Below are 144,179 nucleotides of genomic sequence, written 5' to 3'. Positions count from 1 at the left end.
GCAGGTTATTTATATAAAAATATGATACCTTTGTTTGGATTAAATGTATGGCATATATATTCTTAGTGTTGACTTACTGTTTACTTTTCTAACTGGTAACTAGTGCTATCATTAGGTTAGAAATTACATAATCATTTTAAATCTAAGATAAAGATATGCAATGCTATTTAATAAAATTAGTTCAGTACTAGTATAAATAAAAAAAAAATCAAGATAATTTCAAGAGATGAAATTGATTATGATCCTGTAACGCTTCATCATCGATGTGTTCGTCCATTCGGATTTCAATCAGTCAGTCAGTCAGTCAGTCAGTCAGTCAGTCAGTCAAGACAGACAGACAAACAGACACTGAAAGAAAAAGTCCGAAGATAGAGGATTACGTCAAAATACTCCAAACAATGGAGAGAGAGAGTGAGTGTTCTGATTGGGTTAAGGTAGTTTAATTGTGACTACCCTTGTGATGCTGCTTCTACATTTGAAAATAAAGAAATATAACTTCAATATTTGATTGAATTCGAAGTAAATATTAAATTCTAGGTAAATAGTATATGCAAGTGAACTATTTGATAAGATTCAATGTTAAATTTAAGAAGGCTAACCTAAACGCTTATATAAAAAAGAAGTTGTGGTATGATTGCCAATGACTCTCTACAAGAGACCAAACGACACAGAAAGTAACTATATGTCACTATACGGCTTTCAACAATGAACGCAGTTCATACTGCATAGTCAGCTATAAAAGGCCACGAAATGACAATCTTAAACAATTTAAAAGAGAAAACTAGCGGCCCAATGTTTATATTTCAAAACAACCTTTTTTGTTTCTTTTTCCAGATAAGCTGTGATGAATTCACACGGATGGTTGTTCTAAAAATATCTAGACATTAATCTTTAATAGCAGATTCCTGGTTTTCTGCGTTTCTCCGAAGAACAAATCATTAATATTAAAAAAATATCATGTATGCTTATTCAATTGGCTTCTACTTTACATAACAGAAATATTGTTTATTTTGAAGGTAGCACAATACAAAGATTTTTTAATTCCAATCTCCAATCTTTAAAATGCTGTTACTTTCTTAAGACTGCATATAAATTAATAAAATAGATAAGACATATATAGATAGATAAAAGATTAACTTTTAATTGAATGCAATATTTTTTGTCATGCAATCATTATATAATCAATTATTATGCAATTAATGGCAAAATCTTTGTCAGTTCACTTAAATGAATTTAGCTCTTTCATCTCTTTAGCCATACAGGAAATTTCAACGAAATCTTAATCAACACAGCAGGAGCTACAAAACAGTGTCTCAAATTATCCCTATCGTATTCCATTCTGTCATAAATTTCTAATTAGTGTAAACATCTTTAACACATAAAAGTAGATAATATTTCATTAGGTGTAAAATTTGATCTATACATTCTATCCAAAATCTGAGATACTTTTTTGTAGATAATGGCTATAGGAATCAATATAATAAAATCAACCCTCGCGGGATAACAATGAAGAAGCTAATTTCAATTGAAAGTGGAAATTTCTTGTAATATTTTGTAGCCACAGTTAACCTTGTAATTAACTATATAATTGTTGTATAATATACTAACATTGCATTAATTTGAAAACGTAATCTGTTAGCTATCCATATATACCACTTTTATAAATTTTCAAGCATTATAAAGAAAGTTACAGCATTTTAAAACTGGGGAATTGGAGGTATAAAATATTTGTATTGTGCTACCTTAACAAGAGCTTTGAATATTTTCTTCTGGAAATTAAGATAATTTTACCAATTTACACAATATCAACTTTACAAAAGAACTGGTATTTACAAAAATGACTATTTTGGCAAAGAACATCACATTTTCTGAATAAAACAAAAACCATTTTGTGACTCACGTATTAAATACATATTACTGGAAATAAAAATTATTTTCGTGAAAGGATATAATTTCAATGTTACAGCGTCAATGGACTATGTTTGTGAGATAAAGTTTTAAAGTTTATTAATTATTTTTATAAAATTTACTAGTGCCTTTAACGTTTATATGAGTTTCGAAGGCAGTATTTGTGTTAATATATATAAGCAACCAATGATAGTTGTACAGCGGTAAGACATGTCCAATGCTACTTGACAAGGTTTTATTGAAAATAACAGCAGAATAATACATTGACACATTATGTTAGACATCTTTATAGGTTCATATAACTGTGAAGTCCAGAAAAGTTTAGGGCTTTAGTGTATACAGTATTCAATTGCCAGCTGTTAAAACATCTGATCAGTCAAAAAATATTTTAAACATGACATGTCAGTGTATGGTATACTTAAGAGCACAGATGGTACAAATGTCATTCCGGGATCTTCGAGTATAGGAACTCCAATAAAAGAATGCTCTTATAAACTTACAAGTGTAGTACACGTGGCAGGTAAAATGCATGTATTGATATTTTACTTTTTCATTTCAATTCTAGTCTGAGTCACAAACATCCTCAGTAACGGTTTACAGGATACCAAGAATGAAAGGTTTGAAAATCAGTTGTGGAGTTAATATCATTGATACACCAGGATTCAATGACACAAGAAAAGACTTTGACAAGAGAATCACGGCTCAAATTAAAGAACTGTTTGAGAAAGGAATTAATCACCTTGATGCAATTTTGATTGTGTTACCGTTATCTACAAGTAGACTTGACGATGGTCTAAAGCATATATTTTCAAGCATCCTTGACATGTTTGGTGATGATATAAAAGACAACATTTTTGTAACGTTAACAAATGACGATTTTGGGGATGAGCAAAAGTGCTTGACCCTCCTTGAGTATGCCGGGGTACCATATAAAACATACTTTAAATTTAACAATGCGCATGTATTTTCAGAATTTGATTCATCTAATGATGGGATGAGAATGGCATGTTGGAAAACAAGAACAAATAATTTCGCAAAGTTGTTTAAAAGGTTAGAAACAACAAAAAAGACTTCAATAACATCAAGTATTGCCACCATGCGAGCCCGTACTATGCTCGAAATTCAGCTTAAGGCATTAGAAGACGTGCTTTCCGAACAAGCTCAACATATTGCCAATTATAAAGAGGACAAAAGCGTTTTACAGGCAATTGAAAATGAAACCCCAGAAAATAAAACAACATCCAAATATACGAGAACATTCCCAAAAACAATAGAAAAGGAAACTTATAGAGAATCACTAAACTGCCCGAAATGCCGCAAAACATGTCATAAAAGATGCTGGGTATTAGTGAACCAGCTTAGTTGGATATGCGAAGCAATGGTAGACGGCAAATGTACAGTTTGCGATGGAAAATGTGATGCAAAAGATCACGAGTTAAGCCGGAAAATATACGAAGTACATTACCGTAAAATCATGTGTTCAGGTGAAGACGTGAAAAAAAGGCACGAGAAAAGACAAGAAACATTTATTCTTTTTCAAAATACTATTCATCTTATTGAAAAATGTATAACCGAAATCAACAGTACAGCTCTTAAAAAAGATGCACTTTCTGCCACAGATTACATTAGAAATATCGCCAGGAAAGAGATAAAGAAAAAAGGCGAAGGTTATGAGATGAGAAATCAAATACTCGAAAACGTTTTAAAGCATTTGAAGCAACATTCGACATCAAATCTTGCTATGGATTATCTTATGGAAAATTAGAAATAATTTGTCAAATAGTGTTGTAAATCATGTATATAAACTGTTTAATAATCTAATTGCAATTACATGCGCATAAAATCTTCGTAATAATTTGCAACTTTACTTTTTCAACCTGAACATTGTATTATCAATTTGTCATGTAAATGTCCTAAATATTAAAAAGATATATATACAGAACAAAAGAAACCTCATTGCAGGATTAACACAACCAACACCGACACATACCCCTAATATGCAGTTTTGAAGTTCTGCACGCATTAAAGAAAAGTAGTTCCTGGAACTGTTTAGGCTGTTTCATTTTTGTTTGAGCTAACACCATTATTTGTAAGATTCCTGTGTATTGATACATGCACTACTGTGCATAGTTTATATCTAAAGTATGTATTGCAAACATGCATTACTTGACGTCATATAATGTAAACGCCACATATGAAGAAATATAAAAAAAAATATGCCATTCAATTTAAAAAAAAGATATAATTTTAAATGGGGAATTGTAGTTTACAGGTTTAAAACATCATAAGTATGTTAGAACTAATTACAGAAACAAGCCAAGATTTAAAATTATCCAGAAGTTTTTAAGAATCCACATATGGTTTATACCCTTACTCGAGTAAGATAATTTGTCGTTTAAAGTATTTTCAACTTTATAAAAGAACAATAACATAATGCCATATGATATAACTTAAACACATTGGCGGGATCTTTAATAGTACATAATTCCGTCTTATGAACTAGAGAAACAAATAAAAATGCACATACAAAACACAACAGTAAAAATCAAAGATAATACAAATATATAGACGAGATGTACCGAGCCACGTCAAATTGATGTCAAAGAAAACAGACGAAACAGTAAAAATATATAAATGAAAGAACAAACAAAACATGAAAGAACAGTATAACATGTATAACACGTTGTTAAGCTGATAGATAACGTCAATACGCAGATTCTTTACATAAAGACATTCATGTATTAAAAGTGCAGTTGATACGAAGTATTTATCAACAAGGTCTTGCTATCTTCCGATAAACATTTTTAAAGACGTTTTTTTGACATACCCCTGGTTCATAATCTTTCTGTACATCTTAGAAGGAGCTGCAAACTTTTGAACATCAATTAAGTTTGGAAATGTATATTCCATATGCAGGAAATATCGGCATATTGCTACTAAGGTGGCAGGAATTTCTCAATCGTCCTAATTGTCATAGATTCTGCAACTGATATTACTCATGTTACTGTGTATGTCAAAGTTGAGGTAAACGTCTTAAAAAGAGGCGGAAAAAGTCGTGTCGGATGTTCCTTAAAATCTAGTGCTGGGGGATATACCATTGGAACTAATCAGAAACGTTCGGATTGTTAATGGAAAGAACATCATCTATATATATGAAAGTGAAATTAAATAATCTGGCTTCTTTGATCTTCTTGTTCTTGACAAGGGTGTGAAGGAACTCGGATTCATATGAAAATAAGAAGGAGTCGGCAAGGAGAGGCGCGTAAGTCCTTCACTTAGGAATGCCGACAATTTGTTAAAATAAGTCTATTTCTAAATTCAACAAATATGTAGTCGATAAGAAACTTCAGCATTTTGATTATTGTTTCTCTGTGTAGCATGTTTTACCCTTTTGTTTACTTGTAACTAAATATGCCTTATGATACCTCAAAGTAATAAATGTATAGTTTTTTTTATCAAGTATGCTTAAATATAAAAACCACTCAGATGCGTTAATCGTTATCAAAGTGTTTTTCAGCAGGAATGAGCCTTTTCTTTTTTTGTGCGTTTATGTGTTCCCAGTAGAAATAAACCCATGTGTGCAAATAGGATGTAACTGATTGGTAATGTGATTTGATTGTTCAATGATGGGACAAAGCAGAGACCATTTTTAACTTAAATGACTCAGTATGTTTTTCAAGTACTTCTTAGTATGCGTTACACATACTGCATAAAATGGCAAAGTATGAGAAATACATCAAGGTCTATCAAACACAAGTGCAAGATGACAGCTTTCAGCCTGATGCAAATAAAATTGAAAATAGACATAGGTAGTATGTCAAAATGACAACAACCCGACCAAAGAGTTGATAAAAGCCAAAGGCACCGATTGGTCCCCAATGCAGGTGTAAAATTCCACATCCGGAGATGGGCCACAGTTGACTCCCAAATACAAATGTGTACTAGTTTAGTGGTAAAGCCTCGGTCACACCTTACCGGATAGCATGAACGGACGACTAACAGATAAACATAAAAGTTGTCCTTTGACAAAATTGTTATCCGTTGGGCGTCCGATGATGTACTGACCGAATAAAACGGACGTGTAACGGATGCATAACGGACTCATACCGGATATGCATCCGTACGAGAAACGGAAACGTACCGGACAGAACGGATGTCGAACGTACATCCAACGGACGAATACCGTATAAAACGGACATCTAACGGAAGCGTACCGGATAAAACGGATGAACACGATATACGAAAAAATCAAAGGCGACAATAATAATACATGTAAATCGCATAAATATTCAAAATGTTTCTGTGTAACTGGTTTTGGTTTGGTCTTCAAAATTCCGTCAAAGGGCAGTGTCTGGCCCGAATAAGAGCTGTTGATTGTGAAGACGTGCATATACTCTAATATCGATTCTTATTCATATTTCGCCTTCGGTCTCAAGTAATAAATTAGCTTAACTTCTCTATGAGGGGTGAAGCTTACATGTAATATCTCTGTTTAAAGAAACAAACTATAACCACATAGCTGGCCAGTGACCTTGACCCTAGTATATAAGCATCTGTTCCATAATAACTTGTCATTATTTTTCTAGAGGGTGTGAAGTGAACACTTCACTTGAATTCTTTTTAGTTATTTTATTTTTATCTAAGATTTAGGGGAAAGTTACTAAAGTTACATTTAACTTGTCTACGATGTACGACAAGTTCTAATGTTATTTTGTTAATTAGAAATAATAATTCCTCAATTGTCTACGATGTATGACAAGTGTTGATGGAAATGAATTTAAAAATTCCTTGTCTACGATGTATGACAAGTGTCGATGGAAATTAATTAAAATTTTTATTGTCTACGATGTATGACAATTCTATATATTCATTAAGTTTTTGCCTTAGTACGATGTACAGGCAGCACATTTGTTACTTATTTCATACTCCTGTTTGTTAAACAGGTAGATATTTAAAAGTATTTCTATTCACCTGAAGGTCGTGAGTACTCTTCAGAATTTACACGTGTTTTACCTGCACAGGTACACATTATTTTATTACAATGGCTGAATTTGATTATGCAAATGTATTGCTTTTGAAAGATGTTTAGAATTATGTTTACACTTACAAGGGTGATGGCTATGATTTTCATCACCTCTGAGTTGTTTTAGAAATTAAAGATGATAAATTTAATAGGAAAACAAGAGGTATTTTGAATAAATCCTCTTCTTAAACAGTTATAAAACCTAGTAGTTTTATAAAAGATCATAATGGTATTGCAGTTGGAAATAATTGACAAAGCAACAGAACGAGTCAAAAGTAAGTTTTTAAATCTAGTGCTACTTGTATAGCTTCAAAATCTCCTTGATTTGTGAATTTTTCTCAAGATAGTGCTGTTGAGATTTAAGATAGGCATGTATACATATTGATGCATTGACTCATTATTATTAATGTAGTAAAGAACATGTATGATTCATGAGGTTTGAGACAGTTTCTCTGCCTTCAACTCAAGCAGAGTTTGTAGAGAAACCTGCTGCTTTATTCGAATTTTGCCATTAGAGGCTTACTTTAATGAAGATTTAGTTCTTATTTTGATCTGAACTATTGTAATGATACTGTTCATGTACCTCCTTTTGGAGTTTGTGCCATGGCTGATGATAGTCCAGCCGGAACTGAATTTTGATACGTCTTTTGATCCTGCATTAAGGTTTTCAGAAGCCTTTAAGGCTTCTCTTAGTGAGATTTATGGTCCATTGTCTCATCCTGTTTGTTGAACAGTTTAATCATGATTTTGCTTGGAAAATCCCTAAATTGTTTAAAAAGGCAGAAAACTGTGTCTAAGTTTTCTTCTGGACTTTCTGTGACTGTTAATAATACTACCATGTCAGTAAATATCAAATCAGGAAAATATCAAGTTCATAGAGGAGTAATGCTATCACCCTGAGAACTGTGAGAATCCTAGTGTGTCTAGGATAAATAACAAGATTGAAATGGCACTGCCTAGACAGGCCCACTATGTGGTTTCAAAGATGCAGGAAACCCAGAGATACTTTATTAAGGGGTTGATCATCACCCCTATTGTTGAGTATTTTATTGTAAAATTCTATTTGTTTGTTTGACCATGGGTTTCTATTTAAACGCATAGGAGATGCTCAGAAATATCTAGTTGATAAAACTTATTTGTAATTCTGATGTGATAGTTGATTTATCACGTTTTTAGTTATGATTGCATGAAGCAAACTTGGTGATTATACAAAGATTCTAAAGCAAATTCTAGATTCCTTGGAAGAGGTTCCAGGTCTAGCAATAATTTTTTACTCCCAGCTGTTATGGGAAAGGCAATATCAGTCTTTTAACTGCGGAGGCTCTGTTGGTCAACAGGGCGTATACTAGTAGGCAATTCCCTTCATTGAGAGGGAGAGGTTTCCCAAAAGGGAACAGAGAATCTCAGAGGGGTCACATTTCTCAACCAGTTGCTATATACAGTAGATAACTTTAAAAATATTATGATTTGGAAAAGTTACTAATGATATATTGATATTAGATTTAATAAGAAATGGTTATAAAATTATTTTTTATGATGTACCACATATTTGAATAAAATACATTTCACCTTTCATAAGGATGAAATAATTTCAGAAGTCCAAAAATTGATAGCTAAGGGAGCTTTTTAAGAGGTTGATCGATCATTGGAAAATCAGTTTATTTCCTATATTTTCTTAGTTCCTGAGAAAGATGGGTCTTCAAGGCCTGTTACCTATTTGAAAAATTCAAACAAACTTAGCTTGTGGCTAATCAGCATTTGGAGCAGGACCATTTATCTTTTGTTTAGATGTAATTCTTAGGGATGATTATCTATATATATATATAGAGAGAGAGAGCTAACATCTATAGATCTCACAGATGCATATTTAAGTATCATTTTGATTATATCACAATTTCCTGATTCATGTGGAAAGGACATTGATATGATATTTATGTTCTTTGTTTTGGATTGGCTTCTGCATCAAGAGTTTTTACTAAGGTTTCAAAACCTGTCTATGTATTTTTATGAAATAATGTCACTTGAATTAAGTATATACATGCTATAGTTTATACATTGATGATTCGTTTATTATGGATCAGAATTTAGATGGTTGTATTGTGAATACAGAAGAAGTGGTGCAAATGCTTGATAAGCTGTGATTCGGAATAAATTTTGAGAAGTTGGTACTCATTCCTTGGAAGCACATTGTTTTCCTTTGTCTCATTATTGATACTGAGCTATTTAAGTTTTTTCTGACAGATGAGAAATGGTAAAATTATCTCCCTTGGGAAATTCTTCTTAAATAGAATTGTGTAACTGTATTATAGATGATTTGCATCATATATTGGTCTTGTGTCACATGCTTTTAATGCAGTATCTGTGGGAATGTTGCAGAAACATGGTGAGAAATAATGTTGAAACACTGTATAGTTGTTACAGTGTTTATTATCATCAATCTATAGGTGAAATTTTTAACAATTTAAATCAGAAATTAAGAATTGATTTTTAGACCCATCCAAATAAGTTTTTGGATTGGACCAGATGCCTCATTAGAAGGATTTGGGATCCAAATTTGAAGAAAATTTTTCTGTTGGTAGATGGAGCTTCTTTAAGAACATGGGCTCATTTCATATAGATTTCTTAGAATTGTTGGCTATATTTTTCTTTTGGAGAGAAGTTTTTAGTCATAGAGAGTTATACAATCAGAAAATACAATTTCAGTAGCATTTATTATGCAATAGGAGGTATAACCTCTTTGTCACTTTTAAAACATGCTTACTGCAAATATTTCATTATTTGGGCTTGGTGTTCAAGAAAGAACATTTTTATCACAGCTCTTTATATTCCTGGTAAGAAAATTTTGATGCTTATCATATGTCTAAAAAATTTACAGATTCAACAGGATGGCAATTGAAAGAAGATATATTTGTTTTGTTGTTATCACGTTTTCATTTTCAAATCTGTAGATAATTGATTATTTGTCTTTTGACCAACAAGCTCCTTTCAGAGATGTTTGTACTTTTCATGGTCAGATTTAAGACCTTATATTTTCCCATCTTTTTCATTGTTGGGGATAATTATAAAGGAAATTATTAGTGATAAAGTTCAGAAGGCTCTTTTGATTATTCCTTTTGGTCTGCTCAGAGTTGGTTTTCTTTGCTAATACCAATTTTAATTTATTTGACAGTTAAAAGTTCTGCTACACATAAAAGTTAGTAACAATGTTACATACCTGAAGAATGCCTTTCCGTCAGGAAGAGATTTGATTTAACTGTGTATTCACTATTGTAAAAAATATAAGTGAACCAACACCTGAAGGGTTGATTGTGCGGTAGGGTAAAAACGTGTGTATTATATTCAGAAATCACTTTAATATAAACAGGAGATTTCAGAATCATTTGTAAAATATATTTACACTTAATCTTGGAGATCATGCATCTATGATCAAGCATTATCAATATTTTTTGAGAAATTTCATTATTTGGTGTGTTCAAAGAGAACCAATTCCTTATCACCATCTAAAAAGGATGTTATTGATTATTGAAATTTTTTTTGTAAAACACAAGCTTTTCATATTCAGCATGTTTAATGTGAATTTTACTTGTTTTATGTTGAAACAGACTTGATCCTTTAAGAAGTAGATGTTACTAAATTTGTTTGTTTACTACATGCATATGTGAAAGGTTGCTTAAGCCTGAATCTGCAATTGAAGAGTTAGATACTCTTTCACTGTGGAGATGAATTTAGTGCTATCTTTTTAAGTTCTTTATATTCATTAGAGGATTTTACATTGAAGACTGTCTTTTATACTTGTGTCTTTATTTGCCTTGACTAAAACTGCCAAAGTACAATCTTTATCAGCTGTAGATTTATTCTATGTTTTTCATTCAGAGACATGGCACTTTATTTTTTCATATACATGAGTTTTTGAAAAATACTAGATCTGTTAGTTAGTCTACCTATTAATGAGGTGATCAAGGGTTTTGATAAACCAAAACTTTGTGTTGTTAGACAATGATTTATCATGTTTTGTGTACAAAATATGTGAGAGAATTCATCTAAGTCTTTTCGTAAAGTTTAGATAGTTAGAGAGAGTTCTAATTTTAGCTGAGGTTTTAATGTTTACTCATTTAGAGGAACTTCTTCATAAGTGCATTTAGCTTCAGGATGTTCTATTAAAGACATTATGGCAACAGCTTAGTCTGGACATATGATAAAACTTTTTATAAGTTCTATAAAAGGGAAAGTGAATAATATCAGTACTAAAACACTTTTCTTCAGTTGTAGTTACTGGATGATCTTGTGATTTCTATGCTTTATTAAATGTTGGCATTTATAAAAATTGTTTTTAGTTTGTGTCTACACTTTAAACAAGCTAATTTATTACTTGAGACCGAAGGCGAAATATGAATAAGAATGTTCCTTCATCCAAGCATATCTTGGATGTGCAGGATGAAGGTCATTCTTAGAATATGAGCCTGAGGCTCGAAAGTAATTAATTCCCACCCTATGGATTATCAGTCTGAGACCCACCCTTTTTCCAATGGGTTTTATATTTGGTCGACACAAACTTGCTTTAAATTATGACAAGTTATTATGGAACAGGTGCTTATATACTAGGGTCAAGGTCACTGGCCAGCTATGTGGTTATAGTTTGTTTCTTTAAACAGAGATATTACATGTAAGCTTCACCCCTCATAGAGAAGTTAAGCTAATTTATTACTTTCGAGCCTCAGGCTCATATTCTAAGAATGACCTTCATCCTGCACATCCAAGATATGCTTGGATGAAGGATCATTATGAATAATAAGAATTTATGAATCTTAAGAAATCTGACATACCAATAATTGGCATTTCTTACGAGAAATTTTTAATTGGCATTTATCCGTTTCAGATCTGTTCATCATCCGTTTTATCCGTTATACGTCCGGTAGGAGTCCGTTTCTCATCCGTTCAACATCCGTTTCATCCGTTAAATGTCTGGTTGAAGTCCATTGGTGAGTTTATCTTCCATACCTCCAACGGATGTATAACGGACACGTCACGGATACAAAACGGAAACGAAACGGACGAGTACCGTACAAAACGGACGACTAACGGACGTTCAACGACATTTTATCCGTTGGACGTCCGTTCAAAGTTTTGAACATGCTAAATATTTTCCACCGGACAGAACGGATTTCGACTGATAAAACGTACGCTTAACGGACATGCAACGGATATGGACGGACGTCTAACGGATAAGAACGGACGTCTAACGGATAAGAACGGAGGTCTAACGGACGTGAACGGATTGAAAAAAAAGTTATCCATTAGGGTTCCGTTCGAGCTATCCGGTAAGGTGTGACCGAGGCTTAATGGATGTCATACTAATCTTCAAAACATATACAGTTTAAAAAAACAGACAATGGTAACAACGGCCGGTGGCTCCTAACTTTGTGAAGGCGCAAACATGCGGTGGGGTTAAACATATTTTGTCAAAACACTAAACCTACAACCAATGTAAAATGAAGAAACACGCAAGAATAATCTCAATAAATTTGAGTTCAAAAGAAGTCCGACTCCGATGTCAGAAAATGTAACAAAAAACACTGCTTCACTAATATTTACGAATTTTGTAGATATTTCAGTGTCATTGATTTCTCAGCCCAGAAAAGGGCATCAGGCGGTCTGCACGTGATTTATAGATTTCAAGAATGATTTACATTGAACCGTAAAATAAGGGCAATTTTCTCTGTAATAGGAATAGGATAACTAAGAAAACGTAAGTTGGAAAAAAGGGGAATTGTAGTATAGTGCTAGAGAGATAGGATACATTTAGATTTACAACATGATAGCTGTAAAGTTTGAAGTTCTAATTAGTAATTTGCTAATTTCACCATTTCAGTGACATTGAACCTGCAAATAAAATGACACGTACTATTTTGACCAAAACATTCCAGTTAGTACAGGACGCGACAAACGTTTTGGTTATATCATAACTCTTTCTGTGAAGAAGTAATATAAACGTTATGTAAAAGAAAATCAGAAAATAACCTCAATATTTTTCCTTTACCTCCTTGTGTCGCTTTTATAACCAAGAACCTCAAATCTTAAGTCTTTAGGTCTAAGTCACTTGTGGTATACCAGCTACAAATGCATTTCACTAATACAAAAAGTATGAGTGGAGATAACTTCGTAAGGAGTCTCCGTATTGCTTCGTTGGAAATGGTTAGCTAATCTTGAATACATAAAAAAACAATAACTTGTTGTAATCTTTTACGATTAGAAGAAATACTGAACACAGGAACAACAGTGTTCGGGGGAGATAACTCTTACAACAAGATCAGTTTCAATAGCGAATAAACTGTTCGATATCATTTACCAAATATCCAAGAGACATCTTGTGAAATGACACTACTGCACAAAAACAGAATGTAGGCGGAAGAAAAAAAAATAATTGAAAACCAATGGTTCTGAGAACAATTGAATGTCTTTCCACCCGAACCGATATCTGTTGATATGAAAATATCAAAATCAAGTTTATAATGTCATTTCCAGTATGAAATGATAGCTCATGTATGCTGATTTCTGAATATATGGTTTCTATATACTTTTGTTTGAAACAAAGGGATACTATTTGTTATTTCCCGTCTGAAAAACGCCACGTACGGTATTATTTGGTAGTTAACTAGCACTGATTTTAAACTTATATGGTTCGACATACTTTTTACATAAAATAAGTACAAAAAAGCTACGTCCGGATTACATCAGGTCATATAGCTTGCAGTATAATGCAAAATCCAATGGCTTTATGATGTATAAAATGTGAAAGTTGAAGCAAAGATCAAAATCTAGAACGTAAAATTTACCTATGAACTGGACCTTATTTTCATGGTCATCAAGTAAGGACTTTATATCAAAATATTTTAGGTCCCCACTATGTATCCTGATGTATTGTTAATAAGTCATATTACAATAAAATTTCAACTTTTAAATTTTGAACATTTAAGGGGATACAACTCCTAGTGAAAGTTTCGCTTCGTAAAAAATCCTATTGCGACTGATTTCAACTAAAAATTAAGTGAAAATCCTTTTTCGATATCTTTTAAATTTTCTAGAGAGTAGCATGAACAACCAAAAGCAAAAAAAAAGCAATAGGTCTTTCCACGGAAAAGTGAAAGACCTAACAATCGCCTGTAATAATCAGAACAATATCTTTTAACAGAAAAGAAGAAAGACTCTAATAATAAAATTATAATAATAATGAAATAGTAAAAGTAAAAAAATCAAGAAAGATTTCCTAGGCAAAGTGCAAAGGCTTAAATAATACAAACGTCTATAAAAATTCTATGAAGTTTTCTTATAATGCCCACAATGTGGGTCATTCAGGATACTAGCTTATTCGATTAGATAGCATAACTATAAATTTGTATTAAACTTGCAGCGGTGGTCTTAGTATATGTAGTTATCACTGTAGTCACTAGCCAGTCAACGCCATGGTTGTGAGTTCGAACTCCGCACGTGCGGTTGCACTAGACTTCAATCCTAATTGACTAGGATTGTCAGTTTTTCTATCGAAGGTCAGTGGTTTTCACCGGGCCACCGGCTTCCACAATGATGAGTTAATTATCCTCCACAAAAAAAAAAACTGGCCGCCATGAAATAGCATAAAGCGGTGCTTAGATTTGGCGTTAAAACACAAAAAAAAATATATGAAAAATATAAAAATCAAATGTTTAACATGCATGTTAAACTATAACTACTGTCTTACAGGTTGCTAGCGAGGCTGTGCAGATCATTTCTATAATATTTCCAACACAATCAATGTCTTAAGAAAACGACTGGTTTATTTTTTATCTAAATATGAACAATGAACTTAACGAAACCCAAAGAAGAAGGACAATAATTTATAACTGCTTTTATTTCCCAAACGCACAAATATACGTACTTATATGTAAACTGGTACATGTACTTATTAATTGGTTTCATGGTGGTAAAATAGTTTCTTTTTATAGATTAAAACAAATACGAATATCATATTTACGAAACTCAATATTTTTTTCTTAGCAGGGGATATTTTTGTTAATAAATTGTATATTGGGCTTAGGAAATCGGTTATCTTATTTTCTGTTATAGTTAAATAATGTTAATGTGTACCACTGAATAAGAACAATGCAAATTCAAAATGAAAGACCCGGTATAATATGCCAATTGGTTTTCATAATAACACATTTCTAATCTGTTCTTATTTTAATATTGTCTGTTATCTTTTTATCTTGAGAAAACAAAGGAATAAAAAACAACAACTGATCTACTTTTCACACAAACTTAAACACATTTAATTGAAAGAATTCAGGTAAATATTTTTTATATAGGTTATAGTTTAAAGAAATAGCCAAAAAAATGCCATAATAGCTGTAAAAGAAATCCTTTGATTGACTTCGTTTTTAAATACACTTTGAATAAAACTATATTAGTGGCGAATCAAATATGTTTCATATGAATGCAATGAAGTTGTTCAAGGCCAAAATGTTTTAAAAAGCAAACTTAATTTTGGTCCTCAATGCTCTTCAACTTCGTACTTTATTTTGGCCTTTTTAACTTTTTTTGGATTCGAGCGTCACTGATGAGTTTTTTGTAGACGAAACGCGCGTCTGGCGTATGTACACAATTTAGTCCTGGTATCTATGATGAGTATATTGGAGTAGCAAACAGCTGGCAAAATGTTCCGTTCAAAATATATTTCTTTTAATATATGCCATTGTGATATATAGAAACAGAAACACAAATACAAATACACACACATGCACAAACTAATACATATAAAAAAATGCATTCAAAAACACAAATACACACACATGCACACACTCATACATATAAAAAAATGCATTTAAAGAATTAACGTTTCGATAACAACCAACCGTAAATACAATATCATCTCTAAATGTGGAGAATTAGGGTGAAGAAAGATAATATTAATTAAAGGATTTATTGTTAAGTACTTTAACATAAATTCATTTATTTTATCTGAAAAACAAAGAAAAAAAATTAATTTTGATCATGATACCAAATCTACACAGTGGCTGCTTTTTTGCTATAACGCATAGTTTCTTACAAGTATATTATTACTTGATAAATGAAAAAAGTAGTTACTAGTAGATATTTATCAGCCACCAGTAAATAGTCCGAGGTTTCCTTGTTTAACAATTCACCAGGACAGTCTATTGAAGCATATAGTAAATCGATCGTGACGCTTTTGTCATCCGTTGATTCAATATTAGCGCTTTGAATAACAAAGACAAAGGTTTGTATTTCTAATCTCCCTTTCTAAAAGACTTAAATACTAGAAAATATCAGTTCGTGTAAGGTATATCTGATTATAGTTGTATTCATTCAACATACATGCCTTTAGTTGATGATTTTAAAAATTTAAGTTCATAATACGCTGACAGCGAACAAAACACCGTAGTGTAGGTGAAACAGAAATATGACTTAGCTAGGTTTTCCTTCAAATTGTCACTTATTGATTTGATAGATTCTCTTTTTATTTTTATTTTTTTTTTTGGTTTAAATTCTACTGTTGTGAAATGCTTGATTTCTTTGTAGGTACATTTCAATAGTGTTTTGTCTAGATATATCTACAGAATAAAAGGAACGAGAATGGCCCATCTCATAAACATATATCATGTGTATATCAATTCTAATAATAATCATTCGTAAATTTCACTAAGTTGTACATCGTGCATTGTTAGTAATTATAATTGGCTGTATTTGCTATGTTCAGTGTCATTTTCTGTCAAAAGTAAAGTTCGGCAAAAAAGGGATGAAAGAATATTATAAATTGAAATCAACAATTGTTGGTTTAAATCACCAGATATGATTTATCTGAATATGACGATGTTGTTTTTAATGAAAAATGTGATTCCTGTGAAACATAATTGTTACGATCTAAGGTAATAATGATGCATAACATCGTCTTCAAAGGGGAACAAATCCTGTAAACATTTGATAAATAAGTTTTATTGTTTAGAATCGCTAATCATTATTTATAATTTACAATTGAAGTCTATATAAGTTAGTATACTATCATGACATTGAGAATGGACACGAGGAATGTCTCAAAGGGACAACAACCAAAGACCAAAGAACAGAATATGAAAATGTCCAATAAAGAGGCTTGCAGCAATGGTGGCAGTCGTCAGATGACTCTAATCAAACATATTACTAGTTCAAGTTTGGAATATAACTAAAGCAACAGTTCCTACAAAATACTTACTAATAATATTTCTCTATTTCGTACAATTTTGATTCTGTCAAATTTAGATTTGTATAGTACATCTCTGCTTACATAAGATTCCATGTAACTTGACACAAATGATAAAATTGTTGCAAATATAGTGATATTTACATGAACAGGCAATACATCTTGTTAGGGGCCTTCTGATAAATTGCATTGAAAAATAGTAAATATGTTTATAATATATAATAATACTTTTGTGTTAAATAACGAGTACTCTTAATGTTTAATACTACTAATTGCAATTGTTGTTGATCGATATAAGACTTTATTACAAAACTTCTACTATGTATAACATTACGTAACATATTGTTATTTAATAACCCAGGATACAGTTTTTAATTTAATATAGCAAGTCATAATTTAAGGAATACTAACTTGCATATTACAAAAAGCAGATGCAATATGATTGCCAATGAGACAACTCTCAACAATTGAACAAATGACACTGTAATTAACGGCTATAGGTAATTGTATACGGGTTAATAAAATGAGCAAAACCGATTCCGCATCGTCAGCCATAAAATGCCCCAAAATTCCAAACGTCAAACAAGTCAAGAGAGAAAAACTGACTAAGTGTGTAATCAATGAACCAAAATGAACGAAAAATTAACATGTAGCACAACGACACTCAACCACAGAAGTACAGTATCCTGACTCTGGATACACATATACAGAATGAGACGGGATCAACATGCTAGCGGAATCCCAACCATCTGCATAATCCTTGAACAGTGGTGTAACAGTACAATATAAAAATCAGTTGAGAACGGGATAACTTATCAGAAGGATACAAATAGTAATACATCTAACAAAAACACATAGTGGACATGGCCAGGAACTAGTAGATCTCAACAACAAAACTACACTAAGTGCAGATCTGGGTGAATTTGCAGTAGGTTTACAACCAATAACCATAATAAAAAAATCATAAATCTAAGACTAAATTTTAAATCAGTACACATCGAATATCAAATGGAGTTTTTATAAATATATCATAAACAATCAGACAAAATCGTGACTTTGTGCATTGCCAAGATACATGAATCGACTGATTGTAGATCCATGTACGTGCATGTAACCTTTATTTTTGACCAACTATTCAAGTTATATTTCAAACGAAAAAGACAGCAAACTTAGCGACTAAATGAATTAATGACACGTAGCATCGTATAGATTTAATGAGGATCATTTTAAGGAATATGAATCAGAGTTACAAAAATGTCAGTTTTCTATTTCTTTTAGAGTGATGGAAAACATTCCATATTGTATCACATAATTGCTTAATGACTAAATGCGAAATATAAGTAATAGGTTATTCGTTTCGTCAAATTAATCTGTAGCAATAAAGGCTTATATTCATTAACAAGAATTGCCTATCTTTCTTATAGGATATCGGTTCACAATCAACTGTACATGTTGTCTCATCCTTCTTGCATCACTGTACCTTTGTCTTCTTTTCTGTATTATCTGCTATAATGCTGCATATTTGTCTTATCTTTGAATACTAGGGAATGCAGAGTGGAAGAACGTAGTTTTAGATTTTAGAAAAAGGAAATTACAGGGTATGCATGAGTGAATAAATGTTCTTGATGTCCTTGTTATAATGAAAACAACCAATTAATAACCAAATATATGTATTATAAAGTTTTTTCTCTGTTAAATTACAGCAGTTCCTTGCTGCCGAAAGTTAGACTACATCACATCTCCTTATAAGAACTACCCTTCTTAAATTTTATAGTATGGTATGTTTCTGACATACAGCTTTTGGTTGTCTGATTTTCATTACAAAGTGCGTCTTTTAGACGTTATAGTTTGGTTTTAATAGTCATACATCCAAATGATATAATATTTGTTCAATTTCAAAGTAAAGTTTTGAGTAACAAAATGTAGCTGATATAATAAATTAACAAATATCCACAGTTTCTGTTTCGCAAAAATGTACATTAACGAAATTTTGTAGTATTCCAGTCTTTTTCACGTTGGAAAAATTGTGTTTGTCTAAAAATCAAACAAAGATGGTACATCGAAAAGTAAACCCTAATCAGGAACAATACATAATTACTATACAATCAATTTAATTGTTTCAGGACATTTAGTTTTCATTTTCATATAGAAAAATAATGACAGTGTCGATGTAAACATTTAGATTTTTTTAACGTAAACATGTAAATCCTTGCACTTAAAAGGTAATAAATCAACACAAACAGACGATATGTATTGGACTTTGTGTAAATTTGAATAGAAAACAGTTGCCAAAAGTTGTTGTTCCAAACACATATTTATATAGTCTTACATGTAGCTGATGTATGCCATACTGATTTAAAAGAAACCAACAAAAAAAAAATACACAAAAAATACACACACGTCACAATCAAAGAATTAAATGCAACTATGGAAATAATGTTTCAATCACAGCTAACAGTTTACACAGAATTTTGAACTCTAACTGTTGAGAATTATGAAAAGAAAACACCATAAATCGAAGTGTGTACTTTAAAGTATTCTAATATAAAATATAGTAGTTCTATGGTAAAAAAAAAGTAATGAACAATAAATTGTGACAATGATATGAAATGTAGAAAGTGGCGATTTATTTGTTATAAAACATACAAATATATTAACACTTGAATGGATGTGGAAAGTAGAAACTGACATATATATCGATTACTTGTAAATAATCTGATTTTCCTAATTTAATGATAAAGATTGACAGCCTAGTGAAGCATTGAGTAAAACGATATGGAAGCTTTTGACATTCATTGATTCCCTTTAAGCGTTTCAAAAAAAGGATTTTGTAAGGTATATCTGATAACAGTTGTATTTATTTTACAAACATACCTTCGATTGTTAATTTAGAAAACATATCATCGTATTTTGTTTACTTAGTAAATAATACGCCGACAGCAAACAAATACAGTTAATGTTGGTTAAACAGAAACATGACTAAGATTAGATTGTTTTCATATTTAAAATTGTCATATTTTTTTCTTTTCAATATTGTATTTTCTCATTTTTTATTTTTTATTCATTTTTCAATTTAATTTCCATTGCAGATAATTCACTGAGCAAAGTATATCATCGATGATAATTAATTTTGTTTGCATTCTGGTTACATATACCAGTTATTATCTGTAGGTAATATCTCATAGAGACATAACTTAGGAATGTTACCAGTCAATATACAATGAACTTTCCATCCTAGGATATGATTTTTTTCAAAACCTCTTTGTAAAATTGGTACAGTTTTAGACGTAAAGGGAGTTCCTATGAAAGACGCATTGTCAAGATTTATAGAAATGCAACCTATATTGAGTGCAATAAGAGAATATACAGAATTTATTAATAATTTGTTTATCTCATAGATTATAATGAAATTGTCTCAAATATGAAGTTTTATAAATATTTCATGAAGATAGATAAAATCCTTTACCTTAAATATGATGACTCAGCATAAATTCACAGATCACAGTATGCAGTGTTTACTTAAAGGCCTGAAAGCAAAATAAATTCGTAACATATGAATATTGGTAAGTTAGATTGTTGAGAGGTGCCCTTAATTTACTATCGCAGACATTAAAACTCAAAGATACTTCTTGAATATTATTAATGGGTTGTTTTTGTGCTATCGATAACCCAAAAGAAATCCGTAACGCCTAAATCATTTTTTGTTGTCACCGCGGCATAAAAAAATACAAGCTAGAAATATAAAAATCTTTCAACAAAATTTACAATAGTGTGGTTTATCCTGAATATGTATTAATATTCCATGTTGCTAGAAAGCGCAGAACAATTCAGGAAATTTGAGGCCCTAGGGGGAAAACAGAAAAAAATTGCCTACCCTTGGGTTATAGAACAAAAAAATTTACTTGCAAATGCAATGATTTTATGATTTTAAGGCCTTTATATACCAACCAATAATTGTGCTTGGAAGTTATGCAAAAATCAGATATGAGAAGTCATCTCTATAACATTTTAAGTGCATGTTTACATCAGACTGGTATCTATACAGTGCGTTAAAAGAAAGACTATATAGCGAACCTATCAATAACATTAAAACCATAATTGCTCATCTGATAGACATATATCATATTTATATGTCGTAAAAACAAATCATTATGATATTTCACTTTATTATTGATATTGTGTTTGCTGGAAATTATGATTGGTTGTATTTGCTGTTTACATTCCAAGCCTATCAAAAAATCTCCTTTTTAGAGAATAAAATCAAAACTATTTAATTTAAAACAACTACTATTTATTTTTTTTATTTAACATGTTTAAATCATCTAGTTTTATGTAGATATTTGTTTATGAATCTTATGTTAAGAGCATCGTCAATCTTAAATAGTCGTTTGAGGGCAGAATAATTTTTTTTTAAACAAGCACGAATAGGTTTCTGGCATTATTTGTTGAGCTATTATCACTGATCCTGTTGTTGTTTATCTACTTTAATGGTGTTGTTGTTTTTTTGTTTTTTTTTTGTTTTTGTTTTTTTATCTTTTCAAATGGTTTCAATCCTAGTGTTAATGTAAAATCAGGTATCGTTTATCATTTGGGCTGCGTTTTCTTTTTGCTATAATACAGAATCATGATATTCTGAAATTTGCCAACTATCGGTATAAAAGAGCATTATTCTTTACAAGTGCATGAGACACAATAAGGAAATGTTTTATTTTTTGGAAATGGGAAAAACAAAACAAATTAAAAGTATTCAGAACCTGTATTGTATTTATAGCACAAAGCAAAGAACACAAAGCGAAGATTGAAGAACTGTTCAAAACATTGTTGAATGTTGTAACTATTGCAATGTAAATTATGGTTTCAAAAGCCCAGTTCTTTCTTGTAACCATAGAATCAAAGTAAAAAAAACATTCTAATGGAAACTCAAATTAATTATTGATCCTATTATGGTTTACTACTTTACCCTGCAATATTTTTATAAAATACCCTGCAACTTTTTATCATACGCACATTATTTATATTAGTATTTATATACTGTCAATACATTACAATTACTTAATACTTCTGCTCGACGAAATAGAAGTCATGGTCACAGAAAACATATACCGCCGGCTGTTCACATTGTGACAATTGATATTATGTTAATTAACGTCTGTTCCAAAACCTTTAGAAATTTATCATATCAGAACTAAATTATTCCATTCCATTGTCACTATTTCAAGAGGCGCAAAATACTTCTGTTACTGATTCTCGTTCTGTTTCATATAAATTAGTTCCAATAAGCATGGACATTGCTAACCATAGACTATTCAAACCCGTATCGAATATATCCAATAATAAGGAAAAACGTTACTTTTTAAGGTACAATTCGCCAATAAAGGTTTGGATGCTGTAAATATTAGCAATATTTTCCATCGGAAATCTGTACACAAAATTATACCTGATTAAAAAATAAACCTACACCTGTTATTTCCTATATTTACACCAAGTCTATTGCATCCACGAATTTCAATCACAAGAGATTTATAGAGGCATTCAACCTCAACAGTGTGAAATCTAAGCCTCCGGATTTTTCCTGTTAATCGTCACAATTCAATTATAGTCCAGCTGGTTATGTTATTATTGGTGACCTTGGCATTGTTACCAATGAACAACAAAGAAATTTGTTAGGCAAGGGACCAAAATATAGAATTCCCAAGCCCATCAACCAGAAAACGAACTCCAAGTTGCTGATGGATGCAGTTGGGGACTATGCAAGAAAATGGGCAAAGCGCGAACCAGACGAGCTAGACCTGGACACTTTGTCTGAATGGATTAAAGCTATTCGATCATGCATTCAGAAGTGCATTCAAAAACTACGATGCAATATGAGTACAAGATTTACTAACCCTACCAAAATTATGGATGTTGTTGATGATTTATTCTCCTTGCATGACAAATATGTCGTTGTTCCAGCAGATAAAACCTCAAATAATATTGTCTTAATACAGCCCTTGTATGGTGTAAACTTCCCAAAAAAACGTGTATGGTGTAATGGTGTATGGCATATCGTGCAATGGTGTAAAGTGTATTGTGCTATAGTGTATGGTGTAAAGGGAATGGTGTAATGGTGTATTGGGAATGGTGTGATTGTGTAACGTGCGATCAGGAATGGTGTGATTGATGGTGTAGGACATTTCATTGGTTGCAAACGATTTTTTTTTTATTTCATTTTTTCGGATTGTAAACATAAAAATAATAATAATCTTAATATCTAGAATTTAATTGCATTATGGGTAATTTCGGATCGTTTAGATAGAATGGGGAATGGTGTATACTGTGAAGTGTAAGGTGTATGGTGCAAAGGTGTAACGTGTATGGTACAAAGGTGTAACGTGTATGGTGTAATGGTACAAGGTGTATGGTGTAATGGGGTATGGTGTATGGTGTAATGGTACAAGGTGTATGGTGTAATGGGGTATGGTGTATGGTGTAATGGTGTATGGTGTTAGTGGGAAGTTTACACCATCCACGGACTGTATGTAAAAACCATTAGTTGCAATGTCTCACAACAGAGCTTGGAATACATAAAACTACTGGTAACCCTACATATTCTTTAACATCATTTACCAAGGACGAAGTTTTACAAAATCACAAATCTGTTCTTTTTTTTCTTTTGGTATCAACAGCAAAGAATACGAAGATAATTTACCATCAATATACTGGATACCTACATTAAGCAAAACTCCATAAAAAGAACGAAACATAGCTACATCTTCAAAATGTACGACTAAACATCTTTCTAAAGTACTGACTACAATTTTTTCTACAGTTAAAGATGGACTTCAAAAATTTTGTAATGAGATATGTTCTACCAGTGGTGTTAACCAGATGTGGATTCTCAAAAATTCGAAAGATCTACTGCTTAATCTTCGATCACAATCTTTTCAATTTTGCAGCAACATAAATATTTTTGATATTTCTACGCCTTACACTACTATTCTCCATGCTTAGTTGAAAGATTGGCTTCACCATCTCATCAAACAGAGCTTTTTCTATAGAAATGGGAATCGTAGATTCTCATTTCTTGTTTTGGGATACAATAATTCATATTTTGTGAAGAACCACACTAAATCTGCCAGAAAATATACTGAAGATGATATTATCAAAATGCTGGACTTTTTGATCGACAATATATTTGTTGAGTTTGGAGGGTTTATATTTCAACAGACAGTCGGTATTCCAATGAGTACTAATTGTGCATCCCTACTGATCAATTTGTTGTTGTACTAGTATGAAGCAGAATTTATTCAGAACCTTCTAAAAGACAAAAAGAAAAATCACCTTGAGAAATTCCTTAATTTTACTTTCCGATATATTGATGATGTTCTATCATTGAATAACCCATATTTCAGCCAATACTTATATCTCAAATATCCCAGTGAACTTGAAATAAAGGATACTACTGATACTAGAAGGACTGCTTCACACCTTGATCTTTTCGTCAATTATTTACGCAGATGGGCGACTTCAACTTTTTATTTTAATTTTCCTATTATCAATTTCCCATTTCTCAGCAGTAACATACCCTCTGTACCTTTGTATGGTGTTTACATATCTCAATTGATACGTTTTTCTGGTGCTTGTTCACACTATACGGACGGACTTCATATACAGGAGTGTGCTCCTTACGCAGAAACCGCTCAAACAAATGTATGAGGAGGACAGATTAAAATTGACACTCCGTAACGGACAGCATCACGAATTGGTTGATTCATACGATGTGTCTTTGTCCAAATAAGTTAAGGACATTTTTACCACGTGATAGATTGTGGTTTGTCATTACGTCGTCTAATCTTTCAATTACCGAACGTGACTTATTCCCGATTGTTACTGTTTTGCTGAGTGTGAATTCGCATTGCTATAAGACGAGTTACGGTACTTTTCTATCCCAAATTAATGTATTTAGTTTGATGTTATATTTGTAATTCTAATCGGATTTGGTCAAATGTCTTGACGTCTTTTCTGTTATATTCATGTGTTATGGTAAAGACAATTATTCATTTATTACATTTGGTTTGGTTCGACGTTATTTGTAGGATGTATTTCGTTTTTAGTTGAATTCAGAATTAACACCGACATAGCTAGTTAATTGTCTAATCGCAACCTCAGTTTGATATTAATAAGTATTGCAATTATCATTGTTATGAAATGTAATGTCAGTATTACAAATATAACCTTAATCATACCTAATTCTTTCTTATTTTTGAGATATAGTTTTAGTCATTCATATGAGACGTCATTTTGTGTGCTGTTTTAGAATTTGAAACGTGACGTCATTGTGTTTCTTTTTTTAGAATTTTTAAGGTAACTTTTTGCGTTGAGGCATTGGCTAACCTGGGTGTGTATTTTTTTGTACTGGATTATGTTCGTTTGTTTAAAATATCCGTTTTTATTTGTTTTTTGGGTTTTTTTTTCTGTAGTAAGTTAATACTTCATGTATATCTATTATATAGTCATTTTATAAAATTTACTGTTTGCAAAAGTATCAATCATTCTGAATGATAAGGATGTTCTTATTCCGAGCAGAAAACACTAGCCGTCCTGGGCACACCTTTTTTGAACTTTTGTTCCTTGGTGCTGATCAACTTTGTACTTGTTTTGACTTTCGAACTTTTTTCGTCTGAGCGTCGCTAGTTGGTCTTGTGTGGATGAGGCGCATTTCTGGCGTATTAAATTTTAAACCGGGTGCCTTGTGTTAGCTATTATGAGCTATTCGTGTGTTTCTCTGTCCTATATGTTCGCCCATCAATTTGTATTCTAGTCTTGTAATGTTATATTGTCATTTTAAAGCGGGAGGTTTGCCATGCCACAAAACCAGGTTCAACCCACCATTTTAAAAAAAGAAATGTCCTGTACGAAGTCAGGAAAATGGCCATTGTTATATTATAGATCGTTTCTGTGTGTGTTACATGTTAACGTTGTGTTTTTGTGTTTCTGTTGTGTCGTCGTTTGTTTCCTCATATATTTGAGTGTGAATTCGCATTGCTATAAGACATGTCACGGTAATTTTCTATTCAAAATTCATGTATTTAGTTTTGATATTTGTTATTCTCATCGGATTTTCTCTAATACTTAGTTCGTTTCTATGTGTTTTACATTTAAATGTTGTGTCGTTGTTATACACTTTTATTAAATGCGTTTCACTCAGTTTTTGATTAGTTTGTAACACGGATTTGTTTTTTTTTTTCTATCGATTTATGAGTTTCGAACAGCGGTATACTACTATTGTCTTTATTTACCGGAATCTCTGCTGGTGGACGATCTGTCCCCGAGGATTCTATCAGTCCGGTAGCCTAACAGCATGACAACCAGTAGACAAAAATATTATACTGGATGACACGCCGCCCAGGATAAAAAGGTGTCAATTGGCTGTTGTCAAGGACACAATAACAACACGGAGTCTATCAGGTGTCCCCAGGATCATCTAAAATGGTGTAATGAAATGAAAATGTAAAGACACAATATCACTCAATAATAATACAACATAACGTTATCAGAGTACCACATAAGGCAGCTGTGGCGTTCCAAACTGAATGACATGGGGCGAAGACTATGACAAAAACAGGAAACCTAAATTTATTATATTATGTGAAATAAGCAATACTTAAAAACATGCTACCATAATGATAATGTTTATCAAAAACACTAGTTTGGAAGACTTTCTATGAATTTTCTAACATTTTCAACTTCAATTGGAGGCTCATTATGAAGAGCAATTGTTATCATGAATTCTGCGAGTCTTAACAAGCTATCGTAGATCATGTTCAATTCTGTCAATAATGTTCGTTTTTCCATCTGCAGTGTTTCTTCATTCTTCTCATTGTCAGTTTGATTTTCAATGATATGCACGCTTTTTAAAGTGTCCCTTTCATTTGTTCTGTACCTGCCATATTCTTTGACATGGTGAGCAAACGAACAAGCACATTGACATCCCAGCCACCTCTGAACAAACTTAATACAACAACAGTTAGAGCCTTTGCACACACACCTACATCTGGAACACCACCGATAAGATGGACAGATGCAACAAACTAATGACCAAAACCTTTCCAACAAAATGACAAAATACCAAAAAAATCTAACCGAAAATGAGCAATCAAAAACGCATGTCTGCTTGCACATTGTACAATTAATGCATATTGTTCGAACATGCCAGTTTGTCTCAACACTTCTCTTAATCGGTTGTTGTCTTCTGTTTCTCAAATCATAATCTTTTAATATAACTTCTTTTTGTTCTATTTGTTGTATAAGCGTTTTTGTATTCTCACAATATTGTATCATCGTGTTTCGGGTTTTTAGTACATCCCTCGTTTTCTCCACTGGAAAATTAACAAAGACAGTAGGCTCTCCAAAAAAATTCTGCATTGATGTATGTCGTTTTTTCCAAATCTCTTTGTGCTCGTTGCCACTAAACAGTTGCGAATTATTGAATCTAAAATGCATGTGCTCGACAAAGGGGACGTTTGCAGCTTTAAGTGAGCTAAGTGCTTTTATTTCACCTGTGTCATCAAATGTAATAAATGGAACAACATAATTAATGTCGTTTCCAAATATAGATAAAATGTTATTGAAAATGCGTCTGTGCTCTTCGGTAAGTCGGCAAAATGACGGAACAACAAGACAAGCTGCACTTATATACCGAACTGATTGAAAGAGAGCTAATAATTTTTGGTAAATACTTTCATTATATCTGGATTCGAATCCTGGAACATCAATAATATTTAGGTTGAATCTGACCTTAAAACCATCCTGACATCTTATTTTGTAACAAACAATATCTTCTTCTCCTTGTGTTTTCTGCAATATGTATCAGAGTATTTCAGATTGAAGGATATTTAGTTAATTAGTTAATCGAAAACAAATAAAAAAGTACTGTCCTATTATCCAAACATATTTCTTTGTTTTTGATAATTATGATTCAAAGATCAAATCAGGGTAACATGAAATATTTTATATTTTTAAATTCAATCATTATATCAATTTGTAATGATATTCATATAAATTGTAGGTATTTTAACCAATATATTGCTATCTAAGTGGATATTAATGCCGAAAGAAAACCTATTTCACAGTTGAAAAAGAGCAATTTTGAAGGTAAAATTATAATATCCTGTTACCATGGCAACCATGGTCCATAGCAACAATATCAATATATTTTTTTTCAGTTATACATAAAAGTGTATTAACTGACAAAGTTTGAAGCTTTTCTGAGACTATGCGAGCCACAACCTATATGTGGCATGGTTGATATTTAAAGAGAATCCATGTTTAACTTAGTAATTATAGTATGAAGCACTTTTTCATAATTATTGATTCAATACTTCTAGTATTACCTTTTCATCAGTAATTTTTAATCTAAAGTTGTCAGCAAATGCAACATCAGTTACATAGTTTATAATGGCATCAACCAATGTACTTTTGCCTGATCCTCTGGCCCCAAGCAGTAGAATAGATCTTTCGTCTTTGTTTTTTACGTCTGAAACTACATGAAAATGCTCGCGTAAAAATGGATTTGAAAATAATGATAAGATTCACATCGGACAGCACTACACTTAATCCTTAAAGATAATTCAATTCTCTCAAATAGTTAACTGGACTGATTTTAGATGTGTCGAGTACAACAGCTATATACATTGTACATGTAGCATGACAATACTTACTTTGCTTGCAAAAGTGCATGATTTTTGTTTTCCAATGAAAACAATGACACATTTTTTTTCAAATTTGTATTCTGTTTCGTTTCAACAAATTTGTTTTCGAAATTATAGTACAATTTTAACAGAAAAAAACCAAATAACTTTTTCAAATATCGATTACGTAGTTTAAAGACGTAACTAACTTTAATTTGATATACGGAGGTGTAGTTTTTATGATATATACATTTGTAACTTACAGAATTCGCGAATCTGTATTCCTTCTGGAAGGTTTGTTATTTTAATTGGACATATGCGGTATATGACAGGATCATCGCATATCTTTTCAGCAGATTTCAGTAATTTAGACGCAATCGAAGCCACAGTTCTTACTTCAGTTTTGAACATTAAAGACTCGTCTCCATTACTATCTTCCCAAAATATCTTAATTTCATACAAAGTTTCATTACTTAGATCTGACATGTGTATTTCGCTTTCTGAAGTTCGCTCCTTCTCAAACGCATATTTGCTATCCTTGGCTCTATATTTAACAATGTAATTGTTAAATTGTCCGTATTGTCCCTGCCATTTAATAGTTATTGTGTTAGCTGTACAATCTGTTTTAAACGGAATTTGTTGACGATCCATGTTTCGTAGATTAATTTTGCAATCGAGTTGACTGAAAAAGAAAAAGTTATTACAGAACAATGTCTGTATAAGCAATACGTACCATCTTTCAAAATAGTTTCACGCAAGCCTACCGAAAAAAAGTAATGGAGGGTAAATCAATTAGAAATATAAAAAAATGACCGAACAATAATCAATTCAATTCAATTCAATATTTTATTGGAAAGAGCACAATAGAGGCGTGATCCAAATACAGACAATTATAATATTAAAACAACACATAAATGAAATAAAGATTCATGTAACAAGTCATGAGCCAATTCTATGTATACAAATACATTATAAACTGATATTGATACCATAAACTTATATTTCAGTATTATTTTAGATTTTCATATATTTACTTAAAACACACAATATAAGATTTATATTGTTTAAATATACTTTTTCACTCTTTTGGTCTTTTGGAAAATGTTGTTTGTGCTGTTTTTAGACCCTTCTACAACGAAATTTGTTTGACATGCACACGTATAAAAATTGCGGTTTTTATCCAACGCAGTCATAGGTTTGAACGTAGTTTTCAATTTAGACTCGTATATATATATACATATATATATGCATATGCACAAACTACTGTAAAAGATTATTATCTGATGAAACGGTATGGTGGTGTCTGAAATCAAGAGCTTCTTCAATATACATACAAATAGATTTTAATTCCTTTTCAGACATAGGATTTAACATTTTGGTAAAATTTTCATTGAATTTATTTGAATTAATATTATTAATTTTATATTTAGATCTAATTTTGTTATATTGGGGACATTCAATCTATTAAATTTCATTTGAGTTAAACGCACAAACATGTTTCAAAGTTCAGTGGACAGGTACGTCTGGGTCTAAAACAAGATTTGGCATTTATTTCAATAAGTGCACCTCAAGGCATTATAATCATGCGTACAAAGTTCCAAGTTGTTTTGAACACAACTTTCACCCAAATTTTAGCATAACACTGGACAGACTAAATGACAAATTGACGAAGAAACAGACCAGCAAAAATAACCTCCCTTGTTTCATCTAAGCGCAGAGATTTGATTTTAATAAATGAGCATGATATCAGCACACTATATAGCTATATAATATATATCAACGAAAGCTGATAAGATTATTTTAACTACATGCAGTATATTTCAGGTCTTTTATTTCACTATAAGGAAAGTCCTTGCTGTATTTCTTATGATTATTATTATTATTCTTTCCGCCAAACTTTAACGACATGTCCCCAAAAAAGTACGCAACATGTTAAAATGATATTAGTTATCTAGTATTGGTTGACCAAAAGCTATGTTGTGGTTAGGGCACAACCCCGTAACATTTCATATAGCGGTTATCTCCCCTAACACCGAAAACTTTGTTATCATTCTAACTCCGTAACCATAATAGGGAGAAATAAACGAAGGGCGGAATTTGTTCAAGAGCAGACCCTGGTTCTTCGTTACATATGGATCAACATGATTTAATGAATCATTGGTAGGGTTATGCCCCTTTGAAAATTAATCATTGTCGGTTGGCCAATCAGACTCAGAAAAAATGTATGGAGAAATGTAGGTCTTGTCATGATCTTTATTTGTTATGTTGGGTCTGAAATTAATGGACCAACCATTATGGACCTACACCAAAACTGTTTTTAGGGACAGAAATTTTCTTTTTTTTTTTTTTAATTATAACTCAAAAGAGGTTAGAGATAGAAAGAAACTTTTGAAATGCAAAAAGTGTTCAGTATATTAAGATCTACAAAGTTAGGTCAAGGTCCCCAGCAACGACATAAAACACCTTAGCAACTATATAGTTTTGAACTTAGGAGGCAATGAATAATATAAATATGAAATTTGTATTACTGGAAATGCCATTTTTGTCCCTAGCAACGACATAAAAGTCCTTAGCAATCACTTATTTTTTTTTTTTACTTTAAAGACTATGAATAGTATTATATGACATTTTTAATACTAGGAATAAAAATTCTATCCTTAGGAATAATGTTTGTCCTTAGCAACCACTTGTTATAAACAGTCCTTAGCAAGCATATATTTTTAACTAAGAATTCTATCAATAAAAGAAAAATAGGAAAGACCTTTCAATTGTTCATCGTCAATGTATCCCTTTCTGCACTCATTGTATAAAAAAAAATTAACCAACGTGTGGTTCGTTTGATTTTAGTTTCTCATTTGTTAAATTTGTGGAATGTTCTTACTTTCTTCTGCATTTCCTATTGTAACGTCATAAAAAAGGCGACAATGAATAATTACGTCACATAAAAAGAAGACATCTTTTTGCCGATCTTTCAGAAAAAAAGAAATAGGTTTACCTGCGTATTGTTTGAAAAATCATTAGAGAAACAGATTCCATCACCAAATCTCATGTAATACGATATTTATCTAATCTCGAAAGTTAAATATAAATATCTAAAACGCTCGGCGAGCCTCGCGTTTTAAATTTGAAAATTTAACTGTCTCGAGTGGATTAATATCGTATCACACTCGATGCAATGGTATCATCTAAATATATTTGTATGGAAGGTAACACAATATAATTGTCATAATAATGCTTATAACTATGTTAGCCGAATTTACCTATATATTACATGTATATCATATGTCTAATCATGTAATAGAAAAGACTTACTACAAATGATGCAGAGAAAATAATATTAAAATAACGCATAACACAAAGTAACACATTGTAAATCATATATAAAATAATAATGCTTTGTATGATTTTCTTGTATATTATACCTTATAACACTTACTGGTAGCTCGTCTTTCACTGTATCCACTCAATATGTTGTGATATGCAATGAGCCTTTCAACTCCACAATTGATTGGAATATGACGTTTAAAAAATTATGTGGAAGCCTTTTCATTGATTTAAAAGAAACTAGCCACGCCCCTTACAACGTGATCAATTTTTTTTTATTAATGATGCATTTATAATATAAATGTCTGAATATACATTATTTTTCGTTTTTAATCATTGATGATACTTATACATTTATCTGTGATTTTATTCTGGACGTCTCCCCTGTTATTTTTTTTTTCGTATTAATACACCAATTGTCATTTGGTATATTTATTTAATAAATTTTTTTTTTTTAAATATTATCCTTTATTATCAGTTGATTTTGCATTAACTTTTGTTTGCTGTATCAGTATACGGGCTAAGGTCGGATTGGCTTATAGAAGAAAGTGTAAGACTTCTTATTTCTGGAGAAGACATGATCACTCCAGACCTCTAGTTAAGCTACGCTTATTTAAGATCCCATTTAGATTTTATCTCGTATATATGTATTTTCACAATATAGCCCCAGTGTTCATGCCAAGAAAGACAACTCCAATCACAAATGCATGACATAAATTTTAAATTACAGGAAAATCCTAGTCCTTATTGGTATTCGTATCATCCAAGACTAGTTATATCGCCATCTGATGCTTCTTTGTGCACATTTACAGGTTGATATAAAATAAATAAGACATACTAAATATATTTGAAAACTTCAAATATAATCGAATGGTCCTTAGGTTTTCATTTAACAGAACAAACTAAGTTTTAGCCAAACAAGCTACATTTGCTTCTTTCTGGATTCCTCTTTATCGGTGAACAATCACATTGGCGGATCCAGCCATTTGAAAAAGGGAGGGGGTCCCAATTCAAGAAAAAAAGGGGGGGGGAGGTCCAACTATATATCCCCATTCAAATGCATTAATCGTCCAAAAAAGGGCGGGGTCCAACCCCCGGAACCCTCCCCCTGGATCCGCCACTGAATCATATCCAACTAATTGACATGTTTGCTGCAAAGTGCCATTTCATTGTTTGTCCGATAATACAACTGATAATTATTGAAGAAAATGCGTTTATCAGTGTAATAATGGTAAAATATTTAAATGTATGCTCAGAGCAGGGATATCAAAAAGGGGAAGAAAATAGGAAAACATCATTAGGAATGTAAAATAATTCAATAAGCTGTTACAGTATTTCACTTCTTTTAGGACAGAATCTTTTTCTGTTATTTCATGCAATCATTTTATTTTATGGAGATAGCCTGGCACGAAAAGATTATGCTAGTGGCTGGGGGCTAAGTATTTTGTTCATATCTGCCGTTTGTTTTCTCGTTTGAATTGTTTTACATTTGTCATTTCGGTACCTTTTATAGCTCATTGTTGAAGGCGGTATGTTGATCTATAGTTGTTAATTTTGGTGTCATTTAGTATATAAGCAATCTTACCATATCTTTTTTTTTTATTTACCAAACTGATACGACAGTTGTTTCTCAGTCAAGAAGGTTAAAAAATTGAAAACAACACGTTTAATAATTTCTTGCGTCCGAAGTGCTATATTATCCCATGTTGTATGATAAAAAGCAAAACGAAAATGTATACATTTATGTTTTAGATGATTAAATGGACACAAACAAAATACCTTTTGGTCGCATACATCCATAACATAGTTCCATTGACAGATAAATCAACAGCTTCATATTTGAATATAGTTATAACGGACGATTAAATATATTATTTTATTACCAACATGTTAGGGATTTTCAAAAGATTCTATCAGGATTTACGGTAGGTACAGGTATATCCATAAAATATACGATAAGAAATTAAATTGAGAAACTGTTCTTATATAAATAATATGAGTTTTGTCTTGAATATTACATGCAATGCATTACGTCGAAAAGTTAAATACAAATGCATGATACAAGCCCCCCCCCCCCCCCCCCAAAAAAAAAAAAAAAAAATTATAAATAAAAATTAATTAATTAAAAAAATGAAAATAAAAAAAATAATAAAAACTAACACAACAAACAAATAATAGATCACTATCATATGTCATATGTCATATATATCAGACGAGATCGGGATTATAACTGATGCCCAGGGTGGTTTTCGTAAGGGGTATACTGTCCAAGATAGTATGTTTATCATGAATGCTTTATTTTCACCATATTTGAGTTCGGGAAAGAAATTATTTTGCGCTTTTGTAGATTTTAGAAAAGCTTTTGATACAGTGTGAAGGATGGGACTAGGCCAAAAATTATTAAAATATAACATTGGTGGGAAAATGTTTAAAGTTATATTGAGCATGTATACGAATATTAAGTCTTGTGTTAAAAATGGAGAACTAAAAACAGATTTTTTCGTGTAAGACAGGGGAAAAAAGGTCACCTTTTCTCTTTGCCTTATACCTGAATGACTTGGAAGAATATCTGGATGAAAACTCTGAGGCAGGTCTGACATTTATGAATGAAAAATTTACAGAGAATCTTAAATTGTACATCAAATTTATTCTTCTGTACGCCAACGACACTATTATTTTTGCGGAGTCGGCAGAAGGGTTGCAAAAGGCTCTGAATGTTTTTGAGCTATATTGTTTTGAGTGGAAACTCACTGTAAATGTATCTAAAACTAAGATTGTATTTTTTCAAAAAGAAAGTTTAATAAGAATGTTACTTTTAAACTATGTAATGAAATTATTGAAATTAAAGATTCATATGTTATCTTGGTCTGCTGTTTAATTACAACGGAAACTTCTTTCAAGCTCGAAAAAAATACTGGTAGACCAAGCTCAAAAAGCACTTTATGCTCTTTACAAGAAGATAAAAAATATCTCACTCCCGATTGATTTACAGTTAAAATGATTTGATGCCTTGGTGACCTATTCATCGGAAATATTGGGGTTTGAAAATAAAAATAGTTTGGCTTTTTTAAAACTTTTTTGGATTCGAGCGTCACTGATGAGTCTTTTGTAGACGAAACGCGCGTCTGGCGTATATATAAGATTTAGTCCTGGTAGCTATGATTAGTTTATTTGTATTGTGCTTAATATGCTCCTGTTACGCAGTCTGCTGCGGCTGAGTTTTCTTTAATAAACTATGAAACTAGAAGCCGTCTGTGATGAAGGTTGGGGGAATTAGGAAAAATCATTTATCCTTGCAACTGGCCACCGTCAGACCCTTTAAAAAGTAGTATGCAGCTTTTTTAACGTGCAGAGAGCTTATAATATAAGAGACATGACAGTTAAGTTATATATATAGCACGGCTCTTACGAATTAAGATTTTTAATGCATCGAAAACGCGTAGCGTTTGAGTGCATTAAAAATTTTAATGAGTAAGGCGTGGCTATATATGATTTGTAATATGACCAATGAAAATGCTATATTATACAGACATTAAATATGTTAATTATTAAGGCGTGGCCAAAATGACGTTATTCCCGCTAAATTTTGCACGAGCTCTTGTCTGTCTAGAGGCTTAAAATGTCGGAGGCGATGGTTGATTTTTTAGGCGACGATGAAGAAAACTTTGTCCTCTCTCAAATCTCCGAATAGGACGTTGATAATTTAGCACTTTCGCAGTTTTGAAAATTGCGATGAAAATATAGATGGATTATGCGGATGATGCTTTGTGCCAAGGAGGAGACCGCAATGTTGAGAATTTTACCATCCCACTGCAGTTTGAAAGTTTTGTTTCTAAAGAATCTTTTGATGACACAAATTTGGTCGCAGAGAGTGATTTTGATATTTTTCAAACTGCCATTTTTGACCTTGGACTAAATTTTGAGGAAATGCAGGCTCCAAGTGACCGTTTTGTTAAGGATGTCACCGATGAAGAAATTTCAAATCTAGGTTTAAGCGATTTACGGCTGGGTAACACAGATATCAAACACTATATATATGCAAGAGGTAAGTGTATACGTATTTAAATTATTTAAAAAAAAACATGTTTTTAAAACGGCAATTAGCATATCACGTTTTATGTATTTTTGAAACAAAAACAATGACAAAGCCGTGACAAATTTGTTTCAGGCTAAATCGTATAAACTTGTAGAAATCTGAAGACTCGTGGTTGTCTTTTATTTTCACTTTCTTCATCCGTCCGTTTGTTTGTCTCTCCGTCCATCAAAAGCTAGTTATTGTGGCGCTTCATCTCAAGAACCTCTCTAGCAAGACGGGACGGGGTTGCTGACTGGCCTATATCATTTTCTGAATCTTCAGCTGTTTCCCATAAAATATTTAAAATTTTGCCGGGTAGACCCTTTCTAACTAATCAGCTGAGTTTTCTAGTTTTTATATTAATTTTAAACCTGTTTTAAATACCACTTGTTATTTCTTTCTGTTTCAAGTTCTATACATGCAACATAAGTTTAGCGGAGGAAAATACATTTTAAAGTTCATGATTCTTCTTTTGCAGGACCAAGATGCATAGTTGACTTCTATGAAACATAATTGAAGGCAATTGGATCTGGTGTATTTTATTGCAAACCACTTATTTCTGATGTCCAAGATAAGCATCGCAACGGAAAGTCCGCGTTAGGAGTGAACAAGTTGAATGGTTTAATGCGTGAAATGTGTGAAAAGGGGGGCTTGGTTGGCAACTTTACCAACCACTCGGGAAAAAGAACATGTGCGATTATGGAAAGGACTGGGCACCGCTCTACGAAAGGCGTTCGAACATACCAGAGTTCGCGAAAAAAGGTCAGTCCTCAGGATTTTACCCCCAAATTTTGCGTGGGACTGACACAACTTTAGTATGTTTCAATGGAATTAATAGTGAGAACCAGTGGATTTTCTTCAAGGACGACCAGGGGAAAAAAGATTTTGCGAACTCTGACATACAAGACCGCTAACAGTAACATTCAAAAACGAGTATCGGATGTCTTGAACCCCCGTCCGATCGTGATATGAATGACAGTTTACAGGAATCCGTTCAAACCAAAACTGCTGTGGCCGAACCGTTTGAAAGGAATTTGAACAAGAAACACTGTCTGGGTGATATCACAAATACATGCCGTTTGAATGATTCTGGTGCCGTTACATTCTCAAATTGTAACTTTAATTTTCATTGAATTAATATGTTGCCGAGTTATTAACTGACTAACTTTGAATTTGTTTCATGTAATGTAAAATATAACGGTGGGCTTTTATATATTTTCACTTGCATGTATAAATTACAGTACTAGTAATTAAAATTACATTTTATTCAGTTTTTGCTATTTTGAGAGATATTCCCTGTGAGGTTCTACACAAGAGTTTAATTTTAGAGAGAATCTTAGAAAAAAAACCACACACTATTATCTTCTTTCAAGTAAAAGAAGTTTACAATTCCCAGGGAAATCCTGTAACAAAAACAACATTGGGAACAGAAAAAAACGAGGGACAAAAAAAAAAAAAACAACTTAAAAAAAAAAAACACAAAAAGAAGTTATAGATAAATTGTTTATGTTAAAAAAAAAGAGGTGGAGCCTTACTGTGCACTTTCAGTGAAGTTAATGCACTGCTTTTTGGCTCCTCCCACCAATGGTTTTCTAATGGGAGATTGTTGAATAATCCTACGACAGTGCAATAACGTTCAAATCGGGAAGTTAATGCACTCCTTTCCAAAATATCAGATTTTAAAGCACAAAAAAGATCAACGAAATTAGTAAAAATCATATTACAACTCCAAATTCTGAACAAACGTGGCTGCGTACTTGTAAATCCTGCATAGTAAAGCAGACACTCTACATCAGCTAGGGTTAATATACTCCAGGTTAGAAACATAGTCACATTATATTACCCAGTGATTTGTTTGTGGGTGTCAAAGTAAAATAAAAGCAAGCTTCCATTCATAAAGGTGTATTTTAATATCATGTTGTTTTATTAATCTCTTCTTTAAAGATGTCTTTCGACTATTGTTATTTATTTTCTATATGTTTTTCATATGGGATGATTTTAATGATACTTTATTGTATAATATTAAAATCAACTCTTTTGATCAGACTGATCATTTTGCATGAAAAGCGGGGTAACTCGAATTGTAAAGTCGAGTTTTACTTGAACAGCAAAAATGTAAAACACAAGAAATGGCAAATTGTAATAGAGTACAACCAATTACACAAATTTAAAAGTATAAATATTTTCGAAAGAGCCTCAGATCATAAAGTATGTCGTCCAACTAATATATATTTTTTTGAAAATGCAAATCCTTTCAACTTCATAGCAATTTGGAAGTTATCGTTTATGCCATATGTGCATGCTGTTTCAAATTCTGTCATTCAAACATGTGAATTTATGTCTTGTTCATCAGTGTATGGTGTATGTTTTTTTTTACTATACATATTGAAATGAAGCGGCAATTTAAGGGTCACTGATAAATCTTACAGAAAAAAAATGAACGAACGAAAAGGACCACACAAATACTTCTTTTTTATTTTAGTTTTCTGAAGGAGAAACAATCAACAATATGCATCCTAAGACAAGACTTTTTCCGAATTCTACGCGCCTGAGTCAGTTCTTTCTTAAGTAAAAAATGTACCTACTATAAATTCATCAAAAGAAAGCTCATGTTTTTTTATGTAAGAAACCGCTTAAAACTAATATTTTCATGTTCGACTATCGGCTTCAATCACCTGGGCGAGTTGTAGAACTCTTTGTTTCTTTGCAAGGGATTCTAATGTTCACTAAATAATCACATCAAATTCAGATTGATTATAGTATACCTACTTTTAAATTTTAATTGAGTATTACATTATGTGCTGCTTCATCTATTTTCTGCATGTTTTGATGGTGGTAAAAAGGTGATGGTCAGATCACAGAAAAAAAGCTGAATAAAAATTGTATAAACGTTGCCGGGAAAATAAAAGTCGGTAAAAAAACAAAATACAAGAAATAAAAAAAGCCGAAGTTGTCGTCAGCGGCTAGAATTCGACTTAACAAAGAATAAAGTTTACAGAAAAAGAAGAGAGCAAGAGAAAAAAAATCATGTCATAAAAAAACAATTGCAAAGCATACAAAGACAATACGTGGGGCAATTAGACAAAAAGAAAATAACAAAGAAAGAGACAAAAAAAAAAAGACGCAACATTTTACTCCCCAGATAATCGTGTTGACAACGTTGGAGTATTTTCAAACAGAATGGACACAACAAAGCAGGCCTAGTTATTTCAAACTAAAATTTAAGCAATCATACACATTTGTAGCTAACATAAAAAAAAAAAAACAATTAACGTCGACGAAAAGAGGACAATTAAATCTCCTAATGTTGAAAAAATCCTTTTATCGATTGAAAAAAGAATATGTATAGCCCCGCCACATTATCTATGTATAATATCACGTACGGCCGACACTCGGCTAACCGAGAGATTGGTCGGTTAATCTATATTGAGTATGCGGCTATATGGGCGATTGGTCTGTTAATCGGGTTGGTTATACGTCTGTTAAGAGTAAAACGCTTAATTTAATGTTAAACTCTATTAAATATACAGATTTTTGGCATGTTATAAGCACCAAATCAAAAAAAGTAAAAGTGTCTGACAAAATGATATCTATCATAGAACATTTTGCACTTGTAAAAACATTTCTTAGTTTGCGCAGTTTTTAGTAAAACTAAAAAGCGTCGCGCAAGTATGTAGTATTTATGCTTATACGCATAGCAAATTTTTTAATAAAAGGCGAAACAAATAAATTTAGATATCATTTAAAAGACAAAAAATAATACTGTGGTTCTAAAAAATAAATCGACATTAGTAAATATTTCATACATTTGTAATTGAAAAATAACGTGAATAATACCATGTTTTAGTGAAAATTATGGGAAAAAAGTCTGTTAATGGGTTGGACAATTGAAATTGTGTCAGTTAAGAGTTATTTAGTCACGACAATAATTTTGCTACCTTTATATTTTACCCTTTAAAAATTTAAGAATGAGATGTTCCTGAGTAAACAAAAATGACAATACGGTGCAACAGTATCCTAGAAAGAGCATTTTTATTTTGACTTTCTTTGCATTTTATTGAAGGGTGTGTCACTTCAATATGGCGTGATATGGATTGGCCTCTGGAATATGCATGAATTTTTCAGCATCATCCAATTGGTTCTTTTCTTCTATTACTTAATCATATGTTGTTTACAAATCACTCTAAAGAAGTAAAGGGAAAGGAGCGAATGCAGCTACATTTGGTTATTTTAAGTTTTAAATCATATTACTCCGTTTAGTTCCTTTCTACATAAGTGCAGAGGAGAACTTCAGTTGTCTATGGTGGCCGGTGAAGTTCATTTCACGTTTTCGCGATTTCGCCTTTCATATTCTATAGGGAAAAAACACGAAATCGCGAAAAGGCGAAATCGCGAAGTCGAAAACGAGAAATCGGTTTCGCGTTTTCGCGTTTTCGCTATATAGAATATGTAAAGCGCAAACGCTAAAGCGCTAAAACACAAAATGGCATTAACCTGCCACCATAGTTGTCCGCATGTAAACTTCTAGAATTTGTCATCAATATAAGTACATCGCAATCCGTTACTGTTTCAACAGCCATCGGTGTTTCATGTGTGTATTCTTAAACAAGTATTATTTTTCTCTCGTTTTTAGCAATGTATCACTCTCTACTGTCCTTATATATTATTCTATATTCTGCGTTTCCATCCAGATTCTCGTGTATACCATGAGGGTCCGGTTTGGGGGTATTGTTTATTTCTGTAGTCTTTAAATTGTTATGTCATTTTTTTCTACATTTTATTTTTCTTACTCATTATTCTTTCTTTATTTTTCATATTTTGTCATCCCAACATATTTTACTTACTGATTTTTAGTTACATTACGACGTTTATCTCTTATTTATATACTGGTTACAAATGTAGATGACCAATTTGTGTCATTCATGACAATTAAACAGAATCAACATGATATATGCGATCATTCTTTGATGAAATTAATATTACTTTAATATTACACTTTTTGAAACCATTTTTATCAATTTTTAATTCTATGTGTTGTTTCCGTATATGTTATGTTTCATTGCTCATGTGTTGTTTTCGTATATTTTAGCCGCTCGTCTTGAGCCTACTCATTTCATCCGTTTTAAATAAAGATTGATTTATGTCACCAAAATACAGATTTTCGTGTAGATTTTTCACACAATGATATCAATATGGTTAACAAACATAATGCCTTTCTTTTCTCGATGTTCAAAATATTGAATGCAAGTAAATTTAACCAATGTGTCATTGTGTGTACATTTTATGTGTGTAAAATGTGTATAAATTTATTGATGAGTAACCCGCCTTTTCATTTTATAGATCGTACATCGAAGCTAGAAAAATAATAGTTACACCACTGAATTCAGTACATTGAATTATTTTGTTAGACATGAATACTTTTTATGATGAAAATATATTTAGAAAGTTATACAATGAAACATGCTGAACTTTCAATGGTTTTCTCGATAACACCTGATTAACAGACTTTAGCCAACCCGATTAACAGACCAACCGCCGATATAACCTCATACTCAATATAGATTAACAGACCAATCTCTCAGTTAGCCGAGTGTCGGCCGTGAATATATGTGCCTGTCCCAAGTCATGAGCCTGTAATTAGTGGTTGTCGTTTGTTTATGTGTTACATACAATTGAGAATGGATACTTGTTTTTCGTTTATTGTTTTAAATAAATAAGGCCGTTAGTTTTCTCGTTTGAATTGTTTTACATTGTCATATCGGGGCATTGTATAGATGAATATGCGGTATAGGCTTCTTGAAGGCCGTACGTTGACCTATAGTTGTTAATGTCTGTGTCATTTTGGTCTCTTGTGGACAGTTGTCTTAATGGCAATCATACCACATCTTCTTTTTTATATTGGCTATTCAAAGCAACAAAGAAGTTATCACGTCTGTTAACACTGTTAAACATAAATGAAATAAAGATGCAATAAAACGTTTAAAATTAGTTGCATCTGCTGTCTATGGTCCTAAATTAACTAACAAGTGGCAGTTTGTTGTTCGTAAATCATTTAATTTTTGATTTTGCTAAATTATATGTTACAACGAACTGAATCAATACTGTACGTAGCTTCTCATGAATAATAAAGATAATCTTATATAGTTTTTAATTCACGTTTTGCTTGATAGATGAAGTCAAAACAATTCAAAGTTGGCGATTATGATAAGCAAATATATCCACATCAAATCATACCAACAATTTGATTTGATTTCTTGTGTTTTAACGCCACTTTAAAGCACCGCTTTTGAGCTATTGTGTGGCGGGCAGTTTTTATTTGAGTGTCCGGAGAAAATCACCTACCTTCGATAGGAATGCATGACAACGACACAATTGAGTCTGTCTTAAATATAATAGTAACTAACATCTATTCATTAGGTTAGGTCTAGACAATTTCAACGTCAGGAAGGTTTGCAAAATTCGAAAAAAGCTGCACTTGCATTATGAATATATATCTCTCATTCGATATTTTGGAACTAGCAGGTTTTTAATACATAATGTACTTATAATGAGCTACAAAATCACGGTTTCCAAATGATAAATTTGAAAATGTGAACAAACGCCAACACGAGTCACTTGACCGATATGGATTACTGATGTCACATGTTCTAATTGCCGTCTTATGTTCCTAGATTGCGACACCATTAACGGATAGTTATCACAAATTCATTCTTTACCATAGGAAACACAACTACTGTTTCTAGAAGTGAATGATAGGATCTCGCTAACATCATACCTATTTGTTGTTTGTTTCATGAATTCTTTATTTTTTTTTCTTCTTATTTTTTTTTCGAATAAATAAGAATATATAAAAAAAACAATACAAAATGTCTAATAAACATCAGAAATGGGAAAAGAGAAGCAAATAAATAAAAATGAACAGTCAATCGCACGAGTCAAAAGTAATGCGTTTGCAATACAGTTGATGTTTGTATTTGTTTTTGTGTCTATGAACAACTAACAGCCAAAATGTAGTCCATACTGAATTAAATCATTTCGAATAAACAGAAATAAATATTACTGTTTTAATCTAATCCTCATTTTTATTTTAAAGGTCTGGAGTAAACGAAGTTAAGATGCCAGGGATAGAGTTTTTGAGCCTGGTGATAAGGTACTTGTATTTTTGCCAGTCCCTGGACATCCTTTACAGGCTAAATATTGTGGTCCTTATACAATAGAGAGTAAAATCAATAATTTGAATTATATTGTAAAAACTCCAGGTCGGCGCAAACAAAACAGAGTGTGTCATATTAATATGTTAAAACCATATTTTGAGCGTACTAATGAATGTTAGAGTAAACCAGTTGCCACTTTAGGCATGGTTAAATTTGAGAACAATCATGACAAACCAGTCTGAAATGTAATAGAACCACCTTTTAGTTCTAAAACTATGGAAGATTGAAAATTCTGAAATTGTGTCAAATCTAGACTCAAAACTTGCACATCTGTCTTTTGATCGTAGAGAAGAAATAAAAACTTTGGTATTTTCTTTTAAAAATCTTTTTCCAGATGTGCCAAACAAAACCACTGCTGTTTGTCATGATGTTGATGTAGGAGATTCTTCTCCAATTAAGCAACATCCTTACCGGCTCAATCCACTCAAACTTGAAGCTATGAGAAAAGAAATTAAATATATGCTTGACAATGATATTATTGAGCCGAGTAAAAGTGAATGGAGCTCTCCTTGTCTTCTTGTGCCAAAACCAGATAAAACCTTTCGTTTCGTGACTGATTTCAGAAAAGTAAATTCAGTCTCAAAATCTGATTCCTATCCGATTCCAAGGATAGACGATTGTATTGATAACATTGGTCAAGCAAAATTTGTGAGCAAATTTGATTTGTTGAAAGGTTATTGGCAAGTTCCATTGACACAGAGAGCTCGTGAAATATCAGCTTTTGTTACACCAGATGGTTTATTTCAATATACTGTAATACCGTTTGGCATGAAAAGTGCACCAGCTACATTTCAAAGAATGATCAATAATGTTATAAAAGATTTAAACTGTTGTTATGCTTATATTGATGATCTAATTGTATGTAGTGATAGCTGGGAACAGTATTTAACACATTTGTATGATACTTTTGATAGATTGTCACAATCAAATTTGACTGTTAATCTTGGTAAAACTGAATTTTGTCAGGCCACTGTTGATTATTTAGGGCATCCAGTTGGCCAAGGTCAAGTGAAACCTATTATGGCTAAAGTGGAAGCTATTTCCAAATTTCCTCCTCCTACAAATAGAAAACAACTTATGAGATATTTAGGATTGGATTTTACAGAAAATTTTGTTCAAATTTTGCTACTGTGGTTCAACCACTGACTCATCTTTTACGAAAAGATTCTATATTTATCTGGAGTGAAAATTGTCAAAACGCTTTTGAAAATAGCAAATCACTTTTAATTAATAGTCCAGTTCTGATTACTCCAGACTTTGAAAAACAATTTAAACTTGCCGTTGATGCAAGCGATGTAGGAATTGGAGCTGTTTTATACCAAGAGACAGATGATAATGTTGAGAAACCTATATCATATTTTTCCAAGAAATTAGATAAACATCAGAAAAATTATTCAAATATTGAAAAAGAGTGTTTTGCAATGTTGTCAGCACTTCAACATTTTGATGTATATTTGAATCCCACTGTATATCCTATTCTTGTTTGTACTGATCATAATCCTCTCACTTTCATACATAAAATGAGAAACAAGAATCAGAGGATGACTAGGTGGAGTTTATTGTTACAGGAATATGATGTAATTGTAAAACATATTAAGGGTAAAGATAATGTAATAGCAGATGCTTTATCTAGAGCTTATTAAAACACTTTGTATATACTATGTATTTTTGTTCATTTTATTCATGATAAGTTACACTAAAACTTCTTTAAAGGGGGGAGGTGTTATGATATTGTAATTATTGTATTTATTTATTTATGTTGGCCTGATTTGTATTGTGTGGCCTGATAGTTGTTTACAGAATAATTTTAGAATTGTGCAGTTTAGAAATCTCTGGAACAATTACAGAATGATTGGAACTTTCCAGAATGATCCTAATAAAAGATGCATTATATAAACTTCTACATTTTACTAGAAACTTCTGTTGTAACTTTCTAGGATGTTCCATTATAGACTGTTCTAGAATCTTCCATGAAAAATATATATTTTTAAAGGCGCGAAATGGACTAGAATTGGTAAAACGCGAAATAAAGTATCCGCGAAAATAAGTTGGTTTACAGTATATATACAGACAAAGGTTAACAAAAGTTAAACTCACTCTTGGACTTACTCTTGGACTTAGACTTAGACATCGATTCGATAGACATTAATATTCACCGCATTTGGATTGACACTTTATTCTACAAACAACATCATACTGGATTGTGACCGTAGTAGTGAATGCAATATTCAGATTGGATTCCGAAAGATATCCGGATACAGATAACGATAAAAGATTGGACTCATATTTTGACAGTTAAGTTGACAGTAATATTTGTGTAATACTTCTTGTAAACTTTTGTATAATAAATATTGTTAAATTTTCTTATTGATTTGTGTCTTTTGTTGGCTACAATTTAAAGGCGATTTCTGGCCGTAACAGACCCCTTAAACGTATTCATTAATACTGATACTTGGATGTTTGAGGTGTATGAATCTTAACTTTCGTTTATACTCTTATATTTAATGCGTTTCCCTCGGTTTTAGTTTGTTAACCCGATTTTGTTTTTTGTCCATGGATTTATGAGTTTTGAACAGCGGTATACTACTGTTGCCTTTATTTATCATGTTTATATACCACTTGTATTGACATGTTACGCACAGTATACGTGGACACTTCAAAACATTTTCTTGTATTTGGCAATACACATTTTGATTAATTGCATTCTGACTTCTGTGTGTACCATCTAATCATAAATGCAGTTAGTTTTCTATTTGTGTGTATTAAGGTAGTTAATAATTTGTTTGTGGAAATCGTAAAACGATCCGGTAGAATTTCGTATTGTATTTACCTTTACATGTGCTTTTGTTGTATCTGTTTTGTTTTTCGGTACACGCACTGGAAATACATATTGCCATTTTAAGGTCATTTTGGAGTGTAATACTGTAGCAGTTTTCAAATTTCACATTAGACATGCTTATTAACTAGAGATCGACACTCGGTGTAAATTCTGTTCTAAAATCATCAATGCGTAAAAGCATTAAAACTGTTCGAATATAGTTATGTACACCAAAATTATTGACTTAAAGCAAGCATATACGTTAATAGATTTGAATTAGTTAATTTTATTTGTAATACTGATAATACTTTAACATATGTGAGGCAACATAGTAAGATTCATTTCAATATATATTTGTAGATCTGCTGATCTTACTTTGGCTTATTTAACCATCTGAAAATTAAAAAAAAAAAAGTTAATGCGTAAATTTCAAGAGCATATAAAATCAATGAAAAAGGAACACAAAAAAAAAATTATTCTAAGAAAGACGCTTATTTTAAAGTGAGATGAATGATTAAATGTTTGTGTTGTCTGTGCTTTACAAATATGAACCATAATTTGCAGAATGTGAATCAAAATACAATTCAAACATATAGTTTTGTGAGGTACATCCACAAAAGAACTTTGGACTCATGAAATTCAACGTGTTGTTTTAATTTTTTGTTTTCGATATTGACATATTAAGCACAAATTTGCAAACGTAATGACAAGTACAATGTATATACAAATCAAATTGCAAAATCAAAACCTCAAACGAATGGATAACAACTGTCATTTTACTGATTTGGTGCAGGCATTTTCTCATGTAGAAAATGGTGGATTAAAACTGTGCTATAATCCTTATCACTGAAAAAACCTACTACAAACATGCATACATTGGCATACAGACCAAGCATATTGGTGAAAATTACAGTCAACGTAAAAAACTATCTGGGGTAGGCCAACACGTACATGTTTTACGTCGTGTTACAATTGTCTATACATGGTATTTTTCGTTGCTTTGCATTATATTTTGACAAAGTCGGTAATTGTACAAAATCTAGTTTAGAAACTAGTTTCCTGAAAGAAAACACTTGTGTTTTTGCTTTTAAAGCGGTAGTTTATAATCATCAGTAAATATTTTTCAAGGCCACGAAGCCTTGAGGTTGCATATATATTTTATCTATGGTGATTCCTCAAATAAACGGAAATCATTATGCACTTGCAAAACTATCCCCCATCCCGAAAATAACAATAAAAATGAGGTTATTTCAGATGCTCCGGAAAATCCATGTTGTTTAATTATCTTTGCACTATTATCATGATCATGTTATTTACCATATGAGTTAAATTAGCGAGAAAACACATTCTGACCTCACGTACAATTACACTAATTATAGATACATGCACTAGAATGTGATACACAATGGAGACCCGCGTTGCGACTAAAAAAAGCCAATCAGTGATTATTGGAAAGAAAAGTTCAAAAAAGCATAATAGATAAAAATTACGTGAACACTGATAACCTACAATTCCGGAAGTTCTACTAAAGTTATACATTTGGAGCAGAATATTCTTAATATTTCGCAAAGTTGAAAGATAAATGAATAGATAATGACCGATTATATTTTTTAAATAGTAGATCAAATAGTATTCGTAGCAACACAAAAGAGCTGACTACTTATCTAATGATACTATTGGGGAGACACGTTCACAATCAGTGATATCGAACCATTGATTGCAAGTTCACTCATCATCAAATTGTGAATAAAAATTGCAGAAGGTGTCAGAGACAAAAACCGAACCAAAACAGAAAACTGACGAAGGCCACATATGAGTCTAACACACAGGAAGATAATCATTGATAATCCCGCACCCGGTGGCGGGCTTCAGCTGGACCCTAAAAAAGATGTGTACTAGTTTAGTGAAATGGACGTCACACTAAACTCCTAAATTTATGAATGAATTTTAAAAACATACAAGACTAACAAAGCCAAGTGAATCCTTTCTTTAGAAAGGCGCAAAAAAGCAGCTTGTTACATTTCTGAGATCTCAACCCTCCACTATAACTTTAGAAAATGTAGAATAAACAAACACCCAGCAATATTCAATGTAAAACTCAGTAAAAAAGTTTTGAGTCCGACGTCAGGTAAGGTAACAAAAGAAACTACGTAAAATGACAAAGATATATAAAAAAGTACTACTAGCAGCACTGACAAGCCTGCTGCAGAATTCAATTTAACTGATTAAAGATTTTGTTTTAACCATATGAATATCGATCACAATATCTCCGATTAGGTGTTAAATGTTATACACAAGTAACATTCGATCATCAAAGTTAAAATGGCAAAATAAACAAATGATAAAGTACTAAGTTGGAGAGCATGAAGGACACAAAATCCCGAAAACCTTACTATTAAATTGAAGTTCCCATCATGATAAATTGCTGAACCAGACAGAAGAAAAGAAAAAAACAACGTCAAAAACTAGAACAAAACAATACACAAACCAAATATGACAAACAGTTAATAAAACAACTACTTGATTACATGTTTGAGATTGTGGACATGTGGACACACGTATGTAGTTTGTGGCGACGCAAGCATGATTCTGTTTGATATAATCCCCCCTGCCGTTGACAATAACTAAGTAACCGCACAATATTAGAACAACTTGTAACATTCATTTGGTAATGCATCTGTCTGTGTGTGTGCGTGTGTGTATGGTTGTGAAGTACATTCATCGGACTGCACTTGCAATAACATTAATAGATGACTATATGTTTACAAACTGTAACAGTCTGCTTTCACTTTGTATTTATGTTACTAGTTTCACCAAAACTGGTAATATCAACAATACTTAATATATTCTATGCTTAAATATTTTGAATATTGACTTACGAAATACTTTATAGTATGAACTCAAATGCAGAATTTTGCATCCGTGTTCTTATTTTCACAATTGAAATAAAACTTACATGTACATGATCGAAGGCATTCAGGCAGTTTCTGACCTACAATTAATACTGTGCAATAGATTCATCCTTTATTCGTTGCCAAAAAAAATCCATATTGTGAATAAAACTATTTCTTGAAAAAAATGTAAGCGTCTGCATATAATTATGAAAACACTTACTTTTTGTCAGCTTTATTTCACACTTTCTAGACACTTATAATCGAATTAGTTTTATTTACCTTTACCCTTTTAATTAACATATTTTCTAAACATCAAGGGTCATACGTGAATAATTTCTACAAATATTAAAGTCTCAAAGGAAACCTTATTTTTAAGAGGTGTATAACTATTTTTAAGGGGTTTGTGGTGCTTATTCTTTAGTTTACTATGTTGTGTCATGTGTGCCATTGTTTGTCTGTTTGTCTTTTTTATTTATAGCCATGGCGTTGTCAGTTTATTTTCGATTTATGAGTTTGACTGTCCCTCTGGTATCTTTCGTCCCTCTCTTTTAATCTCATAAACAAATTAACACGGAACAGCAAAACTATATTCAGTTTTGACAATTGTCACAAGTTGTTAAAGGGTACATGCTGCGTTGATATGCTCACGTTTCTCCATTATATTTTTATTTATACAGGTGAAGATATTTTGACATAGGGGATTTGATGGATAGTAAATCCCGCGCAAATGAACTAATACAAATATATATTAATAATACAAAATGAAAAAAGGTAAACTAGTATTTTTTTTTAATAGAAGACAACTTTTTGATATATATACAATATAAAGATTAAAAGACAAATACTTTTAGAAAATCATGAAACGCTTTAATTTGAGGAAACATTGAGAGCATATTTCAACCAAATGAACCAAATGAACGTTTTTGTTATACACATTAGGCCGTTTGATTTCTCGTTTAAATTGTTTTACATTGTCATTTTGGGGCCTTTTATAGCTGACTATGCGGTATGAGCCTTGTGCATTTTGGCCGTATAGTGACCTATAGTTTCTGCGTAATTTGATCTCTTGTGGAGATTTGTCATATCACATCTTTTATTTTATATTCAATAAAATAATAACAATATGTCCAAACAAAAACCCCATGAGTAAAGTACATATAATAAGCTTTTAGCTTTGGTATTGCAATAAATCCAAAAAAATAAATAAAAGGTAATTATCTCTATAAGTTAATCGGACAGCAACGGAAACATAGACGCATCGTCTTATGTGATGAATAGCCATCTTAAATATGACAACTAATCACATCTAGTCCGCACAAATTGGTAAGAAAACGAACAACATTCTGAACTATCTTTCCCGAGCCATCTGTACTGGATTTCCGTAGGCCCCAAATCCTAAATACTGAATACCAGACTTTTAACATTCACTCCACTGATACGGAATACACCATATGTTGCAATGTTATTTTATTATTTGCAAGACTACACATGCTGTGTGTCTTCGTAAATGTACATGTGGTAAACAGTACACTAGTATGTTGGTGAGTCAGAACAGCCATTTCACAACCGAATGAAAAGCCATTTTAGCGACTATGAATGCAAGCCAGACCTTCCTCTCAGTCGACGTTTGAAATCCCCTGGTCACGTTAAGGAAAATATCAATCAACTGACCGTTATGATCGGACATGCATATCACAGCACTGTTCGTGCTAGGGAGGGTAGACTCATTCGAAAAATATGTTGGATAAGAAAACTAAAAACGTGATAAAGAAAGGTGTAGTTCGAATTTGCTCAGTGCTTTTCATTGAATTACATTACTTGATACTACAGCCTCTATTGCTTTTGTTCCTTTTAAATTGTAATATTTGCTTTATCATTTTCAAGCTGCAATTTATGTAGAATGTTTAAATACATGTATGCAGCCTCTGTTGTAAATACTCTAGCGTTGTCAAGTTTGGAATATTAAACTAGCTTAGATCGGGCAGTGCTGTTTATTGGGATTGTTTTTCCACGCAATCGTTGTTGTAACATCCTAACTATTGTGACCTTTGAAATTTTAGAACTGTATTATTTATATCACACATTACTTTTTTTCATTGAAAAGTCTATCTTTGCAGTCACTGTTGCTAATAACTATATAACCGCATAATTCTTGAAATTTAGAATTGTGGAAGCATCGGTTTAAACTGTATAATTATATATATTTCAATAATGTTATAGTTCAATCAAAATAAATTGATATAATTCGGTTTACTTCACAATCCTACTGATGAAGGATATCTGTTATCCGAAATATTTATAGATACTTAAAAAATCCTTTTTATTGTTATGTGTGCTGTTGTGTACACTTTAGGGCGTTTATATACTATAAACAAAGTCACAAGAACCCAAGGTTTGGTAAAACAGAATATCAGCCTAAAACGACTTATGATACACTATCATTATAAATAAGTTTTATTTCTTACAAAAAAGACAACGCTTTTAAATGTAATAGTTTTTTTGTTACAAATGTATTTACACAAACAATACTTTATGATTTCTAGATTTCAGCGGTAGCTATAATAGATTATTTAATAGAGGAATAAATTCCTATTACACTTAAAGCAAAAGAGTTACTTGGTTCATGCACAAACTTTTGGGCCTGAAATATGGAGGTTGTTGGTGTAAAAAAGTGCACAATATTATATGAACAATTAGTATATTGAGTTGATTTTAATCCTCAATTGACAGAACTGTTCCAATTCAATTAGTAATTATAATGCTATTAGATATTACTTAATTGTGCAGTTGATAAAATCGAATATCTGTTGAGTGCACTTGATGAAATGGAATATCATCTATTTTATTCTCTAGACTTTATTTTGAAACTCGTGACTATCAATGTTGCATCTACTGACAAAAAAAAATGTATTCTTCATCTAATCTATGGACTTAAACGCAGCCTTAACCCTCATTTACTCATCAAGGTATTTTATGTCAAGATGCAATATTTCAAAACCCTCGGTTGTTTTTTTTTTTAGTTTTCTATGTTGTGTTATGTGTACTATTGTATGTCTGTTTGTCCTTTTCATTTTTAGCCATGGCGTTGTCAGTTTATTGTCAATTTATGATTTTGACTGTCCCTCTGGTATCTTTCGTCCCTATTTCTGAGTATAACAGACAAATCTACTAACAAAATATTATTTCTCAGATATGGACTCTAACGCAAATTTTCATCCGTCACTCATTTGTGAAACGTAGTCGAGATAATCTTATGTCTTATGAAGATCCCTCGATTATTTCAGACGCATCTATGAACAAAATATCATGAACTATAACTTATACTTCCACAGGTAGATGGAGAGCCGTGGTGTAATGGTAGTGCATTGATTGGACTACTTACACAATGATTCCTTTTTCGACCGACCTTCCGTGGATAACATTTCAGGGACCGCATATTCGGTTATCCCTTGACACCATTTGCGAGTGTGGTCTTGAAAAACAATGATAGTCCGTCGGAAGGGGACGACAAAAAGCCTTCATAGTGTTAAGAGAGGCTATTATCTCTTGCATTTTATAAAAGACACCCTTGTAGATCTCTGTAAAAAGAGAATACTAATTCCGCTACAAGGCAGCACTCGCACCCAAAAAGTGGAATTGGATTTATATAAGTTGTAATGATTTGTTTCCCACTATAATAAATGAGTTTAAACTAGATAGACGGAACCTAACTTTATGATGAACAGACGAAACACTATATCCTTTCCCCGACAAAAGAGATAAAAATTTAAAACAAACACATATCAAAGTATTCCTCTCAGTAAAGGTTGAAAAATCCTAGACGTAATGTTTCATTTCTGTTTGATTTTGATGAAATTTAAAAGTTTCAACAAACAGTCATAAAATTAGGATTGTAGCTTTGCGTGATGTTTAACCATGATTTCTGTTCAAACAAATGCGAAGGGTAAACTTTAACTTACAACCCGTTATGAAAAATGTTGATCATTTTTGAATGCCTCTTGGTGATTTGAAGAAGAAGGACAACTGTTACAATAAAAACGTTCCATTGTTGGTTTTACCATGTATTGATATTAATATTGTGTCATGTACATTTATTTCATTCCCCTGCATATTTTCATTGGGTATACGACATCCTAAAAAAACTGCTTCATACTACAACTAACAATCAGAAAACTTTAAACAGTGTGGCAAATTTTTCTCTTCGTAACGACTTTCCATGTTTTCATTTCAATCTGTTTGTATAAACAAACACCATGTGGATAATTGAGAGGTTTGAAAATCACTTTCAGTTACTGAAACATGTTACCTCGGAACAGTCCCGAGATCGTTTACATTGAAAGTAAAGATATCTTAATTTTGATTATTTTTCTTAATCATGATGAAAACTGTTTATATGATAATCAAAATAGAATATAAAATGAGAAAACCACGCAAACTATAAATCATTTCCCATGTTCCTACAACGAGTTGTTGTCAGAACATGGTACCTTGTTTACATTTTTTTTTAAATAACCTTGTTTTGGGAAATCCCAAAATACGGGTCATGCATTCTGTGCATAATAAAACAATAACCATTCATTGTTATACATATTTGGCATCTACTTCTTATATTAAAGTAAATTAAAAAAAAATACTTATTTTAATTTCCTAATATCATCTTTAAATTTCATGTACCGCAAAACATAATAATGTAGATCTGCAGAAACTCGTGTAACAATCTCAAACCCACATGATCTAATGATCAGCTTAGTACCGGCCTTTAATAAAGGAGTTTTCAAATCGCATTATTAATCAAAATCACCATTATAAGGACATGCTTTGCTCTATAATTCATGTCTGATATCAGAATAAAAACATTGAAAAAGAAAGCGCTACTCAATTTCAATTTGAATAAAACTTGAACTATTTAAATTGTGTTGACTTATTAGTATAACCATATTCTTTGCAATATCCCACACAGCCTTTCAGTGGTACCTCTTTAATAAAGATGCAAAACAATAAAGGAATAATAAAAAAAGAAGGCATTTTAGATTGAAGTTTATAACATCTGTTTAGTGTTTCCATACATTATCATAAACTAATTACAATAAAATAACGAATTATTGAAAATGAATTGATTTTTTTATACTAACAATTCAAAGACAAAGATGCAAATAGGGCTTAACCCTGGCAGTTTATCATCTTAGAAAAAATCATTTCTAAATAACACTTTCTGTTTAAGAAGGGAGCTATAAAACAATATAAAAAAATCATTGAGTTCTTGAACAACAAATATTGCATCACGCTGACATGAACAATGATGAAGAATCATTGTTAAGAGCTTTTTGAGGATAGATTTTTCAGAAAATTTGAATTAAACAAAAACCGAGATAAAATTGTCACGAAAATATGCATAAGGCGTATTTTGCAAAATGTTTTGGAATGTTTTTGTTTTTTTTGGCATTGATTTGACAGTCTAACTATTTGAACCATAAGTCTTTTATAGACAAAACGTACTTCAGTAGAACCAAATTATAAGTCAATGTATTACCTTTGAAGAGTATTCATTTCTAACAAGTAAGTCTAAAAGGGTACAACATAACCAACAAAAAAAAGTAGTAAAATCATGAACAAATATTAAATATTTTCGTAATTTGTTTCAATATAGATGTTTGAGAGGAGTAATCATTGCGGGTCATGTATTGAAACCTGGGTGACATGAAACAAGAGATGGGAGGGACTCACATTTTGGTTTTCAATAAAAACTATTGGCAATTATGTTGTCCCTACTTAAAGTTTCCCATACTCATCAGAAACGACAAAATATTGAACTTACTGTCACAGCTACTAATGCATCCAGCCATTTTGGGTCCTGTAAAAGTAAGATATAGGTAAAATGGCAATGAGTGCAAAAGTAAATGTTTTCATTGGAATATATATTCATGTTGACTAACCATTGCAAAATCCAATTGTATTGTTTTGTTGTTGATTTGACAGTGTTTGGTTAAAATATACCCCGTAAATTAATGATCATATTTTCACGACTACTGTAGTTCGTTAAGTGAAAGCTTTCTGTCTTTTCCCGTAAAATACAGACATAATTTGGATAATATTGTTGACTTATAATCTCCCCAATATTTGTTTTGTTAAATATCCGATCAATAGCATAATTGAATATATTTTCTAAATAATCAAGGTTCTAACTGTATATTCAATACGATTTTGTCAGCAGAAAGTGTAAAAAATAATAAGTACCCGTCAGATTATTATATTTTAAATCACTACATGCATATAAGCTCAGTATTCTTCAGTGATCAAAACGGTAACTTGAAAGCCATGTATAATACCTCAATTTAGGACAGACTCCTGAATTTTAAAGAGTCAAAATTGGAAGAACTTATCATGTAGACCCGATGGAAATATAATATATAGTCATAACATAATTAGCAAAATAAGTAACAAGTTAACAGTTCCAGTTCATTCAATTTCATTTTCCATTAGGACTCTTCAGGATAACTGATATAGCGTCGTTATGGGCGACGTCTTTAAGGAAGTTTTTTTGCGGTCAAAGTATAAAATATTTGGAAACGGGCAAAATAAAAACATTTAAAGATGACAGAAAATTTCATGTGAACGCCAATATGACTTGTATGACACAAACCTTATTTACTGCGTCACCTGTTCTGGTTGGCATGCTAATTTTATTTAAAAGACCGGTAATAGCCTATGTGAACGGGTCTGAGTACATAAAGAACAAATAAAACACCCACAATACAGAAACTTGGCAATTAGTGTCCATCTTGACACGTGTGGTGAATTTTTTTTTTTTAAATAATACCTATTTTTAAATGTAAACGGGATGAAGCCTATCGAAAGTAGATAGAACGTTATTTTATCACAACGTTCCGATCAAAATTAAATCCCGAGAACTTTTAATTAAGAACAATGCCGGAACGTCACAAATCTCCTTAACGACGTCGCCCAAAACGACGCTCTATCAGTTATTCTGAAGAGTCCCAATGGAAGGATGAAATCGATTGAACTGGAACTGTTTACTTTATACTTACTTTACTTATTATTTTATGAATATATATATCTGCACTTGTGAATTATTTTTTTTACGTCTATACAAATATATATATATATATATATATGTTTCAAATTAAGCATATATTAAGGCCGATAATTTACATTGTGTATACCCAAAAAGCACTTACCTGGTGAATATTCATCCATGCAATTTCGGACACAAACACTTGTAGCTATTTCGTCTGTGTGAACAAAAAGGCCTGAGCTAGATTATTTTGAAAACTCATATAATAAACATGACATTAATAAATAAATCTAACATTGTTTATTTTCAAGGTGAGTGTATTGGGGTTTTATGCATCTAAACGATCATACTTACTATAACGACGGTATCTGCGACATATTTCTCTTAGTACAAGAAAATATTGTTAAATGAAACATCGTGTTTTAAAAAAATCATGCTATGCTAGCATTTAACTAATAGGCCTCTGGAAAGGTATAAAGATACTGAGACTTTTTTTTCAAAAATATGTGTCAAATCTAATCTCTTTTTGTATGTGTTAGTTTAATTCATATATATCTTTACAATTTAAGGATTGTTGTATAAGTTTTTAACAATAATGAATTACCAATACTCGCCATGTTTTTATTTCAATCAAAATTTGCATTGGTATAGTAATTCTTCTTGTTGTAAAAATAGGGGTTTAAATCAATGAATAGCAAAGACTGTCAAATTTTATACTTTCAGTGCCCTCGAACTCGTCAATACAACCAAGTAAAAATGTCATAATACTACATGGTACTATAACAACACTTTCTAGTCTGATGTATATTGTACAAATACTCATAAAGGTGTTATACAATCTTTGCAATTATTGTTGGATTGTAGTGACGTTACATTGTAACAGGTCCAGTTTTACTGCTCTTGATGTCCATCTCGTCAAGAAGTAGTAAAAAAGTGATAATCGAGGCAAATATATTTAAAAATACAAACGTCCAAGAACTAAGAAAACCAGTTTTACCCAGACACGGCCAAGGAATAAGACCTTAGCACGAGGGAGATAATTCATTATGTAATTCCAAATGACAATTTTGATAAAAAAAAATCTTATTTTAATGGCAATACCAAAGATTTTATCCAATTTTTAGTGGAACTTTTTTCTTATTAAACATTTTATCATACATTTCACAAAACCTCCCGTTATTTAATTCGGTAGCTATGTAGTTAAACAAAAACATGTCATTTAATACATCTTTAATAGCAAATTTCTAATAGAAGAGCATCACATTATTACTTACCTGGCACGCCTTTAACTTGCTGGCTACAAACTAATATGAAAAGTATTAACAAGCAAGCACACATCTTTTCGCTGGATTATTAAAAGTATTTGACGAATAAATATATAAACTTCAGTACAGTTAGTTAAAATTGATAATGTTTATTTCAAACTTTGCTGCTATCGTTTATATACTATATTTCTGTCATACTTTTGTTTGAACTTACTTATTGATAGAAAAACACTTTATGCTTACTTATGCCTACGTATTTATCATACGTGAAATAGTTAAATTTAGCATTAGTTTCACAAAGGATAACATTATATGCCCACACAACAACTTAGTATGTAATCATACAATTAAACCGAACTCTATCGCTAAGTTCGAAAAGGGAAAGAAAAAAACTTTGGTGGACTTAACATGGTGTTGTACCTGTAGCTATCTTATCATCCCAGGTACATGACGTGTATTGCAGTTATGTAACTAAACTGTCGGGAAAAGTTACAAATTCTGTTTTTGCTAACGTTGATATCTTAATCTTTGTTGATACAAGAAAATGAATTTATAGAGAGCATGATATGAGTCCATAAGTTTGTGATAATATTTTAGGGTTTAGCACGACTGTTGGATGAGTGTTGTTACACATTTTTTCTGAGTTAAAACTGAAGAAGGAATCAATTTTCCCTCAAAGAACCTTTTTTCCCAACAGAAAAAAAACACAATTCCTCAAGGGAACAACTTATTTTTTTCTCAAAAGGAACCAAAAGCTTCCAAGTTTTTATTAACATCATTAATGTCGTCTGGTTTATCAACATTGTCCTTAATGAATACGCATAGAAGTTGATGAAGTACATCGTAAAATCGCGTCGTACTTGTAAAACTTGTAAATATAGTATGGACTAAAACATGTACCAACGTAAACATAATTGAGTCTCCTTGACAGTTTTAATAGATAGATTGATTGATAAATGTTTGCTTTAGTTAGAACCTTCGAAAAAGATTATTTTGGATTTGGTCCTTGCTTGTCAATAGTAAGATTCGTTTTTGTTTTTGTTTTTTCTTCTTTTTGGAGGAAGTAACGAATTTTAAGAAGAATTTGCCTAGGAAATGAAGGCATCTTTATTGACAAATGTCATATCTATAATCTGAGTAATTAAGATAATCTCATTGATGCCATTTTATACAAACACGGAATTGCTTAACGTCTCTGTATCCGACAGTACATGGGTGAATATTCACAAGGTAGGTATAGTTTTGTAATACAAAATGCATTTGTCAGCGCAATGATATGCCAAATTATATGCTTTATTTAAGACAAAATAAATGTAATGTATATCATAATTTTGTTGAACTTAGAATATTTAATAGGAGAAAAAAAACACTTTATACCTACTTATCCATCATGCGTAAGCGAATTCTATTTCAGCATTTATATTACAAGCAATTATATAAATAAGTCATCACACTAAATTAGTCGATATTCATAGAAAAGTAAAACAGTTATAAAAAACGGCCAACATTAAACATTATCAACCAAAGTTACACTAAAAAAAACGACTTTCATATTAGTACAGGCATTTTTAGAAGGTAAACCCACCACTTGTATGGAAGTGATTTTTGAACATTGTTCGCGACAAATTTGCCATTTTGTTCCGTGGAAAGTTGACGTACTAATTTTGTCAATACAGAAATATGACGTTATGGACTAGCGTGGTATTGGTTCCCTAAATGTGGGTTTATCACTCTTTGAGGATTTCAATTCGGATGATTTCCATAAGACACATCTTTTGTTTTGTTTAAGGGGGGAGATTTTCCGGAGAATGTTGTTTTTTTTCAATGCCTTTCCCCTTTGGAACCTGTTTGCAATAATGCAATAAAAAAATTATAGTATTATCTGAAAAGAAATCATCTATGTATTACGATATTCGAGGGCTTGTATTTCCTCTCATAATTGCCTTGATAAAGGGTTGCTGCTCACAAGGAAGTTACTAAACCAAGATTTGGTGACTTTGAATACGTCCTTTCCTTTAAATATGTTGTAATTGTAGTACCTACAATCCGGTCCCCATTTCTTCGAATATCACATGCATCATTATGCTTATCAATGGGTTTGCACAACCATGAGCTACACGACGGATTTCACATGTTCAAAGGTATATGCTTACCTTCGTAAAATAGTTAAATTTAGCATTAGTTTTACAAGGGATTACATTATATGCCCACACAACAACTTAGTATGTAATCGTACAATGAAACCGAACTCTATTGTTAAGTTCGAAAAGGGGAAATCCATAAACACTGACAGAAAGCAAAAGTTATCAACAAACGGAACGAGTGAACAAAAACTGTGATCTTCATGACTTGGTACAGGCATTTCCAGAAGACAAAAATGTGGACTAAACATAGTGTTGTGCATGTAGCTAACTTATCATTGAACGTACATGACATATATGGCAGTTATGTAACTAACACTGTTGGGATAGGCTACAAATTCTGTTTTTGCTTACGTTGATATCTTAATCTTTCTTGTTACTGAAAAAGGAATGAGAGCACGATATGGTTCCGTATGTTTGTGATAACATTTTAGGGTTTAGCACCACTGCTGGATGAGTTTTGTTTCACATTTTTCTCTGTTAAAACTGAAGAAGGAATCAATTTTCTCTCAAATAAACCTTTTTCTCCACAGGAAATAAAAAACAATTCCACAAGGGAACAACTTATTATATTTTATTTTTTTTCTCAAAGGGAATCGAAAGCTTCCAAGTTTTCTTTAACATGTTTAATGTCGTCTGGTTTATTAACATTGTCCTTAATGAATACATATAAGTATATGAAGTACATCGTGAAATCGTGTCGACGTCGTACTTGTAAAACATGTAAATACAGTATGGACTTGTACATGTACCTACGTAAAAATAATTGAGTCTCCTTGACAATGTTAATACTAGTAAATAGATTGATTGCTAAATGTTTGCTTTCGTTATAACCTTCCAAAACGATTATTTTGAATTTGTACCTTGCTTGTTTATAGTAAGATTCTTTTATGTTGTTTTTTTATTTTTGGAAGAAGTAACGACTTTTAAGAAGAATTTGCCTATGAAATGAACTAACTTGAGCAGACGTCTTTATTGCCAAATGCCATATCTTTAATCTGAGTTATTAAGATAATCTCATTAATGCTATTTTATAAAAACAAGGAATTGCTTTATGTCTCTTTATCCGACAGTACATGGGTGAATATTCACAAGGTAAGTATAGTTTTGTAATACAAAATGCATTTGTCAGTGCAATGATATGCCAAATTATATGCTTTATTTAAGACAAAACTTAGAATATTAAGTAGGAGGAACCTACTTATCTATCATGCGTAAACGAATTCTATTTCAGCATTTATATTACAAGCGATTATATAAATATGTCATCACACTAAATTAGTCGATATTCAGAGAAAAGAAAAACAATTATAAAAAGCGGGCAACATTAAACATTATCAACGAAAGTTACGATAAAAAAAATACTTTTATTTATGGAAGTTGTTTTTGAACATCGTTCGGAACTGCCATTTCGCTTCGTGCAAACGTTGACATACTATTTTTTGTCAAAACAAAAATATGACGTTATCGACTAACGTAGTATTGGTTCCCTAAATTTGGTTTTAGGCAGCAACAAACAGTAAGGAAACAATTTCAAAATTTGCTATCATGAATTTTACCATCCCTTTTTCGTTGCTTTCTTGCAATATTAAGCTTACTGTTTGTGTCATATATGTGCATATGTATGTAATCAGAATCTTCCATAGATTTTATATTCAGTATGTAAAATGGTAAAATATAATTTCTGTTGGGTGTATCCATGGCAACAATCTGCAATTACTTGCTATACAATATTGCAAAAAAGGGGGATAGATGTCACATGTTTCCCAAAAAATTGGCTTAAATGAGAATTTCAATCGTTTAAAGTAATACCTTAGCTGAAACAGTTAACATATATCTTTCAGAAAACCAATGAAAATCATATGTCTTTCATTTCATTGTTTTTGTAAAATTGCGTCAAAAATTTCGTGTTTGAAAAAAAATGTTTGTTAACATTACATTTATTACTGGACCAACGGCAGGTATCTATGAAAATACGGAAACAAACAGGTATCTATGAAAATAGTCAGACAGGAAATAGAACATAAAACATGTAAACATAATCTTGATGTTCTTGTAAACTATCTTTGAAGGCTAAATTAGTACCCAGTTGTCTAAAAATGAATTTTAATACACAATAACTTTCATATTTGAAAAATCCACCGGGGCCAAAATGCGAAACCAAACTCTTAACTGTATTGTGCTACCTTAATGGTAAATGTGTTTTTCAAATTTTTACCTTTTACTAATTTTCTGTGTTTTGCTAGCTAATTCGAGTAAAATGGCCTTTTATTTTGGAAAATTGGTTGAGTAATGAATATTTTATGAAGGTTATCAGTTGACACTGAAACGCGACAAAAACTGATTTCAAGAAAGTTGTCAAGTCAAAGTGTAAAATCTTGTGTCTACCTCATTTTTGGGCAAAATCTTAAAAACTACTACACCTCTTTTGTCAGTATTTTAATGTTGAAAATCTAAATAAGATCTCTGATGATGCAAAATTTTACAAAATTTAGCAATTTCAGGCATGGAAATGTTTATTGCATACCAAAGACTTGTTTAAAACACTAGGTACAATGTAGTAGGGACTCAATTACTTGCAGCTGAATCATCGTTATATTTAATATATGTCAAAATGTAACATGAAATCCGGATAAAAATGATTATTTGATATGCTCGCAAGAAAAAAACAAAGAGTTCCATGCCCAGGCTACTGCATACAGCGCAATCCTTCAGAAGAAAGGGTTAGGCCAATACAGTACAAATAAAAGCCTTGTGTTAAAATGTCTAATTTTGGTTGCTATGGGCTATAAACAATAAAATAGACATGTATTGTCATTCTTAAATATCTAATCCCCTCAGAAATTGATTTAAAATCTAAATATCAATAAATTTTGGGTATACAAAGTCTTAAATTATACTATTCTGAGCTTAGTAAGTATGCCATAAGGTAGCAATAAACAGATAAGGAAAAAATTCAAAATTTGCCATCATAAATTTTACCATCCCCTTTTTATTGCTTTCTTGCAATATTAAACTTACTGTTTGTGTCATATATGTGCATATGTATGTAATCAGAGTCTTCCATAGGTTTTATATTCAGTATATAAATTGGTAAAAAAGGGGGAACAGATGTCAGTCACATATTTCCCCAAAATTCTTTCAGAAAATCAAATGAAAACCATCTGTCTTTCATCTCATTGTTTTTGTAAAATTGCGTCAAAAATTTCGTGTTGAAAAAAAAATGTTTGTTAACATTACATTAATTACTGGACCAACGGCAGGTAGCTATGAAAATACGGAAACAAACAGGTATCTATGAAAATAGTCAGACAGGAAATAGAACATAAAACATGTAAAAATAATCTTAATGTTCTTATAAACCATTTTTGAAGGCTACATTAGTACTCAGTTGTCTAAAAATTAATTTTAATACACAATAACTTTCATATTTGAAAAATCCACCGGGGCCAAAATGCGAAACCAAACTTCTAACTGTATAGTGCTACCTTAATGGTAAATGTATTTTTCAAATTTTTAGCTTTTACTAATTTTCTGTGTTTTGCTAGCTAATTCGAGTAAAATGGCCGTTTAGTTTGGAAAATTGGTTGAGTAATGAATATTTTATGAAGGTTATCAGTTGACACTGAAACGCGACAAAAAACTGATTTCAAGAAAGTTGTCAAGTCAAAGTGTAAAATCTTGTGTCTACCTCATTTTTGGGCAAAATCTTAAAAACTACTACACCTCTTTTTATAATGTTGAAAATCTAAATAAGATCTCTGATGATGCAAAGTTTTACAAAATTTAGCAATTTCAAGCATGAAAATGTTAATTTTTATGTTTATTGCATACCAAAGACTTGTTTAAAATACTAGGTACAATGTAGTAATGCAGCTGAATCATCTTTATATTTAATATATGTCAAAATGTAACATGAAATCTGGATAAAAATGATTATTTGATATGCTCGCAAGAAAAAAACAAAGAGTTCCATGCCCAGGCTACTGCATACAGCGCAATCCTTCAGAAGAAAGGGTTAGGCCAATACAGTACAAATAAAAGCCTTGTGTTAAAATGTCTAATTTTGGTTGCTATGGGCTGTAAACAATAAAATAGACATGCATTGTCATTCTTAAATATCTAATCCCCTCAGAAATTGATTTAAAATCTAAATATCAATAAATTTTGGGTATACAAAGTCTTAAATTATACTATTCTGAGCTTAGTAAGTATGCCATAAGGTAGCAATAAACAGATAAGGAAAAAATTCAAAATTTGCCATCATAAATTTTACCATCCCCTTTTTATTGCTTTCTTGCAATATTAAACTTACTGTTTGTGTCATATATGTGCATATGTATGTAATCAGAGTCTTCCATAGGTTTTATATTCAGTATATAAATTGGTAAAAAAGGGGGAACAGATGTCAGTCACATATTTCCCCAAAATTCTTTCAGAAAATCAAATGAAAACCATCTGTCTTTCATCTCAGTTTTTGTAAAATTGCGTCAAAAACTTCATGTAGAATTTTTTTTTGTACACATTACATAAGTTTCTGGACCAACGGCCGGTCTAGCTATGAAAATACAGAGAGTCAAACAGGAAATAGACCATAAAACATGTAAAAAATTAATCTTGATGTTCTTATAAACAATCTTTGAAGGCTAAATTAGTACTACGTTGTCTAAAAATGAATTTTAATACACAATAACTTTCATATTTGAAAAATCCACCGGGGCCAAAATGCGAAACCAAACTCCTAACTGTGTACTGCTACCTAAGCACTCTTTAAGGATTTCAATTCGGATTATTTCCACAAGATAAGAGGAGAACGATATTTTCGGAGAATGTTTTTTTTTCAATGTCTATCCCTTTTGAAACCTTTTTGCAATAGTATTATCTGGAGAGAAATCACCTATGTATTACGATATTCGAGAGATTATATTTATTTCATACTTGCCTTGATAGATGGTTTCTGATCACAAGGAAGCTACTAAACCAAGATTTGGTGTCTTTGAAATCGCCCTTTCGTTTTAATGTGTTCTAATTGTCGTAACTTCAATCCCGTCCCCTTCTCTTCGAATATTCCATACATCATTATGCTTATCAATGGGTTTGCACAATCATGAGCTACACGACGGATTTCACATGTTCAAAGGAATATGCTTACCCTTTCAGTGCACGGGATAACCCCCCCCCCCCCCCCATTTTGTGATAGGGTTAGTGTTGCTCAGTGTTCGGTTTTCTGTTTTGTGTTAAGTGAACTGCTATATGCTTAGTCTTTGTTTAACTATGACGTTGTCACTTTATTTTCGACTTGAAAGGTCGTTCGTTATTTTTCACTTCTCTTTTTCCAATCATCATATTTCTTTAATATGTTTACTATATTTTAACCTCCACGTTTTAGCATATCGATCTATGAATTTGAATGTTTTTCTGGTATGTTTCGCCCCTCTTCGACTTTAATATGTTTTGACCTTTTAATTTTCATATTTTAAGCACACAAATTCACAGAAACATTTTAATGTGATACATGTATATAGCAGTTTAATAAAAAAACAACTTATCATAGATTCCAGGATCGAAATTTTATATTTACGCCAGACGCGCGTTTCGTCTATAAAAGACACATCAGTGACGCTCGAATACCAAAATGTTAAAAGGGCCAAATAAGTTGAAGAGCATTGAGGACCAAAAAATTCCTAAAAGTTTTGCCAAATACATCTGAGGTAATCTTTTCCTGAGGTAGAAAAGCCTTAGTATTAAAAAAAATTTAAGTTTTGGCAAAACTTAATTAATTTATAATTATGAACATATCAATGATAATTCAAGTCAACGCAAAAGTGCTGACTAATGTGTGAGTGATACCCTTGGGAAAATAAATCTCCACCAGCAGTGGCATCGACTCAGTGGTTGTAAATGAACTCATCATAGATTCCTTGATTGAAATGTTATATTTATGTCAGACGCTCTAAATAATAAAACGTTAAAATGGCCAAATATAGTACGAAGTTGCAGAGCATTTATTTTGAATATTTAGAAATTGATTCCTCTTGTTAACCATAGTATATGATTCAAAAGTGCAGCTGATTTTCAAAGAGTTAATCCCCATGTGTTTTTTGTGTCTCCTTCATGACGCATCGTTTTAAAAATTACGGGTATTGACCAGTTTTGCATTCTTTGATTAACTATCAAAATATAATATTACGATGACAAAACGTGTCCCTCTATCAACGACTAGCACATCAGTAATTTTTGTTCTATGAGGATTGTATTATTATGGTTGTATTTATTTTATATAGTTTCTCAATTGCCTTTTATTAATGATTTGTACATTTAAAATACGTAGTATTTTCTACCAAACTTCGCTAGTGTGCTGATATAGAAACACAATAAGAAGTATAAAAACAAAATAATTACTAAGATTACTTGTCCTTCATATTTACTACTACGGTTTTATTTACTGATTTGATAGTTTTTCTTTATTGTTTGTTTTGTTTTGTTTTTTTTTAATTGTTTTGTTTAAACTTATCCTATATTATTTATTCACTGTTTAAGTAAATATTAGTTTATATTTCTGATGGGGTTTGTATCTAAATGCAGCATCTTTCAAAACATTTATTTGTAGATAAGGGCTAAAAACTCATTTACAAAATAAGAACAATAACTTCAAAATATAAACCATTTGTTAAAAAATAAACATTTGGTAACGGTCTTCCCCTCTGAAATATGATTGATTGATAGATCTATTTCTTGGTTGGATGCAAAGATACTATGATAGAATCAATCATAAAACCACAATTGATATATGCAATCATTAATAACCTTACAACAGTATCGTAATTATATCCTTTCCGAATAAGTCTATTAAATATGTTTGTTAGATTTTGAGGTAAATGCCGACATTTTTGTGCTTTGTTAAGAATACTACAATACAATATTGGATGTGAAATACCTGAACGTATAAGATGTCTGCATGTCGATTTGTATTAATGAATGATGTCCTTGTGTCGATGATACGATTTAGTACATGTACATATATAATTATAAATCAAGCCACCGTTTATCTAAACAGGATTGTCTAAATTTTCTTGTCTCGGGGCTTTTAACATCCGCGTCATCAAATCAAGTGGTTTGGAGTCCTTATGCAGTCATGCCACATTTCCTTATTTACCTTACATTAGAAAATCGGGTACTGTGCAGTTTTCAGAATATTCATTGATAAGATCATTCTCCAGACAGAAATATTTAGCCGGATCAGTACAATGTCCTTTTGCGCTGGTTGTGGACAGTTCAATGGGAAACCTGCACACATATGACATGTATTAACCTAAAATATATGTTTTAGTTGTTATACTTCGTGTGCAAGGCAATGAACATTCATAACTTATAAATTCTACTCCCAGTACAACGTTTCCAGTGCAAAACACATTTGTGAAGGTGAAGGTAAATATTTTTTTCTGTTTATTTCATAACTATTTTAAACCATTCAGACTTGATATTGTGCATAACATACAGTATACTAGTGTTATCAAACACTTTTTTAATGCCAAAATATTCAGAATTCTAGACCTGAAATGTTAGTTCAAAACAAGCCTTAAAACCAGCATTATCTGTGTATAATTCAATCGTTTTCAAAGAACAAATATCTTATCAAAATAAAATTAAAAAAATACAGTTATCAGCAGTAAACAGAACACTACAACAAAATGCAGTAATGTAACATCTAAACATGTACATTTTACAATGTCTGCAACACCAGATTTGGAAGTGCTAAAAGTGTCATCACTACACAGAAATATTTCTTTCGTTTATCATTATCGTATATTTCAAACGTGTGTGTTTGGAAGACACACACCGCTCGCTGAACAAACACTGGCTTTAGAAAAAGTATATATTTATATCAGAAATTATATTCATTTTATAGTTTAGAGGTTTATGTCGTATCCAGATTTCTTCAGTAGATGCTTGCTTCTAAATCACTGAAATTCCAAATTCATTAAAGCTATTATACCGTCTTATTTATGCCATCAATAGACATTTAAAACCAATGATATTTGTATTGAAAAAAATATTGTCACCCAAGATTTAAGGCGTATTTTTTTATTGCAGCTGTGCTATGATATATTTAACTATACAGCCATACTTACTAGGAACAGGAACCTATACAACATAACTGTTTGTTTTATAAACTACATTTGTGTAGGTCAACACGAAGAAATCATCTGCAAGACAATTAACCATGAACAAATAAAAAGTTGAACCATGACACCAAAGACCTTTTTTTCTGAACAAACATGATCATGGTAATGAATTAGTACAATAGAACATAGATAGAAATAACCAAATCGGTGCCCAAAATTAATATCATTTTTTGGTGATGACCAGGTCTAACTAGCATTTAACTTGGTCACAGGGATTAAATCAGAAATTTTAATAACCATATTAAGATACATAAATGTTATCAATATAGTAAATACAGTGAGAAACCATTACCATGATTATTCATTCGACTGACATAAGGCATGACATATACTACAGTCGTCCGCCATAAGTATTCGTTAAAACAAAATGACCGCAAATAAATATAAATCTGCACCTGAAAAAAATTGGAACTATTTAACAAGTAACAAAAAAAAATCCTACCTCAATACTTTGTTATGTTTCCTTTGTTCTTAATTTCTCGTAAAATCCTCCTAGGAATGCTGTCATACAACGATTTTAGGTAAGTAACAGTTAATTTGTTCCATATGTCACGAATTTCACGTTCCAGGTATTATTTATTATCTGAGTTCGTTTTTTCAGTGTTCTTTTTAATACCCTCCAACAATTCTCAATAATATTGAGGTCGGGACTCTGAGCTGGCCAGTTCATGCTTTTAGACCCGTTTCCCTACGAAAATCTTGAACAAATCGGGCTCGATGGACTGGGGCATTATCATCTGGAAAAACGTAGTTATTATCTGGAAAATGACGAACAACCACTGGCCATAAGTTTTTGTCAATCATGTCAATGTATTTTAATGCATTTTAGTTCCCTTCAACAACAGTAATAGCTCCGACACCACGGTAAGTGATGCATCCCCAGATCATTAAACTATACTTGCGCTGAGATTGAGGGCAAATACAATCCGTAAGCTACCCTTCTCTGACCTTTATCCAGACACTGACACGAGAATCCTGCCCAATGACTACCTTGCACTCATCGCTGAAGATTACTTTATTCCAGTGTGCATGAACAGTTTTATGTAAATTCCCCCTGCAATATGCCATTCGTTTGTTCTTGTTGACCTCACGGATACGATTAATTTTTCTTTACTGACCGCTTGTGGAAGCCATCAGAATATGATTTACGTTCAACAGTTCGTTTAAAGAAAGGTCGAACAATGCTCTCATTAAAAATATTAGTAATTTCAGATAACGATTTACGGCTTTTTTTTTACACAACGGGAAAGTTTTCTCATGTACTGGTCATGAAAGGATTTTGGTCTGCCTGTTCTCCGAATGTTTTCTATATCACCCCGGTGGTCATACCTCTTCAAAAAACTGTGAACAGTACTCTGTTTAATGCCCGTCAATTTGAAGATGTCACTTTATATGTAACCTGCATCATTTAATGCAGCGAGACGACTTTTCTGATCAGATGTCATTTATTTTCCCTTGCGACCCATTTTGTTTACATTAGCTACAACGTAAGTGCATACGCCTCTGATGTCATCACGTAATCCCAAATGTGACATGAAGACGACGGTCAAATCTTGTTTGGCCTTCCGTGACGTGACCGCCATTGTTGTTTTACGAATACTTATGGCGGAGTACTGTATATTATACCAAATGTTTTTTGTGGTCCGGATGACACATACTTATGATAATTTGGGAAAAAAGTCAGTTTAAGGCTCGTACAATCGTTTGAGTAATTTTGTAAACCAAGAGATCAAAGACAATATTTAGGAACACCCACATTGTTTCAAAATATGCATTACATATATGAATAAGACTCGGAACCGCAATGTTCATACTGAGGTGCGATGGTTAAAAGCTGAAGTGCAAAGATGGCATTGTGACGATGTTTTAAAATATATGCGATGTGTAACGGTGATAGCAATGGTAACGCTGAAGTGCTATAGTCTACACAAACTTCAATTTCAATGTTTTCATGTTAAAGTAGAAGTCATTTTGTGTGTTTGAAAAAGTTCTACATGTTTTTGGGTTATTAAAGACTGAAGACAGATACCATAATGAGAGCAAATGTTCAATGTGAGCATTGCCCTTCAGCATCCCGATTGCTATTGCAACCTTTTTCCTGCGGATAGACTTTGACCTTACTTTTTCGAAATATGTTACTTTCGGCTTAGATTGTCATATCAACAGCAAGAGAAACATTTGATTTAGTCTAGAATTAAGCCGAGCAATGGGTTAAATGCAAGGCAACGATGATAACAATCTGTATATGTTCCAGACCATACGAGTATTTGGACCGTACGCGTACGGTCCGGACCGTATATGTATACTCGTACGGTCTGACCATACGCGTACGGTCGGACCGTATTAGTATACGCGTACGGTCCAACTGACCATACATGTTTTGGGATCATATGGGTTAAATTCAAACAAACATTGACATACGGTGACCTATAGTTGTCAATGTCTGTGTCATTTTGGTCTGTTGTGGATAGTTGTCTCATTGGCGATCATACCACATCTTCTTTTTTATATTTATCAAAATCTTTATTTTTCGTTATACAAATTGTTATAATTACAGTTAGATGGATAAAGTGAATAAGCGAATAATTGAAATTAAATATTTGTTTATCCGATAATTCTATTTTGTTACTCAAGGTGACACTGGTTTCCACAAAGAACGTCATATTTTTTTTACATTAACATGTTTTGTTCATGCATGTTCCTTTGCATATGCATTTTTTTGTAAAGTTTCTAAATATTTTAAAACTATTGTTCTCCCACTTTATGTCTATTTCCGATAACTTCAATTTCAATGAGCATACTGGGCTGCTATTGATGAATTACTGACATACTAAATACAAGAGATTAACAAATTAAATAAGCGTGATTTTTTTTAAATAGTTATAATATGAAAAGTTTATATTTCAATTGCTATTAAACTTTTTATATTAATTTCAGATATAAGTTATGTTGATCTGCCATATACATTTGTATCTAATAAACTTGACCAACTTCTGAATATTAGTCAGACCGTACGCGTACGGTCCGACCGTATGCGTATTTTGAAAAAGTACGCATACGGTCCAGACCGTACGCGTACGGTCCAAATACTCATACGGTCTGGAACATATACATGAATTGAAAATGAATATATCAGCTAGGCAGTGTTTTGATCCAGTCAACTCCTCTTCACCTTTTGAAGGTTACGCAAACATTTTTAATTACAATGCTACGCCAAACTGGTACTATCTTCAGTTTGTACGTGCATATATGAGTGCGTTTTGTTTACACATTTCGTAAAGCAGAATTCGAAAATATACGTTGACGTTTCATCATTTGCGCTTGAAAATACCAATGAACTCAAATACGTTGAAAAGAAATTTAAAATTGTCACTAAATATTGTCCTATATTACAAGAGTAAGACTTGTTAAATAATCATCACGTGGCCATTGTTGATAAAAAAAAGTCACATTTCCCTAGCTATGCATGTAATATGCACGAAAAGTATATGTAAGTCAGCGATTATTGGATATAATGAGAAAAGAAACACTAAGAGCGTTTGTCATATAATGTAGAGCACAAGGAATACTAAAAAAAGTTGATTATTTAGAGCCGTTTCATTTTTTCCTTGAGGTCTTATAAAAAAATCGACAATTTTGATTTGCAATGCACAACAACGGCAAATTATAACATCAAATTGGTCGTGTTCAAGGGCAGCTGATATAGTTTGGTCTGCTTTAAGTCGTGTATTTATGGTGATTTATGTCTAATGATCATCAAAATGAATGTATAACCAACAGGTTCAATCCACCATTTTCTACATTTGAAAACGCCACTACCAAGTCAGAAATTATTATGTTGTTCATTCGTTTGATGTGTGCAATCATTTGATTTTGCTATTAAATTAAGGACTTTCCGTTTTGAATTTTCCACGGAGTTTAGTTTTTTTGTGATTTTACTTGTAAAAGGATTTTGTATACACAGATGATATGTACAGATCAACACGGATGTATTTCACTTTAAGTAGCTAATCCAAGTCTTCCTTTCCTTGATGTATACATCTCCGAATGATAGAGAGTACAACATGTGTATTTATTCCGAACCATACGAGTATTTGGACCATACGCGTATGGTCATGACCATATGCGTATACTCATATCATCTGACCATACGCGTATGGTCGGCCATATGAGTAAACACTAGTTTAATTATTAACGGGCCGAACAATGTGAGTATTTGAACCATATAGGTTTTTTTTTCCAAATATGCATTTGAAACGTTCCAATAATACAATAAACTTTATCTTAAAAACACAATGATATTTACGTATACATAGACACGTATTATTGTTATAAATCAAAGGCTTCATCAAGATTAAATATACAGTCAGTAGATAATAGTTGTCATCGCTAATTGTATTCTTGCATGTATGCTTATGCTGATATTTACTTCCGAACGGTACCATTGATTTTCTGAATTTGCACGATCCTTTTCAGTTACTCCTTTGAAAGTTAGCAGCTGCATTCGGTGATACCTAGGTTACGGGCTATTCCGATGTGTTTTCAAGAAATTTTAGATCTCCAATATCGTAACATTACTGCAGTCACAGGACAACTTATTTAAACTATGGTCCGTGCAGGTGATGTACATTTCACAATAAACGTGGTATATAAAATAAATAGACGCCCTGTCAACAAACGGTATACGTAAAGTAAAAAAGCTTCCTTTTTCAATATGTGCATTTGATTTTGACATCTTTATTTTACTTACAAATAGTGGGTAAAATTAACTGTGTGAAACTTCAAAGTTTTATTTAGAGAATTTTTTTTACTATTATAATATAATAAAATGGCATTTTAAACGACGTGACAACTAGAAGGGTCATACCTTATGAAGAGTTTAAACGTATTTAAAGTAAACATGTTAATTACCCCGACCATACGCGTACGGTCGAACCATATGAGTATATACCATATGGTCATGACCATAAGCGTATGGTAAACATACTCATATGGTCCGGAACATATTCATAATAAGTGTCTTGCATGACGGATGGCACACTATAAGCAAGACAATAATCCTTATCCGTAGCTCGTGTGCTCATTTCAACTTCGACATAAATTAGCAATGTGTAGCTTAACTAGGTAAATATCAAGAAACTTACATCTGTAATACTCTAATGTGAGCTTATAACGTATATTGATATACAAATGGCCTAACCATTGAATATGTTAACATAAACAATTTCATGCACATACCTTCCGTCTGCCATGTTTGTTTAGATAAAAAAGTTGATTTACAAATAATCTATCTGCTCCCAATTTTGTATTCTTAAGATACGATAAAACATTCAATTTAATTATGATGGAGTGCATTTATCAGATGTCACTTGATAAAAGAATAAGTTGATTGAAATGTGTGCCCGTATGTACATATCAATAATATCCTTTTTCTATATGTATTTTCTTTTCAAATAATCTTCTCTGTAAAGCAGCAATGTTTTGATACATATTGAATTTAAAAGTTTCTTGTTTGCCATTAAAAAGTGTTATTTTTATGGTTGTAAATTTTTAATTGTATGATTTATAACACAACCTACAAAGTTTTAAAGGTAAACTAATTCTTAAAAATAAAAAGCAACATCAACAAAGAAAAGAAATTCACCATATTCTCAGTTATGTTTGTACAACTATTTACAAGTTACAGTCAATAATAAATCACAACATACAACAGTGGATATTCATATTCCGATATGAACATGATATACATTTATTAATAATTAAAATACCAATTACGATAATTGGTATGATATAACGCAGATACCATAGTTTTCTGTCTCCTAACTAGGACCAGGTACATATATATCATAATGTTGTAGATTTTGACATGTGTGTAATCATTCACACCTTTCCTACCTAAGACAAAGTTTACCAACAAAAAATAAGCAAACTTTAGGAAATAGACTTAAAAGGCTTATACCGTAATGTCGACAAGACTTGTTAAATGTCCACAGACAAACAAACCAGAACACACGCAAAACCTAATTCAAAGAAGTCATTAATACTTTGAAAAGGCATGGCCTAGTGCAATGCCGAAGTATGGTTATAACATGATAAAATGAAGGACAATTAGTGTTCATATCAGTTGATAAATACCTATTTACTTATTTTGATATCGTTTGTAAAAGCACCAATGTTAGTACCGATAAACACAAAAACAAACGAATTAGTGAGATTAAAAGAAATTAGATTACGTCATTTGGATCTTTATGTAAGGGATCTATAACCCAACATTACCGTAAAACAAGGAAATGAATATGGTTTTTCACTATTCCGTTATGTAGTGATTGTTGGTTTTATTTTTCGAAACAGTTTGCCTCTATCGTATAGCATTCATGTTCTACAAATCTTAAGAAACTTATTATTTGGCGCGTGTATGTTGTATCGTCGTTAAGCAACTCTAGTTCCACTAGACCATAGAGTCTAACTAAACAATCGTGTAAATTTCTCAATGCGGCATGGAAGTTAAGATCACAAATTATCATTGCATAGCAGTTGTAATTATGTGCTTATTATGACCATATTGTGTTGTTTTCTGTTTGTTTACTGTCATTATTGTAATTGTATATTATGTCATTTTGTTATAGCACTTTGTCTGCTTCCGCAATAAAATATATTCATTCATTCACTCATTCATTCATTCACGATGGAACAACGCGCACCGCGATCTAAAATAAATTCAGATTGTACTGAACTTGCAGTACCAGTGGCATGAAAATGTAGGTTATTGTTTCAATCATAATGCTACTTTGTCCTCATTACGCTTCTTCAATGATCCCGCTACGATTAAACAACATTTTCACCACGCTTATTCTTCGACCCCACTACGATTATCACGATCTTTCTACGCCCGTCAAGTCCTGACTACGACCATACTACGATTCATCCGATTGCAACACGATCTTACCATGGTTCTATTACGATTATAGCATGTTCTTATCACGATCGTTCTAAGATCCCAGCAACAACGTCAACATTCCATATAAATACTGTATCGTTCCTTCTCTTTTTCATTGATACGTAGATAACGCAGAAACATACGGAAACAACGCAGTCATGCAACCAGAATATACGTAAGTGTAAGGGTAAAGTCAGAGGGAGATCTGATAGTAACGAATCATGTTCCAGTAGATATATGCCGGACCGACCAATCCAACCTGAATAACAACATTTACTTATTGCTGGTCCATCAAGATCAAATGACGATAATAGGGATGACACAGATGTGTCAAGCATGATTGAGTTGCTTGATATAAAGAATAAGAAGTCAAAATCACATACAGACGATGTGAGATCGTAGCACAGTCTGCGCAACTAGAATCGCGTTTTCGCTACGTATACGCTGTCGCTACGATGGTACAGCGACATTTGTGATCTTACAACGACATTACTGTCCTCTCACTGAGCTTCTACTATGACATGATGTCATCACGATTGTTTTGAACACGTTCAAAGTTGGCCACGCTCATCCCGACTTTGAAGACCACACTACAACCGTACGACGACATTACTTCAATCTGAATGATCGCACTTCGGTCGTTAAAATTTTCATTTTTTTTCAAATATCGTAGTGCGAGCGTGGCCCAACGGGACTGCGGTTTTATAAGTTCAGATCTGCATTTAAGTTTCGTTTTATTTCATGTAAATACGTTACTGTGGATTCATTATTATTCGTTGGATACCAATTTTCGTGGATTTCGTGGGTACAGGTGAACCACGAAATTAAATGTTCAACGAATAACATATTTTCTATAGGTTTGTATGCAGACTTTGCCAAAACCACGAAATTTAATATCAACAAAAATGTAATTTTTCCTCTATCCACGAAAATTGGTACCCACGAAAATAAATGAATCCACAGTATATAATTAAAATTGTGGATACTGTGAATCAGCATGTTTTGGCGGATTGAGCTATCCGTTTAGACCTTTCTTACCTACTTTACTTTAATTCATTTCAACAGGTTTCTTAATGTTATAAAAAGAAGATCATTGTTTCACCAATCTGCGACGATTAACATTCGCGTTATTTCTCTGATTCACAGTTAGTCTGAATACAGCATATTCATATTACTCTAGTAATACAATATATCTACGTTACTTCGGAAAGATGTAACACACATAGTAGACATTTGACATTTAAGATCCATGATTAACTCATTTAATCATACATGTTATATCGACATCTCATTGGCACTCACACCACATCTTCCTATATCTATATGTTATATAATTAAACAACTACATGCATAAGATTCAATTTTACGAGGATTAAAACAACAATTGCATATTCCTAAGCTACAAGAGTTAACAACTGTAGTTATCTATTGACATTCCCAAACATGACGAAATTCAAACTACATGTATATTATAATAATCATGATAATATCAATAACAAAATACTACAAATTTAAGATTGAGAAGTGAATGAGTTATTTATTTAAAAATATCTATGATAAAAACTAATCTACACAAAGTGCAAATTTAATCAATGGGTTCAAATTGTATGAAATGTTTTATATTTGTTTTCGCTTATCTTTATGCATATTTTTACACTCCGGGGGACATTTGTATATGTCCGACTAAGGTAAGAGGAATCAAAATAGTATTGCATTTCATTCGTGATATATACAGTTAAATGTTATTTATAAAACACATATTGTAATGTGACGAAGGTTACGTTGTTACAGCTGTTTGCTAAACACAGCGGATTCCTTCGTGAGTATAAACTGCATACATATATAGAGATACTGCTTTTTATTTAAAAAAAAGTTTATAAGGCATATATTTTTTTTAATTTGCGAGTTTTATTTTTCTTATTCTCAATGGCCAGGTATCGTGGCCAGGTATCGTATTTGTTTAAGACGAATCTTGTAAATTCCGCGAAGAAAGAGATCATAATTGGAATTATATTCAATGGAAAAGAAAGAAAGAATTGCAGTAATTACCACATAGAGTGCTTTTTGGTCTTTATTATATTGACATAATTACGGACAAATGTGTCCTCATCACTTAGGTTAATACTATTAAACAAAAGCTAATGTAATTCTCTGACATTGTGTAAACAGTAAGTGCTCAAAATTGAACCGTGTTTTACGCTACAGTTGAACCACTAATGTAAGAAAACTTAACTGAAAACATTAAATGTGTTCATGGATTAAATTATTCATTGTAATATTACAAAAATCGACGTTTAATCTCAACAAATACAATTTCAATAGCCTGGTATTAGTACGGAATAATTGATTTTAAAATGCAACACTGATGTTCGAAGAGAAATTTTCATTTTTTATCATGCTTAAACTTTATTTTGTCTATTTTGTTGTTTTATTATTACAGAAATGTTTTTTAAGGCATATTCAACCTTTTACGTATACATTGCTCAGATATGTAAGTTTCTTTAGATTATATATTTTAATAGAATTATATAAAACACAATGATATGTGAACTGACTTGTACGTTGTGGTCGATATCTACTAAATTGTACTACTATACATTATACTTTAAGGTATCAATAAAAGCACTTTATACAGCCCAAACAATGTTGATAAAATACAAAGGAATTACAAAGTGTTTCGAACATGTTGAGCAATTAAACTAAATATTGCGAATCATAAATACATAACTGTAAATTTAGATTACATGCTAAACACTGCGTAGTGATATCTGTCACTAAAGTTAGTTGTGAGCAAAACCCTTAATTGGTACTCAAAATTCCTCCACTGGTAAAAATTCCCGCCACGATTACGACAAGATAGTTGAAAGTAGCGTGGAACCGGAACAAGCAGTCATCTTATAAAAAAAACTCTATGCACATGATGCCAGAGACATACATTGTATTAGACTAGAACACTTGGAATCCCCCCAAAAAATATCCCATTGTGAATCAACCTTTTTTTGTATATGTAGGTGAAACTGTATGACAACCGCATATAATCCATTATATTGAAATATATAAAAGCGGTTGGGGCTTTGCTCATTGTAGATGACCTATAGTTGCTAATTTCCTGTATCATTTGGATCTCTTGTGTAGAGTTATCTAATTGCCAATCAGGCTATATTTCTTTATCTTTAATATTGAAGGTAAAATGTCGAAATATTTGTTCAGAAGTTTGCATTGTGTTCTAATATTCATCAACGTTAAAACATACAAATTGAAAGAAACACAGAAAGTATATAAAGTCAACAATCAAAGACCATAATGTATAATTTGTGAAGTTGAAACGGAAACGCGTTTTTTTACTAAATTTTAGCGCATATATTGTACATTGGGCAGGTAAAAAAATATACATCTATCAAAGCAGCAGTGTTATATCTGATATGTAATGGTGTAAACATGTACGTAAAATAAATATATTTCACATTGTTATGAAACTGAAAATGACTAATAACTGACTTTGACTGTTTAATGTCTTTTTACCTACCAGGGCTTTCGGTTATTGTAGTTGGATACAGCACCACAATAATACCACAAATCCAAACAGTTAGAAAATCAACTCGCGTTACGACTTCTAATCCAAAAACGACTTATATTGAAACAACAAATACCACAACAACAAATACTATCAGGACATCACATGCTATTCCAACAACAAATACTATCATAACAACGGATAATCTCCAACCAACGGACAATATCACAACAACAGTTAATAACCAAACTGTGGTTATTAGCTCAACAACAATTTCTAATCTATCAACCGAAACTATGCAAACAACTGACACTTATCTTAAAACGATAACTGTCTCAACAAAAGATACTATATCAACGTCAACTACTAATCAAATAAGAATATCAAATCCATCAACGACATCTTCTCTACAAGCAACATTAATACCAGACACGACTTCTACTCCAGTAACGAAAACTACTCAAACAATGGCTACATATTCATCAATTAATTCTAACCAACAAGCAACTCCTAGTTCAAAAGCGCCTACTTCTTCATTACCGATGTCAGCTACCACAGCAGCATCAACTCCGATGTCTTCAAAAAATACAACGACGAAATCGAATACTTCATCAGAACCGACTTCTCCTCCTCAAAAAGACACGTCTACATCAATTAAGACTTCTACTGCACATTCGACTACCCCGACAAGTACGGCTTCTACTCCAAAGAAGATATCTAGGACGTCTAGATTGGCTACTGTTCTACCAACAACGGCTGTTCCAACAATGATTATCGCTCCAACAATGAATGTTTCCCCAACAATGATTTCTACGCAGACATCGTCTTCTACTTACACAAAGACTTCTGCTCCAACATCGACTTATGCCTTAGATACGATTTCTATTTCAACGACTGCTGCTTCAAAATCGACTTTTGTGCCAACTTCGACCCCTACACCAAAAACGACTGCTGCTCCACCATCAACTGTCGCTTCAACATTTATGTCTACTCAACTAATTAATAATACTCCTACAACGAGTTTGATTTTAAATCAAACACGATCGTTGGCACCAACTTTGTCTGCTACTATGAACGTGAAGTCTACTAAAACTAAGACTTCTTCTACGACGAGCAAGTCCGTCCCTAAAACATATTCAAATAACACAGCTATTTTCAATACAACAATTTCTCCACCGATGATTACGGTTGGTAAGTTATCAAATGTAAGAAATAAACAACAAATTTCCTAACTAAAGTAACTAAATACAACATACAATGCCACCAACAGATCATTTATTTAAAAAAAGGTTATCTTCAATTATGGCAACACATTTACACATGTTTCATTTACATTTTTCCTACAGATTGACCTCGTCATAATTTGCATTACAAGACACCATGTACATTTTATATGGAGGCAAATATAAATAAAGAGAGATGTCGGTTTTCGGCCAGAAAACCAAAGTAACAAATGCGCAACCTTGAACAAAAAATGAAAAATACAACAGATGTCCATTTGTGGTATTCGAATAAAGATATATTTCTACGTTCACAGCGCATTAAAACAAGAATATCTCGGTACCCCTGTAATTGATAGTTATAGATGCATATAGGAATCATCATTTTTTTTACAGAGATGCTCGAGTCAAAAATATTTTTTATAAAAGTTAGAAAAACAGGTCCCAATATAGAGGAGATAAATGCATTTTGGAAAAAAAAGTGTAGACAAATTCGGACTAAGAACTATGATTCTTCGGAAGTCAATTAAAGGTGTGTTATGAAACATCACAAGCATCATGGACTTATGTCAAAACTCTGAATCTGTAAACCTGTACAAATTTACGTATATCAGAATAAAGAGATGTGGTAAGGTTGTCAAAGAGACAGATCTCTATAATGACGTGGTTAAACCCAACTGAACTCTCAGAATGAGACAGGGTTGACGACATGTGAAAAACAATCATCTAAAAAATAAGAAAACAAAATATGTTGACGTTCAGACTTTTCAGATGATGGTAATACCAAAAATGTCCATATAGAACTACTATTGTGATATTGATTATAATGCAATATGTATGTTCTTCCTTATTGTAATACAGACCAGGTCACAATTATTGTTTAACAGATTAGTTACTATTAAGTAAAAATGTGATTGATGGATTTAATCATATCAAATGAAATATTAGTAAATGAGTTAATATATTACAAACTTATATTGATCATTTTTTAGTATCAAAACTATCAGTTTCATGATTTTTCACAAGTTGTACCTTTTCTTAATACAAGTTTTGTTTTGATACATCCTTCGTAGAGAAATGTTTGGGGTTTAGGCTTTATGATAAAGGTATCCAACATTCGCGCTTTTAACATATACAATCTATAAACTATCTTTCTTTTTTTGTACAAAAATGTTATATAATAATATATCTTTTTAACTATTCAAATAAAGAGTTGTTTAAATGTACTTAAAACAACTTAAACGCATGATGCATGCTTACAAAATATATGACTTTTGTGTATAGGTTATTATGCTAGATGAATCGCAATGTTTTACTCGCTTTTTATTGGTGTGTTGTGTATCATTTAATAGAGCTTTACTAATGTATCGATCATTTTAAAACTGTTATTGAAATTTTATCATATTCGATAAGAGCGTTTGTGAATTTTTTGTTAGTTCTTATGTGTATGTTAATTGATTTGCAACCTTATTTACTTATACATGTTATACTTTTAATTTGATTTAGATTTTTAGAAATTCTTGGTTTTTTTAAAATGGATGGCATACAATAAGACTAAGCAATTGCATTGCTTTTGTTCTATCTAGTTAAGATAATAAGTAAAGAAAACATATGAAAACAAATGTTGGCTAAATGCATAATTAATCAATACCACTTGTTGACAAATACCGAAACAAATAGAGTACTAAACTTTAAACAAAAAATAAGAGAAGCCAATGAATGAGGTACGCATTTGTTTAAGTGTATGTTGATAACTATTTGTTACAAATATTGAATATTAAGACATTAACATGATAGTGAAGTTCTGTTTTGTTGTTGTAGAAACGGTTACAGTTGGACAATCTGTTAACCATAGTTTGTTACTAAGATTCCTAGATGACGTCTAAAGCTGAAAGTATTCATTTCAAAATTTTAGAAAGTAGACATGCACTGTACACAAACCCGTAAAATTTGCGTAAACTTGGAAATTCGGAATTGACAAACACTAAAACAACTAAAAAGTAGTTCCTGGATCGAAAGAGTGTTACAAAAATGCAAGTTGAGAATAGCTGTTACATACATGTATCTTATGTTAAATGTCAAATCGTAACACCACTGTTATTAGTGTCATGAAATAGAGAAAGCAGATGGTGAATATGTCATAGAGACAAAAACCTAACTAATCAGTAAAACAGACGAAGGTCACCAACGGATATTCAACACAGCAAGAAAGTCACGCATCAGGAGGCGGACTTCAGCTGGCCCCTTTACAAAAATGTATACTGGTTCATTGAAAATTGTATCGTTCTAACTCCAATGATTAATTATCGGATGCATCAGTGTGGTGCAACTGATAATTAATATAGTATGCTATTTCTGTAGGTTAATACAAAATGTATGAAGAAACTGTTTCAAATACAATTGGTTTTACCAAATAATTAACATTAATACATTATTTTTTCTCTAGATATACAATACCTATAATTACTTTTCCTGAAAGAAACAGTTCATGTGGTTTAATGGACGTTTAATAAATAGAAAATCAATTCCGTTATCTGACAATTTAATTTGATAATCACATATATCCCTCATCAAAAGACACTTAATGTAAATTATTTGTGTGCGGTAATTCGTAAATATAATATACAAATATGGCCCGTTGAAGAGGTGAATAACCAGATTATCAACACGAGAAGGTTATTTCATTGATGGCGCCGCCCGAAGTAAAATAACTTTTGAGGGTTGACAATTTTGGATATTCATCGAATCTAAGGTGCCACAATTGTTTTATTATACCGAACTAACACTTACTTGTCTATATTTTTAACATAACACAGACTGACGTTTGAAAATACTTTTGTGTTTGATTTTCTCGAATTTATAACAAAAGTAGAATCTTTTTGTGAAATATTGATGGCCCTGAAAAGGACCGTTTATAAGAGATATCATCGGCTGCTGACACTCTCAGCTCTTTGTATGTCCAATGTCATATTTCCTCGTCTCTCGATGGGTTACCAGTGTAACGGGAACGCTGCCATTTTGTTTATTTACGTCTCTGACGTAATTTTCATGGGAGGTAACTCAAGTACAAACAAACAAACTTAAAAGGTCATTAACCGGTGAATAATGGTGTTAATGTTGAGGATTATTTGTCCTTTCTTGTAATTTATGAAAATTAACTGAATTATTCCATGTCAAGTGATTACGTTTTATCCAATAGAATTGATTGAAATATATGTAAGGTATAAAAATATGATATGTAACATTACTTTACATGTGTGTCGTCCAACTGTTGCTAATTATCATGTAATGGTACTCATTGACTCGCTAATTGTGTATAATGTATCAAAGATTTATCAACTTTTGCTTTCAAAGTATAAACTGTGCTTGAAGGGTTCTCTACGTTACAAATAATTAAGCACAGTAATGTATTAAGTTATTCTTTAAAATAAACAATACATATCATGGTTTTCACTGACTTGACCTCTATCCACAGGAACTGTAGCAAACTAATGTCATTAAATAACAATGGACACGCTCAAACCTTATGCGACCTCTTGCTATTGTTTCTCCCGAACCAAAATGTGTTTATGTGCGATGTGCCAGTACCAGTACATAATCCGGTAGTTTGGTTAGCGAAAACACAATGTAGGACCAACTGAAACCATAGAAGATACAATCACTGTTCTGAGTAAGTATTCAAATAGTGATTTATTTTGGTTATTTTTGTTTGTGTATTTGATTTACTTAAATTGCAAATTTTTTAAAACAATGTCATTGTATATAAGAAGTATATTTATGCCTCTAAAGCCTACGAAGCCAAAGTCTTGACTTAATCATATCCAAATATGTTCTCTTATCAAGAGTTATACATTTACAAACAAGTATTTAATATTATAAAAATCAAAACAAGTGGTATAATTGCCAATGCGACAACTATCCATAAAAGTCCAAAATGACGCGGTTAGCTCTACGGTTTAGTAACACTTGAATTTTAGTTGGTAAGACACTTTTGGTTATAACGCTGATAGCAAAATGTGAGAAGATTGACAAATCAGGTTCTTCTTCGCGATGAAAAATATTCTTTAGAAAGGTAACGTCAAGGCAGGCTAGACATATTATTGTTTTTATTAATGTATAAATTCTTTTCATAATCTTCATACATTGCAGTTAAGTGTTTGCCATTGCTTTATGACTGTCTTATTATTTTTTCGTGCTTTGTTATAAATGAGATTATCAGTGTTTTGTTAAAATAATTTTACTTTTTTTCATGTCTGGACCTGTTTAATGACGACTACTGATTGTGATATCATGTTTGACTCGATTGATGTGTGATGGCCTATAATGCTTATATTCACTTCATTTGAAATCTGGTGGGCAGTTGTCTCATTGACAACCTTACTTTATTTGTACCTCTCTTGGTTTTTATAGATATATAACGATGAAGGTATCGTTTAATCATATCAACAGCCAACATCCAGGGACAATGATATCGCAACACAATTAGATCATAAGAAATGGAGCTACAGTTTACTCACAATACATTTTGACTGGAAAACGAGTGTTTGTTTTATTCGGCAAAATTATACGGCGAACGCAACAAAAGCTACAGAATTGTTCAAATGAATATTCTAACATAGTTCTCTTCCACATGTAAAAATATTTTGCTTTTGTTTACTTAAACTTACTAATGTATATGCTTGAAGAGTATGATGACATGTTTAAAATATCTTCTTGGCACATATACTGTAATGACATGGGTATTATGTCTCATTATATATATATATATATATATATATATATATATATATATATATATATATATATATATATATATATATATATATATATATATATATATATATATTTATAGTAAAATGTCAAATGTATTAACGGGGTTTAATTTCAAGGAGGTATTACATGATTGGATCGAAAAATAGATGTAGCTGGGTTCCGCTTTTATTAAATTGTCTGTAACATATATGTACTTATCTTTTTTTTATCTAACTACAGATGGGTGCAGTCCTAACATGTACAGCAAGTTAACTTGATAACCAGTCATTTGGACTGGTCAAAGTTAACCTGTGACCAAATTTAGGACTGCTCCGACCAGTCCTAGGACCAAAATCTAGTTAACTTGAAAAGCGGACTTGGTCCTAGGACTGTTTTTATGTCTGCCAAAAAGTTAACTTCGAAACAGGTCCGCTATTGACATAAGTTAACTTCGAAACCAGTCCTGTCATAAAGTTAACATAAGTTAACTTCGAGACCAGTCCTGCCACAAAGTTAACATAAGTTAACTTTTGCTTTGACAAATCCGATCGAAACCAGACCTGTTCCCAAGTTAACTTTTGACTGGTCTGCTCAACACTAAGTTAACTTGTAACCAGGACCGCTCTACATCGATTTTTAAAAATATTTTTTAATATCTTTGTTTCGTAGTATAAACATCGAAAAATAAAGTAAAACTAATACTTCCGTTATATAAACATGATAAACAGGATTTAATACAAATATTTGAAAATAAAGTTCGCATAAAACGTTGCTTGAAACACAAATTTATCTGTGATTTGCCAATCTATAAATTAAAAAACGACCTTGGTGACAATGATAACGGGCACTGAATATATATTCCAATACCTATCAAATTCAACCATATTTGCACTTTATTTATATGTATATCTATGAAAGGACGTATTTTAGAGGAAAGCATCATTTTAACACATGACTACAAAGTTTTGTTTGCATATATTTAGGGTGCCAGCATGTCCTCCTTTTATTCAAAATATTGATACGTAATAAAATTTCAGTAGTTTTGATACCTCTTGCTGACTTGTGCAACAAAATTATTTGACCTTGTTGAACAAAACTGACCATGTGTGCACTTTTTTTTTATAAATCTATATACCCGCATAGTAAATCAGCCATATTTTTTTCAAATTTTTGTTCGCATAAAGGAGTAAGTTCGGTAAGGGTCATATATGGCCCCAATTATAAAGTTCATAGTTACAAGCCAATAAAGGTTTTAAGTTGCATTAAATACATTTGAGAAAGATAAACAGAACTGTTTTTGTCAAAGTTTAAGTCTAAGACGTTTATTTTTACATCCCAAAAAGGTCAAGATAAGGGATTTTGTTGAAATTTGACAAAATGAGCTGGATTTCAACCAAATTAAGGACCAGGAAACATAGAGCGCAGGCGTCGACAAACTTAATATTCAAATAAGACATGTGAAATGCCTTCACAAATATTATTTTAAAAGATCTTTGTTGTCGACGTATGCGCTCTATGTTTCCTGTCCAATAATCTATTGAAATTTCTATCCGCGTTCTAATTAAAAAACTATGATAGCTCTATGTAATTGACTATTGTTTATAAGAATATATAAAAATAAAAATGAAAGAATTATGTTGTTATTAATAATGTCTAGTAGAGTATAGCGAGTAAAGAAATTTGCTATCAGAGGCCTTCTTGGAAAGAACAATGCGAATGTTGTTTATACATATTTTAATAAAGCTCAAGTCTGATATGAAAAGTCGCAAAAACGATAACATTTCATAAGCAGACATGTCCCCGGGTCTGGTCAATAGCAGACTTGTCCACAGGTCTGGTCAGAAGCAGACCTGTCCACAGGTCTGGTCAGAAGCAGACCTGTCCACAGGTCTGGTCAGGAGCAGACCTGTCCACATGTCTGGTCTGGGGCAGACCTGTCCTCAGGACTGGTCAAAAGCAGACTTGTCCACAGGTCTGGTCTGGAACAGACCCGTCGATAGGTCTGCAGCAGTCATAAAAAAGCGGACCGTAGGTCTGGTCCACCGTAGACAAAGTTAACTTGCTGGTCTGCTTAAACATTCTCAAGTTAACTTAAAAAGCAGTCAACAAGTTAACTCTAAGTTAACTTTTGTCAAGGTTAGGACCGCACCCATCTGTAGCATGACTGATCTCATCAACGATACCATTTACTCTAAAAGATATATATAATTTATGATTTTCTATGAAAAAAAATGAAAAAAAAAACGTTTCATGAGTCAAAATGTTCGATGAATTTACTTCAAAAATTGGATTGTTTTAGGCCCATCTCGGACGTCTGAAATCCTCCAAACGTTAAAGATCCTAAGTCTGATGATTATTGTGTTTTGTCCTATTGTTTGTAATATTTTCGTTCACAGTCTATTTCAATGTGTTTCCTTGATAACGGATGGCACTCATCTTTGTAATATAATCCTGTTCCTTGATAGATCTCGCATTGTGACCTATAGTTATAGTTATTGAAAGCATTGAGTCCCGTCCAATACAATCATGACAATATAATTCGAAAATTAAACTCAATGAAATTTATAAAAGTACAATGTTGTCCCTGTTCCCCGAAAGAAGTTAGCGATCGATAAACATGACACAACCTGATAATTTATTGTTGAGTTTAAACATATTTTTTTATATTGGATTGGGAAACAAGTTTTGCAACTTATATTAACCCCTTTTCACTTTGGGGGTGTGAGTGATACCTTAAAGCGGCATTAGCCTGCATTTTTTTTAATCTACAAAGGTGTTTTTAACGTGCAAGAAATATGGATCTCTCTGGTGTCAAAGGAGAGCTGAAACATTATTTTGTTAAATGTTTGGAACAATATATTTTGTTTTTGTTTTTTCAATATGTATACCAGGCGTGCCTGTTTCATCGAAAGATCTATATAAAATGTATAGGCGGACAAAAAAGGTAGTACAATTGATATTCTGTATATGGTATATACATGTAATTTATCCGTATATTAGTTGGGTGCAATTCAAATGTAATTGATGTTCAATGTCACACGGCCAATACTCTTTCTTGTTTTATGTTGCAAAACTATGTGCATTGTACCTTGTAGAAAATTCACAGTTAATGAATCAGTTTATGAAAAAAAATCACATGTCACTGTAACGTGTCATAAGTATGTCATCAGGAACATCATTTAAACCTGTATGCCAACCTTTTATCCTTCTAGATATGTTTATGTCTATATTACGTTACATTTGGTACCTGGTTTATATATCTGAGTTCATTATATACAAAAATACGATTTAAGGATGTACATGTACACCGAGGAGCCCAAAATTTCTAGAATTAAACTTTTTTTTCTAAACCTGTTTTTTGGGTTTATATGACTGTCCAAAAATAATTGGTGAAGCAAAAAGCATATGGTTGTGCACTTCTTTTTTTGCTACGGCCCTTTGAAAGTACCAAAGTTTGATGATTTTCCCATTTTCCATAAATTTTTACCTATTTTTGGGCTTTAATCATGAAATAAATCACATTTCCACGATTATACTTTTTGTCATACTTTCAATAAAGATGAAGGGGACCAATCTGAATCAATTTGAATTAAAAAATTATAGGTAGGTGTTTATATAAGAAAGTTTTATCATATATTGATACTTTTTTGTGTCAATTTTACCATGTTGTCAATGGAGTAGGTCCGGTAAGACCCCTTTTTGGCCCCAAAATATAACAGTTTTACAAAATTGTTAAAATGTAAACTATTAGTTATTTATTGGACAGTTGAATGCTTCTGCTACATAAATATGGGCTGTTTTTGACAATACAATGCACATATATCGGGTTGTAGCACCATTAAGTCATGCTAAATTACTGAAATCTTCAAAATTCTATCATTTTAGTTAAATTTTAGACGGTTTCCTTGTAAAACGAAAGTGGCCGCATTCGTGTTCATCCTTAATATTGAAATGTAAGTTGTATTTTATGATAATACATAACATATATAAAGGTTTTGGATGAACACGGATGCGGCCATGACAAAAACCATCTCAAAAGTGACGTTTTGTGGCATATTTGAGAGATTTTTCATATTTGAGCTTGAATCGGATCGTTTTTAATGACTAACTCAGTTAAAATCTTTCACTTATACTAATTAAATTAAGTGAAATAGACACTTAAGTCTTTAAAAAGTGGGCAAAATTTTTTGTCAAATGAAACTGAAATTTGAGGCCAAAATGAGTCCTTACCGGACCTACTCCTTTTACTGTTATTTGTATGCGAGATTGACGGTAACTCTTGACAACTGTAAATTAAACCTAGAAAAGCAACGCGACCATATAATTTTTTTATGAAATATGTTAACATAATAAATATTCTTTATTTCAAAAAAGGTTTTAGAATAAAAATCAACTCAATTAAATCAGTACAGCAAGCAACATTTCTCCGTTTTAAGTACAAAATTGCATATATTTCAACTTCTTTGTTATAAATGATTAAAAAAATACATATCTAAGAAATTTAAAAAAGAAAAAAAGTGAAGTTGGATGTACATGTTTCTGGTAAAAATCATTTTTTGTATCCCTCACCCATTTTCTCAAAATTTTGGCTAAATAGACTGACTTGATTGGTAATAAAATTTGAAAAAAAAAGATAACTCAAAAACTGCTCATTGGAAAGACCCTTTTTTTCACTGAGTTAAGATTGATTATAACATTTTCTAAATTCATTGATATTTTTCACTTGTATCACATTTTTTAGAAATAATTCCAGAACAAGATTTCAACGAGACTGAACGAGACTGAAATGTCAGAAGAATACATCCTCAATATAACTACAACGTTACCATTGCAATATGTGGTGCATATTTAGTTTCCCTGTTTGAAATGGTGGTCAATAAAATGTTGACTGCCCTGGAAGTTTTTGGCTGATATGATAGGGATATACATTTTGGTTTGCAAAGGCCATCTACTAATCAAGGACTGACACTCTTTTTTGACACGAAACATTATACTAGACGTTCGTAATCAGACCGGAGGTGACAGGGTTTTACATATTCAGCGCTGCCAAAAAGACGCCCCACTTCTGCTAGGGTGTTTTACTTCTAGTTAGAGCTACATGTATACCAAAATGATAAAATTTCTGTTCTCTAGTCTTTTTTGGGGGGAGATGGGTGTCAGAGGAAGATAACTGCGTATATGCTGTAAGCCGCTAACCATTGACATTTAAATCTTCTAGCAAATATATTATTCGACTTTGTACACTGATCAAAGAAAGCAGGACTAGCTCGAATTCTGACTATAATGACAGAACCTTAAACTAACAAGAGAGAAAAAAAACAATACATTAAGTGATACAGATCTTAAGGTATGAAGTCTATCTATTAAACAGAGTCTTCCAGATTTAGCATATACTAAGTAATTACACTTAATGGCAACACAGTTATACCCTTTTCAAACTTGATATCCCTGGACTCTCTAAATAAGCTACAGAGAGTCTTTATTCGTCTATCTGACCATGCGTCCGTCAGGGCACAATCATTCCTTGAATCAATTGGCAAAACAAATGCATGGTACTGATATGTGAGATTGTGTGTCATCGTATTCTGTTGATCATTTACAACTCTCATTGTTTTATTTGACTTCTTTGGAATATATTTCGACCTTGGCCAGTATGATAATTATTGAAGCGCTATGGAAGTTGTAAAGGCATGCCTATTTATTCTGTATGACAAAAAAGCGTTAAAATTATTCGTAAAGTTACGATGACGATTCCATTTGGCTTTTGAACAAGCATTCCTTGTTAAGGAAACTATACCGTGTTTACTATTTGTATTTGTTTTACTGGAAGCAATATACAATGATACATTTTGTATCGCCAATTAACAGTTAATACAAGAATAAAAAGAATGTGGCATTGAGGTCAATAATACAACTTTCCAAAAGAGACCAAACAAGACAAAAAATAAGAACTATTCGATGGGTTAATGCAACAATCTCGTATCTAGAAAGTTGTGACTTTTCAGAAACCGACATACAAAGTTTGACTATAAATGTAAATTCTATTTTACTACAGAAATGTATCAAATTAACATAGATTGCTAAAAAAGACATAGTTACTATCCTTTTATAATTTGATGCTAATTGGTTGTCAGATAAAAGATATAATTGCACTTGAAACGTTTAACGGATATATGCATTCCATAATGATTAAACAGTAATACAGATGTTTGTGTCACAAGGTCATTACTAGTGATAACACAGATTTAAGCTTGTGTGGTATATCAAATTCTAAATGTTGTTTGGTAAGCATCATTGCATTTGCAAGTGATAAGAGATTGTTGAATTTGAAAAACGAATTAATATAACTAATTATTTTTATTTGTTTTGAATTATATACTGTGAATAAATTCAAAATAACACTTGATATAATTAAAAAGATGATATAAATACAGGAAAAACTATACACAAAGTAATCACAGAAAGTGAATTAAAAATAATATATAATTATTCATAAAAAACATTATTTTCCAATAATATTTTTTTGTGTGTTTTAAAAGGTTACATTATTCTAAAGAATTTATGGTAAAGGATCCCTTTTATTTTTATAATAAATACTATTATTTTCTGAAACACATGATGAAATTATATACACATAAAGAAATTGAATTTATTAATGTATTGTTTGAAGTAGTTCACTGAATCTTAAAGAAGAAAAGACAAAAGTTCCAATAAAGAAAGATCGAATGTTGTTAATAAAACAAACTATAGTAATTTCAAAATTGAAATAATAATGGAGGAATAAAGACTTATTTAAACTTTTCCTTTAGAATATTCCTTTTATTCCAAAATTAATAACTTTCTTATGTTTCCTTAATTCGACATAAGTGACAATTAGACTAATAATTCCATGTACTTGATTACAATAAAATATAACACAGCAACAATCAATGAGTTTCCTAAGGTGACTTGAATGGAAAATGAAATGCATAATTCACTATATCAGTTAATGTTATAAATGTCGCAATTGTTCTTCTTCCTAATATTCCCTTAAGTTGTATTAATATAACTGATAAACCAAGATTGTAGGATTGTATTTGTTTGGAAGACAACTGATGCAGTTTCCAGTCTTAATCATTATTCTTTTTCGGAGTCAATTTCATCTTCCTCAACATCCGGATCTGGGAGAATATTTGGTGTTTTGTCTGTTGGATAGTTTATTCCGTATCAGTGTTTACAGTGACATCAGCCTGTTGGATAGTTGATTCCTTATCAGGGTCTACAGTGACATCAGCCTGTTGGATAGTTGATTCCGTATCAGGGTTTAAAGTGACATCAGCCTGTTGGATATTTGATTCCGTATCAAGGTTTACAGTGACAACAGCCTGTTGGATAGTTTATTCCGTATCAGGGTTTACAGTGACATCAGCCTGTTGGATAGTTTATTCCGTATCTGGGTTTACAGTGACATCAGCCTGTTGGATAGTTTATTCCGTATCAGGGTTTACAGTGACATCAGCCTGTTGGATAGTTTATTCTGTATCTGGGTTTACAGTGACATCAGCCTGTTGAATAGTTGATTCCGTATCAACGTTTCCTCCAAGTTATCATCTGAGGACCACATGTCTGCCATATTTTTTTTTATATCTACAACAGATACGAAATGTAATGCAGATATTTTCTTTCAAACATTTTTCCTTAAAACATATATAATCTAGTATTATTAGATTAATTGTTACATAATTTTTGTATATATGAAATAAGCGTATACAAGTGTTTTGTATTCGAAATGCTTAAAATAGTAAATAGATACATATTTTCTTACATACTTATGCAGCTTATTTATCTTTTAAAAAAAGTCATATGTTACGATTTATTTTTTGCATTTAAAAAAAAATATACTTAATTTGTATGTTTCATTAAAAAATTGATTAATTTTTCAATATACTACTTTTTCCGTATAAACTTACCAAATAATATCTGTAGGCATACATTTTTTTCTTTTTCTTTTTTCTCTTGTCTCAAATAATATACATTGTAGATGCGACTGCAAAAACAAAACAAAAAACATGCGCTTATTTTTACTAATGAAATTTACAAAGAAACAAACATCTTTAATTTATTATCTTTTTAAATATTTTTCTCTAAGAAATAGCTAGGTTTAATAAATTGTACGGTAAATAATTATGTTATGTTATAATTTCAATTTTAAAAACGTAAATTAAAATTTAAAAGTTATTCAAGTATAATTGAACTAAAAATTAATAATCTATCTTAATATTGCATTTTAAACAAAATATACAAACTTTTTTTTCTAATTTGCAGCTTTTTTGCTGAATATCAAAATTCCAGGTCAAAACCCATCATCAATCAAAACAATTACTTGGTTTAATCTCAGTTGATATTTATATTATCTAATATGAGGTCATGCCAGTAACACTTAATTGACCTTGCTTGTTTGAATTCAAATTCAAATTCAAATTCAAATTATTTATTCAAGAAAACTCACAAAGAGCATAAAATGAACAATATAAATGCATATGTACATAAATATTGAGAAAGAGTTATAGCTGACAAAGAGATCTAATACACACATAAAAAAGGAAATATTATATTATATGGTATGATAAATATCAAGGGAGACAACCCTGTTCTTATGTAAATACTCTATTAAGTTACCATATCCATACAACAAATAAATATATATATATATGACAGAACACTAAGATGATAATTTTTCTGTTGCTTTGCTATCAGTTTTGTAAAATATACTCAAACTTAGAAATCTAGATATATTTCTACATACATTGGCATGTTCATTACTCATAAGCCAAATAAATTTGTTATCTGTGTTCAGTTTTGAACTATTCTTATTATAGCAAATGTCTATATAGGTTTGCCTAATAGTAAAATATTTTTGGCAATCTAATAAAATGTGTTTTTCATCTTCTACTTCACAAGAGGAACAGTTCTTACATGGTCTGTCATTAACAGGTGTTTTTGGTATTGTATATCTACCCAATTCAATTTGCAGTCTATGATTGCTGGTTCTATATCTACTCATGTTATATTTATCATTTTCGTTACAAATATTAACAAGATAATTTTCAAATTTGAAAATGTTTTTGAAAGTTCTATATGTTCTCAGTTTCTCACTGGTTTGAAGTTGTTGAAACCATCTAGATTCAAACTTACTTTTAGTAGATTTTATTATCCTTTGGATATAACCATTTTTCATAGAAACATGTAATTGAGTTAATTCTGACTCATTAGAGTTGAACATATTAAATTTCTTGAGAATATTTTTTATTGAGCTTAACCAGCAATTTTGATTATTTTCAATCATGAGTAGATTCTCTGCAAGTGCATGAGATAAAAGTTTATCACCTGTTTTATCATTTTCAAGTCTAGTCCAATATTTTAACATAGACGAAACAATATCAATATAAATTGGATATCGACCTAATTCACCATACAAGGCCAGTTTGCTTGTCTTTTTATTAACTGATAAAATGTATCTACATAAAGACAAATTAAGTTTCTCCAATGGGAGATATTTATAAACTTTTTCAAATAAGTTATCATCTAAAGAGGGTTTAAACATCCCCACTATCTCGGATGCATATAAAAGTACAGGTTTGACAGTATGGTCAAATACATACAAAAAATTTTCTGCATCACAAGACATATTTTTAAATACATTAGTTATTTTGAAAAAAGCTTTTTGGCCTCGGGTGTATAGGTCCTTTAGCGCATTATCAAAACTACCATTTGCAGTAAATATAACACCAAGATACTTCTATTGTTTTACAATTTCTATTTCTGATTCAGCAATGTAGAAATTAACTTTAGGAATTCTACTTCCCTTATTGAATATAAGTACTTTTGATTTCCGATAGTTGATGCCAAGTCCCTGATAACCTGCTGATATTCACATTTCTTTAACAGCTGCAATACATTATCTGATGTTGTGGGGAAAATGGTTTTAGGTGTTGAAATAAATAAATCAAAATGTCAATTGCAATATGAAGGTAGTACTTGTTACAGTGTTGAGGCATATGCATTTTCATACATTGTTTGTTAATAGGAATGCAACACACCTTATAGTTAGATATTTTGTTGAGGCGCTTGGTGCGAGCTATTTAATTTTAAGAATAAATCGTTCATTCTTATAGTAATACGAGATTAGTCGTTCATGTTGGCATACTTTCGTTATCAAACTTTTAATAGATTGATGAACATGTCAATTAAAAATTTGTTTTATGACCAATTGCTCTAAACATTTTCGGGAATGTTATATAATACTTTTGTCTTTAAAAAATTCAAAACTGCAAAATTTTGACTTAAGAGGTTGATGCATTAACCCCTCGTATTGGTCACCGAATGGCCTTCAGGAATGAGCAAAATCCATACAGCATTGTTTTTTTTTTTTATAAAAGGCCTCGAACTATGAACAATTCAAACGATAAAACTACCAGCCATATTTAATAGTAAGTAGAAAATAATGAAAGAAAACAAATATGGTACAGAGCAACAAGAGAATCACTATTGAATCACAGGCAAGTGGGACAGGCATAAATATTGTTGTTATGCACATGAAATATAGTTTGCTAGCCAAAAAGGAAATAGTGTTAACGTAGACAGATATTTGTCATTTGTACAGTCAATTGTGGAATCCGACAAAGTATGCTCAGTTATTATCAGCCACAAAGGGGGGACTTGAGTTAAGACATATGGTCCTCAGCTGATATGTTTTCCTGGCAGTGCAGGATGCAAAATTAGAGATCACGTTTGATCAGAGTTAGAACGTCAAATTAGATGCTTTCAACTGAGAATGTGCAACAACTTTGTAGGGTATTCGTATGATTCCTGTTGCAATTCAAAATGACTGTGTCCCGCCTATTTCAGAACCTGCATATGCCTGTTCAATTTATTGCAATTTTGTGATCATCCTGAACAATGCTGAATACGCTGTATAATATGAAATTGGAATCAAACATTCAACTAGTATATCAAGCAGTAAATCTGTAATGGTTCGTCGGAGAGTTTTTTTCGTATGTTTACATTTTGTTATGACACTTACATGAAAAAATGTAAAATAATGCAAACGACAAAACCTACGGTGTATACAGAAATAGTAAAAAAAAGGTGGCATATAGCAGTCTACGACAGTCGCTGATTACTTACCAGCTACTTTCATAGGACGGGTTTATGCCAACTATTTATATTCAAAGACAGTAATATAAAACATTGATTTATTTGAAATTTGTGTCTTTACAAAACACCCAATTATTCAGGAAATAATGAATCTAACATTTTCAGCATACTTTTACACAATTAAGGCACACCAAAATAAACAGGTGAAAGCATCCAAAGAAGGCTAGCAAAATGTTAACGGCTCATTTTAGTATGAGGAAGTTCAATCTCAGGTCAGATAAACCCAACAACAAAATAATCTATCCTGACATTTACAGATAAACTGTTTAATCTAAATAACAGTGAAACACAAGATTATAAATGAAGATTGCCCTGTCAACTAAAAAAGAAACTTGACAAGCAACCCAGTAATCCTTCAAACGTTGAAATCATAAATACTTTAAGACACTCAAACATTTTTTGTTTTATCATGCCGATCTTAAGTTTTATGTAGTGATAATATCAGTTGAATTTAACAATCACCTTTCTTGAAATATGATCGTATCATTTATTCATAACTCTGTGCTGCAAAAATCAATTAGATGTGCATGACCTTTTGCGGGATATCAATTATCTTCCACTTTTCCTCATATGAAACATGCGTTGATTGTTGCACTTCTCTAGTTTACTAGTTCGTACAAATCTGTGAAACCGTCTTGTCTGACGATATTGTGCATTACAGATATTAAGGATAATTATGAAATACATTGCACATACATGAAACTTAAGGTACTTCATCAAAACAGTGTTCACAGTAAATTAAAACGAGCTGCGGTATGATTTGAAATAAAATAACTTGCAGTTCACATAAAAGAACGAAGATATAACATGTCCACGATAACAAGCAACATCATTATAAACAGATTAAACTATTTCTATGAGAAAACATAAGTAGATAAAGTATTTATATTTAAAAAGGGTTATCTATTTCAAAATATGTATAATAATAGATAATAAAAGATAATATATATACATGGTGTAAATAGAATCAATACGTTCAAGTTTTATGAGATAATTTAAGATTGTCTGCGCTTATCTTTCTACATATATCAACAATACAGGGGACTTTTGTATTGGTATTTTATATGTTATCCGTCGAAGGTAAGAGATTACAAAATAGTATTGTGTTTGATTTCTATTATATACAGCTAAAATTGAATAAAAGTTAGTCAATTGTAATGGTACCATGTTTTTTTTACGCTAAATGTTTGCTAACAAATACCAGAAGTTATAATAATGCTGCAATTAAAAGAGGCAATTACACGTCTTTGTGAATAGGGGAAAAACTTCATAAGTAAAGAAATGTCAAAGCACAAACGGTTAATCAATTGTAATACCATCTTGTTTTGATCAATATTGTCAAAACCTATGGTTTTGTGTTTACAAACAAAAAAATATAATCACTCGCCTTTACTTTTCAAGCTTCTCCTCAAAAGTTTGCAATTTATTTTTATTTTCAAATCGCTTGCTCGCCCAAATTTTTTGAGTGAAATAATACGTAGAACAAGACATCACATTCGTGTGGCCTACAGCTAAATATAATAGTATCATTATCAAATATCAAAACAAAGTTACAAGAACAACATGATCATCTTCATGATCTTTATCCGTTTGATATCATAAACTTTGTTTTTCTTTTGTATATAGGGATGTATTCTAGGGCATCTGCAGTCCTATACGTTCTGGTAGCCCAAATATGTAAGTTTGTTTTGCATGTATAATTCAAAGCGGCTAACCAATATGTTATTGATGTTTTAAAATTGATGTATTGCATTGTGATATATAAACTATGTTTATCTTGATATCAATGCATAAAAAGTGAAAAAAGTAATGTTGTTCACTTCAAGGAAACCACGTATATGCAGCAAAGAACACACATTTACATTACGGTATTCAAGTATTGACGAGTTTACAAATTTACAAGTATTTTTTTAATTGTTTATCAAATAAATTAAGCAATTGTGTCATGCAAAGCTATAACTGCAGTTAAGAACGCCTTCGTCTTTTTTTTTCGAGATGTTCACATACGTGGCAACGTCCAATCAGAATAAGGGATCTATATTTAAAATGTAACAAAGAGAACATAACATATTTACAACGAATAAGTAGTTTTATTCCATACCTTTATATCTTCTATATTTAGTGTTATTTTGACTCCATCCTTTGAATGCATCAATGAAAATTGACAGAATCGATCATCACACATATGATTTAAATAATTACCAAGCGAGCATTATATTTCGATAACAAACATAAAAAAGTAAAAGAAATTGCTTTCTTTAGGATTGTGTCGACATTCGTGTGAAGCTGAAACGACTTAAACCGATAACAATCATAAAAACAAGGCGATTTTGTCAATATTAGACTATTCATAATAAATCACGTTTCGAAATATCCGTTATTATCATCATTAGTCGTGTATATGATTCCGGAATTCTTAGTCTACCTTTAGTTTTTGTAACAACATGTATTACATGCATATTCATACAAATATGTATTTGAATTTACTTAATAATATGTCTGTTTTTATTACACACAGGGCTTTCAAATATAATAAATGGAAACGGCACAACGACTGATTCCCCAACAACAGCTAATGATTTAGCAATGAGTTCATCTCAAACACCAACTACTGTTCCAGTTATGACTCATACACCTGCAACACCACCATATACTATTACCCATAAAATTAAAACTATTCCAACAACAAAAAATAGTGTTCCGTCAACAAATACGTTAAATACTAAAACCATTACTAATACCATTCCAACAGTATTGGCTGATATAACAACAACACCACTATCGACTCTTCCTATATCAACTTCCATTCCAACAACAAAAGTTACTACTTCAACAACAACAGAGACTACCACTCCTACAACAGCAACTACACCAACTACTTTCACACCAACAGAGCCTTCTACTCTTACAACACTTATTACTTCTACAACAACAGAACCTACCACTTATAAACTACCTACTACTTCCACAACAACAGAAACAACAACTTATTCACCGCCTTCTTCTTCGACAACAACACCAACAACTATTTCGATGACACCAAAGCCTTCTACTCCTACACCACCTACTATTTTGACAACAACAATGAATACCACTACTACATCAACTACCACTTCGACAACAACAGAAACTACCACTTTTATACCACCTACTATTTCGACAACAACAAAGACTACTACTTATACACTACCTACTTCTTCGACAACAACAAAGACTACCACTTATACACCATCTACTATTTTGACAACAACAAGAAATACCACTCCTACATCAACTATCACTTCAACAACAACAGGGCCTTCAACTCATACACTAACAACTTCTTCGACAACAACAAAGACTACCACTTATACACCATCTACTACTTCGACAACATCAGAGACTCCCACTCAAGTCAAAACTGAGATTTTAACTCAAACAACAATAACACCGACTTCTACTCCATTAACAACTAATATTCTAACAACAACAGGTGAAACATTATTTAGTGTTAACTGCAATCCATTTTGATTGTGCATCAATATACATTTAACATAACAATTGAATATATAAACAAAATCCATCATCGGACTCATTCGAGTACCAAACATAGTGTTTTATTTCGTCTGCTTTATTTCATTTTTAAAAAAATTGCCTTGTTTATTCTGCAAACAAATATATAGCATTATCTTTTTTTTTTAGTTTGCAGCTTAAATTCTCAAACAATTGCACCAATATTTAACATAATTATCATTTGTTACATTTGGAGAATCCATTGAAAATTATGAAAATAAAAGTCATAAATGTAAATGGGTTTAAGATTAATTTGTTCCTCCAAACCGGCCGGTAGAACGTTTTTTTACAAACGTTGAATGATGTTCTATTAAAATTTAAAATTAGAAACGGGATTATGCATTATAAATTCTTAGTTTGACTGTATTAACGTAGTGACTAGAAAACTGGAAAACGTGATTAAAAAATTAAATACACGCACACTGCGTTAACGTCCCTTTAAGTATTATTTATACTTTGTATATTTAAATTTGAATATTTTTTTAATGTTGAACAATATATTTAAAAATCAAAATGAACATTGTTCTTTAAGTGCATACACCGATTTATGCATTCGATCAATTGTATGTTTTTATTTGTACGGATGCAATACTTTTTCCAGATATTGACAAGTGTGCCTCCAACCCATGTGAAAATGGAGGTAACTGTACTAATGGAGACACTAATTATACTTGTGATTGTGTTCCAGGGTATTCTGGACAGAATTGTGAAACGAGTAAGTTCTATTGTTTTAAACAAGAAACGGGGAAAGGATAATTATACTAATATATTTACGTTATAGCTATATGTTTGTTGTTACTTATATGAGTTCCTGAATCAACGTTCTCAACTGATATTCATCTATCATCATAATATGTTAGGCGATCAGGAAGCGTATCAATGATATTAGCTTGTATCAAGCGCATGATATCAGAACAAACATATAACTGTTAAAGTATTCATTTTTTTTCAACTTGTAACTTAAAGCTCTTTATATAAGAAAAGTGTCTTTTTAAAAAGTTTGATATCAACTTGATCAATAGTGTTTTAATACATACAGATTATTCGAGTTTGTTTGATTTTGGAGCACATTTTGATATATACATAAACACAATCTAACTGAAAGTATCAGTGGACATTAAACCCAGTTTATTCGGTCAATTCCCGTTATCGCCATTTATTTGGCGTAGATACTGACTCTGTATATGATGAAGAAGCATCATGATATCTATGTTTATACTTACGGTTCTTTGACAGAGGCAGCTTCATATGTAATAAGATGGTAGCTTTGATGTATCGAGATAGTAAATTTTCAAGCTATTTTAATATCATTGATAATTTCTTAATCGACCTGGCTTTAAGGCATTACCAAAACCTTGGTAGAGCAGCAGATTATATCGATTTGGTTATTCGACTTAACTGAAATTCAGGTCCACAACTTAGTATCACAGAAAATTACATGTTAGTACAAACTTAAAAAAGGATCACCATTTTGATTCATTTACTTGGACATTTGATGAACGATATATTTGAAAATACCCAATTTTGCCTAGATATAAACGAGTGTAAATCAGACCCGTGTCAGAATGGAGGTACCTGTAAAGATGGAGTCAACAATTACACGTGTGCTTGTGTTGAAGGGTATTCAGGAATAAAATGTCAAACAAGTAAGTTATGTTTTCGATACTAACTCAGTGAGACGAAATGTTATTGTCTGATGTATACAAAAAAAAACAATTTTATGATTACCCTAGACACAAACATACGAGATTCTGCAAGCGCATGATATCAGAACAAACATATAACTGTTAAAGTATTCATTTTTTTTCAACTTGTAACTTAAAGCTCTTTATATAAGAAAAGTGTCTTTTTAAAAAGTTTGATATCAACTTGATCAATAGTGTTTTAATACATACAGATTATTCGAGTTTGTTTGATTTTGGAGCACATTTTGATATATACATAAACACAATCTAACTGAAAGTATCAGTGGACATTAAACCCAGTTTATTCGGTCAATTCCCGTTATCGCCATTTATTTGGCGTAGATACTGACTCTGTATATGATGAAGAAGCATCATGATATCTATGTTTATACTTACGGTTCTTTGACAGAGGCAGCTTCATATGTAATAAGATGGTAGCGTTGGTGTATCGAAATAGTCAATTTTCAAGCTATTTTAATATCATTGATAATTTCTTAATCGACCTGGCTTTAAGGCATTACCAAAACCTTGGTAGAGCAGCAGATTATATCGATTTGGTTATTCGACTTAACTGAAATTCAGGTCCACAACTTAGTATCACAGAAAATTACATGTTAGTACAAACTTAAAAAAGGATCACCATTTTGATTCATTTACTTGGACATTTGATGAACGATGTATTTGAAAATACCCAATTTTTTCTAGATATAAACGAGTGTAAATCAGACCCGTGTCAGAATGGAGGTACCTGTAAAGATGGATTCAACAATTACACGTGTGCTTGTGTTGAAGGGTATTCAGGAATAAATTGTCAAACAAGTAAGTTATGTTTTCAATACTAACTCAGTGAGACGAAATGTTATGGTCTTATGTATGGAAAAAACAATATTTTATGATTACCCTAGACACAAACATACGAGATTCTGCAAGCGCATGATATCAGAACAAACATATAACTGTTAAAGTATTCATTTTTTTTTTCAACTTGTATCTTAAAGCTCTTTATATAAGAAAAGTGTCTTTTTAAAAAGTTTGATATCAACTTCATCAATAGTGTTTTAATACATACAGATTATTCGAGTTTGTTTGATTTTGGAGCACATTTTGATATATACATAAACACAATCTAACTGAAAGTATCAGTGGACATTAAACCCAGTTTATTCGGTCAATTCCCGTTATCGCCATTTATTTGGCGTAGATACTGACTCTGTATATGATGAAGAAGCATCATGATATCTATGTTTATACTTACGGTTCTTTGACAGAGGCAGCTTCATATGTAATAAGATGGTAGCGTTGGTGTATCGAAATAGTCAATTTTCAAGCTATTTTAATATCATTGATAATTTCTTAATCGACCTGGCTTTAAGGCATTACCAAAACCTTGGTAGAGCAGCAGATTATATCGATTTGGTTATTCGACTTAACTGACGGTCAGGTCCACAACTTAGTATCACAGAAAATTACATGTTAGTACAAACTTAAAAAAGGATCACCATTTTGATTCATTTACTTGGACATTTGATGAACGATGTATTTGAAAATACCCAATTTTGCCTAGATATAAACGAGTGTAAATCAGACCCGTGTCAGAATGGAGGTACCTGTAATGATGGAGTCAACAATTACACGTGTGCTTGTGTTGAAGGGTATTCAGGAATAAATTGTCAAACAAGTAAGTTATGTTTTCAATACTAACTGATACTAGTATATATATTTTTAAGGGGCCAGCTGAAGGTCGCCTACGGGTACGGGAGTTTCTCGCTACATTGAAGACCCATTGGTGGCCTTCGGCTGTTGTCTGCTCTATGGTCGGGTTGTTGTCGCTTTGACACATGCCCCATTTCCTTTCTCAATTTTATTATAAATAGAAAATAAACCTACAACGCCATGGCTAAAAATGTAACAAATAATAGTACACAAGAAACAACAAAGAAACTAAAGACTGAGCAACACGAACCCCATCAAAAACAAGGGGATATTTTAGGTGCTCCGGAAGGGTAAGCTAATCCTGCTCCACATGTGGCAGGGGATTGTAGTTACGACGGAAGAAACATATCCGATATTATCAACAAACACCAACATCAATAGAAACGAGATAATTATATTTTTCATTTTTATAAATACCTTGTTAACAAGACTTTGATCTTATCGAATAACTAAGGATTTTCTCATCCCAGGCAAAGATCACCCTGGCCGTATTTGGCACAACTTTTGGTAATTTTGTGTTCTAAATGCCCTTCATCTATGTACTTGTTTGACGTATAGTTTTTTTTTATTTAAGTGTCACTGATGAGTCTTATGTAGACGAAACGCGCATCTGGTGTATTAAATTATAATCTTGGTAGCTTTGATAAATACTGCGTAGTTAAAGATGGAGACTATCATTACACTTGTGTTGGTGTCCAAAGGTATTCTTGAAACATATGGGAAATAAGTAAGCACTGCAAGTACAGGACAAATATATCAACAAATAACCCGTACTTTTGCTCATATATCACGTTATATCGAAAACGATTTAATTGATTGTCTCTCTGCAGCATAGAAACCAATTCACAAAACTTGTATCAATTGAACAAATGACGGATTGTCAATTTGAAAGTAAAACTGGAGTAGCTTAACTGAGATGCGTTGGTGCTTCTTGCTCAATGTCTTTGAATATGAATGGTTGTAGATATAAAGTCAAGTCCCGAGTTTGAATTTGGAACGTCTCACTATTGTTAAAATGATACTTTTTTGTAATCGTATAATGTATAAATGTCTACTTTTAAATAGGTCCTCATTTCATTTAGGTTGAAATTATTGGCAGTAGTCAAGTGCAATCATGGTCTTATTTATAACATTTTATAACAGTGTTTTTAACTTTTGATCAAGTACATGTCTTTGTTGACAACGTCTAGATATAAACGAGTGCGCCTCCAACCCATGTGAAAATGGAGGTAACTGTACAGATGGAGTCAATAGTTACCTTTGTGATTGTGTCACAGGGTATTCTGGGAGGCATTGTGAATCGAGTAAGTGTTTGTTTTGTTTCAAAACAAGAAAGGGGAAAAATATGATTATTGTATTATTTTCACGTTATAGCAATATTGTATTTGGTTACTTTTATAAGTTCTTAAATTAAAATTTAAAAGTGACTTATATCCATCTATCAATATGTAAGCCCTGGTTAAAAATGTTACATTCAGCTATACTGTAAACTTAATAGTTTTATGATTTTGACTACGCAACTTATTGAATGAAAGCGATAGAAGTAGGCCACTGTTCAATATTTATAAATCGATTAGATGAAAAGCATTCGGGGTTACAAACTGAAAACCAGGGAAACACATTCACAACTGAAATGAAACTGACATATTCTTATCTTGGTACAGGATTTTCAAAGAAAACGGTTTTTGAACCTGATTTTCTTGCTAGCAAAACATCCCACTTTTATGTCAATGTTACAAGATACCACCTAAAATGACAACATTACGTTGCAGGATATTATGCCGAAACGTATGGGATTTGTGTTATAGTTTTATTATGTATATATTTATATATATATATATATATATATATATATATATGTTTATAAAGATTAATTTATAATTCATAATTCGCATAGCTTTTTGTTATTATGTACCTTTATGTGCACATTCATCAAATACTTTTAAATGTGTCATCATTGATTTATTTGGTTTTCATGGCTTAAACCGAATGCAGTCGTGATGTAAAGTATAACAATTAGAACAGCGATCTATATCAAATAGATTTTGGTTTTCGTCAACTTAAGGTCTACATTTATTTAGTTGGTATGGATGGCAATAACAAATTGTCATCATGATCTAATTCATAACATTTATAACCTCGTTGTATGTCAAAACCTATTTTGATTTTTAATATATTATATATCTTTATTTCCACCAAATTACAATATTTACTGCCAGATATAAACGAGTGTGCCTCCAACCCATGTGAAAATGGAGGTAACTGTACAGACGGAGAAAACAATTACTATTGTTATTGTGTCACGGGGTATTCTGGAAAGAATTGTGAAACTAGTAAGTTCCATTGTTTCGAAATAAGAAACGGAGTAATATGTCATTATAATCATTATAATATACATTCCACCCTAAATTAAATGTTGACACGTTTAAAAATATACAATTATGCATTATACGATTACAAAGTGTATCATTTTTACAATGATGCAAGGCGCGAAGTTCGAACTTTACATTACATTTACAACGATTCTTATTCCAATACATTGTACAAGAAGCATTAACGCGTTTAAGTAGACCTACTCTAGTTTTACCTTGACAATCACTAATATGTTTAATCAATGCAAATTCTTAACTATTTACACCACTGGAACGATGCCACTGCTGATGGACGTTTCGTCCCCGAGGGTATCACCAGTCCAGTAGTCAACACTTCGGTGTTGACATGAATTTCAATAATGTGGTCATTTTTACAAATTTCCTGTTTACAAAACTTTGTATTTTCGAAAAACTAAGGATTTTCTTATCCAAGGCATAGATTACCTTAGCCGTATTTGGCACAACTACATTTGTATTTGGAATTTTGGATCCTCAATGCCCTTCAACTTTTTACTTGTTTGGCTTAATTAGTATTTTGATATTAGCGTCACTGATGAGTCTTGTGTAGACGAAACGCGCGTCTGGCGTACTAAATTATAATCCTGGTACTTTTAATAACTATTTTAATCCAGATATGGTACATGCTAGTCTATAAGTGAAATGTCACCGAGACTGAAATACCACTGATACTCTGTGTATCGCTATTTTGGTAATTTCGTGTTTATGTTAATATTGCCAAGTTGAACGTTAAGAGCGACCTAATTTGTCGACGCAAGCGATTACTTCGATTTCAAAAATTATGACTAAAAAAGATCATTGGAAAAATATGCAAATTTGCAAAAAAATTCTTTTCTTTCCAGTACAAAATAAATTTGAAAGAGAATCACGTTTCAAACACTGGTAAACAATTAAGTTTATTATAAATGATAATGTAATTCAAACACGTCTGAATGACACGTTTAATAAAAGTCGACAATTCTGCCCATGCACATATATCAAAAGAACAAATCAAATTCTAAACTAAAAATGTATATCTTGTAAAACAATTATCTCAGTCAGTGCTTGTTGAATTTCGATTACTAAAATTTAAGTCTTATGTAATTTAAATAAATTTCAGAAATTTAACGATAAACTTTTTTTTATGATACGAATTAAACGATGCGTCTATCCTATTTTCATGGAAAAAAATATTAGACCTTGACACACTCAGGTTGCCATTGAACTACAACAATTGCATTAACTTGTATAATAAGTTTAATAAATCTTGCTTTGATGCTCATTGTAGATATCGATGATTGCTTGACTAACCCCTGTGAACAAAATGCAACCTGTATTGATCGGGTCAATGATTTTCAATGCCTGTGTTTTCCTGGATTAACTGACAAAAACTGTAGCACAGGTAACTCTTAAGCAGCTTTACTGAATAAATAAACTAGCATGCGTCATATATGCATAACAATTTAAATGTTGTTAATGTTGTTATTTCGAAAACAACTTTATTGGCCTTCTTACTTAACGATATTTAAGAGGCAATGCCAGAGAAAACCAGGCAGATCTTTTTGAGATAAATGTGTTTTTGTATTGTATGCACCTTGTTTTGTTGGGAAATGACATTTTTAAAAGTCATATTGGGTTATTATGTATAAAAATATGAATTTGATTTTACACAAAATTTGACTGCTTATATAGGGAAATGGGGGTATTAATTTCTCAACAAAAACAGCCTACAATATAAGGATTGATATATATTCTTAAAGATGACCATGAATACAGTAGGAAATGATAATAACATCTCTGGTATCTGTTGATATGTAAATGTTCTAATGCAGTAAACTGTTGGGAAACAGCAGTTTGTTTTTGACTTTTTGGTGTTTAGACATACCAAAAGTGATGCTCTTCAATTTAAAAACCGATAAAGGTTGTAATCAGCTGTGTGGTAAAATGAACTTCTGTTGTATATTTAAATACATAATTGACCATTTTGTAACGATTTAACAAAAGTATATAACTTTGTGGTGTTGGGAAACTTATTTCCCTCATCAAGAGATTGTTGCATACATGTACGGGTGATCTTAATAAAGGCAGTTACAAATTCTGTACGGGAATGAGGATTATTTATAAGACTGAAATTATTGTATTATTTGCTGGAAATGTGGAATATGAGGAATTTAAAGCCATCCGTGAGTAGTTTTGATGATTCAGCTGGAAATTATACAGTTTCCTCCCACCCCAAAACAGTACATGGTATATCATGGACACAAAAGGCAAAGAAAGATCTAAATGCCATAATTTTGGGCATCTTGAAAACTGGAAAGGCGGATCACTTTGAAGCAGATGATAGTTATAGTGTATAAAATAATTCTTTGTGACAGTTATACCAGATGGAACAGGTAATAGTTTTAATTATGGAAATTTGAAATTACTTCTGGAATAAATTGATACAAAAAGGTATCAATCAAACCTTGGACTACATTTTTGTATTATACTAGTATAAAAAAAGTCCCAGATCAAAGCATTCAGAAGATTAAATGAATTTCAATAAACATACTTTTCAAAATGTCTTTATTAAATTGAATTAAAATCAAATTTTTGTGTGAATTTTCTAGACACATTGTTGTTTGATGCTGCTTTATTTTGAAAACTAGAATTCATTTACCAATTACAATTTTTTCCCAACTGACAATCATGAGGGCCTGTTTAATAATCTCAATAAATCCCCCCTTTCTCCCATATTTTTAGTTACAATGTGAAATTATTATCTGCAAATTTATGATCTGTGCTGAATGCAATTTTATACAATTTTATTCATCATGTTCAAACATTATTCATTTGTTATTTGAATAGGATAATAATATAGAATTAAAAAAAACAACTATCAGACTCAAAAGTTACAAAAAAAAGAAGATGTGGTATGATCATGATGATTTCCAATTAAAAAATCACATGTACAACTACATGTATCCTCCAGATACACAACAGACCATGTCACCTTATTTATTATGTTTATCATGTTTATCATTAATATGTACATGTACACAATGTACATTTTTTTGTACATGTACCAAAATGAATGTACATCATGTACATGTAAGCAACTACAAACGAATACATTTGTATATATATACATGTAGAATAGATACATGTATAAAAAGATGTGGTATGAGTGTCAATGATATAACTCTCCATCCAAGTCACAATTTATAAAAGAAAAGACAATCCTACAGTTATCAGGATAGTCATATATATGTTTATGTCAGATATACATGGAAACAGTAAGCTTAATTTGTTAAAAAGCAGGAGCAAATTGTTGCTTTTTAAATTTTCTGTAATTTTGATTGCTACAACATGTACATATACAATGTACCTATATTTTACATGGCCTTATGACATATGAATTCGAAAGACACATATATTGTAAAGGGTTATTGCATATCTATTTATTTAAAAAAATAAAACTTGTATATCAAATCTTAAGATAATTAGATTCTTAATCCACTATTTAGACAATGTTAGATGGGATCTTTTGGGATGGCAATATCTTTGTTTCATAAATTTGTTGTTTATTGTCCTTCATCATGTTCATGTCCTTAGAACTAAATCCAGACATAATATGATATACATGATACAAGGATTTCAAACTTTTAACATTTAGTACAAAATTAAAACTGAAAAAAAAAAAAAAAAATAGCTCATTTTGAGATCTTGTCATTAGTATTTAGATACATCATTGTTCTTTTGTAAATGTACATATATGATCATGGTGAGCATATAAGGTTAATTTGACTCAAATATATCAAGTAAACTTGTAAAGATTGTACCTGATGTTCATATGATGAAATCATAATCTTTCAGTCAGTTTAATTAAAGTCTGGAGCTGGCATGTCAGTTAACTGCTAGTAGTCTGTTGTTATTTATGTATTATTGTCATTTTGTTTATTTTCTCTGGTTACATCTTCTGACATCAGACTCGGATTTCTCTTGCACTGAATTTTAATGTGCGTATTGTTATGCGTTTACTTTACTACATTGGTTAGAGGTATAGGGGGAGGGTTGAGATCTCACAAACATGTTTAACCCCGCCGCATTTTTGCGCCTGTCCCAAGTCAGGAGCCTCTGGCCTTTATTAGTCTTCAAAGTTGTATTATTTTAATTTTAGTTTCTTGTGTACAATTTGGAAATTAGTATGGCGTTCATTATCACTGGACTAGTATATATTTGTTTAGGGGCCAGCTGAAGGACGCCTCCGGGTGCGGGAATTTCTCGCTACATTGAAGACCTGTTGGTGACCCTCTGCTGTTGTTTTTTATTTGGTCGGGTTGTTGTCTCTTTGACACATTCCCCATTTCCATTCTCAATTTTATTGTAAAGTAATAATTAAATCCAATTTAATTTTCTGCTCTAAAGTGTTCATTTAGATCATTTTGTACATTAACCTGTCCATTTAAAAAAATAGAATTAGTTTTCTATGTTTTAATGTAGTAAGATGCTAACAGATCATTATATATTTTCCACCGGTTCTTAAGATAAGAAAATAACTAATTTAATATTAAATACAATTTTCCAAATTCAATTCAAAGAATAATTGATCACCTTATAATCTGTTATTTCTTTAAACAGATAAACGATACATCAGATGACAGAATGACATGTAGAGGAGCCTTTAATTAGAGAAATGGATCAACTTGATTTTTAAGTTAACCTACTGCATTAATATGAAAATTCAAAAGTGAGTACCAGTATCTCTTAAAGTACATTTTTTACATGTTTATCTTTATTTAGATAAAGTACCATATAAGATAAAGTATGTGGAATCCTAAATCCAGTATATATACCAGACATTACATCAGTACATACATAATGCAAATCAGAATTAAAAGGCATAACAATTGAACTGTTAAACATTATTAGATGACCAGTGTCACCTTAATTTAAGAAAAAATTAAAATACAGATAACACACAGACAAAAATTAATGAGACCATGTACTCCAGATATGCAAGAAGGGTTTTAATCTCCCACTACAAATGTATATACTTATATATCTTTATTCTCAATAAACCAAATACATAGGTATAAAGAAGACATGCAATTATGTACAATATTTACAACAAGACAGAACAAACAAAATAGTTGCTAAGACAATATATGAAGTCCATTTTAGCCAGGAGCACATACACTTGTGTTAATAATCTTTATGAATTTACATAATTTAATCAATACTAATTTGTTTTTTGAAGACATAATCTGTTTGTATTTGACAATATTTGCATTGTTTAAATAATATATGAAGTCCTGAATGTGAAATCCTCTAAAAAATTATATTAAACTTCAAATATGTGTACTTGAATACATGTATATATAATATTCAAATTCATCTTATTTAATATAATTAATCTAAACCATTTTCAAGCAAAAAACTGATGTATAAATGTATAGCTTGACTGTTCCTTTATGTTTTTCAGGTGACCTAGCTAAAGGAAAAACACACATGAAACTGTAACCAGTTTGGGACCATCAAAGTGACCAACAGAACATTTGAATACCTTTTAAAGTTTTTTATGTATATGTTTGACTTTTGGTAATATTTCAGCAGTTTCTTCAGTAAATGAGAGACCTCAATGTTGAAAATGACAATTTTGATAGAGGACAATTTTAAGACTATCAACTTTATTGTTTATGGAAATTTATCTTTTAAAATATTACTGGATATCTAAAAGAATATTTCATTTTTTTCTGAAACTATTTAGATATTTAATATGTTTCATGTGTTTATAGGTAAAAATTTATATATGTCATTTATGTTAAGCAAGGGTTTATATCATGTATATGAATTAAAAAAAGATGTATATGTGTTGAACTTGATTAAACAAATTATTACAGAGTAACAGAAAATGGGATCAATGTATATTAAAACAAATCTGTTAAAGGAAAAAAAGTCAAAGTTGTATTTTTCAAAATAATTGTGTTAATATTTCTGTGCTATTTAGAAATATGTGCACCAAAAAAGATTAAACTTTTATATAAGTATCATTGTGGTATGCCCTTGTTATTTTTTTGTGTTGTGCAGTACATGCATTTGAATCTTGATCAAAATTTAATGATTGAATCAACAGGTTAAACTAATTGTTATGTTAACACTGTAGCTAAGTATATGTCACATTTAATCAGGCCAAGTTATCCTACTTATTAAAAAAGGAGATTTGATATGATTGCCAATTTCACGGCTACATGTAACTATCACAATTTTCTTTACGCCATTATCATTGTGACGTATGGGAATAATTCTTTGTTGTCTTATTCTGACTTTTATACAAATCAAGTGATGAAGATAAACAAAGCTTCTATTTCCAAAGAAACTGCTATGGAACCAAATAAAAATCAGAAGATGTAGTATAATTGTAATGAGACAACTCTCCATTAAGAGACCATACAATGTAAAAGTTTATAGTAAGGTACAGCCTTCAATAAAGAAATAACCACTCTGCATATCATATTTGATTTTGCAAAAACCAAGAGCATGCTTATTTGTAGATTTTGTCACTATCAAGTATATATGTGCATGTACTAATGTATTCATGTGGTGTCCGTCCTCTAACTAAAGTTGACCTTTGAAATCCTCCCCCCCCCCAAAAAAAAAAATAAATGGACAAGATCTATGGTCATGATGGTCATGCCAGTTAGGAGTTTAGAATATATAGGTTAAGAAATGAGGATCTAATCAGTTTTGATACCACGGCAAACAATGTTTTTATCGTATAATGGTATTATGTCGTCATCGTTGTTGTCTGAAGACACATTGGTTTCCGGACAATAACTTTAGTTTTAATGAATGGATTTCTATGAAATTTAGTAAGAAGGTTCAATACCCCAAAAGGAAGGTTAGGATAAATTTGGGGATGATGGTCCATGGAACACTACACATTGTCTTGAGGTGCTGCACACGTGTGCCAAATATCAAAAGATTTTTCTTGCATCTTCCAACTAAGTACTTTCATGGTGAAAATTTGTATAAAAAAGGACAGGAAATGTATAGTGTACATTTTATGGTTGCTATGGCAACCAAATGAACAAAGTGGCGACAAGACTGCAACTTTTTTTCTTTAATTTTTTTTCATCAAAAACTTTCACTTAAACATGATAGATACAATAAAGATGCAAAAGTTTTTGGTATTTTGCAACTTAATCGATGTAATACCATTTTGGTTTGCCAAAACATAATTTTCTCAATTTTACAATTTTCTCTATTTTTTGTATTTTTTTACTGACTTGTTTGAAAAAGAGTAAAAAAGATACCAAAAATTGTATTTTCATTTTTTTAACCCCACATATTTACTAGACTTCCATGTCAGTAGTTTAGTCATAAGTGTTGTTTTCCTCTGGTGATATATAATTGAAAACGGTTAGAAACTGGCTTTTCTCAAATTTTACAATTTTCTCTATTTTTGCACTTTTTACCTTTTTTTTTTTTTTTTTTTTTTAAAGATACCAAAAGTATGTTTTACACCAACATAGTACTAGACTTCCATATAGGTAGTTTAGTAATAAGTGGTGTTTTCCTCTGGTGATGAATAATTGAAAACGGTTGGAAACTGGCTTTTCTCAATTTTCTCAATTTCCTTATTTTAGCATTTTTTTACCTTATTTTTAAAAAAAAAATCAAAAAGATACCAAAAATTTTATTTTTATTATTTTTTACACCACTTCCATATAGGTAGTTTAGTCATAAGTGTTGTTTATCTCCGATGATGAATATAATTGAAAACGGTTAGAAACTGGCTTTTCTCAATATTCTCAATTTTCCTTATTTTAGCATTTTTTACCTTATTTTTTGAAAAAAATCTAAAAGATGCCAAAAATTTTATTTTTATTATTTTTTACACCAACATAGCACTATACTTCCATATAGGTAGTTTAGTCATAAGTGTTGTTTTTCTCCGATGATGGATAATTGAAAACGGTTAGACACTGGCTTTTCTCATTTTTCCTTATTTTAGCATTTTTTTTACCTTATTTTTTGAAAAAAATCAAAAAGATACCAAAAATTTTATTTTTATTATTTTTTACACCAACTTAGTACTAGACTTCCATATAGATAGTTTAGTCATAAGTGTTGTTTTTCTCCGATGATGGATAATTGAAAACGGTTAGAAACTGGCTTTTCTTAATATTCTCAATTTTCCCTATTTTAGCATTTTTTTACCTTATTTTTTGAAAAAAATCAAAAAGATACCAAAAATTTTATTTTTATTATTTTTTACACCAACATAGTACTATACTTCCATATAGGTAGTTTAGTCATAAGTGTTGTTTTTCTCCGATGATGGATCATTGAAAACGGTTAGAAACTGGCTTTTTCCCCATACATTTCAATGAAAATTTGCCGTTTGAGGGCTTATATTGAATTTCATTGAAAAAAATGTCAAATTCACAAAAAATTGAAAAAAAAATTATATATTCCCAGTCAGTATGTTATACTGAAAGGGTAAATTATATGTTTGACCAAATTAATTTTTTTTAGTTGAACAGTCCTGCCTGGTGCTCTCTGACATTGCCTCTTAATACTTTCAATCAAAATGTTTGCTGTAAGCTAGATAAATTGTTAAACAGCATTTAGTGCAATAAAGATGATTTAATTGTTTAATAAAAAACATTTTTGTATTGTCCTCTTACTTTTTACAAACTTTATGTCTTTCGATATGATCGTTGTGTACTGTAAACGATTGCTGAATAACGATTATGTCTGCTATTTTATTCCAATTTCATTCGATATTTTGTTTTTATGTAACGAATTAAACGATTCGTCTGACCTATTTTCATGGAGAAAAAAATATTAGACCTTGACATATTCAGGTTGCCATTGAAGTACAACAATTGCATTAACTTGTATAATAAGTTTAATAAATCTTGCTTTGGTGCTCATTGTAGATATCGATGATTGCTTGACTAACCCCTGTGAACATAATTCAACCTGTATTGATCTGGTCAATGATTTCCAATGCCTATGTCTTCCTGGGTTTACTAACAAAAACTGTAGCAAAGGTAACTTTGAAGCAACTTTACTAGTTAGAAGAGATTTGCAACTCTAGTCTATTTTTTATGGAACAAATTAAACAATTTGATGTATACAGGTGTCCTCTTTTTCTAAAGTAATAAATGAGACCTAAATATATGCAGTATGCCATCGAACAACAACAATTATTTAAACTAATACACTAAATTCAAAAAGTCGTATGTTGGTATTCATAGTAGATATAGATTGCTTACCTAAACCCTGTAAACATAATGCAATCTGTATTGATCGTATAGTTCTGTTTATTATTTTCAACTTGAAAAAATTAACCAAAACTGCTAAATATGTCGTCATTTCATACAGATTGCAATGAATAGCATTGACCAAGTGCAACCATGATCTTAATTATAAAAATTATAACAGCGTTTAGATTTTGGTTTTAGATCATCTATATGTATTTATGTTTAGAATGATATACTAACTTTCAGATATAAACGAGTGCGCCTCCAACCCATGTCAAAATTGGGTTAGCTGTACAGATGGAGTCAATAATTACACATGTGTTTGTCTCCCAGGGTATGGTGGAGAGAACTGTGAAATAAGTAAGTGCCATTATTTCAAACCAATAAACATGATTAATGGAAAGATGACAGTTATAATAATCATTATAGTTTCAAGATAATGAAAAAGAAATTGTGTTTTGTTAAATTTAAAATTTCCTAAATTAAAGTTGTCAACTGATATTCACCTATTATTACATAAGCCGTTTTCAAAATAATATATCCCTCCTTATCGGTATTTTACAAAAAAATATCTTTGATCGTACTGACTGATAATTTCCTTTTTCAGCGCAGTCGAGTGATACAAAAATTATCACTAGAAACTAAGGATACATGTGGCGTTGCTAATGAAATTGACAACATCGTCATCAAATAGCTATAATCCGATTATCATAAGTCATCTAAACTCAATAGCATTGATCACTTTCGCTGTACCGGCTCAAGCGAGAACATGAGTTCGTGTGATGATCAACGATAATCTTTAAATATTACCAATAAAATTTAGAATAGAAATGGGAATGTGTCAAAGAGACAACAACCCGGCCATTGAACAGACAACAGCAGAACTGCAATACAGCGATAAATTCCCGCACCCAGAGGCGTCCTTCAGCTGGCCCTTAATCAAATATATATACTAGTTCAGTGATAATGAACGCCATACTAAACTCCAAATTGTACACAAGAAACCAAAATTAAAAATAAAACAAGATAGTACGCCACTGTTCAAAAGTTCAATATAACGAAAATAAATCTTGTTGACAAAATTAAACGGAGGGAAATACACCAACTATAAAAGAAAACCAACAAAACAACAAAACAATTGAATTGCAGGAGAGGGACCAAAGATAACAGAGAAACAGTCAAACTGCATCGAAACTAAAAACATTTATTTAAAAAAACAGTTGTTGGCATGACACGGGTTATGTTCTTCTTTAGCCTGAAACTAAACCCCTAACGGGAGGAATTGTGCCTGAAATTCATAATTATGATGAAGACATAATCTTGCAATCAGTTTAATTGAGGTCTAGAGCTGGCATGTCAGTTAACTGCTAGTAATCTGTTGTTATTTATGTATTATTGTCATTTTATTTATTTTCTTTTGTTTCATCTTCTGACATCGGACTGTGCGTATTGTTATGCGTTTACCTTTCTACATTGGCTAGAGGTATTAGGGGAGGGTTGAGATCTCATAAACATGTTTAACCCCGCCGCAATTTTGTCCCAAGTCAGGAGCCTCTGGCCTTTGTTAGTCTTGTATGATTTTTAATTTTAGTTTCTTGTGGATAATTCGGAGTTTATTATGACGTCCATTATCAATGTACTAGTATACATATTTAAAGGGGCCAGCTGAAGGACGCCTACGGGTACGGGAGTTTCTCGCTACATTGAAGACCCATTGGTGGCCTTCGGCTGTTGTCTGCTCAATGGTAGGGTTGTTGTCGCTTTGACACATTCCCCATTTCCTTTCTCAATTTTATCATAAATAGAAAATAAACCTACAACGCTATGGCTAAAAATGAAACCAATAATAGTACACAAGAAACAACATAGAAACTAAAGACTGAGCAACACGAACCCCACCAAAAACAAGGGGATATTTTAGGTGCTCCGGAAGGGTAGGCTAATCCTGCTCCACATGTGGCAGGGGATTGTAGTTACGACGAAAGAAACATATCCGATATTATCAACAAACACCAACATAAATAGAAACGAGATTTTTTTTTTCATTTTTATATATACCTTGTTAACAAGACTTTGATTTTTTCGAATAACTAAGGATTTTCTCACCCCAGGCAAAGATTACCCTGGCCGTATTTGGCACAACTTTTGGTAATTTTGTGTTCTAAATGCCCTTCATCTATGTACTTGTTTGACTTATAGTTTTTTTTTTATTTAAGTGTCACTGATGAGTCTTATGTAGACGAAACGCGCATCTGGTGTATTAAATTATAATCTTGGTAGCTTTGATAAAAACTGCGTAGTTAAAGATGGAGACTATCATTACACTTGTGTTGGTGTCCAAAGGTATTCTTGAAAAATATGGGAAATAAATAAGCACTGCAAGTGCGGGACAAATATATCAACAAATAACCCGTACTTTTGCGCATATATCACGTTATATCGAAAACGATTTAATTGATTGTCTCTCTGCAGCATAGAAACCAATTCACAAAACTTGTATCAATTGAACAACTGACGGATTGTCAATTTGAAAGTAAAACTGGAGTAGCTTAACTGAGATGCGTTGGTGTTTCTTGCTCAATGTCTTTGAATATGAATGGTTGTAGATATAAAGTCAAGTCCCGAGTTTGAATTTGGAACCTCTCACTATTGTTAAAATGATACTTTTTTGCAATCGTATAATGTATAAATGTCTACTTTTAAATAGGTCCTCATCTCATTTAGGTTGAAATTATTGGCAGTAGTCAAGTGCAATCATGGTCTTATTTATAACATTTTATAACAGTTTTTTAACTTTAATCAAGTATATGTCTTTGTTGACAACTTCTAGATATAAACGAGTGCGCCTCCAACCCATGTGAAAATGGAGGTAACTGTACAGATGGAGTCAATAGTTACCTTTGTGATTGTGTCACAGGGTATTCTGGAAGGCATTGTGAATCGAGTAAGTTTTTGTTTTGTTTCAAAACAAGAAAGGGAGAAAATATGATTATTATATTATTTTCACGTTATAGCAAATTGTATTTGGTTACTTTTATAAGTTCTTAAATTAAAATTAAAAACTGACTTATATCCATCTATCAATATGTAAGCCCTGGTTAAAAATGTTACATTCAGCTATACTGTAAACTTAATAGTTTTATGATTTTGAGTACGCAACTTATTGAATGAAAGCGATAGAAGTAGGCCACTGTTCAATATTTATAAATCGATTAGATGAAAAGCATTCGGGGTTACAAACTGAAAACCAGGGAAACACATTCACAACTGAAATGAAACTGACATATTCTTATCTTGGTACATGATTTTCAAAGAAAACGGTTTTTGAACCTGATTTTCTTGCTAGCAAAACATCCCGCTTTTATGTCAATGTTACAAGATACCACCTAAAATGACAACATTACGTTACAGGATAATATATATAATATATGCCGAAACGTATGGGATTTGTGTTATAGTTTTGTTATGTATATATTTATATATAAATGTATATAAAGATTAATTCATCATCAACATTTATAACCTCGTTGTATGTCAAAAACTATTTTGATTTTTAATATATTATATATCTTTATTTCCACCAAATTACAATATTTACTTCCAGATATAAACGAGTGTGCCTCCAACCCATGTGAAAATGGAGGTAACTGTACAGACGGAGAAAACAATTACTATTGTTATTGTGTCACGGGGTATTCTGGAAAGAATTGTGAAACTAGTAAGTTCCATTGTTTCGAAATAAGAAACGGAGTAATATGTCATTATAATCATTCTAATATACATTCCACCCTAAATAAATGTTGACACGTTTAAAAATATACAATTATGCATTATACGATTACAAAGTGTATCATTTTTACAATGATGCAAGGCGCGAGGTTCGAACTTTACATTACACTTACAACGATTCTTATTCCAATAGATTGTACAAGAAGCATTAACGCGTTTAAGTAGACCTACTCTAGTTTTACCTTGACAATCAGTAATATGTTTAATCAATGCAAATTCTTTCGATGTTTGTTAACTGCAGTAAAACAGTCAATATAAGTGTTTTCGATATGACGAGATAAACAATTATTGTTTTTTAAAACATTTTTTACTAAATTATAATCCTGGTACTTTTGATAACTATTTACACCACTGGGTCGATGTCACTGCTGGTGGACGTTTCGTCCCCGAGGGTATCACCAGCCCAGTAGTCAACACTTCGGTGTTGACATGAATTTCAATAATGTGGTCATTTTTACAAATTTCCTGTTTACAAAACTTTGAATTTTTCGAAAAACTAAGGATTTTCTTATCCCAGGCATTGATTACCTTAGCCGTATTTGGCACAACTATTTGGAATTTTGGATCCTCAATGCTCTTCAACTTTTTACTTGTTTGGCTTAATTAATATTTTGATATGAGCGTCACTGATGAGTCTTGTGTAGACGAAACGCGTGTCTGGCGTACTAAATTATAATCCTGGTACTTTTAATAACTATTTTAATCCAGATATGGTACATGCTAGTCTATAAATGAAATGTCACCGAGACTGAAATACCACTGGTACTCTGTGTATCGCTATTTTGGTAATTTCGTCTTTATGTTAATATTGCCAAGTTGAACGTTAAGAGCTACCTAATTTGTCGACGCAAGCGATTACTTCGATTTCAAAAATTATAACTAAAAAAGTTCAATGGAAAAATATGCAAATTTGTAAAAAAATTCTTTTCTTTCCAGTACAAAATAAATTTGAAAGAGAATCACGTTTCAAACACTGGTAAACAATTAAGTTTATTATAAATGATAATGTAATTCAAAGACGTCTGAATGACACGTTTAATAAAAGTCGACAAATCTGCCCATGCACATATATCAAAAGAACAAATCAAATTCTAAACTAAAAATGTATATCTTGTAAAACAATTATCTCAGTCAGTGCTTGTTGAATTTCGATTACTAAAATTTAAGTCTTATGTAATTTAAATAAATTTAAGAAATTTAACGATAAACTTTTTTTTATGTTACGAATTAAACGATGCGTCTAACCTATTTTCATGGAAAAAAATATTAGACCTTGACATACTCAGGTTGCCATTGAACTACAACAATTGCATTAACTTGTATAATAAGTTTAATAAATCTTGCTTTGATGCTCATTGTAGATATCGATGATTGCTTGACTAACCCCTGTGAACATAATGCAACCTGTATTGATCGGGTCAATGATTTTCAATGCCTGTGTTTTCCTGGATTTACTGACAAAAACTGTAGCACAGGTAACTCTTAAGCAGCTTTATTGAATAAATAAACTAGCATGCGTCATATATGCATAACAATTTAAATGTTGTTAATGTTGTTATTTCGAAAACAACTTTATTGGCCTTCTTACTTAACGATATTTAATACTTTCAATCAAAATTTTTGCTGTAAGTTAGATAAATTGTTAAACAGCATTTAGTGCAATAAAGATGATTTAATTGTTTAATAAAAAACATTATGTATTGGCCGCTTACTTTTTACCAACTTTATGTCTTTCGATAAGATCGTTGGGTACTGTAAACGATTGCTGAATAACGATTATGTCTGCTATTTTATTCCAATTTCATTCGATATTTTGTTTTTATGTAACGAATTAAACGATTCGTCTGACCTATTTTTATGGAAAAATTTTTAGACCTTGACATATTCAGGTTGCCATTGAACTACAACAATTGCATCAACTTGTATAATAAGTTTAATAAATCTTGCTTTGGTGCTCATTGTAGATATCGATGATTGCTTGACTAACCCTTGTGAACATAATGCAACCTGTATTGATCTGGTCAATGATTTCCAATGCCTATGTCTTCCTGGGTTTACTGACAAAAACTGTAGGAAAGGTAACTTTGAAGCAACTTTACTAGTTAGAAGAGATTTGCAACTCTAGTCTATTTTCTATGGAACAAATTAAACAATTTGATGTCTACAGGTGTCCTCTTTTTCTAAAGTAATAAATGAGACCTAAATATATGCAGTATGCCATCGAACAACAACAATTATTTAAACTAATACACTACATTCAAAACGTCGTATGTTGGTATTCATAGTAGATATAGATTGCTTACCTAAACCCTGTAAACATAATGCAATCTGTATTGATCGGGTCAATAATTCCCAATGCCTATGTCATCCTGGGTTTACTGACAAAAACTGTAGCACAAGTAACTTTTAAGCAACTTTACTAGTTTGAAGAAGTTTGCATCTCTAGACTCTATTTATTTTTTTATGTAACAAATTAAAAAAAAAATGTTGTCTACAGGTGTCTTGTGTTTCTAAAGTAATTAATGAGACCTTAATATATACTGTATGTCAGCGAATTACAACAATCGTTTTAACTTATACACTAAATTTAATAAGTCGTATGTTGATCTTCATTGTAGATATACATGTAGATGATTGCTTTCCTTAACCCTGTAAACATATGCAACTTGTATTGATCGGGTAAATGATTTCTAATGCCTATGTCTTCCTGGGTTACTGACAAAAACTGTAGCACAGAAAACTTTTATTCACAAATAATATCGGATATGTTCCTTACGTCGTAACTACAATCCCCTTCCCTTTCATGATCATGAATATGACCTACCGAATTAGACTATTTACCGGATTTGTTATCACATAAGCAACACGAAGGGTGCCACATGTGGAGCAGAATCTGTTAACCCTTCCGGAGCACCTGAGATCACCCTAAGTTTTTGGTGGGATTCGTGTTGTTTATTCTTTAGTTTTCTATGTTGTGGCATGTGTACTATTGTTTGTCTGTTTGTCTTTTTTTCATTTTTAGCCATGGCGTTGTCAGTTTATTTTAGATATGAGAGTTTGACTGTCCCTATGGTTTCTTTTGTCCCTCTTTTAAGCAACTTTACTAGTTTAAAGAAGTTTGCATCTCTAGACTCTATTTTTTTATGTAAGAAATTAAAAAAAAATGTTGTCTACAGATGTCTTGTTTTTCTAAAGTAATTAATGAGACCTAAATATATACTGTATGTCATCGAATTACAACAATTGCCTTAACTAATACACTAAAATTAATAAGTCGTATTTTGGTATCCATTGTAGATTTAGATGATTGCATTCCTAAACCCTGTAAAAATAATGCAACCTGTATTGATCGGGTCAATGATTTCCAATGCCTATGTCTTCCTGGGTTTACTGACAAAAACTGTAGCACAGGTAACTCTGAAGCAACTTTACCAGTTTGAACTAGTGTGTGTCTCTGCTCTATTTTCTTGCATTTATATAACAGATTAAACAATGTGAAAATGGTGATAACTGTACAAATAGAGATACTTATAATATAAAAAAAGTTTTTCGATCTATTTTGTAATCTCTGTTCTTTATATTTGTGTGAAACGAATTAAACAAAGTATTGTCTACACGTACATGTAGACAGTTTTTCTATATTAATGTGTAAGACGAAATAAAGGTTACAGTAGTATACCGCTGATAGAGAAACAACAAATCTGGGTTAGAAACTAAAACTGAGGGAAACGTATCAAATATAAGAGAACTACGACACAACAGAGACACAACAGCGAAATGTAACTCACATAAAAACGAACTATAATGTTACAATGGCCATTTTCCTGACTTGGTACAGGACATTTTATGAACAAATGGTGAGTTGAAACAAGTTTTGTGGCATGCCTAAATTCCCGCTTTAATGTTAGTGTTAATTATAACATTAAAGTGACAACATTACATGACAGGGTTACAATAAATAAACAGATAAATTGGTGAAAATATAGGACAGAGAAACAAACGAATAATAGCCATCAAATAGTAACAGGTTACAAAATATTTTTATACGCCAGACGAGCGCTACGTCCACACATGCTCAGAAGTAAATAGTTTGAAAGCCATAACAACATGAACAACTACAAAAATGAAGATCGCCGAGGACCAAAAGATCCAAAAAGTTGTGATGCCAGGGTTATCCGCCTAGGACAAAAACATCATTATTATCAAGAATAATACATAGTTTTGCAAACAGTAAAATTTATAAAATGACTATATAATAGATATACATGATTAATCTGAAGTGGTGACTAGCTATAGAATAAAAACGAATACATTACAAAACATATCCAGGATGTCACTGAAATGCAATAATTGTCTTTACTCATACACTGGAGTTAATAAGTCTTGCTTTGGTGTTTATTTCAGATATCGATGATTGCTTATTTAAGCCCTGTGAACATGGTGCAACCTGTATTGATCTGGTCAATGATTTCCAATGCCTATGTCTTCCTGGATTTACTGACAAAAACTGTAGCACAGGTAACTCTTAAGAAGCTGTATTCTTATACATATATTGAATTACAATTTTTGCTTTATCTGTTATACTAGAGTAACTTATCATTACGTTGTTGTTCATTTTAGATATCGATGACTGCTTATCTAGCCCCTGTCAACATAATGCAACCTGTAATGATCTAGTCAATGATTTTCAATGCATGTGTCCTCCTGGATTTACTGGCAAAAACTGTAGCACAGGTACACTGTAACTCTTAAGAAGTTGCACTGAATCAAATAAACTATTATTTTCATATTTGTATCTCAAAATTTTACTTGTTGAATTTCATTATTCATAAAACACAAGTATTGACATCGTACTTCAGATGATCGACTTCTTCAAAATAATGTGTATTGTTTTAATATCCTAAAGCACCTGTATTGACTCTCATAGTTCAGTTGCTAAACTGCCTAACAATACCTTGTTAAAATGTTAAAGTGATCTAATAATATTGTCCATGTTTATATAATTATATAGTAGACGAATTGTCGAATTCAGATCATTAATTTATACTGAAACGAGTTTATGTTTTTTGTTCATGTATTGGAATATAAATGCTTGAAAATTACAAATATTATTCGAGACTTTTAACTAGGTGTTTGTCATCAGTGACCATTAAATAAAGGTTTTGGATACGAGTCCATCATCTATTCAAACAAAAATATGTGTGTATTTATGACACGCCGTTTTTATATTTATTATAATTTGAAGATATCTTATTTATTTAACAAGATATCTTATTAAGTATTAAGATATCTTTAATTTTTATAAGCTATCTTATTTAATTTGAAAGTAAATAAGATATCTCTATTAGTTTATAAGATATCTCTATTAGTTTATTAGATATCTCTATAAGTTAATAAGATATCTCTATTAATTAATAAGATATCTTATAAATTAGTAGAGATATCTTATTAACTGATGGAGATAACTTATATATTAAATAAGATATCTTTATAACCAATAAAATAAGATATCTCTATAAGTTAATAAGATATCTCTAAAAGTTTATAAGATATCTCTATTAGTTTATAAGATATCTCTATAAGTTAATAATATATCACTATAAGTTAATAAGATATCTCTAAAAGTTTATAAGATATCTCTATTAGTTTATAAGATATATCTATAAGTTAATAAGATATCTCTATTAATTAATAAGATATCTTATAAAGTATATAAGATATCTTACTTCTTTAGAAAGATATCTTTGAAATGCATACTTTATAAGATATCTTATTAATTAATAGATATATCTTATGAACTAATAGAGATGTAACGAACTAAAAAAAACAGTTGTCTACAGATTATTAAATGTTGATATAGATCTATTTAATAGAAAATAGGGTGAAAAAGATGCTGCTGAATTACAACAATCGCTCTTCCGTATACACCATAGTTAATAAGTCTTGCTTTTGCATTTATTTTAGATATCGATGAATGCTTTCTCAACCAATGTGAACATGGTGGAACCTGTAATGATCTAGTCAATGATTTTCAATGCACATGTCCTCCTGGATATACTGACAAAAACTGTAGCAGAGGTAACTCATGTGCAGCTTCACTAAAATTACTAAACAAGCATGCCTCATATCTGCATCCCAAATATTACTTATTGATATTATTTTTCCTCAAGCACATTGATTGACTTTCTGACATCAGTTTATAAACTACATGAAAAGACCGTGTATTTATTAAAGATCCGTGTTTATATGAATTTTATGTTGTTTCAGGAAACATGTTTATATAGACGAGAAATTGTCAAATTAAGATCGAAAAGCTCTCCTGAAACGCTATTATGCTGTTTGCTTCTGTATTTGGATATAAATTGAGAAAAGAAACATTACATGTAAATTCATGCTTTTCAACATTGGCCATTTTTGTTTAGCTAAAACATGTTTTAGGATATTGAGCTCAATAGCTTTTGATATTAAAAAAAATGTTTAACAACTAGTTTATATTACCGTTCTCTGGTTAATTTTTCCTACCAAATAAAAAATAAATTGTCTAAAGGTGTTTGTTGTCATAGGAGACTAGATATATTTATAAAACAAATAAAAGTTGAACACGTTGCTATTGATTAAACAACCTTTCTACATTATATACTATAGCTGATAAATCTAGTGTTCATTTCAGATATCAATGATTGCTTTCCTAACCCATGTGAACATTGCGGAACCTGTAATGATCTGGTTAATGATTTTCAATGCATATGTCCTCCTGGATTTACTGACAAAAACTGTAGCACAGGTAACTCTCACGCAGCTTCACTGAAACAAATAAACTATTATTTCTTATATTTGAATATCAAAGCATTACTTGTTTAACTTCATTATTCATGACACACATTGTATTGACATCGTACTTTAGATGATCGACTTCTTCAAATAATGTGTATTGTTTTAATATAAGTGTTTCATATATCTATAGCTACACGTACTTGTGTCTATTTTTCCTGGTTATATGTTCATATAGAACACGAATTGTCAAATACACATCGTAAGTTATACTGAAACAAGTTTATGTTTCTTGATCATGTATTAGAATACAAAAGCGTGCTGCAAATCACATGTATATTCGATAATTTTAATTATGCGCTTCTTATCATTGGTTATTGCAGTTGGTTTATGAAGTGCTTTTAGATATTTGGATACAAATCCAACATCTATTAAAAAAAAACGTTTTTAGAACTAGTTTGTAGTACAGTTCTCTGTTCTCTTCACATACATAAATAACTAACATATCACGTAGACGACTGCATGTCAAATACAGAAGGAAAAGTTACCCTGAAACGAGTGCATGCTATTAAGCCATGATCTGAAAAAATAAATATGTTCAAATAACGACTAAATGTCAAATACAGAAAGAAAAGTTACCCTACAACGATTTTATCAAACTTATGCTTCTTGCTCATGTTTTGAAATAATCTTTTTTTAAATTACATGTTATTCCTAACAGTGAACTAGGTGCTTCTCACCAATGGCAATTGATTTTTGTCTTATACGTGTTATATAGTGCTTTAAGAAATAGGTATCCAATAGCTTTCTAACAAGAAACTGTTTTACAACTTGCATTGTTATAATATTAATTACCGCTCACATTTTGATTTATCAGGCAAACCATAACATTAGTTGTCTACCAGTGTTTGTTGACCTAGCTTAATCTAAAAACACAAGAATTGTGAACCCGATGCTACTAAATTACAACTATTGCTCTACCTAAAAAACAATAGTTAACAGTCTTGCTTTGGCTTTGATTTCAGATATCGATGAATGTTTATCTAACCCATGTGATAATGACGGAACCTGCATTGATCTGGTCAATGATATAATATGCATTTGTCCTCCTGGATTTACTGGAAAAAACTGTAGCGCAAGTAACTAACTCTTAAGCAGCTTTACTGACACAAATAAACTACTGTAAAGCAACTTTTTATCGTGGATACTTAATTTCGCGTTTTACCCTTTCTAGATCATTTCACGGCTATTTAATTTTGCAATTTTCTAATTTACTTGATATAGTTTAATAAGGGAAGATCCAAATTAGACATATTCGCGCTATGTTTCTACTCGCAAAAGTCGCGAAATTAAGTTAGTTTACAGAATCGTTTCTTATTTGCCTTCTAAAAATAATACTTGTTGAAATGTTTATTCCTAAAACAACTTGATTGGCTTTCTTACTTCAGTTGCCAAACTGCCTCAAAAGACCGTGTTTTAATAGAAAATCCATGTTTGAGTGATCAATTCATTTTATTTCTTAGTAATAGTAATATGTTCATACTGCCGACGAAATGTCAACTACGGGTAAAGAATTAACCCTGAAACGCGTTTATGCCTTTTGCTAATTTTTTGGAAAATGAATATGTGAAAATTAAATGTAATTCCTAAAAGTGAACTCTTGCTCATGTATTGGAATATACATTAGTGAATATAACAAGTAGATTCCTGAATTTGGCCATTTAGTTTAACTTACAAAGTGCTTTATGATATTGAGTCCAATAGCTTTCTATCGAAAAACTATCTTACAACTAGTTCTGCATTTGATTTAATCTTACCAAATAGAATAACATAGTTGTTAACAGGTGTTTGTAGTCCAAGATCTATTTATAAAACAAATAAAACAATTGTTCTACTTTATTCACTAACGTTAACAATCTTGCTTTTGCGTTCATTTCAGATATCAATGATTGCTTTCCTAACCCATGTGAACATGGCGGAACCTGTAATGATCTAGCCAATGATTTTCAATGCACATGTCCTCCTGGATATACTGACAAAAACTGTAGCAGAGGTAACCTTTGTGCAGCTTCAATAAAATTAAGAAACTAGCATGCCTCATATCTGCATCCAAAGTATTACTGTTTGATATTGTTATTCCTCAATAACATTCATAGGCATCTGACGTCAGTTTATAAACTGCATATAAAAACCTTGTATTGATTAAATACCAGTGTTTATATGGTGCAGAACATGCTTACCTTTCCGGAGAACCTGATTTCCCTCCCGGTTTTTAGCGGAGTTTGTGTAGTTTCTTATGCATTCTTTATGTTGATGTAAATGTCCTTTGGTTTTGTGAGTCTTTGTTTACTCCTTGGTTTTAATTGTTATTGTTTATTTATAATGTTTCTGGAAGCAAGTTCATATAGACTATAAATTGTCAAATACAGATCAAAAAGTTCTACCGAAACTCGTTTGTGCTCCTTGCTTATGTATTGGAATACAGGTTGGAGAAAATCGCATATAAATTCCAGAATGTGAATTATGTGCTTCTCACCATTGGCTATTTGTTTGGCTACAAAGAGTTTTAGGCTGTTCAGTTGGATAGCTTTTATCGACAAAAACTGTTTAACAACCAGTTTACATTACTGTTCGCTGTTTGATTCATCCAAATAAAAAACTAATGGTCTAAAGGTGTTTGTTGTCATGGAACATTAGATCTATTTATAAAACAAATAAAAGTTAAACACGATGCCACTGAATTTAAACAACCGTTCTACTTGATATACTATGACTATAGCTACTACGTCTACTTTTTGCGTTCATTTCAGATATCAATGATTGCTTTCCTAACCCATGTGAACAGTGCGGAACCTGTAATGATCTGGTCAATGATTTTCAATGCATATGTCCTCCTGGATTTACCGACAAAAACTGTAGCTCAGGTAACACTAAAACACTAAACTCTTAAGCTGCTTTACTGTTACAAATATACTATCATAACTCATATTTACATCCCAAAATACATTTGCTTTTATTATTATTCCAAAAACAACTCTAGCGACTTTCTAACTGCAAATTATTATCTGTACTTGTGTTATTATTTTTTTTGTTCTTGCTACGATACACAACAGATTGTCAAAATATAAATATACGAATCGAGAAGGCTACTAAAAAGCGTTAATACTTCATAAATCGATTGAGAAAAAAAACAAATCCGTGTTACTACAACTGAGGGAAGAACATCAAATATAAGAGAACTACGACACAACAGAAACACAACATTAAAATGTATGGGTTGAACCTGGTTTTGTGACATGCCAAACCTCACTCTTGTATGGCAAAGTTTAATATAACTTTAAAATGACAACATTACATGATAGAACTACAATATAAGTAAATGGGAAAATGTATAGGACAGAGAAACACATGGATAATAGCTAACAAAAGGTGCCAGGTCTAAAATTTAATACGCCAGAGGCGCGTCTCGTTCACATAATACCAGCCAGTGACGCTCTGATGAAAAAAGTTCGAAAGTCGAAAAAAGTTAAAAGTCGAAAAGCACTGAGGACCAAAAGTTTCAAAAAATTATGCCAAATACGGCTAGAATTTTCTGCCTGGGATAAGAACATCCTTATCATTTAGAATAATTCATGCTTTTGCAAACATTATTTTTTTATAAAATGACTATATGATAGATATAAATGACAAAATCGGTGACTAACTACACAATAAAAATGGATTGATAAGTAATCTAATCCAGCATATAAACTTTTCTCAATTCATATAGGTGATATTCATGATAGGATATTTACAATAATACTTTGGAAATATCTTAATTTATGGTTTGAAAAGAAGCATCCGTCAATATTAACAGTAATGTGTATTGCAGCAAAAGTTAACGCCAATCAGATATGAGCGTACCATATATATATAAAATAATAAGAACGGATGATACTTTTTGTGCGTTAAAGAGTCTGAAAAAAACGTAATTTTAATTCCAATTTTCATATATTTTACAGTATAAATCTTGCGTTGGTGTTTATTTCAGATATCGATGTTGTCTTTCCTTACTCATGTTAATGCCTAAAACACATTTAGTTTTACATATCGTTCTGTCTGAGTTATACTACAATGTACAAAATAACCAATTGGTTGTCCATAGATGCGTGTTGACCTAGATCTATTCATGAAACCTATACATGACAAATATAATGACATTGATGACGACAATTGATATTACTTAGACATAATAGTTAATATATATTGATATTGTTTTCAAAACAGATATCGATGATTGCTTACTTATGCCCTGTGATCATAATGCTACCTGTATTGATCTGGTCAATGATTTTCAATGCATGTGTCCTCCTGGATTTACTGACAAAATCTGTAGCGAAGGTTAGTATTTAAACATTACTTAACTGTTGTGTTTCATATCTGCTTCCAATTTCATTCTGCTTATGTTGTTATTCGAAAACACCTGTATCTACTTACTCAGTCCCTTGAAGACTTAGTATCGATTACAAATGAAATGGGGAATATGCAAAAGACAAAACAGCCCAACCAAAGAGCAGAAAACAGCCGAAGGTCCCCATATGCTCTTTAATGCAGCGAGGAAATTCCGAATCCGGAGGTGAGCCTCAGTGGAAACGAACGTCATTCTAACCTCCAAAACAAATACAGGTAAACGAACGACCAGCAGAAAAACTATACAACTTTAACAGAGGTCAGAGGCTCCTGACTTAAGACAGGCGTAAAATTCTACGGGGTTAAACATAATTTGTGGAATCTCAATCTTCTCCTATACATCTAGCAACGTATACTAAACAAACACATAGCAATATGCATAGTAAAATTCAGTTAAAAACAACTCCGAGTACAATATCCGAATACATAACAAGAGAAAACAAGGAAAATTTCAATGATATATAAATAAACATAGAACTACTAGAAGTTACTGACATGCCAGCTTCAGACTTCAATTAACTGACTGAAAGTTTATGTCTTTATCATAATCCCTCCCGTTAGGGTTCAGCATGTTCAGTATCATACCATCATAAAATATGTGAAAAGAACATAACCTGTAACATTCTAACAACGGGTTTTAAAATAAATGTGTTTAATTCCGATGTATGCATGTTGATTTAAAATTGTGTATGACGGCTGGAGCAAATACATATCAGGTATGTTTACTGACACAATTTATACATTCGTTTGATGCGTTTACGCATTTGATAACGCCACTTGATAATGGACATTCCGAGCTCGGTATGTTTTGTAATATTACAGTATACCTTTTTCAATTGTATTGGAGTATGGAGTATGGATAGATGAAAATAATAAAAAATTGTGTTTATTTTATATGTACTTGATTGCATGCTAACTGTAGCACTATGTTTAATAAGTCGTGTTATGATATTCATTATAGATATTGATGAGTGCTCATCTAACCCGTGTTATAATGACGCTACATGCACTGATATGGTCAGCGATTTTTATTGCGTATGTCTTCCTGGATTTACTGGAAAAACCTGTAGCATAGGTAACTGTAAAGCTGCATCACTTTAATTGCTTGAATATTGTTCCTCATATCTGCATCCACATTCAATTTTGATCATGCTGTTGTTTCGAAAACACCTATTATGACCTTCTATATGCTTTTATTTCACAAACAGCCCTTAATAAGTGTATCGATTGAATATTTGGGTTTATGTAATCTACACACTTATTTGTATGTTGATATGTTCATATAGAAGGTGCATAGTTAGAGTACATTTCGCGTCGGTCTACTGAAACGCTTTAATAATTATCAAACCTGTTTTAAAGTATGTATAGGTGTATGGAAATGACATGTTATTTTCTGATTTTAAACATGTACATACTCTTCTTGTAATTGCTTAAATAACACTTGTTCCTATCAAAAATGTATTAACTTTATAAGTAACGTCGGCCCATATTACTGTAGCAAATAATAAAGTGTTGGTTAATGTGACTCATGAATCAGTATGAACGATATGAAATAATATCGATAAAAATGCTTTTTTTCTGCTTTTGGTCTTTAAAAAACAACTTCTTTCTGAATATGACTAAACTTTTAGACTTAGTACTGTTCATGATATATCCTATGAGACTAAGTGCAACCTTTACCGGTATGAATTTTTATATCTAATGTGTCCATGTATCTGAATATACATGTAGTGACCAAACTTGCAACACATGTTAATCACAAACGACCATGCCCGTTTATGTGCATATTGCATTCGGAAACTAATTCAAATATCAATTCCACCAAATTACTATTTTCCAACTAGTTTTTAACTCCGTTCTCTATTTGATTTATGTGAAGTGAAAAGCAATTCTTTGTATAAAGGTTTCATGTTTAAAAAAAATCATTATACCAATGTATTCCTAAATAAACGCGTCTTCCTTGATTTACTGACAAAATCAGTAGCACTCTCAACTATCAGGCAGCATCACTTTCATAGATTCCAAAATCAATTCCAACATACAATGTAAGACTGTTTTCTGACTAATTTTTATCTCTGCTGTCTGATCATGCTTTTCTGATCCATGCTACAAATTAAAAACACTGTTGTGTATAATTGCCTAGTTTTCTTAGATCAATTTGTGAGAGCTAAACCTGATAAATATGATAATATTAACTAATGTTTATAAATCCGTTCCAGATATCAATGATTGCCTACCTAATCCCTGTGAACATGGTGCAACCTGTATTGATCGAGTCAATTATTTCCATTGCATATGTCCTCCTGGATTCACTGACAAAAACTGTAGCACAGGTAACTATTACACAGCTGTATTGTTATTAATAAAGTATCGTGTGTCATATCTGCATTCAAACATATTTGTTATTGATGTTGTTATTCAAGAAACACATTTTTCGACTTCTTACTACAATTGACAAACTGCATTTAAGGCTTAGTATCGATTGAATAACTGTATTTATGAGATCTATATTTCTTTTCGGGAATATAAGTTAATTTGCTTGTATTTAAAGACGAATGGTAAAAATTCGAATCGGATAGATTTAATGAAACCAGTTTATATTTGTTGCAATTTATTAAACATGGATGCATGAACATGCACATTACGACGATATGAACTGTCTCTTTCATACATAAACTGTAAAATTGACATGTTTAAATAAAAAATAAACATACATTGTCATTGTTTTTGTTCTAATGACTTTTGTGTACGTAACGATGGAGCAGATAAACTTTAAAATTTGGTGAAATCTGTTGGGAATGGATCTTTATCAAATTAAAACTTACTATATCTGTATATTATATAACTATTAAAAAAATAATGTTAAAATATAAAGTCATTTTTATCGAAGTTATTCAACCCCGTGGTTTTCTAATGTTGTTTATTTTTAATGTGCTAATTCATACATTTTTTACCAAGAATAAATGAATAAGTATTATCATAAATTTTGTATTTTGAATGGTCACCTTTTTTTGATTGGTTTTATGATACAGTAATGCATGATGTATGTTAATAGATATATACTCTTATAATATAAGCTATTTTGCTGCTCAGTTTTTAATTATTTGTCATGATGTGCTGCAATATATTATATACTATCTGCTTGTGTGTTGTTTTTACGCATATTTATATTCATTATTAGAGCTTTTCGATCAAATACTTATTTTTTTATCTTTTATTTTATTTGTTTATATTATACTCTTGTTAAGGCAAAACTAAATTAATTGCAATACTTACACATGTTCTTTCTTTTAATGTTATTAAGCTTAGAAAATAAACTTAAATGCAATAAAACAGTATGGTTTTCATACTGTTTGTATTAAAATGATTGGTTCAGTCAAATTACCAATTTAACGGATAAGTAGCAATACATTTGAAAGTAAATATCAACAGTTAACTTGATTTAATTACTGCAAACATTTAAGCAATTATGTTTGTTCTTTTGATTGTAAATAAATTAAATATAGAAAATGTATATCTTCAGAGTTGCAGTCAAACCAATGGGTATGGTACATGAATTATAGAACATTTAGTAAATTAATTAGTTACTTAATTCAGAGACTGTAATAAAAGAAAGAGTGGCACTTTAGTTTTAAGATGACTGGTTCTTTATTTTGGGTCTCTTAATGTTTTAGCTTCACTTATGCGTCTTTTGTGGATAAAACACGCAGATTGATAACAAATTTGCAATAGTGGTATCTTTAGTGACATTTTTCTCAAACTATAACATTTGATATATATACGCTTTCAGTTGCAATGCTGGGTAAGAAAGGAAAGATAAAGACATTTATTTACATCTGAAAAATGCCGAATATAAATTTTGTGTTGATTATATACTGCAAGCGCAAAGCTGTATCATTTCGCTATTATTTTCCGAAACCAAAGTCGGTCGTAATTTAAAATGTGTTTATAGATATTGCGTTTCGTTTATTAATAGTGAATATTAAGTGAATATGATTAGATATGTCTATCATAACATCAGTTTGGGATTTGAAGGAAGCAACGTTTCAAGCACAGTTCTATAATTTCTAAAGTGAAATTAAAAAAAAAAACAATATAGCCATGGTTTTCATTTATTTTTTTTCTCAGGAATTTTAGCAGTACTGATAATTACTGACACTTTAAGACCTGACATAGTATTTCCAAATCATGAAGCATGGCGCTAATATCTTTTTTGGGTAAAGTGCAAATCAAGTTAGTGGACAGTGTTTGAAGACAAAAAAAGTGTTAACAGATTATGGAAGAGACACTGCTATAAGTAAATATAATGAATTAAAGTAATATTTCTGTCATGAATTTGATTTAGAATAATATTCTTCAAAACGCCATTAAATATATTCTAACTCTTAAATACTGTTACAAATTTGAAGTACTAGATTTTACTAATATATAAAACTAGACGAAGATGAGGTATCATTACTAAATGAGACAACTGTCAACTTTAATGGATATGTATATACCCCCGCACAAGGAATACACTAAATACAGATCGGATCAGAGTATAGAAAATAATTAACAGCTAGTTAAAAGTATAGAACCTAGTTTACATATCAATAAAACTGTTCCAAATAATAGTTTTACCTTTATTTTTTTTATTTTATGTGTAAGATTTGAAAATTGCAGATGATATGAATAAAGGGAGATTTCTTTATATTTAATAGACAGCATCCAGCGTAAACTGCGACAAAACAACAGTTGGAGAATTTAAAAAGAAGCTTCGGTTTACTTACAAGATAATTTTCACCCGAAACATATTTGTCTTCAGTGACCAAAGAATATTACTGACAACATAATATATTAAAAAGATATATCTCCTCGGAATAATCTAACAGATTTCTCTACAGCCTTATAGGACAGCACTATAGGACTTTTCATGTTTTAATTAAAGTGATATGCTTGGTGAATTGTATAAAATGATTGTATACACCCGTCGCAGCAAATGGAATGTCCGTACGTCGGACTAGCGTACGCATGTCAGAAGTGCTGATAAAGTTTGAATTTGAGTGGCGTCTTTTTCACAGGTCTCAAGTAATGCCCCTTTATAAAATCATGCAAGCAGGGAGATCATAATGTTCTCATTGTTGTTTTCTCTATTTTTAACGCATATATTGTAATTACATGAACTTCTTAATATACTCTTGTTTCATATACTTAAAAATGTCAAATATATCAATTTGGGTTGCAATCTCACTGAGGTAATTTGAAGATATGCAGTAAAATATATGTTAATGGGTTATAAATATTCATATTTTATGAAGTAAACTGTCAAATCTTTTATGTATATATCCGTTAATCGATCTGTCATGTGCGATATCATAAACGAAAATATTATAATGTAGATGAATATTGTATGTCATATAAGAGGTTACCAAAAGATGAGTAATACAATTTCATGTTTCATGAGTTGTTACATTTAGATTTACATCAATTAGGGAGTTTTTTCTTAAAACTATCTTAGTGTTGTCATATGTAGAGATGATAAATCTACTGTAAAGAGATTAAGCACAGCAGATTTAACAAGCAACAGAACGTAAAGAAAAAACATGGAAATTGTTTCTAATTGTAAAAGACTTTAAGGTTACCTGTAATGACTTACATTCACTTCAGTTTATCTTTGGTGGATAGTTGTGTAATTGGCAATAATATCACAACTCCTTAAGTGTATAAGATATTTTTTTATTGAAGTAACTCCAAACGATATTCATAGTATTATAGTTTAGTACTATCTGTTATAACAGTAAACTATATAGTGAGATAATCGGTTTATGGTAAAGGTATTGATACTCTTGGAGTCAGGAAAGGGTATCCATTCAAAGTTGTAAAGGGAATAATTCCAATATAACCGGACATGTCCCTCTCTATGTTAGTGGTTTATTCTATTAAGTATGTCTTGTATTTGTAATTAAGAATGTGTGATTTAAGGATGTACTTAGGTGATCTAAGTTAAGAATAAATAAATGAAGAATTCAAAATTGATACTTCAAACTGGAAGAGTATTAGTTAAGGATCAAAATAAGGGGAAAATATTGATAGGTATATGAGCTCCTTTTCGAGATATTTGATTGATAAAATATGGCAGGAAAAGGCTGATTCGGAATTTTACCTTATATTTGCATTTGTGTTATTTGGTTTTCATCGAAAGAAAAAAAAATCTGCTTAAATTTTGTAAAACTGACCTTTTATAAGCTATTAAGTCTTATGTTAAGAGATAAATAGGTATTATTGGGATGATATATTTTAACGTGTATCGTATGGAAAAACACAAAAGAGTCCGAACATTTGACACTTTTAAAAAACCTTGCCTAAGTACATACTTAATAACTGTTAAATGTATAAGTAAAGTGTAATTGCATTCCAAAACACAATATTTGACATACGGTCATTTTTCTTAGATATTGGAAGATGTGGTGTGAGTGCCAATGAGACAACTCTCCATCCAAATAACAATTTAAAAAAGTAAACCATTATAGGTCAATGTACGGCCTTCAACACGGAGCCTTAGCTCACACCGAACAATAAGTTATAAAGGGCCCCAAAATTACTAGTTAACAAACATTCAAACGGGAAAACCAACGGTCTAATCTATATAAAAAAACTAGAAACGAGAAACACGTATAAATTACATAAACAAACGACAACTGCTGTACATCAGATTCCTGATTTTGGACAGGTGAAAAAATGTGCAGCGGGATTAAACGTTCTAATGGTATAAAACCTTCTCCTTTTTTCTGAAACAATAGTTTGTCTTTGAACATTATCCTTCATTTTGAAGTGATTTAAAAAAAATGGACACAATAAAATGTGTAAGTTTTACAAATAATAGCATCGTCATAAATAGATTAAAATACCACCTTCAAACCAAATGCATGCAGGTGTATTATTAGTTACATAGTGTGCTAGTGACCTAGTACGGTTTATATAGGGTCAGCAAATTCCATATGGGGTGAGAGGACTGTTGAGTCCTTTTAGATTTCTTTTTTTTGTTTGTTTTGAAAGGGAAGTAACTTCGTTATGACAACAATAACAAATTGTTAGCTTTATGTTTTGTGAACTTATTTCAACCTTTTAATCGTTCTTTCTTCGTCTGTTGAATCTTTTTAGATTTTTCCTCAACACCGTGTTGTTTTATAAAGGGTTGTGGCTTCATTTTTTGTTTTGAAAGGGAAGTAACTCCTTTCTAACCTCATATGGTAACAAACCATGTATGGTAACTAACCCTATATGTTTTAGGACCCTTTATCAAATATACATTGTCACCACGTGTAGTCCTTAAACCAATTATATATCTTTAAATCTATAAGAGGTAAGATCAAATATTATAGATACAACTGGAATCATCTGTACGAACGGTCTTCGACATGTGCAAATATCTACAAACAATTTCTGTTAATCTGATTTGATTCCGAATTTTTCCGTCCAATATAAAACATATATATATATATATATATTGTTGGTCTTTTTGAAGCTAGATGTCATGCAAAATAAATTTGATGAACCTGTGTTGTGGTATTGGAGAACATGATGCATTCCATTCAATATTCTATTTTGTCAGTTCATAAAAATACATATACATTGTGTACTACAAGTAGTGGTAAAGATCAATCGAGGATAAATTGGTCAATCTGAGTTTCTTTTCAAATTATTATTATTTTTTTTATTTTATTTTATTTAGAAGGGTAGTCGTTTCTTCGCATGAGTTTAAATGTAGCGGTATCATAAGATTAAACCAATGTTTATTCTACATGTTCTATGTCTATATATCAAATAATTGTTTGTTAAACAGGTTACTATCAATGCGTAACTGAGCTACAAATCTTGAGAATGCCAATATCATATGTTTATATCTCCTAACGAAAGTCCACACAAAAAAAATGTATTCATAAATGTCTATTAAGCTAAAGCATATTTAAATTGTCTGTATGCACATTGATTCATGTATGTTTTTCTATGCGTCGTATTTTCGAACGGTCAACGCACCCAGACCATTCATATAAAACATGCATTCCAATCTAAATAGTCACTGCTTTGTATATAAATACAACAGTATTATAGTATATAATATTAATCTAAAACTTGCGTTCCTTTGTTGACAACGATATTAAATATTCATATTTTTCCTTATGGTTACATGTCTGGGTGAAAGCATGTTTTGTGTTTACTTAATTTACCCACTACAAACATTCCCCAGGTGGAGCACGTATCATATCAGTTAACCGTTGAAACTGCACCAAAACATATTTAAATACTTCAAGAGAATAACAAAGAGATTTAATTTGTCAATATCAAGTGATATTGTCAATAATCTTTTATTTCTAACGTATCCTTCTTTAAATAGTACAAGACAAAAATAAATAACTTACATTATTGTTAAATCGAAATGTTCATACTTTATTTTCTAGTTGGATTTCAATTATTTACTGTCTGTGGGTCACATATAGCATGTACAGACCCCGTATATCGTGAAGAATTTGTGTTTTTAGAAAAAACGCATGAAAGAAGTACTTCGTGTACACTTTTTCCTGATTAGTTGAAATATTGCAAAGTACTTCTGTTTTGTTTTTACACTTTATCATTGTTTATTTAAACCCTGAAATACCATCATTTCTTTTTTTGCAAATATTATCAATATATCAAAATGGACGCACTTTTTAAAATTACATATGAAAAAAATAAAATATTATCACATGTATCAAGTGTAGTTTGGTGCATTTGACGCAATGGCTTTTTCCAGCGTACCCATGTTGATTATTCGACAGATCCAGGTATTATCAATATCCGAACAAAAAACGAAAAAAATGACAAGATATGAAACTAGTAATGTAAAATTAGAAGATGTGTTTTATGGATCATTGTGTATGATTGGTAGCAATATAAATTTCCACAAGGTAACTTTTGGCTCTTTGACTTTAAAAAAAACAAATCGTTAATACTTTAGTATTTTTTCAGACTTTTATCAAAGAAGCATTCACCTGCCATTGTATCGATATCTTTGTTGTTGAAACTCCAAAATAGGTATAATATGAGCTGTAGACAACTGTATTTATTCTTATGTATTCAAAAAAACTGTCGAAAGAAGACATTTGATTTAATTTTTGAAAATGAGTAGATACAGTTTCATTGCAAAATATATAAGTAGACTCCAAATCCAAAGAATGAAGGTTGTATACAACCAGAACAGCAACAATGAGGGGTATTTATATATTACCTATGGTTTGATTTCTCTTGTTTCTCATTGGTTTATTTGTTCACGTGTTTCCCAATATATATTTTGTATGTTTTCAATAGTCTGAAAATAATAGTAACATTGAGTCAATATCATTTCCAAATATGGTAGCATTAGGTCTATTTCATTTGCAAACACACACTATTGGCATATTATTATTTAAATTCAAGACTTGCAGTCAGTCAATACATTATATATGAGACCACCCAAGACCATAACTACATGAACCTTCGTAATAAAAATGAACTCGTTCCTGAATGTATTTTGATTCTTAAAAACCTTGAAATGGGCGACCAAAATGACAATAACAATTGTTCTTATTTTCATAAGTTCACTAAAAACTATAGTATAACTTCCAATTAATTTGCCTTCAACATTTAGCAAACCCCATATATGGTGAGGTAAAATAGTCATACCAACATAAATGTTTGATTTTTTCATAATCTTTCTATAATGTGTTAATATAAACATAAAAAAAGATGTTAAAATAATGGCCAACATTACACTTATTTTATACATTGCAGACTAGAACCTTCATGTATACTGTGTATTTTGCGATAACATGTTCTAATATGGCCGATTTACTTAAATAGATTATTTCTATGCAACCTTGTAAAGAGGGCAAATGCATAATCAAGACTTGACTTATTTGTATTGATTATATCGTCACATCAAAGCAAACATGTTATAATATATTAGTTTCTTCAGCATTTCAAGGACCGTCTTTATTTTTAGTTAAAGACATTAGTTGAATGTCCAACATTAGTCACATTCATAGATAAAGTTCTCGCTCAAGATTTTTTTGTCAAATTGATAACACATTAAAACGCTTACCCGTAGAAATAATACCCATTTAGAGGAACATGCAAGTGATCAATAGTTGTTGATGTAACATTAATTCAAAGCGGAATTAGTTTTTTGGATACAACGCAGATTACGTGCACGAAGTATTTTTTTGATATACATTTTTTAGTATCCATTTTTGTTTATAAGTCCGAATAACTTATTGCGAACAAGCTTCATTTGTATACGGTTGTCAAATTCCTTCTTCGTATAGCTGTGTCGTAAAATGAAATTAAACACAAACTCCTTAATGAGACTAATTTAAAAAAAAGGTGTTTCAATTGTCTTAAATTATGTGGAAGAGGGACTAGGGAATAGAAATATGGTCACAATCCGGAAATGTTTTCCTGTACCGGATGTCTTATTACGCAGCTACATATCGACAATGCATTGTGGCAACTAGCTGATTCTGGAAAAGATTTGTGTGGCAGGATCTTTTTCATGTGCTTTGAATCGTCAACAGAACTACTTTCGTATTTGACATGTACGATCAATTGAGGTTAGAATAGGTAACAAAATGAAAAAAATACGCAAAATGACAATGATCAACATAAATATGATAAATTAACAGCTACTAATCATGCTAATAGTTAACGACATGCCAACTCAAGATATCAATTAAACTGATCGAACTATTATGTTTGCAGTATAACCACTGGTTTTAGAATGAATGTATGTATTTCCGATGCAAAGACCATATCATAATCAATATCAATTAAAATGCTGTCAGTAATCATCGAAAAATAAGGGATGAAATAGCAACACACTAAATTATCAAACTTCACGGAAAATTAAAATCGGAAGGTCTTTTTCAAACGGAAAACTGGTACATAGTTAGCTGAACCTCTTACTTGCATGACAATTGCTTTAAATTCTATTAAATTGACAACAATGTATAAAAAATAACAAACATAAACGTGCATAACAGGTAAACATGTCAACAAAAGGGGTACAGCAGTCAACATCGCGTTATAATCTTACTAACTATAAATCAAACAAATATATCAACGAAAATTGGCAAATAGGCAAAGTATTAGCAAAAAAAAAGACAAAAATCGCAAAACGACTACAGCACTACAATACATTAGCGATCAGGACTCAACAGTAAAGTTTAATAATTTACAAAAACAAATAAAAAGGAAGATGTGGTATGAGGGCCAATGAGACAACTCTCCATCCAAATACCAATGTATAAAAGTAAACCATTATAGGTCAAGGTACGGCCTTCAACACGGAGCCATGGCTCACACCAAACAACAAGCTATAAAAGGCCCCAAAATTACTGTACATCAGATTCCTGTTAACATTAATAAGTTGTTGCATACACTAGTGCATTGATCAAGATGAAATATATAAACACCATAAGATTGTGCCAATGAAACGTCTCTGTTTCAAAAATAAATAATAAACGAAAAATTCATCTCTTTTATCGTGGAACTTCTTCTTCAACGATACAGATAGCAAGATCAAAGAATGAGCAGTATTCATTATTGGAGATAGCTTTATTCAATGTCAGTTCAACATGTTTAACGGGATAAATTTCTGAAGTGTACAAACCGATGTCGACATTATTAGGAGCCAATATATCATCATAATATCTAACGTTTTTGTAACTAATGCTGTTTTGATAGAACTTTGTTGATTTTAGTAATACATTGTAACTTAAAACAGTACACAAAAGTGTCCATACTAAGTGGCGCATAGTTAGTCCCTATTATATATGGAATATCCGTAACGAACAAAAGATGTTATGATTTGCCTGTGTTGATTCCACTCGATATGCATATGCTCAAATCAACAGGGGTACAAAAAAGGTGTATTTTGACAAATTATTATTATCAGGTATCTTAAGTTTGTCATTCTAATATCTTTTGTCTTTGTTAAAATAAATCATAACAAATGTCACTGGTTTGCTTTAAAATAGTTTAAATCAAAAATACGTTGAGTGTGCAGGGAAAAACCATGCATATGTAGTGTTGTAATGATTGGACAATAAAAGGCCTTGTAATCTGTTGATTAAACATCAAGATCTTCCGGCTGGAATAAATAATGATATTGTAGGGCAACTGTCTGTCAATTATTTGATTATACCATCAAAGATAATAATGTTATATTTCATTGCGCCATTGTTCTTCAAAGATATACACTTCTGCCGTACTAAGCAATGGAGATTTACTTTTATTTCTGATCACATTATTCTACATGCTATGTGCCCCTAAATCAATACATGTTTTTTAAGGTATATTTGTTAGGTATCATTAAGTAAAATCAAACGAAGTTTAATTTTAACTATTTAACCGAGTATCTGTTTCCTGTTTTAAAATTTGATATTGTTCTTACACGTCAGATATATATTTAGCTTCGTGTGCAAAACGTATGAATAATTTATGTTTTGATATCAGGTTGATACAAACAAATGAAAAATACTTTTTGCAAGCTTATCCGCAAGTTTTCGAAAAATGGTTGAACATAAAGATTTATAAGTCAAGGGAAAATCAGTGTTTGTTACAGCTCGAGACCGTCCGTTCTGTTCGCTTCTTTTGCAGGAAATTCTCGTCAAAGTTTTTTTTTTTTTTTTTTTTGGCTTCTGGGAAAGGGAATGATTTATTTTAGAAAGTTGCTGTAAATTAGCATTTTTACATCCGCTATGTAGCAATTTTCTGTTTGCCGATTCTTCCAAATTTAGAAACAACATACCCGTAGGAAAAAGATTTAAAATCTTACTTAGTTATTGCTCTTTGTGATATTAAATATTCATATTCATTTATCTTGTGTTTACGTGTTGAAAATCTCAGAAACAAAAATACAATGCAATCCACTACACTGCACTACAATACAATACAATACACTGTATTACACTCCACTCCACTCCACTCCACTCCACTCCACTCCACTCCACTTCACTCCACTACACTCCACTAGACTACACTAGACTACACTACACTACACTGTATTACACTACACTACACTACACTACACACTATTACACTACAGTACACTACACTACACTGCATTACACTTCACTACACTATACTACACACTACTACACTACTACACTACACACTACACACTACTACCCTACACTACACTACACTGTATTACACTACACTACACTACACTACACTAAACTACACTACACTACACTACACTACAGGACAAAACTTATTCGACTGAATATTAAGTACACATTTTGAATAACACTATGATAAAGTGACGAGTGAAAAACACCCAGCAATATTTATTCCACTTGAAATACAACAATTTATAAAATAAAACGGGGCAGCTCTTAAGTTAATTATGCATGAGGTCATCTTTGTCTTTGGCAGTTGCGTGATATACATGTAGTTTGTATGTTTTTTGCCGCAAGCCAAATCATATGGTTCCGTTAATATTCAATATTTAATTCGCAGGATCCCAAGCTAAATATTGCCCTAACGTGCTTACAATTTTGGACAACGTGTCCTCAGTCGTTAAAGAAGTCTGTCAGGCCAATATTTATAGTTTTGCAGATTCATTTGGAAACTTGCAGATTTGAATTCAATTGCGGTATTTTGTGACAAAATTCTTAAACTCTTGATAAAAAAAAAATCAACAGGTAATTTTGTACTTCATTTCTTTACGTCGATCCTATTATGGCACGTTTTAACAATATTATATAGTTCTTCCCTAGATGAATGAATAAAAAACATTTTGAGACGTGCTTTTTATTAAGTTGATTTAAACAAGATTAATCAGATGACACTCTACAAAAACCATATGGTACTTGTAGTAGAAATTAAAGCCCTTAGACTGTTTAAATCTATATCTTATCAATGCAGTTTAAATTTTACAGTCCGAAAAAGCGACTTTTAAAATTGATGCATTAAAGTTAGAACAATTGAAACGTTCGTATACGTTTTATTTTTGTGGAAAAAGAGGATTATAATAATTAAGTATCATCGACAAAAACAAAGCAAAATATATAGAAGGTAAGATTTTCCCAAAAATATTGAATGTTTTAAAATCTTTAACCTATTAGATATATTTATGGTTTATAGTCTTTACAAAATCAGGATATATTTGTTTTCAAACAAAAAAAGAATCAAAGTAGATTGATTAAATAAAAAATTTCATTTCTGTTTGAATAAAAAAAAGTTAACATCAGTGTTAAACGCATACATATAAGTATTCAATATTACACTTTACTTTGCTTTATGAAGATATTTTTGTCGTAAGACGCTATTTTGGATTAATACCTAAACAGACTTTTACAATTTTTAAAGTAATCCCTTGTAGTGAACAATTATATAAAAAGAGACGAACGGACAATCGAAACTCAGAAGCCGAAGACAAACCAACAAAATTAAGACACAGGCACAAAAAGAGACGTACAAAAATTCATACAAAACATTGCACAAGAGCTAAAAACTGGGGAACGACAACTGCATTAACTTGCTATCCGTCGTATTCATGCATCATTTGTCTGCTTCCTTTGATAAGGTATGGCTAAAACTGTTGTAGAAATATCTCATTTATCTAAAAAAAAATAATAAATATTCTATATTTAATGTTTCTTTTATAATGAAAAAAAGGTGCATTTTAATACACTAAGCAGTTGAAGAGGGATAAATAATGGATATATTGTAATAACATTTACTTATAAATATTTGTAGTGAAACTTCTTTGTGTTGGTGTTTTTGTCATTTTGTTTGAAATTTCTTCCTTTTCCCGTTCTTTTATTTATTTTATCATTATACGTTTGAATTAAAAATTATCATATATTAAAGCCGACATAGAAACCACGGAATTCATCAAGGAAGTTTCTTAATTTGATAAGCTGAAAGGCGGAGTTTATTTGAATTTCTAAAAAGTAGTAACACATGTCTTGATAACAATATATCTGATCTTGACTAGTACAATCCATAAAATGTCATTCATTTTACATGTATCTTGTGTTAATATTCTAATCCACCTGTTTCTCTATACTTGAACTGTTCATTGTTCTCTAAAATCAACGCATGCACAAGTTCAATTAACAATGATTTATAAATTATTGTTCTGTTCAATAGTTGTAAAATTGCATTGTTATCATTGTATGTTTCCGTTTTAATGGACC

The 144,179-nt window shown here is 31.4% G+C and overlaps 2 protein-coding genes and 2 long non-coding RNA genes across 5 annotated transcripts; 3 read left to right on the top strand and 1 right to left on the bottom strand.

Moving 5' to 3' along the window:
- Positions 1–27,535: 27,535 nt before the first annotated feature.
- LOC143059167 (uncharacterized) lies at positions 27,536–29,503 on the bottom strand. Its single transcript, XR_012973410.1, has 3 exons — positions 29,092–29,503; positions 28,532–28,680; positions 27,536–27,995 (listed from the first exon to the last, which is right to left on the bottom strand). It is a non-coding gene; the product is annotated as an uncharacterized LOC143059167 (long non-coding RNA).
- Positions 29,504–76,450: 46,947 nt separating this feature from the next.
- On the top strand, positions 76,451–84,219 carry LOC143059019 (uncharacterized). Of its 2 annotated transcripts, XM_076232481.1 has the most exons (6): positions 76,451–76,534; positions 77,156–77,206; positions 78,245–79,420; positions 81,271–81,343; positions 82,925–83,119; positions 83,860–84,219. In XM_076232481.1, exons 2-4 carry the CDS (start codon positions 77,158–77,160, stop codon positions 81,333–81,335), a joined length of 1,290 nt encoding a protein of 429 aa, XP_076088596.1. In that variant the 5' UTR covers positions 76,451–76,534; positions 77,156–77,157; the 3' UTR covers positions 81,336–81,343; positions 82,925–83,119; positions 83,860–84,219. The 2 variants fall into 2 exon arrangements, with proteins under 2 accessions (XP_076088596.1, XP_076088597.1); XM_076232482.1 differs by lacking the exon at positions 81,271–81,343.
- Positions 84,220–96,357: 12,138 nt separating this feature from the next.
- On the top strand, positions 96,358–131,605 carry LOC143058090 (uncharacterized). The gene is made up of 27 exons (XM_076231555.1): positions 96,358–96,477; positions 97,024–97,074; positions 97,916–98,869; positions 99,551–99,664; positions 100,482–100,595; positions 101,340–101,453; positions 102,199–102,312; positions 103,538–103,651; positions 104,567–104,680; positions 106,005–106,118; positions 113,644–113,757; positions 114,217–114,330; positions 116,801–116,914; positions 117,575–117,688; positions 119,121–119,234; positions 119,724–119,837; positions 121,057–121,170; positions 122,164–122,277; positions 122,380–122,493; positions 123,724–123,837; positions 124,430–124,543; positions 125,556–125,669; positions 126,470–126,583; positions 127,341–127,454; positions 128,797–128,910; positions 129,941–130,054; positions 131,199–131,605. The coding sequence occupies exons 1-27, from the start codon at positions 96,462–96,464 to the stop codon at positions 131,432–131,434; spliced, it is 3,879 nt and encodes a 1,292-aa protein (XP_076087670.1). The 5' UTR covers positions 96,358–96,461; the 3' UTR covers positions 131,435–131,605.
- LOC143058405 (uncharacterized) lies at positions 106,668–110,697 on the top strand. Its single transcript, XR_012973046.1, has 3 exons — positions 106,668–107,109; positions 109,337–109,445; positions 110,181–110,697. It is a non-coding gene; the product is annotated as an uncharacterized LOC143058405 (long non-coding RNA).
- Positions 131,606–144,179: the final 12,574 nt, after the last annotated feature.

Source organism: Mytilus galloprovincialis, chromosome 14 (assembly GCF_965363235.1).
Source record: "Mytilus galloprovincialis chromosome 14, xbMytGall1.hap1.1, whole genome shotgun sequence".
Classification (NCBI taxonomy): domain Eukaryota; kingdom Metazoa; phylum Mollusca; class Bivalvia; order Mytilida; family Mytilidae; genus Mytilus; species Mytilus galloprovincialis.
This window is presented reverse-complemented; position numbering and strand designations above follow the sequence as displayed.

What these genes read in the sequence shown, in the direction of transcription:
- LOC143059019 (XM_076232481.1), top strand. Translation starts at nt 77,158, where the DNA reads ATGTTTTTTAAGGCATATTCAACCTTTTACGTATACATTGCTCAGATA. An exon ending in CGTATACATTGCTCAGATAT is followed by an intron (nt 77,207 to 78,244) that starts GTAAGTTTCTTT and finishes TTTACCTACCAG; the next exon opens with GGCTTTCGGTTATTGTAGTT. An exon ending in TCCACCGATGATTACGGTTG is followed by an intron (nt 79,421 to 81,270) that starts GTAAGTTATCAA and finishes TTGTTGTTGTAG; the next exon opens with AAACGGTTACAGTTGGACAA.
- LOC143058090 (XM_076231555.1), top strand. An exon ending in TGGGAGGCATTGTGAATCGA is followed by an intron (nt 103,652 to 104,566) that starts GTAAGTGTTTGT and finishes ATTTACTGCCAG; the next exon opens with ATATAAACGAGTGTGCCTCC. An exon ending in TGACAAAATCTGTAGCGAAG is followed by an intron (nt 128,911 to 129,940) that starts GTTAGTATTTAA and finishes TATTCATTATAG; the next exon opens with ATATTGATGAGTGCTCATCT.